General features: G+C 36.4%; 4 protein-coding genes across 7 annotated transcripts; all 4 read right to left on the reverse strand.

The window, feature by feature from the left end:
* Nucleotides 1–13184: 13184 nt before the first annotated feature.
* Nucleotides 13185–36136, reverse strand: LOC149780529 (uncharacterized). Of its 3 annotated transcripts, XM_089937541.1 has the most exons (8): nt 35911–36136; nt 32494–32598; nt 29093–29155; nt 28572–28631; nt 24970–25077; nt 21204–21266; nt 15302–15377; nt 13185–14765 (listed from the first exon to the last, which is right to left on the reverse strand). In XM_089937541.1, exons 1-8 carry the CDS (start codon nt 35972–35974, stop codon nt 14348–14350), a joined length of 957 nt encoding a protein of 318 aa, XP_089793667.1. In that variant the 5' UTR covers nt 35975–36136; the 3' UTR covers nt 13185–14347. The 3 variants fall into 3 exon arrangements, with proteins under 3 accessions (XP_089793667.1, XP_089793668.1, XP_089793669.1); XM_089937542.1 differs by lacking the exon at nt 21204–21266; XM_089937543.1 differs by lacking the exon at nt 32494–32598 and having other exon boundaries at nt 35911–36128.
* Nucleotides 36137–43650: 7514 nt separating this feature from the next.
* LOC149780530 (uncharacterized) lies at nt 43651–53244 on the reverse strand. 2 transcript variants are annotated; one of them, XM_089937544.1, is made up of 8 exons: nt 53193–53244; nt 52627–52689; nt 50456–50517; nt 49438–49492; nt 48887–48940; nt 47036–47158; nt 46398–46473; nt 43651–46017 (listed from the first exon to the last, which is right to left on the reverse strand). In XM_089937544.1, exons 3-8 carry the CDS (start codon nt 50468–50470, stop codon nt 45624–45626), a joined length of 717 nt encoding a protein of 238 aa, XP_089793670.1. In that variant the 5' UTR covers nt 50471–50517; nt 52627–52689; nt 53193–53244; the 3' UTR covers nt 43651–45623. The 2 variants fall into 2 exon arrangements, with proteins under 2 accessions (XP_089793670.1, XP_089793671.1); XM_089937545.1 differs by lacking the exons at nt 52627–52689; nt 53193–53244 and adding an exon at nt 51085–51127.
* Nucleotides 53245–67611: 14367 nt separating this feature from the next.
* LOC149780531 (uncharacterized) lies at nt 67612–81964 on the reverse strand. The gene is made up of 8 exons (XM_089937546.1): nt 81751–81964; nt 80383–80446; nt 77708–77733; nt 75861–75923; nt 72924–72986; nt 71152–71286; nt 70583–70658; nt 67612–69583 (listed from the first exon to the last, which is right to left on the reverse strand). The coding sequence occupies exons 1-8, from the start codon at nt 81809–81811 to the stop codon at nt 69205–69207; spliced, it is 867 nt and encodes a 288-aa protein (XP_089793672.1). The 5' UTR covers nt 81812–81964; the 3' UTR covers nt 67612–69204.
* A 20417-nt stretch (nt 81965–102381) lies between these two features.
* On the reverse strand, nt 102382–117472 carry LOC149780532 (uncharacterized). The gene is made up of 7 exons (XM_089937547.1): nt 117163–117472; nt 114094–114318; nt 113350–113397; nt 111241–111285; nt 109054–109227; nt 106873–106948; nt 102382–106403 (listed from the first exon to the last, which is right to left on the reverse strand). Exons 1-7 carry the CDS (start codon nt 117230–117232, stop codon nt 105935–105937), a joined length of 1107 nt encoding a protein of 368 aa, XP_089793673.1. The 5' UTR covers nt 117233–117472; the 3' UTR covers nt 102382–105934.
* Between the last annotated feature and the right edge of the window lie 26707 nt (nt 117473–144179).

Genomic DNA, 144179 nt, shown 5'->3' on the forward strand with positions numbered 1-144179 from the left:
ATGAAAATTGCGGAGTTCAGTGAAAACAGATCCATGTAACGTAACTAGATGACAGTTAGATTCTTAAAACAAGTTATCTTAAGTTCAGTATTATACAACCTACATGATGTTGTGGCTCATTGCACATGTACTCTTTCTGACACATTACCCACCCAGAATATAACGTAATAATTGACGAGGAAACACAAGGATAAATGGTTACATCAACTTGTTGGTGTATTGTAAGGTGCAAATCCTTTATTTGTTATTCACTATTGTGGGAATTTAGATATCGTGGAAAGAAAGCGTCTTAATCTGACCAAATTAGGGTTTGGTGGGAGACGTTTGGAAACATCAGCATAGGCAGTAGAGCCAAAGTATAAGTATGTCATAGAGGTACGTGAAAGTGGTAGATTTGATGTGGTTTTCTATTACAAGGACAAATAAGCTAAGGAAACCATTTTCATCGAATTAATCTCATTCTAGATTATGTAAAACTAGAGACTGCAGATAAGCAACTAAAACAGAAGAAACAAATTCTTAATGAAATCCTTAATAACTTTCACTTTGCAGATTAACTTCACGTTTACAGTGATGGCCAAAGTAAATTTAAATTCCCTTGGAATTAAATAAACTATTTATTTACAAGCATTCCTTTGGCCTTGAACAGCCATGAATGGATGAATTTTCAACTATAACTCACATAACTCCTTCATTGGGTTACAGTGTGGCTCACACTCGAAAAGTCAAGGAACATTTGTATTTATTTGATGCATAACAAACACGTTACCGGTTGGACATCATGTCAATCTTCGCGTCTCTGTAAATGTGTACTGTTTGATCTTCACTACACAGTGAACCAGCATCAGTCATTGCACGTCTCATGGTATCACCATATTTGTTATTTTTTAGTGTGCTGTAGCAGTACATTTACTTCATTAATTGAACAACTTTGACACTGCAAACCCATATAAATAGATTCGATTTATTTTGGATTTTTTTCTTCTTTTAATTAATACAAATTTATTAATTACTAACTATTCCCCATGCAAATGATACATCTTTGAGTGCAACAAAATTTAATCTACCCAAATTTTTGGTCGTATTCTCTTTATCAAATTCATTGTTTAGAACACATGGTTTTCGTCAGTTTGAAAATAATCTTTCTTGAAACCATTTATCTTTTCATCTGGAATACTTTCAAATTGTCTTGAAAGGTATATAATGTTATAGTTGGAGACGATAGGATTTAACAATGATATGTATGTTGGGGTATTTACACAAAAGAAGAAGAAAAAACAATCTGTCCTGTCATTCATGTCATGCATATAAAATAACCACATTGTCGTCATGCACAGACAATATCAGTTTGTCGTCATTACCACTTTGTAGTCATGACAGATAATGTCACTTTGTCGTCATCTACAGACAATAAACTTTGTCATAATGCATAGACAATGCAACTTTCTTTATACATAAACAATATGACTTTGCCGTCATACATAGACAATGTCACTATGGCGTTATATATAAAAAAATATTTCTTTGTCGTCAGAGATAATATTACTTTGTCATCATATGCAAACAATAATGCCATTTTGTCATTCATGTCATGCATATAAAATAACCACATTGTCGTCATGCACAGACAATATCAGTTTGTCGTCATTTATAAACATTACCACTCTGTAGTCATGACAGATAATGTCACTTTGTCGTCATCTACAGACAATAAACTTTGTCATAATGCATAGACAATGCAACTTTCTTTATACATAAACAATATGACTTTGCCGTCCTACATAGACAATGTCACTATGGCGTTATATATAAAATATATTTCTTTGTCGTCAGAGATAATATTACTTTGTCATCATATGTAAACAATAATGCTATTTTGTCGTGATGCATAGACAATACCAAGTCATGCATAGACAATCAACTTCGTCGTCTTACATAGGCAATGCCACGCAGTGTCGTCATATAATACTGTCATCATACATAAATAATACCAGTTTGACGCCATATATACACAATACCACTTCGTCTAGTGAATAAACAATACCACTATGTTGAAATACATAGAAAATATCACTTACTTTAAACATAGACAATACCAATTTTGCAGTCGATAAAAGTCAATGCCATATTTTCCTCATAAAAAGACAATACCACCTTGTTGTCATATTTAGACAATGTTTCATTTGTCGTCATATATAGACAATACCAATTTTTTGTTATACACAGACTATCAATTTGTTGTCATACATAGACAAAGTCATTTGTCGTCATACATAGACACTGTCACTTTGTCTTCTTACATAGACAATAATAATTTGTCGTTATACATGGACAACACAAATTTTTCGTCACACTTAGACAATGTCATTTTTTCGTCATTCAGAGAAAATACCAATTTGTGGTCATTAATAGACAATATCACTTTGTCGTCTTACATAGACAATACCTATTTTGTCGTCATACGTAGACAATATCACCTTCTCGTCATTAATTGACAATGTCATCTTTTCGTCATCCAGAGTCAATTTCACTTTGTCGACATGTACATAAATACCACTTTGTTCATGATGCATGCAATACATCTCAATAGTGTATAATCTGATAGTTGTCGTTGTAATTTTCATTGTAACTGAGCGAAAATTGTCGAAATGTATAGAAATGTCAATTCTTTAAATCTCCAACTCTGATCTGATTCCCTTAAAGTTGGTTTTTTTTCTCCATCTTCTTCTGTGTTGAAAAATAAATATTTTTGACCTAATGCACTAAGCTTTGACTGGGACACAAATAAATTCACTCTTAAAAGGTCCAGGAACTTTCGCAGTCATTGGTGGGTTACCAAGTATGTTTTTCTCTGTAAAGAGAATCGTGTCATAAAACGTTATTATCCACCACGTCTCTAAACGTTTTCTGACTCTACATAGATAAATAATGAATCTATATTAACCAAGATTAGTCTGGTTCTGTCATCGTATATTTGTCAACTTCTTGCACTAAAGTGTGTACTTCAGCTATTTATGTAACCATACCACTGTATCATATATATTACAAATTAAGAACCAAACATACAGTAAGGAAGCAAAATGTACTATACGTATCGTGCGTTTTCGCACAAGTGAGTGTAAGCTTGCTTGTATGTTGGCCTGAAGCAGTGATTCTGTCAGTGTTATACGTCCTCGTAGGTTGGACATTTTGTTTATTTATGCATCCGTCGTAACCTTAATGTGTGATTGAGGTCTCTTTTATACGCATTACCCTATGAGTACGCATCAATGCATTTAAATGGATCTGTCCAAGTAACCTATATTATATCAATCAGTCACCTCGGTTATACTTAGTTCAAGACAGATTCGCATGCTTCAAATGCTATTGAAGCCATCTTAAGTAAAAGTAGTATCGCATCACGACAAGAGCTCTGGTTTAGAATATAACATGTGACACTTTAGATTTGTGCCTGGAACTTCGATGAAATCATGTCAGTAGCATTTTCTCCAATCTGCAGGTAAAATCCAATTACAGACATTGTAATAACTTAAATATAATTCGGCTCATAATCTTCCCAGTTTTGTATAGGAGCTGGCGTATTATCGGGCAACATACTCGTTTTTAATACACAAAATATTTATACTACTTTTGAATTTCTGGATTGTCAGTTCATATAAATGTCAATATAACTAAAATTTTGAAACTTTACAAGCTCGAATGGCCCGTTTTTTGTACATAATCTGGGCTTTCTAGGATTCAGCAGTGATATATAGTGCAGTGAAATACCATACACAAACAGGGGTGAAAATTCTGGCTCAGAACGTCTCCTGTGGATGGGTGGTTTCCCTTGGTTGGAATTTGTATAAATGCTTTCTTAATGGGAAATAGTATTTGGAGATAGATGAATAAATACAAGGAAGTGAAAGCCTACCTAATACCACAGGCGCGAAATAATATTTGGCATATAAATACCAAAAGATACAAGTGGAACAAAATGTATGGTAAGTCCAAAATAATGCAAACTTAACACATGCTAATCACAATGTCGAGTTTTGGTAAATACAAAATAAAGCAAACTTAATACATCCAAACCACAATATCGAGTTTTGGTAAATCCACAATAATGTAAATTTAACACATGCTAATCACAATATCGAGTTTTGGTAAATACAAAATAATGCAAACTTAACACATGCTAATCACAATATCGAGTTTTGGTAAATACAAAATAATGCAAACTTAACACATGCTAATCACAATATCGAGTTTTTTTCACACATTTAGAAAAAAAATGCAATTGTTATGGCCTACATAAAATTATAACAATGGCAATCTCCAGATCTTGTCAAAGACAGTAAATATAACTGAAGCAAAATTGAATCATGAAACATAGGAATTCGTAGCTTTCTAAATTTGACTAAAATCTAGAAGTCTCAATATAATTCATATTTACGAATATCATCTTTCATATTTCCTGAAGTACCATGTTTCAAACAGACCAAAACATCTGCTGACCAAATTAATGATTATCAGTTTCGTTATGGTGTCTAAATATTTTTATCGCATCATAGTTCCTGGTAAAATGACTTATGTTATGACAAGATGTATTGTAATTAAACTTCTTTTCACCATGCAAAATGTTACATAACCCAATTGTTTCTTGCAAAGAACTCAAATGCAGTGATGTGTCTTTGACATTAAACATTAAGAAGAGTGATACAGAAAAGAGGATAAAGGTACAACGAATACACTAGCTGAAAGGTGATAAAGTAACGTACACATCTATTTTATACGATAGTCAAGTCTTCTTGTCTGTATGTACGTGCACTCTTGCTGGTGTGCGTATGCCTGAGAGGGAGAGAGAATAAAATATTTTCTGAGTATCAGACTATAATTTGAACCAAGAAACAGTTTTTATCCATTTACAATTTTCGCAAAATCCACATCAGGGTAGTTCCTCTACAATTGTCTACAATTGTCTATTTTTTGTCCTTGGATATATGGACGCGTTGTTAATAATACTACATGCGTTTACCACACACTTTGTGAAGCCATATATAGCTCTTTTTTCCCATATTCAACTGATCTGCAGATATCGGGATTAAGCAAATAATTGTATAAGAAAAGTGAGCTTACCTGACTTCAGTGGGAACACGAAAAGGATTAGACGAAAAAGACTGGTACTTTCACGAAAATCCATCATTCCTAACTTTATTGCAGTAGCAGAACCTGATTTCTGTTATTTGTTCCGGTTGTAATTCTTCAGCCTTTTTAAGGTAAAATGTTACACGCGTGACAAGCTTTTAGTTAAGTGACTTCCGATTCCGTAACCAGTTGAAGATGAGTCATTAATTAGTTGAATTTAAGTAACAAAACTAAAATCTAAAATTAAAATCTGTCCTCACACAAATGTTGTCACATTCACTTACTATTTATAGAGTACATTACAGATGTTCCGATACAATGATTAATTTGTTTTAGGTTGCCCGTGTCATGACTTACAAATCAGTAACACCAGATAAGTCATTATAAGGTTGGATAACTAAGAATATGAACCTGACTTTGATACAAATTATCATGCGTAGAGTGATGATGCATGTCGTGAAGGTCTTCTTGTGCCAACAAAACATGCATGGTTTTGTTATATTCATTATATGTCATAGTTACATCCGTCAATTTAGGAAATACACAACAAATGGGTAAATATATATAAAACATCCACCCCATTTCATCCCCTATGCTATACTGGATTTAATTAGTACTGTAGACGAACCGGACGAATACAGTGAGTGCACAGTATAAAGCCACAACAGTTCCCTTTTTATTTATCCTCTGTCTTTCTCTCCGTATGTCGTCTATACATCATATATGGAGAGTCATATATCCTGATCGAGCTATTATTGCCATTTCTTCTTCTCAACTGTCTAATCCTTTTTGTGTTATTAGATGCTTTTTTATTAGCCTATAGCCAAAGAGAAATATCATCGAGAAGTAAAACAAAATTAAAACATGATCGAGGAAACTACTTGCCCAGTTAATCTTTGCATTTAGTTTAACTCCAAACCCTTTACATCCACCCGTAACAGTTATAACATATTCATCATACGATCGTTTCCAAAATCTTTAATTTATGTGTGTATTTGAAAAAATATACATCTGTATAGCAGATATATATCTAAATTTAATATAAAGTATTTACCATGTTTCTTGAGAAATAGGTGACGTTGATTTACTTGGGTATAGGAATATCTCCTATATAGACTTTAAAAAAAGAATAGCCAATTAGTAAATGGAAAAAAGTGCGATAAAGTGGTTGGCAAATGTTACTCTAAATTTGTGAATAAGGGTGTAATGTTCCGAATTGGACCCTTTTGTCTTTTTAATATATTCGAATCTTAAAGTGATGAAATATAAATGGTGACAGCAAACAACGAAACGCTCGATTGGATAGATTTGTTTTAATTTTGGGCTCGATATACTTGGCATACATAAAATTGCAATATAATTTAATATTAACTAATGTGAGCCATGGGAAGCAGAACTATCATCACTATTTACTTATGCATTATATTGTTGTACATAATTCTCTCAAGTACATTAAGAGTGGATATAGAAATGACGGGACTAGTTATATAGAAGAACCATGAAAAGCCTAAAGAATGATAAAAAGTAACATGGAATATACATGGGTTTCGATAGCTATCATTGGTTGATACTGAAAAGTTAAATTTTGATAATTAAAATCTTTTGAAAAGGTTATCCTGTTTGTAAATGAGGTAAGCAGACATAATATTTTGTTGAAGGAATTTTCACTCCCTTTACTTAATTGAATTAGGAAATCCCGTTACTGAAATTAACACCTGATTATTTGGTGCTGAATTGAAAACACATGTAAAATAGAATATGCAGCGGGACATATGACTTTCTCCACACAGAAGCCTGCACCAAGGATGGTCCATACTGAGAAGCATTGGTATTATCATAAGTCGTCAGAAATTTTATGTAATTGAATTTTTAATACCATGGTGTTTTCATAGATTTACTATAGGAGCTGAATTAGCACTCTGAGGTTTATTTTCATTTTCACTTAGTTTGATTTTTTAAGCCGCTCAGTATCCTTACCCAAAGTTTTATATAAATTCGAGATATTGAACAATACGAGTTCTCCATTATGTTGTATGTATGTTAAATAATACATAAGGTGATTGAAAATTCATTTTAAAAATCTACGGAAAATCCATTAGATTCGACACGATGAGCACTTCCTGTTTAATTCTCTGTTCCTTCCGTTGAAGAGTAAATCAGTGGATGCAATTTATAGCAACCTAATATTTGGTCTAGTACCTAGTAGTGGTAATTTACTCTGTCTGTCTGTCTGTCTCTCCCTCTCTCTCTCTACACACATACACATTTTACTCCGTTTTATGTTCTGCATATATTAATATATCTGACACCAATGGTGCTCTACGTTTGCCATGTATATTTTGCATTGGTAATGTTTCAAACTTTTATTTTATGCTCAGATTAGTTTGCTGATCACAAAACTATGAGAAAGTATATATTCTGGTTGAATTAAAGGTGTATAATTCAGAGATTTTTTTCAAAATTGATTAAATTCCCTGTTATATTAATTTTACTCGGTTTTGCAATTGGTATATTGCGCCTTGTATACTGTATAGATGTACCGACTTCTATTTTTTTACCTGAGCGAACATCCACGTCTTAAACATAAACCCATATGATGAACGTTAGGTTGTTCTGTCCACTGAACATAGCACATTGCACTTGCAATTGACTTTAGTTTTCAAAATTAAAAAATAAAACTGATGCTCTTGAAACAAAAGTTTCGGCTGAAATTTGTAAGATTTAATGGGATGAAATAAGATTCAGCTAGTTTTCATTTTGCCAGGGAAATACTTTCTAGGACCAGAGGTGGGGTACGATTCATAATGGACCGGAGGCAGACTATAGTCCCAAAGATGGAGTTTGACCTGAACCTGAGGATAAAAAGATTAATCAGAACCCCGTTACCACCAGATAGAATGTGATACAACATACCTTTTGTCTTGAAGCAAACGAGTCCAGTAACACGCAATGTAAAGTTTGTATTGATTCAAAATTGTAACTTTCAAACCCTTATGTGGGTGAGAACAGAAGCAGTAGTATAACTTCAGGTCTTGCTTGTCACAAAGCTAGCATTGATCACAGGTACGCTGAACATAGTCTGAAAATGCAGTTAGATATACTGTTAATTGTCAACCGTGTGCTTACCAACAGAGACGAAATCGTGACCAAATCCATTAGAATTGTATATAATATGGCTAATGAGGAAATACATATGAGTATTATTAATCTGATAGAACATAATGGTTATTATTTGCAATGTTTCGTTATAGACTCACTATATATCATGTTGGTGACCTGCGGAGTTTTCGACTGTTCTAAGCTAATTTGTCGATGATGCAGCTGAGGAAAATAAATTTCTAAAGAAATTTCTTTTCCGTGTCAAGTGTCGAAACCAAATAATGTTATGTGACCAGCAAAATATCAGTGTTTGTAAAACTCTTAACCCTTGCACACTTTATTATGTCAGCTACTTTTTTGGGGACTAGGACAAGTCTGATTCAGGTATCACTGAGATATTTGAAGAGTGCGAAAGATCAGGAAATATTGACTAAGCTAAGGTAATGTCCTTGGGGACAGATGGAACCTCTAGTATGGTGGGGAAACATAATGTTGGTGAAAAACGGAAGAAACAAAATTCCATTGTAATTTAATTTTCCTTTGCTGCTCATAAGCTGGCGATATGTTCCAGCATGCAACAGAGCAGATCAACACCTCGAAATCAAGAAGTACAAAGCAAGTACACTTCGACCTCTCCTTACTCCTATTTTCAATACTCATCATTGAGAACAGAGGGACATATACACTAAATTTTTAGAGTCTCCTTAACTTAACATGAAGGTGATAAAAGAAATCGAACGGTTTACCGTTTATGACGCGCTGAAATCTGTATATGAGTGATGGTAAGTCATTGCGCAGGCGCTTAGCTCTGTAGCTGCGAACGATGCAAAGGCAAATGGCCCGTTAAAAGCAATCACACGGTACATCTTTGACTGCAACAATTCCTGAGGGGATATCATTTCTGTTATAACAGTTTTGAACGTAAAATTTCAAAGAAAAAATCAGGATGTTGCTATCATCAGTCCAGTTGTAAAATTTAGTTTGTATGAACTTAACGGTGTGACCCGTCTGAAGATAATAAATGATAACATCAAACAAGTTGATGGGAAATATTTTTAAGAGGACAAATAAATAACCAGTTTACAAGACGAGAGAGCTTAGCTGAACACTGCAAGTGCTGATTTAGTTCCGAACCTGAATGAAAATACTGAAACATGATTTTCTGCAGAGACATTCTACCTCGTATCGGTGGGGGAAGCATTTCTTAAAGGAGACAGATCTAGTTTGTTCCAATTATGATTAAGTATATCATGGCAATGACAATTATTCTGACGGTTCTTGATCACTATGGCTACTGTAAAAATAGTAGGACAATTTCAATACAAGCTAGTGCTTGATGCCAAATTGACACTCGAGGAAGAGAAGTTTGCGACAGAAGTTGTTAGAGGAGATAACCAATTACAGTTCTTAGCCCCTATGGAAAATGCCTGCAGCCAATCATGCTCCAACTTGCAAAATCGGATGAAGTTTATACAGTTTGTTCTTGTCTTTCGTCTTAAAATAGATTGAGGTGAATGTGGATGTAGCATACACAAAGGTACAAAGACAGTGAAACCCAGTAGATGACCAGAGGATAGATCGGAGTGTTTGATGAATATTTGTAGAAATGATCCCACAGATGAGGACATCGTATCTGCTCTTAGGTTGTGGGGAAAAGACAGAAACTTACTTCAATATTTGAAGAGATGATAGGTCTAAAGTTAAGTGAAGATCTGTATGCCATAAAAAGGAAATGTGTATTTTGATATTATTATTACAAAATTCTAGACATCTCACATCAATATTCATTGTTTCTTGTAAATTGTGTGTGTCACTTCATTGTGGGTCAAGGGGTCAGTGGGACACAGTTTATATTGCCCACATCATGCTAGGCGCAACACACACACACACACTATCTCTGTCTCTGTCTCTGTCTGTCTGTCTGTCTGTCTCTCTCCCTCTCTCTCTCTCTCTCTCTCTCTCTCTCTCTCTCTCTCTCTATATATATATATATATATATATATATATATATATATATATATATATATATATATATATATATGCGTGTGTGTGCGAGCTTGCGTGTGTGAGCAAAGTTCACCAGATCTCAAATTGTTTGCAAATCTGTATGTAATGAAGAAAATTATGTTAATGACGAAATAGAGGGTGTATTAAGTCGTTTCATGTATTAGCATATCAAAAGACTTTGTGTCACTGTAAGTCTTGGTAGGCTGAGGATGACTTACACTTTAACCTTTCGCTTACTCTGTTTGATCTTTACCCCAACGATCTCTTACGTTTCACCTCCGACTTTCATGACACATCGAATTGGGTATATGAGTGCTCAGCATAATCAATATTTCTATATTGGATTGACTGTTACCTTCACAACTGGGTATATGTATATTCCCAAAAGCAAAGATTAGTTCCATATTTAAGTGAGATATATTTACTTTATAGTTTATGCATCACCGGAATATTATGCTGCTTGCAGTGACGTCTCCCACTATAAACAACGTTTGTCTGGTATATGATTATTTCTGTGTCTATTCACAACTAATTCATCGAATTTCAAACAATCCGTTAATTACAATTACAATAATGAAATATATTGTTCCGACCTAATAACTTATAGAATTACCCTATTGTATGCGATCACAAACAGTTGTGCATGTAAAAGAAGACAACTTAAAGTATATTGAATGTGTAGCCCCATGCGATCTCAAACAGTCTGGTGAAGATTCAATGTCAGTTCTCTAAGAGAATATGTTGAATATGAGAGTAGAGAGGAATACAATACATTTAATGTTTCCAAAAGTTTTAATAATTGTCTAGACTCTATTGTGTTGAAGAAAGAAACACAAGAAGCGAACATCAAAATGTTTTGTAAAATTTAACAAACAGTTTAATTCCCTAAAGTAGAAGTCAAAATGAAAAAGAAAATCTAACGGTATTGCAAATTAAATACCCAAAAATCCAAAAATTACAAACTCAAGTCCTAATGGATGGACTTTATTGGTATTGCAAAACATACAACACTGAAGTGTTGATGTGCTTGTGATAGCATGTATACTGATGAAGCGCCAATGAAACTAATAATATCCGTTAATATATTCTTGTTTGTCCTAGTTAATGTCACTCTCCAAGAATATTATTTATGATGAGGAGTTTGTATTTCCAGTAAATGAATAATGTTTATAAACAAATTCCACCCCATGAGAAATACTGGACACAACAATAATATATCTAGTTCTGCCCAGATCTTAAAGCACGAATGAATAATTTATATAAAAACAAGATTTTAGATTATAGTCCTTTATTTGACTCAAGGTCAAAATTAGCATTTTCTATTTTTAATAAAATATTACCTAATGGAAAATTTCACTCTGGAATGTTCCAAATATTAACAACTTAAAATGTTAGTTATGATTAGAAAGTCTGTTATTAAAATTATCATATAGAATGGGTAATACATCACGTAGGTAATATATATATATATATATATATATATATATATATATATATATATATATATATATATATATATATATATATATATATATATATAAGGGAATTCGAATAACTTAAACCCAGACCCAAATAAATATGCTTATTTCTGTTGAAAATGACCCTAATATTAAACGTATACCCATAGAGAAAAACTAGCTATATACTAACTGTTTATAGAATACACAAAAATCAATGATTCTGGACAGGGTCAGTTACAAAATACAATTTTACATAACACAGCATTTCTTCAAATGAAGAGACTAAAAAACCTAACAAACAAACAATGCAATATATATATATATATATATATATATATATATATATATATATATATATATATATATATATATCGCCATTGAAATATTTTTGTCATACAAAAATATGATTCAATGTTATTTTCTTGAAAAGCAGCATGAAAGTGTATGAATCACAGTCAAGACAAGAACGACATATTGTAACACGATGGATGTCATTTAAAAAAGGGGTACAATGGAAATGATGGTGTTGGGGCACAATTAGAAGAAACACTCCTTTTGTAAATAAATTTCACTCGGAAAACTTACATATGCAGCCAGGTGGTGAAGTAATTTGATAGGGCCATACATATATTTCATATATTACAGGTAAAACTAATCATGATTTTGATTTACTTTGTTTTACGGCACTCAGAACAATTATAATTGCTATTACTACTACTGCTACTGCTAATAATAATAATACTGCATGATCTGAAGCTACATTTATATATGCAGAATGACTCTAAAAGAAACCACTCCATCCAAAAGGATTGCCATCACTTACAACCAAATGCTGCTGGTATACTCAGAGCAAAATAGAGGTAACACAGTCGTAAATATCCATACCCGCGCAAATCCTATCATCAGTTAACATGTTTTCATGCTGGAGTGGGCCAAATAGGTGTGCGAAGATAAAATAGATTATAAAGCTGATGTTCTTTCATTGTACTTTGCTTCCAGGAGCTGATACAAGCACGACGTTTTTTGAAACGTATAACAGTTTGCTTTTGTTGCATCAAGTGATTACATATAACGTACTCCATTTTAACCATCGCAACATATTATCGCGATAGTACGAAAGAACAACCAGAATGAATTAGTTGAAATTACAACATGCAAATACGATCACATAGTTATATAGATGTTTACAAGATATCAAGCCGCAAATTTTCAAAACTGTCTTACTTTCGAGGGCATAAACTTCTCAGGAATTGGACGTCATATTTTCAATGGAGGATAATACAGGAGGTCGGCGTACTTTTTAAGTTATTATGTATCTGCAATCGAATATATGTGTGATAATACTTATATTATGGTATAATTAACTATAATGTTAATGTAACAACCTTATCATCTCTGATTATGATGCGAATTAGTGTCAGAAAGGCATTACATAACAACTGGTTGGTCGTCAGATTGCTTCGAAGCAAAAATATCAAATTTGATACGTGAAACTGTAAAATATAAATGTTTATTAATGCTGAATGTAAAAATAAGCCTCTAACATCCTTCGTGTAGACATAAGAGATTGTAACTCTAAAACATTTTTCTTAGTGCTTGCCGATGTTTACTCGGAAATAAACTTACCTTGCAAGTCACGCTTAACCAAAAGCCTCCAGATCAAATATTACAATAATGAGACCTCCCCAATAGCCTAAGTAGTTTGAGCGTCTGCCTCGGATGTGGGAGATCGCAGGTGCCAAAGACTTATAAAAATGGTACATGGAGTAGCCTCGCTTGGCGCTCAACAATATGTGGTTAGTGTAAGGACTGGTCAACCTGGTGTTAGGATATCATGACTGGGTCGGAGGTAATGCCACATATCACTGACAGATCTCGAAGATTTAACAAGAGTGTCCAACTTTGAAGTAAATAATGTTCAGTTAAATGACTTTCCAGTTAAGCTTTGTATCACTGAAGTCAATAGCAAATTACCAGGAACTGTCGTATAACTTATGAACCAAAAATGTGTGAACGATGCATCTAACCTTTTGTGAAACTGGCGCGATCCCGGAAGGCGGCGACCATTTCTAATTGAATCTTTAGCACTTGGAATATTTCCTTTTCTTAAAATATGTCATTTTTTAAATAAACTACATAGAAAACTGGAGATCACATCCATTCTGTCTACGTAACGATTTGGCAGACTCCTAGTGAACTTAGCCTGTTACATCTGACACACAGGAGGTAATCTAGGATTACAAGAAAGGCAAATGGTCGATCCATTAAGTGCTTTATATGGCGTTTGGTGGAGAAAAAAGCCTGATTTAAATAAGCTTGACTAAACTTTCTGGCTTTGATTAGCGAAGAAAGACATTATTCTATCTATCAATAAATTTTATTTAAAAAATTCTTAATTAAAATAAAACTGTCTTGGTCAAAAAGAAAATGTCACATGATCGGTCCCTATTATGTCTTCTCCCTGATCTTCATTTTGCATATTTTATCATGGAGACACTTGATTATCTATACCTTTGGTTAAAAGTTGCCAATATGTTCGTATTAAGCTTTAAATAATTATGTTGTTTGTGTTATATGTTTTTTTAATTCAGACGTAGAAGTGGACGTCGTCATCGCTGTTGCATCTGAGAATGGTAGTAGTTACACTTGAAAACTCAAATGGCGGCGTTGTCATATGCTGTTCCGCCACGCTTGGCCTGTGGAGTGGTCATGATTGACGCCTTAGGTCCCATGATGTGGTCATAGGAAGTGTTGTAACGCTGGTCGCAAAGTGTCTGGTATGTTTTGTCGTACGGCGCATTTGGCGCTTTTACTGTATTTGATGGAATTTTATTTGTCTGTTCACCAACTTTCTCGCGGGGAACTGGTTTAGGATCTTCATACACTCCCGTTTCAATGTTTACAGGCTGTACGTGTTCTTGGCCTGTCTGCATTGCATATTTCAAATTATCAAATTTATCGCGGGTAGTGTTTGCGAAAGCTGGACCGTTTATCCCGTACACAGGGTTTGTCTGGTCAGGTCTTTTGTCACAGGATCCCCGAAATTGTCCCATCAGACTTTTCACCTTCCTCCTGTATAGGAATGATTAGAAGTTACCATGTAAAAAAGTATATTTTAATAAGTATAATAATTATGAGAAGGCCTGATTCCAAAAGAAAATTTGGTCACTATGATACGTCAACATATTATTGTCGGAATGATAAAGGACTGACTCATGCGATTTTCAACATTATATACTACAGGATGATGAAGTTACAAAATAAAATAGTAATAATTGAGAATCATATTACTTAAAACCTGTGATTGGATCTCTTCAAGACAAATCATTATTTTTGTAAAAGCATTCCTCCGGAAATAATTAATTCAGTTCTACTAATTACGGTTAACCGTGTTATTTCGATTAATATACTTACATAGTAGAAATATCCATAACAACCTACACTCATGCATGTGCTCTCTCTCTTTCTCTCTCTATCTGTCTCTCTCTCTCTCTGACAACACACACACACACACACACACACACTTGACCAATATACAAGTTCACAACCAATGCTAAACAAATTCGAAATATCATGATTCAGAAATTATCAAATAAGAATTATTTTACCTGAATACAAAACAGATAACTGCAAAGAGGATCAAGAGCACAAAAGTCCCAACAGGTAGAGCGACTTTCAGGACAACTGTAAATGACAGAAGAAGAAAAATCAGGATTCATGTCGCTTTGAGCGGTAAATGATAGGCATTATATCAAATATATAATATGTAGTCAGTATAAATTATATGTATAGAACTGAATAGTATAGCTAGGTGAGAGAGAGATAAAACATTATTTAAAAGATACATAAATAATAGTGATATATATATATATATATATATATATATATATATATATATAGGTGTGTGTGTGTGTGTGTGTGTGTGTGTGCGTTTGTGTGATTAAAATTCCCAAATGGTCAAATCCAGTAGCCATCTACTATATATATATATATATATATATATATATATATATATATATATATATATATATATATATATATATATATATATATATATATATATATATATCATGACTCAGCTCCCGTGCATGTCCAATACACCCTTGGATGATATTGTACCTGTTATTTTATCGGGATGTACGGCAGATATGTCCGCATACTCAGGTGGGTTAGAGCCCTGGTGCATGAGAGGTAGAAGATGGATGTCTTAATCGCGGCACGTGTTTGATTCTGGCTTTATGATATTAAACAGTTTCGCATAATTGGTTATTTGAATGTAGAGACAGCCATTCTAAGTCTTCATGTTTTTCCATCTTTGAAGTAAAAATGTTTTGATTCTTTTCTAGTCGCGAGGACGGACCATGAACTACTTCTGGTGTGAAATACGTCTTTTACTATTGACTAAGGTCTACGTACAGTGGCTTTGGGTAGCATCAAGTAAGATTTAAAGTCCTTCTTTTAGCAATGTTACGTTCAAAAGATTTTACACAACGCCCGGCAGTCATGGTGATGGAAGTGAAAAGGGTTTCGATCAATAACTCCGTTGATTGCTGCATTGCTTACGATACCAATAAATAAATGTTATGGGAGATGATCGAGAAAAGATGATCTCCCATCTTGGATCTGATACCAGTGATAGAGGTGAAGGTTTTGAATTCAGTACGCAGTATGAAATACTTAATCTGTTCATAGCCGAACTGATGTCATTTCCGTTAGCAGATAAGAATTTCAACATATCACACATAGAGTCTGGATTCTTCTGTGTTTAGTACTTTTTTCTTCTTGAATGTTTCAAACGATCCAACCAATCGGTCACAGACTGTAACTTCATTATGGAGAGTCACTTGGTCTGGTGAACATCTAGTACTGCAACGGTATGACGTAAAATAGACTTTCACTAGTCGTAGTAACACATCACTGCATTTGGGAATATCCCGATATGCAAAATATTTCCACGAACATTATCTCAAGGTTCCTTTAAATCATTTCACAACATTCGTTTTCGTTTCAGAAGCTTCAGCTGTGAAAGATGTTGTTTTCTCATTTCGTTTTGGAAGTTAGAGGAGAAGCAAGTCGATTTTTGAAACAGACTAGTTACACAAGTAAATTTTCATAATTACTATTACATGATGCCGAATGGGAAGGATCCGCTAAATCAGCTCGCCATTCACGATCAGTTGCTGTTCGCATTGTTTGGCTTCTTGGAAATTTGTGTTGAATTGGAATGAATAATGTGAACGTCGATTGTTCTTTCGATCGTAGTCGTATATCGTGGAAACGTACGCTTATGATTTCGGCCTTGGCTGCACGATGCGAGCTAAACATATGATCATACCACTATTTAAGAAGTCATCCAATGCTTTATGCTTTAAGTTCCTTGCGGCAATTTGGACTGCCATGCTTTATATGTCCGACGGACATTAGGAGAGGGTTAATAGAGTTTTCCACAGAGGCCATCAGTTTTGTCTTTACTTTTTTCTCCACTTCCGTATTCACTTTTCTCCTTTCTTTCTACATTTGAAAATGTTGTTGACATTTATCTGTTGAGCTAGGCTTTCATTTATTGCAGAATCAGTCAAGATTAAGATGTGAAATTTACCGTAACACTTTGCGCAAAGTATGTTACAGCAGATGGAGTTTGGAAGCTCATCTATCTCTAATCCTGTCTCATTCTCTTTCACACAAGTGGTTGTGCCTGTCTTCTCCTCAATCTACGAATTCATCGGTCTCTCAGATTGTTAGTATATTTATTACTTGCATTTATGCATACATAAATAGATTACAATCTTACCATTAGATGATGGCGCTCAGCAGCAATTGCCTGTGCATTTGCAACCCCACAGGAAATGACATTTTCATTTTCTAGTGAACCGGTATACTCTTGAAATTCTTGTATCTCTGTACTGTTGAAATGGCCTTCAATTGTAACACTGGGCAACAAATTAACAGCTTCCGTTGTTGTTACTTGTGAATTAATAATAATAATAATAATAATAATAATAATAATAATAAATGATTTACTCGTGTTTCGTGAGTTTAATACTATTTTTCAGCACATCATACATGGCAGCCAGTATATCTGGTGGAGTAAATGACATGATACATGGCGGCCAGTATATCTGGTGGAGAAATGACATGATACATGGTGGCCAGTATATTTCATGGAGGAAAAACACGGAAAACACTGGGAATAACCAGCGACAAACTGGAAACTACTAGCAAGCTTTTTCACAAATCCACGCCGGTCGAACCAACACTAGACCATGTGGAATGTTTCTATATCTCGCCTACGCTTCTCCAACATATTCCAAAACTGCTTGGAGAGTGAAATTAATGCACTGTGACCTACTTGGATCGCAATGAGTTGTGCTTTCTAGGATAGGTAGGCCCATTACATAGCAGGACTATACATACAACAATGTCAGTGACACAGTGCTAAATTCAGTCAGTTAAAGTAATTGAATCTGAAATGTAGGTCACAATGACATTTATTTGCCTGAGTGGAGTAGTGTATGAGGCTTTATAATGTCAGTGTTGAAAAATGATGGAAATTCCCCGGATGAGAGAGAGGTATTAATAACATCAGATAGTGAAGGCAATACTGGATCTAAGCATTCAAGCAGCAGTGATGTTGGAATTGGATCAAGATCACATGACTTTGGTGCACTCTTCATCAGAATTGTACGTACGAAATCCATAGAGACAGGTTCAAATGCTGCTAGTGGTTGCCGCTCAAATTCTGTATCCCAACTGTATGGTGACGACGAGTCAATTGAAACTGGTGTCAAGCTTATCTCTAATGGTTCGTATTTTGTCACGAAAGAAATTTGCAAACATGTCCGGAAGGTCGACTGGAGGGAAGGTAGTTGGAAGAGGTGTAGATTTGTTCCTTGACATTAGCTTGTTAGTAATCTCGAAGAGCTCTTTGCAGCTGCAACTTTCCATGATGTTAGTAGTGTAGTGGGCTGATTTCGCTGCATGGACTATATTTGTGACATTCTTCTTAGCGGATTCATAGATTTGCTTATGAATAGTGAGTCTGGTGGAAAGCCAAAGCCTCTCAGCTTTACGGCGGTCTCTTTTAGCAGTGCGAAGCTGGTCCCTAACACTGCTATACCATGGAGAACACTTTTAAATTGATACTCTGCACTTGGTAGCTGAGGCATGTTTGTCGAGCAGTGAACGCAGACAGTTATCAAGTTGTTGTGCTGTAGGAGATAAGCAAGTTGTTAGGTTTGCTTCGATGTCGTGCATTAGTTTGGTTCTATTTATCATACGGAGGTTTCTCTTAGTAGCAGCTAAAGGTGGAGGGTTAGAGACTGATACGTCAAGATGGCATATAATGTTGAGGTGATCTGATGCAAGGTCATGGGATACCAGGGAGGACCGTAGAATGTTAGCATCAGGTCTATGAAGAATCCAGTCTAAAATGTGACCATGCTTAAAGGTCGGTTGGTTAACTGACCGATTGAGGTTGAAAACATTAAAGGAATCTATGAGTTTTGATGTGTTTGTGTTCCCGGGAGAGTCAAAGTGAACGCTGAAATCTCCAAGAATATTCAGATTGCCACCTATCGAATTTCCATACTACAGGAGATTCGGAAACTGCTTCAAAAAGAGAGTTTCAGCCATCAAAGCATTTACTGAAAGAGCTGTATTAATTTCATGCATTTAATAACGGTAAATGTTTTGTTCATTGCCATATACAAAGAGTATCGAGATATCACAGTGGTTTCCGGAATTTTTTCTCCAGTCGTTCACAAGTGAATGCATTCGTACAAACATTTTGTTAAAGAGAGAATCTGCCTTGTCATCATCTACAAACCATAATATCACTCATGTCAAACGTCCTTTATCTGCGACATTAAAACAAGTGGTTGTATTCTTTCCACCATTCAAACGGTATTTCGTTCCACCATTCAAACAATAGTTTGTGTTACAGATTATGAAACTAAGATACAGGAAGGAGAAAAAATGTATATGGGGTACTCGCGTTGAATAGCGGTAAATATGACTACCCGCACTACACACTTTTACACTGTGTACGGCAAATAGGTAATTCTCTTGAGTGTTCTTGTGTCTGTCTGATCTCTCTCTCTTTCTCTCTCTCTCTCTCTCAGGCTTAGAAAGTGAAAAATATCAAGCTTGTTCGTAACCTGGATCGATATATTTCAATGATTCTCTTGAACGTCTCAATCTTGCATATTTTGTTATCCAGTCACCATGGCAAATTTGAGTGCCGCATAAGCTGCTAGCGCTGTCATAAATTAAAGTGGAGGTGCTGGCAAGGCATTTCTATCCCATGACGATACATCTTTTTTAGATTATAACTTTAGAAATTGTACGATTTTGCGAAATATTTTTATCAATACATATCAGTAGCATGTTGTCCTATCTACTGGTACATTCAAATGCATTCATATATGAACTCGAATATGAATCAGATTATAGTCTTTCTAAACTGGTAAGGAAAATGGCATGTTGTCTGGCAGCATATTATTTTTATATTTAAGCTATTTCTGTTTTGTTTTATTAACTTCTCTTACTGATTTCTAGCTTGTCAGTTTTAACCAATGTCGTTTTAATTGAATTCTAAATTCCTAATCACGGTTGCCAAGTGATTTGTCATTATTCTCATCTTGTTTAAGTGTCAGTAGTGAGCTATATAAATATGGTAAATGAAAGTCAGACTTTGAATCATATACACAGAGGTATATTAGGAACAGGATATATGTATGTATATAATTTGTTTTCGTGGAATTTCTGTAAATTCTTTCTTCTTGGGAGACAGAGATAGATTAAGCGCAAACATTGCAAGCATTTGTAGTAACTATTATTGCGAAATGCCGTTTCATAATAATTGCATAAAAATGCAAGTATAACACATACTAGTCAGTTCAAATAGATACAAACGCTATATTAAAATAATGTAAGCTTCACACATTTTAACTTTTAATGTATTATTATTTGAGAGTGTGTGATAACATCTTGTCACATATTCGTTATCAGACTCATCTTCGTTATCTTCTTCGTGATTTTCGCGAGATTCTGTTATCAAAATATTATTGTAACTGAGGGACAGATCTTCAACGTACAAATATTTGAAATGTTATAGATTTATAAGCAAGGAAAGCCCGTGCTTTCTTATTAAACCGAGCTCTTAAGGTTTCAGTAGTAAGATATAACAAAGGTTAATAAGAGTCAGACAGTGTTCAATAAACAAATGGATATAACAATTACTGCTGAAAATCTTTTCTTGTTTATCATTTGTTAACCTCTTTCTTCAGGAGAGTTTTTATTGAAACATATATCAATTAAAAGACAAAGCAAAAATACGTAGTAATCGTTGTTGCGAAATGCTTATTTAATAAATAGCTACAAACAATACAAAGGTAACACAAATGGTTTCGTATCAAATAATGCAACCTTCAGACCAAAATCATACAAACTTCGGACATGGTTAAAGGATGTTAACATGTACTGATATGATTGTGTGTGCTAACATCTTACCTGTCTCATCGTCATTACCAGACTCGTCTTCTTTTTCTTGCTCTTTGGAATCGTCATAAGACTCTGTTACAAAAATAGAGTTTTATTTCGAAACGATCAAATTGTATGCCAATCGGTACGATCATCAATAATCTGAAGAAAAAAAAGATATATTTATGTCAGCAGCACAAAATCTTCTATAGCACGAGACACATAAACTGAACACACTATTACCAGACTTAGCCATTGAAAAGCATAAGTCACACTACTGGCAATAAATAAAGTCTTACGCAATCGCAATATAGAGACACAGAAACTATATTCATATTAAATCATATAACAAGCAAATGATATGGTCTTCCTGAGAATATAACTATCAGAGTCACTACAGCTGTTTAACCCGCTAACTTCTAATTTACGCAAAACTGAATGATAAAACATAAAGTAATTGGTATATTTTAAATTCAGTTAAAATCTAGGTAATGAACGAAGGGCAGAATTTTGGGGAAGCCATATCATGTGTGGTGAACGTCTTACCTAAGAGACACGTTATTCTGCATTTGAATTGTGTTCAAAGGTATTTAACCATTTGCAGAGCAGGGCTATTGCTGAATGGGTATAGTCAGGTCGGATACTCCCGAAGGTGTTAAGAAACCTGGACCAAGGTGGGAAGACAAAATCAAACGATAGGCGTGTCGACCATATAAAAGGAATGAGAAAAACTAAATCTTCTAGTAGTAGGAACTTATGTTTTAGGTTGAAAAATAATGCGTAATTCTTAGTTGTAGGCCCACATGGAGACGTTAATGCGCTGTTAGCTCCCAAATGGTAGAGAAGTATCATCGGAGGCAGACCGGAAAGCCTTTGTTGTACAAGGAGTTTTAGCTGTAAACCACTCCTAGAATTAACTCCGAAAAAGAAAGGAATTTGAACTGGGTGAAACAAGGCTTCTAATCGAAGCTAACAGGGTGCTTGTGAGAGACGGCACTGAAAGATTCTCCGGTGATGGAAGGAATCGGGAGAACAAGATGGAAGGAAGATTGAAGGAGGAAATAAGAGAAACCAATAGCAAATGAGTACCATGGCCTAAGTACTGCACCGAGACTCTCTCACAACAGGACATTAACTTCCATGTGATGAATTAAATGTAGTGGCGTTTGGTTTACCAGGCCATTATTACGTCTAAATAATATTGAACATAGTTCGAATTGTTATTGAAATTGAAATTGAAGATTTATGTCCATGAAATTATTCGCATTGATATTTTATAATTTATAAAATCATTCGCTATTCAACCTTTAGTTTTTCTGTGTATCTAGAGTGTTAGCATTACTGACTCGGGTGTCAGAGTCATTACAGTTTAATGCACGCATTCTGCAGTACTATTTATAATACCGTAGCGGTTCTGGATTATTATTTATAATACCGTAGCGGACCTGGATTATTATTTATAATACCGTAACGTATCTAGATTATTATTTATAATTGTGTAGTGGACCCGGATTATTATTTATAACACCGTAGCGGATCTGGATTATTATTTATAATACCATAGCGGACCTGGATTATTATTTATAAGACCGTAGCAGATCTAGATTATTATTTATAATACCGTAGCGGACCTGTATTAGTATTTATAATACCGTTGCGGATCTAGATTATTATTTATAATACCGTTACGGACCTGGATTATTTTTTATAATAACGTAGCCGATCTGGATTATTATTTATAATATCGTAGCGGACCTGGATTATTATTTATAATACCGTAGCGGACCTGGATTATTATTTGTAATACCGTAGCGGACCTAGATTATTATTTATAATACGGCGGTTGTGACAATCTATATATCCCAGTACATTTTGATGTTTGCAAATGTCATCAGCAGTAAGGAAAGTTCCTTCAGTGGCTTTTTGCAATTAACTCCATCGAATGAACCATTGTCAAGAATATAATAATCTGAACAATAGAGACACGATTTTTTTTAAAAAGCAACTAAGGCAACATGTCTTTTAAAACTTGATGAAAATTTGTTTTCTATGAAATCCTAAGTCCTCGACTATATTCGAAAACTAGGAGACAACAAGAACATCGTACAAAAAGTATATTGTACAGAAAACATCGAACCTATTACCTACACTTAGACTTGCAGATCGCGCCTCTGTTTTCAACGAGTGGTCAGAAAAATCGTGTGCTGCTGAACTCCTATTTGTACTGCGTTACTCGTTTAAACAATACCAATAAACAGTAACCTCATTTCGTAAGTTAGAAGTCAAAGTGGTATTTCTCTCATCAATATAGATCAGTAAGCAATTATAGATGTATACACTAATCTAAAGAAAGCCGCCTAACCAATCTATCTTTTAGTCATGAACTGTTAAGAAATATAGGTGAAGAAATTTATCTGACTTCGCAAATATTGATGAATATCATGTGAAACCTGTGTGTAGAAAGGATTATAAATAATGCTTTTGAGAAACTAAATACATGGGGAAAAAGTTGATTATTCCTTTTGATACGCTAAAAACCAACATGTTATTAATTACAAACAGGCACACTGGTTTTTCCTTTTGGAAGTTCTTAACTGATAATAGGAATTGCTTACTCTTAAAATTGATAGACTAATATTCTACTGCTAAATGGGCTAGTGTTATTGATTGGGGCTAAGTGGGCTAGTCAAATTGGTCGGGCTAACTGGGCTAGTCATTTTGGTCGGGGTTAAATTGGCTAGTAATATTTGTCGAGAGTAGATGCCCGAGTGGCCTAGTGGTCAAAAGTTATAGATCCCTGCCATCTCACCTCTTTCTGCGTGGGTTCGAGTCTAGTGCTCAGCAAACGTGGGAACGTGAGAAAGCTTTTTTCCAGTAGATTCTCGTGGGTTGGTGGTTCTTCTTGGGGTTTTCCTGGGTTCTTCCTCCATTCCACCCCCAAAAAGCAATACTTGATACTATTCTTTTTGCAAAATAAAGACAAGAATACAGAAACATAAAGATAGACATTAGTGATGAACTAACAGCATAATGGACAGTTAAACATTCCTTTCCTTATTTATACCATTAAAGTAAGGAGTTACCCCCTTGAATTTGGTTTCCGCGGCAAACTGAAGGTTTCGTATACGCGTGATTCCACGGAAAAACTCGTGGCCTATAAAAACACGCGAACGTAATTACGTCCTTGAAAGTTTCGTATACGCGCGATTTTAACTCACTCATTTTGCTTGTTCCGCTCAGTCTGGTGTTTCGGTCAGACTCAGTCTACCCGATTATTTGTCCCTGTATAAAATAAACCAGGATAAAAAAGGCCCTCAATAAAACTGAAATTTATTTATATATTTTTCAAAACTGTTGTTGATTTGGAGAAATGGGTCACCTGAAATCAGCGCCCTAGGCGACTGCCTAGTTTGCATATTTCGTAGCGCCTGCCCTATGTGACGCAGCAGATATCTCCGTGAACCGACAAACCTTGTATTGTATCCTCTCTTGCGTACATCGTCACGTTCACTTGCTATTTTGGGGTTTCACGCCGGTGTTCAGCACACGGTTGCCTAAATATGGTTGCCAATGGAGGAATAATCCGGGAAAACCCAAGTTACAAGCATCGACGCACGGGAAGTGACGGAAAAGGTTTTTCATATACCCACACGGTGTCTTTTTTTCAAATACGCGAGAAATCAGACTGCTTTTAAAACTGTTTCAGATAACAAAGAAGAGAGAGAGATAGAGACAGAGAACATCACAAGCGGGAGCAATGATGATGCTTCCGTTTCCAATCGTCTATCTTGCTCACTTTGAGTTGTTTCCATTCCACCATGTTTGGCTTGTACCGTCGTCATGGCTGGCATCCCATCCATACCATTGGTCGCATTCTTGTCAACTATGACATATCTTGTTGTTTCTGAAATTTTAGGATTTATTTTTAGAAATATTTAGCAAGTTAAAATTTTGCACTCAGCAGCTCAAAGGTGTGAAAATATAAAGATAAATGTGTGCACCCAAATCTTTCTTTCTTGCTGAAGCATACATCAATGCTGAAATATTTTGCATAACTTTCCATGTGATATGCACTTTGTCACAATGAAAATACACATTTGATATTTATTATAATGATCTGACACAATACAATGCATTTTACAAGATAAGGTTGTGATGATACCAGTTTCAGTTTTTACATAAATCCCAGATTGTTTGTACCCCTACCGGTTTCAGTAGCGTACATTTTTAATGTAATAAAAAATGCACAGAGCTATGTCATTTCATTCACTGATTTATAATTTTTAATCTGACAGCGACCAGGGTGGCCTAATGTTATCATCGTATGTGCGTATCATGCTCAACGGAGTTTCCATACTTTTAAGGCGTCATATTGCGTACACTATGGCGAGTCCATATTCCTAGGACAAAACAGTAACTTAGTTCATCCTATTTGGTAACTACCGGGTAATTCCGTAAATTACCACAAGGTTGAGGGTTATTTCCCTTTGAACATATATGCATATAAATTACACTGCTTGTTAAATCGACGTGAAAAGCAAATTTATGGTTGTCAGTCTTTTCATTTGCTTGAGTCGACATTGTAAATATATAAAGCAGATGACGCAGTTTTTACTTTCTATGTATATACATGTGTAGTTGCGTATCCACCCTTTAGCTCAAAATGGACTTGTCCAGAAACTGGAAACGACCGTCGGGCATGGTCGTCATTTACTCTGAAAATTCATGTTTGGTATGAAACGCGTTTACGATAACGGTGTTAGGGCTACCATGGTCGTAATCAGATTTGAAATTTTAAAATCAATGAATGAACAGACTAAGTTCTGTGCATGTTGTGTAAACTCATGCTTTTCGTTTTTGTAAATCAGCAGAGATGTACAAACAAACGGGGGTGGGGGGTATATTCAGACTATATAGTTAATATCAAACATGCCAAAATTTGTACAAGGAATGAAGAGTTAGATGAATAAAAATGTACTGTTTACAGCATTAATACTTGAATGCCTCATATCTTATTAAATGTATAATAAATTGACATTAAAACAGCTGATTGATGCTAATAACATCATAATTTAATTATATAGTTCACCACCTAATATTCAAAGACACTTTAGCAGTTTTACATAATTGATAATAGTTGTTGATTTAGGAAGTCAGTCACCTCGATTATATTATGCCTAGGACGGATGGAGTCTTCTTAGTACAAAGAGACGGTAGTGCGGGTAAGGCACGTTGACTCCCATAACAACTATTCTGGGTTAGATTATATCACTTGGACACTTTACATGAAACACATCAGTAGCAGTGTCTCCATTTGATGGTAGATTCCTATTGTTGACTTCACGATAACTTGAATATCAATCGGATCGTGAGAGTGCGAGTTAACAAATCCCCTTGTCGTAAACTCATTACGCGACTCGTCTTTGTTATCTTGCTCTTTGTAATGCTCGGGAGATTCTGTAACGAAAATGTTTTTTGTTGTTCTCTTGTGTTCTCTTTTATTTGGAAGGGATAAATTTTCATTATGTCCGAGTTCAACAGTCGGAAATAAAATTAACATCTGCAGCACGAGTGTTCCTATAGTTACACATATACATTTTGTATGTTCTTCCCAGATTAAGCTAACCTAAAATATAAGTTACAATATTTGCATGAAAATGCCTCTCCCAATGATAATATCGAGATTCAGAAACGTTATTTGCATTCATTCATATGGCATAGAAATAATACGGCCTACATCATGATATAATGACCACCGCAATATCTACTAAGGACACTAAAAGGTCTCATTTATGCAAAATCTGAATAATAAAGTTTCAAGTAATTTGTATCTTCTAAATTTACTTAAATCAAAATGTTCCAATATACTTAAATGTTGTTGAATATCAACTGTAACATGTTTCTTCAGTGGCGTGTTGAAACTAACCGCATCGTCCTGGACGCCAAGTTAATGAATGTCGATTTTTTCCCGTGTCTCTAAATTGTTTCTTTGCATCATATGTTCGCATTAAAATGACTTGTGCTAAACATTGATTGAAAATTAAACATCAATGTATTCTCTGAAAGAGCTGTGTTAATTCCGTGTATTTAATAATGGTAAAGGTTTTGTTCATTGCCATATAGAAAGAGCATTGAGATATCACGGTAGTTTCCAGTATCTTTTCTCCAATCGTTCACAATTGAATGCATTCGTACAAACATTTTATTCAAGAGAGAATCAGTCTTGTCATCGTCTACAAACCATAATATCACCCCTGTCATATGTCCTTTATATGCGACATTAAAACAAGTGGTTGTATTCTTTCAACCATTCAAACAATATTTTGTGTTACAAATTATGAAACTAAGATACAGGAAGGAGAACCAATATTTATGCGGAAGTCGCGGTGAATAGCGGTAAATATGACTACCCACACTCCGCACTTTTACACTGTGTACGGCAAATAGGTAAATCTCTTGAGTGTTCTTATGTCTGCTCTCTCTCTGTCTCTCTTTCTCTCTCAGGCTTAGAAAGAGAAAAATATCAAGCTTGTTCGTAACCTGGACATACAGTCTGGCATGTTCCCGTCTGGATCGATAAATTTCAATGATTCTCATGAATGTCACAATAATGCATATTTCGTTATCCAGTCACCATGGCAGCTTAGAGTGCCGCATAAGCGGCTAGGGCTATCATAAGTCAAAGTAAGGTGTGCTTCTTAAGGCATTTCTTTCCCATGATGATAAATCTTTTTAAGACTATAACTTTAGAAATTGTACGATTTTGCAAAATATTTTTACCAATGCATATCAGCAGCATATTGTCCTACCTACTGGTACATTCAAATGCATTCATAGAAGAAATCGAACGTGAATCAGGTTATAGTCTTTCTAGGTTACTAAGGAAAATGACATGTTGTCTGCCAGCATATTATTTTTTATATTTAAGCTATTTTGTTTTATTAAACTCTCGTACTGATTTCTAAATTGTCCATTTCAACCAATGTCGTTTCATTTGAAATGTAAATTCCTAATCACGGTTGCCAAGTGCTTCGTTATCATTTTCATCTTGTTTAAATGTCAGTAGTAAGCTACAGATATGGTAAATGAAAGTCAGGCTTTGAACCAGATACACATAGGTATATTAGGAACAGGATATATGCATGTATATAATTTATTTTCCTGGAATTTCTATAAATTCTTTCTTCTTGGGAGATAGAGATAGATTAAGTGCAAACATTGCAAGCATTTGTAGTAATTATTGTCGCGAAATGCCGTTTCATAAGAATTGCATAAAAATGCAAGTATAACACATACTTTTCAGTCCAAATAGATACAAACGCCATATTAAAATAAGTAAGCTTCACACATTTTAACTTCTAATGTGCTATTATTTGAGAGTGTGTGATAACATCTTACTTGTCACATATTCGTTATCAGACTCATCTTTGTCATCTTCCTCGTAATTTTCGTCAGATTCTGTAATCAAAATATTAATATATCTGAGGGACAGATCTTCAACGTACAAATATTTGAAATATTGTAACTTTATAAACAAGGAAAGCCCGTGCTTTCTTATTAAACCGAGCTCTTAAGGTTTCAGTAGTAAGATATAGCAAAGGTTGATAAGAGTCAGACAGTGTTCAATAAACAAATGGATATAAAAATTATTGTTGAAAATCTTTTCTTGTTTATCAGTTGTTTACCTCTTTCTTCAGGAGAGATTTTATTGAAACATATATCATTTAAAAGACAAAGCAAAAATACGTAGCAATCGTTGTTGCGAAATGCTATTGAATAAATAGCTACAAACAATACAAAGGTAACACAAATTGTTCCGTAGCAAAAAATGCAACCTTCAGACCAAAATCATACAAACTTCGGATATGGATAAAGGATGTTAACATGTACTGATATGATGGTGTGTGCTAACATCTTACCTGTATAATGGTCATTATCAGACTCGCCTTCTTCTCCTCGCTCTTTGGAATTGTCAGGAGACTCTGTTACATAAATAGAGTTTTATTTCGAATCGATAAAATTGCATGCCAATCGGTACGATCATCAATAATCTGAAGTAAATAACATATTAATGTCAGCAGCACAAAATCTTCTATAGCACCAGACATATAAACTGAACACACCATTACCAGCCTTTGCCGCTGTAAAGCATAAGTCACACTACTGGCAATAAATAACGTCTTACGCAAACACAATATAGAGACACAGAAACTATATTCATATTCATTCATATAGCATGCAAATGATATGGTCTACCTCAAAATATAACCATCAGAGTCACTACAGCTGTTTATTCCGCTAACTTCTAATTTACGCAAAACTGAATGATAAATCATATCTTTTAAATTTAATTAAATCTAGGTAATGAACAGAAGGGCAGAATTTTGCTGAAGCCATATCATGTAGGGCGAACATCTTACATAGGAGATACGTTATTCTGCATTTGAATTGGCTTCAGAGGTATTTAACCATTTGTAGAGCCGGGCTATTGCTGAATGAGCATTGTCAGGTCGGATATCCCCGAAGGTGTTAAGAAAGCTTCACCAAGGTGGGAAGAAAAATCAAAAGATAGGCGTGTCGACCATATAAAAGGAATGAGAAAAACTAAATCTTCTAGTAGTAGGAACTTATGATTTAGGTTGAAAAATAATGCGTAATTCTTAGTTGTAGGCCCACATGGAGACGTTAATGCGCTGTTAGCTCCCAAATGGTAGAGAAATATCATCGGAGGCAGACCGGGAAGCCTTTGTTGCACAAGGAATTTTAGCTGTAAGCCACTCCTAGAATTAACTACTAAAAAGAAAGGAATTTGAACTGGGTGAAAAAAGGCTTCTAATCGAAGTTAACAGGGTGCTCGTGAGAGACGGCAATGAAAACTTCTAGGGTGATGGAAGGAATCGGGAGAACAAGATGGAAGGAAGAATGAAGGAGGAAATAAGAGAAATCAATAGCAGATGACTACCATGGCCCAAGTACTGCACGGAGACTCTCTCACAGCAGGACATTAACTTCCATGTGATGAAATAAATGTAGTGGCATTTGGTTGACCAGGAGATTATTACGTCTAAATAATATTGAACATAGTTCGAATTGTTATTGAAATTGAAATTGAAGATTTATGTCCATGAAATTATTCCCATTGATATTTTATAATTTATAAAATCATTACCTATTCAACCTTGAGTTTTTCTGTGCATCTAGAGTGTCAGCATTACTGACTGGGGTGTCATTGTCATTACAATTGAATGCACACCTTCTGCAATACTATTTATAATACCGTTGCGGATCTGGATTATTATTTATAATACCGTAGCAGACCTGGATGATTATTTATAATACCGTAGCAGATCTGGATTATTACTTATAATACCGTAGCGGACCTGGATTATTATTTATAATACCGTAGCGGATCGGGATTATTATTTATAATACCGTAGCGGATCGGGATTATTATTTATAATAGCGTAGTGGACCTGGATTATTTTTTATAATACCGTAGCGGACCTGGATTATTATTTATAATACCGTGATTGTAACAATCTAGATATATATGTACACTTTGATGTTTGCAAATGTCATCAGCAGTAAGTAAAGCTCCTTCAGTGGCTTTTTGCAATTAACTCCATCGAATGAACCATTGTCAAAAATTTAATAGTCTGAACAATAGAAACACGACTTTTCTTTAAAAAGCAACTAAGGCAACATGTCTTTTCAAATTTGATGAAAATTTGTTTTCTATGAAATGCTAAATCCTCGACTATATTCGAAAATTATGAGACAACAAGAACATTGTACAAAAAGTATCTTGTACAAAAAACATCGAACCTATTACCTACACTTAGACTTACAGATCGCGCCTCTGTTTTCAACGAGTGGTCAGAAAAATCGTGTGCTGTTGAATTCCTATTTGTACTGCATTACTCGTTTAAACAATACCAATAAACAGTAATCTCATTTCGTAAGTTATAAATCACAGTGGTGTTTCTGTTATCAATATAGATCAGTAAGCAATTATAGATGTATACACTAATCTAAAGAAAGCTGCCTAACCAAACTTGTTTTAATCATGTACTGTTAAGAAATATACGTGAAGAAATTCATCTGACTTCGCAAATATTGTTGAATTAATCATGTGAAACCTGTATGTAGAAAGGATTATAAATAATGTTTTTGAGAAACTAAGTACATGAGCTAAAACTAAATTATTCTTTTTAATACGCTAACAACTGACATGTTATTAATTACAAACAGGCACACTGGTTTTTCCTTTTGGAAGTTCTTATTTGATAATAGGAATTGCTTACTCTTAAAATTGATTGACTAATACTATACTGCTAAATGGGCTAGTCTTATTGATCGGGGCTAAATGGGCTAGTCAAATTGGTCCGGCTAAATGGGCTAGTCTTATTGGTCGGTGCTAAATGGTCCTGTCATACTGGTCGAGAGTGGATGACCGAGTGACCTAGTGGTCAAAAGGGCTCAAAGTTATAGATCACTGCCACCTCACCTGTTTCTGCGTGGGTTCGAGTCTAGGGCTCAGCAAACGTGGGAACGTGAGAAAGCTTTTTTCCAGTAGATTCTCGTGGGTTGGTGGTTCTTCTCGGAGTTTTCCTGGGTTCTTCCTCCATTCCATTGGTTTCCGCGGCAAACTGAAGGTTTCGTATACGCGTGATTCCACGGAAAAACTCGTGGCCTATAAAAATGCGCGAACGTTATTACGTCCTGAAAGTTTCGTATATGCGCGATTTTCGCTCACTCATTTTGCTTGTTCCGGTCAGTCTGGTGTTTCGGTCAGACTGAATCTACCGATTATTTTTCCCTGTATGAAATAAACCAGGATAAACAAAGACCCTGAATACAACTGAAATATATTTATTTATTTTTCAAAACTGTTGTTGATTTGGAGAATTGCGCGACCTGAAATCAGCGCCCTAGGCGGCTGCCGGGTTTTCATATATGATAGCGCGGGCCCTGCGTGACGTAAATATCTCCGTGAACCGACAAAGCTTGTATTGTATCCTCTCTTGCGTACATCGTCACGTTCACTTACTATGTTTGGGTTTCACGCCGGTGTTCAGCACACGGTTGACTACATATGGCAGCTAGTGGAGGAAGAATCCGCGAAAACCCAAGTAACAAGCATCGAATCACGGGAAGTGACGGAAAACCTTTTTCATATGCCCACACGGTGTCTTTTTATCAAATACGCGAGAAATCAGACTGCTTTTAAAACTGTTTCAGATAAGAGAGAGAGAGAGAGAGCACACATCAAGCGGGAGCAAAGATGATGCTTCCGTTTCCAGTTGTCTATCTTGCTCACTTTGAGCTGTTTCCATTCCACCATGCTTGGCTTGTACCGTCGTCATGGCTGGCATCCCATCCATACCAATGGTCGCATTATTGTCAACTATGACAGATGTTGTTTCTGAAATTTTAGTTTTTATATTTATAAATTTTTGGCAAGGTAAAAATTTGCACTCAGCAAATAGTAAACCCGGCCTTACCAGAATATTCGAGTGTGTAGAATTAAGGCATGATGTAAATATCTACGTGAACCGACAAAGCTTGTATTGTATCCTCTCTTGCGTACATCGTCACGTTCACTTACTATTTTTGGGTTTCACGCCGGTGTTCAGCACACGGATGACTACATATGGCGGCTTGTGGAGGACGAATCCGGGAACACCCAAGTAGTAACCAGCGAAGCACGGTATGTGACTGAAACGCTTTTTCATATACCCACATTATCCGAACACGAGATTCGAACCCAAGCGGAATAAGGAGAGATGGCAGTGATAGGTAAAGGTTTATGCATGTTCATAAGAAACGAGGTTATCTCCACACAAGCAGCCACGGCTAATAAGGGAGAGTAGCAGATTGTTGCCCATGGCTTGCGACGATGATTAAGTCCGTATCATTGCAAAATGGAATGGTAACAAAACATGAAACTGACTCAATTGACATTTTAACAGTAAACAAACATTAACGAACTATTCTGTCATTCATACAAGCATACCGTCCTTGATCACTTTAAATAACCAAAACACAACATGCTAACCAGAATAGCAGATATATAGTCAAAGTCTAAGTTATTCCAACATCACATTTGTATGGGTTTTTTTATAACCGGCAGTGTGGAAGTTTATAGTGATGTCTAGCACTGAGGAAAACATGTTCCACCGAGTCATATTATCTTAACACCAGGTCGACCAGTCCTAACACCAACATCTTAATGCTGAGCGCTAAGCGAGGCAGTTGCAAGTACAATTTTTGTTAGAAATCGTTGTTATGACTCGATCAGGGTTCGAACCCACGACCTTCCCGCATCGGAAGCGGACACTCTAACCATGTAGGCCAACGGAGCGGTTTATTTTCTTTGTGAGTGATTACGTAAACTTAACACATCGATAAATACATAACCATGCTCGTTTAATCATTCATATATATATATATATATATATATATATATATATATATATATATATATATATATATATATATTGGCCTGTATGTTGGCCTGAAGGAGTGATTCTGCAAGAGACAACCTGTGTTATGCTTCTTGTAGATATGACATTTTGTTCGTTCTTACATCCATCGGTAACCCTTATGTGTGGTTTATGTTACTTTTATACGCATTGCCGAATGATTATGCATCACTGTATCTCAATGGGATCTGCTGACGATGATATCATCCGGTCGTAAAGTATGCTAGAGTCACCTATATGTCATGATTCAATTACCTCGATTATATTCTTTCCAGGACAGCTTCGCATGCTCTGTAGGCTGTTAAAGTCATCTTAATCCAATAGGTGGTACATCGAGTTCCATGACAATAGTTCTCGCATAAATTATATCACGGGACACTTTACGGTTATGCCTCGGACATTGATCAAAACACATCAGTAGCATTTTCTCCAGTCCGGCGGTAAAATCAAATTACAGACTCTAATGACTCGAATATAAATCTGGTCCAAGTCTTTCTATATTTGTATAAAGTCTCCAGATGGCATATTATGTGTCATTTTATCACGTTTTTGATATTTGAAATATCATACAGGCTTCATTTAGACTTTCTGTATTTTGAGTTCAAAGAAATGTAGAAACTTGACAATGTATAAATATAAATGACCCGTGCTTTTTTGAGTAATCTGGGCTTTTAAGGATTCGCTAGTGACATGTAGTGTAGTGAAATAAATGTCGGACCATACATAAATATATATTATTTGTATGAATGGAATTTGTATAAATGCGATAGTACTGGAATATAGATGGCTAATTATAAGAAAATGCAAGCATACATCGCAACCATTAGTGTGAAATTGTGTTTAATGAATAATTACCAAAAGATACAAGTTGAACAAATTTATGGTCAGTACAAAATCATGCAAACTTAAGACATGAATCGCAATGTCGAGTTTTGGTCAGTCCAAAATAATGCCAACTTAAGATACCCCAATCACAATATCGAGTTTAGGTTAGATCTTAATAATGCAAACTTAAGATATCCAAATCACAATATCGAGTTTAGGTCAGTCCTTAATAATGCAAACTTAAGATATCCCAATCACAATATCAAGTTTTATTCAGTCCAAAAAAATGCAGACTTAACATTTGCCAATCACAGTATCAAGACACATAAAGGATATTTACATTCAATCACATATTCAGGGTGAAATGATATTGTTTACATCAAAATATAACGACATCTCCAGATCTTTTGAAACGCAGTAAAATCCCATTCATGCGAAACTGAATGATGAAACACATATACATTTGTATCTTTCTAAATTGAATTAAAACCAAGATGCCACAATACACTTTTATGTTTGGGAGTAGGTTCCTTCCGTGACATTTTTCAACCAGACCTCATCATCTCAACACCAAGTTAATGAAAGTCATTTTCGTCCCAGTGTCTAGATTTTTTTTTTATTGCATCATAGTTTGCTCCCGGTAAAATTATTTATGTTACAGCTTGACTAGAGATGAAACATCAATGCGTTAGAAAGGGCTATATGATTTTCATACATTTTATATGAATAAATTTCATGTTCATTACCATTCATAAACGGATATAAAGCTGTTGTCCGGATTTCTTTCTCCAATTATTGACAATTTATTGGATTTGTACAAACTCTTTATTTAGGGTTGCTTGGATCTTGTTCCCTTTGTACAAACCATTACGTATTGCTATAAATCTTTTTTTATTTTATAACAAAGCAAGATGTGACATGAAACTATTGTTGCCTCTAAAAAACTCAAACTGATTTTTGTGTCGTTTACATTACACATTAAGAAGAAAGATACGGAAAGGAGGATAAAAGATCAAGGAGTACACTAGCTGAAAGGTGGTAAAAATGACGTAGATATTTATTTTATACAATGGACAAGTCTTCTTGTCTCCTTGTGCGTGCTCACTCGCGGGTGTGTTTATGACTGAGACGGAAAGATAATAGCATATTTTCATTGTTGCACAATTTACTTTTAACCAAGAAACATATATTTATCGTGTCCATATACCATTTTCCCAATATCCACAACGGGGTAGTTCCTCTACAATTGTTACAAATGTCATTTAGTTCTTCAGATATACGTACGCTTTGGTAAAAATAACTCTTGCGTTTACTGCACACGTTATGGAACCATATGTAGCTCTTTAATTCTACATTATACTGATGTACGTTTGTCATGATTAGCTACTGGAACAACAAACCATTCTACAAGACTATAGTGAGCTTACCTGATTTAACTGGGACTATGAAAAGGACAAGAAGAAGTAGACTGGTCAACAGACGAAAATCCATCCTTTTTAACTTGTTGGTGTTGCAGAATCCGATTTATATTCTGTGTTCCGATTATAATTCTCTCAAGTTTATTAAAGTGTTGCACTAGTGACAAGTTCTTGGTCACATGACTTCCTATTATGTAATCCGCTTTAGATGGATCATTAGTTTGTTGAATTTTAGAAACAGAGTATTAACAAAAAGTTAAAATCCTACCTTGCACAAATACACATGGGTAGAGAAACAATTCGTGACGTAAATGTATCTGAGAACCGAAAGAACCTCATTACAGAATAGACTATAGTGGTAACACACGATACAAATTATATTCCGATACATCGATTATATTTCTTTTAATTTTTCTAGACTGTTGAAAGTTCACGTATCATCTTGGTCTCATCGTGACTTAAAATTAAATAACACGTCAGAAACTGTAAAGTTTTTTTACTAAGAATATGAAACACGACTTTAATACAAATAGTCATGCGTATCGTGACAATGCTTTTCCTCAAACTTGCAAGTAGTGAAAGGGGATACTCTAGGGACAATGGGAATTACCATTACAGGACCCCTTGGGACAATCTGGGGACTATGTAACTTTAACATGGGGAAAAATCATGGGTCACTCTGGGGACTATGTAAATTTAACATGGGGAAAAATCATGGGTCACTCTAGGGACAAGGGAAATTGAACATGGGAATAGAGTGTGGGTCTGTCTAGGGACTAGGGGAATTTAACATATGGAAATTGAACATGGTGGGTCTATATAGCGTCAAGGGGAATTGAACATGGTGGGATTATCTAGGGACAATGATGGTAGAGGGTCAAACACAACAGAGACAGAGACATACATACACTAGTACAAGCGTGAGATTTATATATAAAGCATTACCAAGACCTGAAATCTTGCTGGGGTGTTCACAAATTTGCATAATTGTAATGATCCTATAAATAGCTATAATCAAGGAAATGCTCAACGACAAAATAGATGTGACTAAAAGTAACGCTAAAATGACGAAATTGTCCCAGAATTTAAAGGAAAATAAACATATCCCCGAAAATTAAGTTACAATGGTTTAGACTAAAATGGATAAAATTAGTAACTACTTACAATATCAACTTGTGTGACGATCGTGGATAAACATCCATGTATCTATTTATAACATCCATGTATCTATTTATAGCTATAATCAGCTAAAATTCATATGAAATCCCACTATCTATTTATACTACAACTCGTGGGTTATTCCTTTGGAAAACCCCACTATCTTTTTATAGCCTCAGCTTGAGTGACGTTCCTTTTTATGAACTCTAGTACATATGTATAGCTACAACCTGTGGAAAACCCCAAGTCCATATTTATAGTATCAAAATTTCCAGCGTCAGTGACGTCACTGTACTGGAAACTAGGGGATAAATGGCAACAGTGTTGCAAGTGGATGACCTGAATACGCGTTACTGTAGGTAGGTAGGTAGAATGTATTTGATAGGGATAAAGTGAGTTTTATAGGGACAAACAGAGACCAATACACACACACACACACACACAGACACACACAAACACAGGCACACCACAGAGGGAAGAACAAAAAACAAACCCAAAATATACTATTCACACAGGGAAGAGGAAAAACCCAACAAATATACAATCCAGACGTTCTCACACTAACACACACACATACACACAACAGATCGAAGAATAAAACCAAAATTAAAATATAGTATCCATACAAACGTACGCTAACGCATACAAACCCCAAATATACTATCCACACAACGTCGCTAACACGTACAAACCCCAAATATACTATCCAAACAAAAGTACGCGAACGCATACAAACCCCAAATATACTATCCACACAACGTCGCTAACGCGTACAAACCCCAAATATACTATCCACACAAACGTACGCGAACGCATACAAACCCCAAATATACTATCCACACAACGTCTCTAACGCATACAAACCCCAAATATGCTATCCACACAAACGTACGCGAACGCATACAAACCCCAAATATGCTATCCACACAACGTCTCTAACGCGTACAAACCCCAAATATTCTATCCACACGACGTCGCTAACGCACACAAACCCCAAATATACTATCCACACAACGTCGCTAACGCGTACAAACCCCAAATATTCTATCCATTCAATGTCGCTAACGCGGAAAACCCCCAAATATACCATCTGCACTCGGGAGGAAGAAGAAAAAAACAACCAAATATACGATTTAGATAACGTACACGAATAAACATACACACAGACACACACACAAACACACACACACACAGGGAAGAGGACATAACTGAGCTTTCATCAATGTTCTCCACATATGCCATTCTATGTTGATAGTATATATAAAGGGTTATTTCTTCACTCCGTGTGGATAGTGTATAATGCTTTTCCTCTTCCCTCTGTGTGGTTAGTATATTATGGCTTTTTTCCTCTTCCCTCTTTGAGGATAACGTATATTGGGTTATTTATTTCTTCTTCCCTCTGCGTAGATTGTAGATATGGGGTTTATTTTTTTTACCTCTCACCTCCGTGTGGATAGTAGGTATGGGATTTGTATTCTTCCTCTTCCATGTGTAGATAGTATATTTGGGGTTAGTATTATCTCCCTTCTGTGTGGATAGTATATTTGGGGTTTGTATTTTTCCTCTTCCCTGTGTGTGTGTGTGTGTGTGTGTGTGTGTGTGTGTGTGTGTGTCTGTGTGTGTGTGTGTATTCGCGTACGTTATGTAAATCGTATATTTGGTTGTTTTTTTCTTCTTCCTCCCGAGTGTAGATGGTATATTTGGGGTTTGTCCGCGTTAGCGACATTGTATGGATAGAATATTTTGGGTTGTACGCGTTAGCGACGTTGTGTGGATAGTATATTTGGGGTTTGTGTGCGTTAGCGACGTTGTGTGGATAGAATATTTGGGGTTTGTACGCGTTAGAGACATTGTGTGGATAGTATATTTGGGGTTTGTATGCGTTCGCGTACGTTTGTGTGGATAGCATATTTGGGGTTTGTATGCGTTAGAGACGTTGTGTGGATAGTATATTTGGGGTTTCCACGCGTTAGCGACGTTGTGTGGATAGTATATTTGGGGTTTGTATGCGTTCGCTTACGTTTGTGTGGATAGTATATTTGGGGTTTGTATGCGTTCGCGTACGTTTGTGTGGATAGTATATTTGGGGTTTGTATGCGTTACAGACGTTTTGTGGATAGTATATTTGGGGTTTGTATGCGTTCGCGTACGTTTGTGTGGATAGTATATTTGGGGTTTGTACGCGTTAGCGACGTTGTGTGGATAGTATATTTGGGGTTTGTATGCGTTAGCGTACGTTTGTATGGATAATATATTTTAATTTTGGTTTTATTCTTCGATCTATTGTGTGTGTGTGTGTGTGTGTGTGTGTGTTAATGTAAGAACGTCTGGATTGTATATTTGTTGGGTTTTTCCTCTTCCCTGTATGAATAGTATATTTTGGGTTTGTTTTTTGTTCTTCCCTCTGTGGTGTGCCTGTGTTTGTGTGTGTCTGTGTGTGTGTGTGTGTATTGATCTCTGTTTGTCCCTATAAAACTCACTTTATCCCTATCAAATACATTCTACCTACCTACCTACAGTAACGCGTATTCAGGTCATCCACTTGCAACACTGTTGCCATTTATCCCCTAGTTTCCAGTACAGTGACGTCACTGACGCTGGAAATTTTGATACTATAAATATGGACTTGGGGTTTTCCACAGGTTGTAGCTATACATATGTACTAGAGTTCATAAACAGGAACGTCACTCAAGCTGAGGCTATGAAAAGATAGTGGGGTTTTCCAAAGGAATAACCCACAAGTTGTAGTATAAATAGATAGTGGGATGTCATATGAATTTTAGCTGATTATAGCTATAAATAGATACATGGATGTTTATCCACGATCGTCACACAAGTTGATATTGTAAGTAGTTACTAATTTTATCCATTTTAGTCTAAACCATTGTAACTTAATTTTCGGGGATATGTTTATTTTCCTTTAAATTCTGGGACAATTTCGTCATTTTAGCGTTACTTTTAGTCACATCTATTTTGTCGTTGAGCATTTCCTTGATTATAGCTATTTATAGGATCATTACAATTATGCAAATTTGTGAACACCCCAGCAAGATTTCAGGTCTTGGTAATGCTTTATATATAAATCTCACGCTTGTACTAGTGTATGTATGTCTCTGTCTCTGGTGTGTTTGACCCTCTACCATCATTGTCCCTAGACAATCCCACCATGTTCAATTCCCCTTGACGCTATATAGACCCACCATGTTCAATTTCCATATGTTAAATTCCCCTAGTCCCTAGACAGACCCACTCTCTATTCCCATGTTCAATTCCCCTTGTCCCTAGAGTGACCCATGATTTTTCCCCATGTTAAATTTACATAGTCCCCAGATTGTCCCATTATTTTTCCCCATGCTAATTTTACATAGTCCCCAGACTGTCCCAAGGGGTCCTGTAATGGTAATTCCCATTGTCCCTAGAGTATCCCCTTTCACTACTCTTGCACGATTTTGTTATATTCAATGTATGTCATATCCGATTCAATTCTTTGGGACACTCACATATACTTTTATGTAAATACATATATAGACTAAGAGATGATAACACGCGTTAGGGTTAAGCTATGCTGATTATGTTTTAATATAAGCTTTATATCATTTCTCGTATATTACTGCATGTCTTGATCTAGTCCATGTATAAACTATAAAAGTGTTATTTTTACATTTTATGACTTTATGTTGGTATGGAATTTTAAGAACTAGGTTAATACGGAGAGGGAGAGGGATAAATTGAAAGAAGTGAATCTAGGTCTACCGAAGATCTAAAGTTACACCAAAACACATTTAAAACGCTCAATGAAATTCATTACTCCAGACTTCATCCCAGCGAAACCGATTCCATTTCTAGGAACTTTGAAACCAGTATTTTAAATTTTATAGTCCGTTTAGAACAGTTGGTGAGTTAGGATGGAGTTCAATGAATAACAACTTTGACATTGGCTTTAACTTGCCACCTAGTCATGTACAAGAAGTAGCCATGCTTATCGAATTGTAGTAGACTGCATTTGTCATATGTTTGACGAAATACAAGGCGTTTATTTATCGACTTTAACCCAGTAGCAGCCAAGTAGTAAATTAGAATACAATGTGCCCAAAAATATGGTTAGTGAATGTTCTCCTAAATATCTGAAGCACGACGCAATGCTCAGTTTCACTCTTTTTGTCTGTATTTATGGTACATCTAGTTTTACTGCACCACGTGGTCCTATTTTCATGGTACATCTATTGTCTTCATGTACCCTGTCACCCTATTTTCATGGTACATCTCTCGTGTTAGTACAGACCTCGGCCCTATTTGCATGGTACATATCTCGGATTACTGCAACCCGTGGCCCTATTGTCACTTCGTCCCTCATGGACGGGTGGCGAATGTAGAAAGAGTCCGTGTTATCATCAGCTTTTGGTTCACTTGAGGATATACTATCGTATACTATGGGAACGATCTTATTCTCAGGGTGCAATTAATGAACATATGCGTCAAATGAAGGTAACATTATTTAACGACAGAAAATATGAGCCAAACAACTCAAGTGACTTACAGGAAATGTCTGTGAAATTATAGTGTGACTAAAATGAAATGCAATATATTATGAACTAAAGTGATGTTAGTTTAAGCTGAATCTGTTAGTAGAACACAATTTTTTTCATAAAGCTTGTTAACATACGTTATGACTAACAGGAAGCAGCAAGTAATTACATATGCTTTTGTAACTGAAAGTACTTTTAAGTATAGATGTACAGAGCTGAGGCATGCAAGTGCATGAGAATCCAGTGTGTCAAACAACTAATTAGCAATAAAGACTAAAATACTCATGTGTATCATGTTATTTCTTATATGCAAGGTTAACATGGTTAGTATTGAGTCAAGATTGGTTGAGCCATTTTGTATTTAGCGCCTCCGACAAAGACTAGGAAATGACAAAGGTCGTCATCATCATCTTTATTTAAATTATAGACGCTTTCGCCCATATTTGCAAAGGTCGTGAGCGCTGACCTCTTTTTATACTATCATTATTGACCAATGAGAATTTAGCACTTGCGATCATCGGCCGAGAAAGAATTACTGACCGATCACAAAATCACGCATCAAACATTCTATGCTGAAAGTGACGTAATCTTATGAACATGAAGACCCAAGAATACGAGACACGCTAAAGAATTAATTCCACACGAATGATTACAAATAAAATGCAACTACACAAGGCGTCATACATTTAAGACGTAAGTAGATAAGCCGTGTGATCAGAATGTCAAAATACGTTTCTTCCAACATCCGTCGACAACACATCGTAGCGGTAATACACAACATGTGCTCGGCATTAATGAACGTTCAAATCACGTCTGGCGAAATAAGTCTACTTATCTGTGAATTAAAACTGGGACATTTTAAGCATAACAAGTACATATAGCTATTATGGTTATTCCTAGTTGCATGAAATAGCTCACTTCATGAACAAGATATATATTACGATGGTGCAGTGAACGCGTATTGCCATGCTGTAAACATGCTAAAGTTGACGCTGTTGACTTAAACCAGATGTACCGGCATAATACCATTTACATGGTATATCATTCGTCTTGCTGCAATCCGTGGTCCTATTTTCATGGTACATCAATCGTCTTTCTGCCTACCGTAGTGCGATTTCATGGTACATCTCTCATTCTAATGCACCATGTCACCCTATTTTCATATGTGAGGATTGCTACTATTCAATGTAACTCCCACATATCATTATCAAGGGGTAAACATGAGGGAGAGAGAGAGAGAGAGAGAGAGAGATCCTATATCAGATGGAGACTCCAGCACTTGAGCTACCAACCGGAAGTCAGGATGTCCCTCGAATACAAGAAGTGTATATTTCTAGTGCTTGGTGGAGAGGCCTTACATGATTCACGATACTAATTATAATATAATTCTTAACCTCAGGTCACAACTTAAATCAAGGATGTACTCCGAAAGTTCGCGATGAGGTCATCCGAACAATCTTTGTTTTCATTTTTAAATGCATAATCATGAGCCAGAAAGTCGAAAGGCTCTGTTGGTGGTCAGTTGACGATTGCAACATAAGAATTATATGAAAGAATATGTAAGAAAGATTGTATATAGGTTTGGATGGCCATGGTTAATTTCATAACGAGAAGCAAAAGTTTAGTAAAACGAATCTTTTGAGAATTATGCTATTTTTAATTGAGAAAAATGGAGACAATATTTTACTGATAAAATTTCAGTCCTTTTTACAGACCTTATTTGGAAAACCCATTATCGATATATACACCTCATTCCTTAGGTGTGGAATTGAAACCACGTGTTTCAAAAACGTGTAAAAATGCAACGGGACATAATGGCTTTCTCCACATACAGTCTTGCATTAAGGTTGGGCTGTGCTATGCAATATATATTTCACCTTGATCATTCAGGAATTGAATTTTCTTTTGAAATTTTTAATATCTGACTGTGTTTCCACTGGGTTACTATAGGAGCTGAAACAGCAATGCGAGCCACTCAATATACAACTGTGCTTACATATATTCAAATAAAAATAAACCAGTCTTCTGATCATTGTTTTATTATTGCAATTAATGCTGTATTCATTTGATGAAGGTGATTAGAAATTGAGAGAAAACCCAAGGAACATGACATTTCAGGTTCGACGTATGCTAGGCAGATGACCTGTCTGGTTTTATGCTATTTTTTAAATCCCTGGATAGATAATATACGTCTCCAACATTTAAATTCGAGTCGTGAATTTTAAGAAAAGCCGCATGAGATCTATTCCACCATACTGTAATAACATGTCGTCGTTTGTTAGGGGACATAACCAACAACCGATAGGCTAACAAGAATTATAGCAGATACGTAATCAGAGTCTAAGGAAGGTTATTCCGACTAATTTGCATGGTGCATCTAACTATTCACCAAAAATAATACGCTAGAATAAAATTTTATCATTAGCATGAATTGCCAAGCAATTTGTAAAAAATATATGAATAGGACGTGCAACATTAGTGGAGGTTTATTTTTTATTTAATTCATTTTTAAACTACTAAATAACCTTTCTCATGAATACAATATATTGGAGAATTCGGGTCCTCCACGTTGTATGCATGTTAAACGTTGCGGCAGGTGACTGAAAAATAATTAAAACAATCTGCGGAAAATTATCTTTTTCTGCCATAGAAGATTAAATCCGTGGATGCAATTGATCGCAATCGAGTGGCCGAGTGCTCAAAAGCGCTCACCGTTACGGATCATTGCCATCTCACCTCTCTCTGCGTGGGTTCGAGTCTCGGGTTCGACCAATGTGGGTATGTAAGAAAGCTTGCCAGTAGCTTCTCGTGGGTCGGTGGTTCTTTCCTGTGTTTTCCCTGGTTCTTCCTCCAAAATTTATACTGGCCGCCATGCATAGCCTACGTGTGCTGAAAAATGGCGTTAAACCCCTAAACAACAACAACAATAATAACAACAATAACCTAGCATCTGGTGTTCTCATAGTACATATTTGCTCTTGTTTGGAGGGGAATGTCGTCCTGGGTATTGTGGCACGGTTAACTGACTTAACTATTCCTGCTACCTATCTCTTGTCCTGCACTGTATAACCAGAATTGTGCTGATTTGCTGCCAGACCCTGCACACACACACACACACACACACACACACACACATCCCTGCATCCATGCATCCATACATCCACACACACATACATACATGCATACATACATACATACATACATACACACAGACACATACATACACACACACACACACACAAACACACACACACACACACACATACACACATCCATCCATCCATCCATCCATCCATCCATACATACATACATACATACATACATACATACATACATACAAACAGACATAATAAAAGACAGGCTCATTTCGGAGTTGATGCATTGTATATTCACACAGTATTATGAAAATAAAATCCTTTTTTCTTGACGTATGGTTGCTCGCATATGGTTAACAAACGAAACAAGTGGTAACAGTCCATTTGAAAAACTAGAACAACCTACTGCCACAAACTCAATATATAATTAGTTACCTTGTATGAATGTGTTATATATGTTTCTATTATTGACACTAATTAGTATTTACCTTGAATGACTGTATTAAATATGTTTCGATTATGGACACCAAGGTCAATGCCAATATAAAAAACTGTCACAAGAAATAACCTTACTGGCTTTCATTTAAGTCAATGCATATAACTCAAAATCCATACATCATTAAACGAACAACCTTGAATTTAATGTCAAGATTACAAGAAGACAAAAACGCGATGCTTTGCTTTAAGATTAATGGTGAATTCTTTCAAGGATGTTTAGTTTTCTAGATGTGTATGTTACCTCTCTTTCAATCATTACGCAATACGTAGGTCCGTGAACTTCTTGGAAACTGAAATATGTTCCTTGAGTACTCCAGTCACAGTTACAATTTATTACAATATCGCCTTAATGTTTCTATGAATTTGGATACACTTTGTTAGCAACTGTACTAACCATGCTTATCTTGTGTGTGGACGTCATTCTGCAAAAATTCTTTTTCAAGGTTTATATGTAGATGTTGTCGTACGCTATTTCACTATATTGTCTCTGTATCAATTCCGGTGGTTGTCCATTAGAGCTGGCAAAATCGGCGAAGGAAGGATCTAACTGTCCATTAGTAATGGTCTGATACGTTGAATCTGAGTCATGTTTAACCACTTCTGGATTGTCATATGCAAATAAACCTTGCTCCATATTATACTGTCCATCGCCGGTTGGTGGCATGCGTTCAGACTGTATGGTGACATGGCCACTATGCACTGCGTACGTCGGATTACCAAACATCTCCTTAGTCCCATTTCCAGGTGACGATCCATTCGCTGTGTACAAGGGAATTGACTTCTCAGGGATTTTACCAAAGATTCTTCCTAGTCGCAACAGTAGATTCTTCAACTGTCCACTGTACATGTATTAAAAATAATAACTAAACAAGTCAGTAGATATAAAAACAAATACTCTATAAGCCATCCGGTCTTAATCTTATCAAAGGTGCTTGTCTTTCCTTTGCATGAATTTTTTATTATATTATTTACAAGCAAATGATGGTGTTTTTCTTTTTATTCATTTCGTTATTTGTTTTTATAAATAAACAAATACAGTACAAAAAATAAAGAATTTTCTTAAGAAGGTTCTCCTTGTCGCTCTCTGTCACTGTCTTTGTCTCTGTCTCTCTCTGTTTTTTCTCTCACTCTTTGCCTATCCCGTATCAATTATCAAATCATCAAGAAGCTCAGACGCTATATTTCATATTTCAACCAATTAGTGTTACAATTGGTTTACCTGGAGACAAGGCGAATGATTCCTAGAGTGATCACCAGACCAAGAAGCACTACAGATACACCAACCTTCACGGGAACTAAAATCATTTTCGAATCTTTGTTTATGTTGTTGTTCAGAGCATAAGAATATATTCATATATATTTTGTACATTCTATTCCATTCAATACCATTTGGTTCCGTTCTGTTCTGTTAATATTTATGCCTAAGAGACACTCAAAGTTACAAATATACTCTACAAGTATGAATGAAAAATGAAAATGTTACTATTAAGCCAAAAATCTACGACTCCGCTAATACGTTCTTATGATGTGCTGCCGCTGAAAATCGTTCTTTTAAGAGAAAATCAGTTTTAAACCAAGAAGCGTTTGATAATTTACTTTTCCAAAAGATTGTTTTGTTATTTATATAAAGTTTATTTGGAATAAGAATCAGACTAAAATGAATAAGGATGGGAAATAACTGGCATAGAAGTCTATTGTTATCAAATACGCTTAAATCAAATAGCTTATAAAACCGATTCATAAAGCAAGAGAGAGAGAGAGAGAGAGAGACAGAGAGACAGACAGACAGACAGACAGAGAGAGTGAGAGAGTACAGCAAAAACGAAATAAAAGAAGACTTGGAGAGAATGAACTTACTGTCATTTTCTTTCTGTCCATCTTGTACACTTTGAGCCATTTCCATCCCATCGGGTCTTGTTTGTGTCATCTTCATGTTTGCAGGTTCGGTTTGATTGACAGTTATGACATATTCTGTTGTATCTGAAAGTTCACGTTTTATTATATTGAAAGGGAAGTAGACGCCATGCAGGCTATACGATCAGTCAACATTTTAGTCGATTTGCCTATGTGTACGCAATTTCATATCTGCATTATCTCTTAACATTTTGTTGGATTCTACCACTCGAATATTATAGTTTAAATAGCGAGTCAAAATTGTGTCAGAGACAAAACGTGTCATATGTTTCGTAAGTCAGACATTTCGTCTTTTTGCCACCATTCCGTCACACTTAAGAGCAGTTTATGCCAACTTTATACTCATTGACGTATGACCATGCATCAGTATATTTCAATGATTCTAATATAATGAAACCGTAAGGTTCAAAAGCATCTTACAGTCAGATATATTCGGTGATTCAGTCGCATCGATTATGTAATGCCCATGACCGCACCGTATGCCTTATAGGCTGCTAGAGCCATCTTAATTCAAAGACACTTGGGGGCGTGGGGGGATACGGCACCGTGGGTGGCGGGATATTTTAGTCCTATAACAATAGGCTTGGGTTAGATTATATCATTGGATATTTCACGGTTGTGAATCATACTCGTACCAATCGTATCAGTTGCGTTTTCTCGAATTTGATTGTAAATTAATTACAGACTTCATGACAACTCGAATATCAATTTAATCGTAGTCCATCTATTGTCTAACAGGAAATGGCGTATTGTCTGTCACCTTTTTTGTGTTTTAGTATTTACACTAGCGTCTATTTGGATTACTGGATAATAATTTGTTTAAAAAGCTGACACTTTTTAAGTATTGTAGACGCGTGCTTGATGATTAATTGTAGCTTTTAGGCGTCGGAGCTGAGCTAAATAAAAAAGAGTCAGGCCATGAAACAACATGCGTTTTCTTTTATAAAAAAAAGACTTTTTTTCAGAATCTTATCCAAATTTCAGTTTTCTTTTCCTCAGGTAGAATTTATATATAAAAAAATTTCAAGTGATATATTATTAGCAAATATCGATCGTTATAAGACAAATCAAGCATACATAGTAATTATTCTTGTGAAATATGATTTTGTAAATACTTATATGAAATAGAACTGCAACACAGGTTGTTCAATCAAATATTATCCAAACTTCAGACATGGTTAAAGGATGTAGACGTGTGCTTTTTGTGCGAGTTTTGTTAACATCTCATTTTTGTCGCATAGTCATTAGGATACTGGCTTATGTCTTGCTCGTTGGGATCTTCGTGAGATTTTGTAATGATATTTTTTTAAAGGGATAAATTTGCATAATATCAATCAATGCAATTTTTTTCAATACTCTGAAATAAATTTATGTCAGTAACACGATAATTTCTATAGCAGAACGCATATATGTTGACAATACTATTACCAGGCGCACCTAATGAAAAGCACATCACAATATTAGCAACAAAAAATGCTTCACGCAATCACAATACCGAGGTACATAAAATAAATTTGTATTGATTTGCATGGCATAACAATGATATAGTCTACATCAAAACATATGCATCAGTATTTGTAGTTTTGAAGTTTAAAGTCATTTGTCAAAGAACGATAGGCTTTAGATTGTAGCCAGTGTAACTTGTGGAGGAAGAGCCCAGAAAAATATAAATATACCACGAATTGCTCAATTCAAAACAATGCAAACGTGAGAGCGAGCAAAATAACACAACCGTCAGTCAAGGTTTAAGACTATTACTGGGTTCTTTCATGAGAATGTGTGTCAACATCTTACCTGTAGCGGAGTCATTCTCTTCGTTATCTTCCTGGTTGCGATCGACAGGAGATTCTGTAATCAAAATATATTTTGTTATTCAGAAGGAATACGTTTGCATAGTTTAAACCGCTGCAATCTTCAGTGTTAAAATATTTGAAATTTGGTACATTTATAGGCACGGAAGACATGTGCTTTCTTTTTAATCCGAGCTCTTTTGTTTCAACAATCAAATACAGCGCAATTAAATAAAAGTAGGACCGTGTTCCATACACAGATTGCTATTAATATTATTGTTGAGAACCATTTCTTGTTTATCAGTTGCTTACCTCAGCTGGTATTTGTATAACTTCTTTAACCATTTAAAACTACATTTATTAAAGACAAAGCAATCATTCCTAATAATAATTGTTTCGAAATCGTTTCTATAAATAACTGCATAAAAATGCAGTTGTAGCACAAATTATGAATATCAAATGTATGCAAACTACAGACCAGAGTAACACAAACTGTCCGACTTAGTTTCCAAATGTTAGTCTGTGCTTGTATAATGGTATATGCTACTATCTTACCTGTCCCATCTTCATTATCAGACTCTTCTTCGTTGTCTTGCTCGTTCAGGAGACTCTGTAAGCAAAATATATTTTTATTTAGAAAGGGTACAATAGAATGTTGCCAATCGATCTTCAATCTGAAATAACATGTATGTGAGCTGCACGAGAATTATATAGTGCGAGACATGTAAATTGAGAATGTTGTAACCATACTATGGCAGACTTAGATATTCTCGCAATAAGAAATGCCTTATGCAATCACCATGTCGAGACACAGAGACCATATTGCTGCGTATTCACATGGTATAAATGATGCCTTACGCAATCAGAATATCGAGATGCAGAAAACATTTATATTTATTTATATGGCATGGAATTACTATGGTCTACATGCAAATATAACCATCAGAATTGTCATACCTGTTTAAGGACACTAAAGTGTCATTTAGGTAATAGTGAATGATTAAAGATTAAGAAATACTTATTATACTACATTTAATTGAAATACAAATTTCCCAATACACCTTATTAGTATCGAGATTTTAAACTAGCACATCGTTTCTGTGCCAGAACGATATAGGGTATAAGATAGATATCAATTTTGCAAGTTTTCTTGTAAGTGCTAAAGAGCTTTGTGTTCTCTCTCTCTCTCTCTCTCTCTCTCTCCGACTGAGACAAAGATTGAGGATAATGTGTTAAACGTGTTCGTATGTCGGGCATTTTTTCTGCCTATGCGTCGTCTTGATCGACGTATTTCGATGATTCTAAGCTCTCATTTTGTTAAATAGACGTCAGATCATGTACCATGTACAAAATGGATATTACGTTCAGAATTTGTTATTCTGTATCTACTGCTTTCGTCAGTTGGAATTTGTGTACATTCTTTCTTCATGGGAGATAAAATTCAAATATGGATCAAGTATATTACTAATTGCTCTGTCCAAAATTCAGACGTGAGGCCAGAATAATGTAAACGTCAAACACGGTTAAAGACTGTTAATATATCTTCATATGTGACTGTGGTTTAACATCGTACTTGTCGCAGGGTCATTCACATACTCATCTCGTTGTCTTGATCTTTGGGATCTTCAGGAGACTCTGTAATCAAAATATATTTTGATAACGTAGAAACGATACAGTTTCATAATGTTAATCTTCAGCATCAAAATATTTGTCATGTTATCAATTTGTAATCACGGAAGGTCTGTGCTTTCTTTTGAGCCTGATGCTTTCTGGCTTCAGTCATGAGATATAATAAAGGTGAATAAAAGTCGGACAATGCTGAGAATCTTTTCTTGTTTATCAGTTGTTTACCTTACCTGGCATTTGTATAAATTCGTTCTCATTAATCAGATGACAAAACAAGCATGCGTAGTAATAAGGTAATTACGAGACCCTGTAATACAAATTTAGTTTTATTTAGAAAGGATAGAATTTCACACTGAAAATCGGAACAATCTTCAATAATCTGAAATAAGACTTATCTCAAACGTAAAAGAATTTCTATAGTGCGAGACATATAAACTGAGAATGTTGTAGCATGACTTTGCTAATATAAAGCATCAGTCACAGTATTGGCAACAAATAATGCTTTACGCAATCACAATATCGAAACAGAAAATATAGTTCTATTTATGCACATGACACGCAAATGACATGACTTACATCAAAATATAACCATCAGAATCGCCACAAATGTTTAAGGTCACTGAAAAATTAAACGACAAAATATATAAGAAATTTTCATATCCTTGTACATCCGATTTAAATCAAGATGTAATTTTTTTTCTCTCCCAATATCACCTGCATTATGTTTCAGTCATATCGCTACGATGTCTGCAGTGTGACAGTTTATAGTGATGCCTAGCACTGGGGCATCATGTCGCAGACATGTAGCATGATGTCCCACCCAGTCACATTATCCTGACACCAGGCCGACCAGTCCTAACACTAACCTCTTAATGCTGAGCGCCAAGCGAGGCAGCTGTTAGTACCATTTTTGTAAGTCTTTGGTATGACTCGGCCGGGGATCGAATCCACGACCTCCCGCATCCGAGGCGGACGCTCTAACCACTAGGCCACCGGAGCGGTGCACTATGATTGAAGATTAAACATCTATGCATTATTTTAAAGGACTGTATCATTTTCATACATTTAATTAGTTTACAAAATGCGTTCATTACCACAGATAAAGAGTTAACGAGTTGCTGTCTTGGATCGTTTCTCCATTTGTTCATAATTTGAATGCATTAGCACAAAGTCTTTGTTAAAGGGAGCTTCTATCTTGTCGATGTTTACAAACCATGATTTTATTCCTGTAAAGCTTTCTTTAGCCAAGTACACGCAGATGTGACATTAAAACAAGAGTTTCCATTTCGAAAATCCATATGTATGTTGCAATCACGTATATTTCTTAATTCAGTCACCTCGATTATATCCAGGACAGATATGTATACCCTATAGGCAACTAGATCCATTGTAATTCAAAGCGGGGTGGGGTGGTAGGTCATGCAATTTCATGACATATTTTTGGTTTGGATTACTAGATAACATTCGAATTTGCCTCAAACTTCTCTTGAAAACATCAGCATTTTATCCAATCTACCGTTAAATTCAAATTACATATGTGATACTAATTATAATGTGAAATTGCATATGTTATAATAACTCGATTGTGAAATTGTATACGTTATAATAATTCGAATGTGAAATTGCATACGTTATAATAATTCGGATGTGAAATTACATAGGTCATAATAACTCGAATGGGAAATTGCATACGTTATAATAACTCAAGTGTGAAATTACGTACGTCATTATCACTCGAATGTGAAATTACATATCTCATAATACCTCGAATGATCACTTGTGCATCACTGGTTCTCAACAGTTAATGTATCTGAATATGTTTTCTTCATGGTAGATATTATTTAAACATAGATTTAGTACCGGACAATGCAAGCATCTGCAGTAATCCTTCTTGCGAAATGCTATTTTATAAATTATTGCATACAAATACAAGTGCAATACACATGAATCAGTCCAAAATAATACAAATGTCAGACCACGGTAATGTAGACTTCAGATCAAAATAATGCAAACTTCAGACCAAAATAATGCAGGCTTCCAAACAAAATAACGCAAACGTCAGACATGATTTAAAACTGCTAATGCGTGCTCATTTGATACTATGGTTTAACATCTTACTTGTGGCAGATTTATTATCAGTCTCGCCTACGTTGTCTTGCTCGTTGGGATCTTCAGGAGATTCTGTAACCAAAATATGTTTTGTTTTCTAGAATGAATATATTTCAATAATGACTATCTTCAGTATCTAAATCTTTGTACGGTTGTAAATTTCTAAGCACTGAAGGCCTGTGCTTTCGTATTAATATGAGCTCTTTGGGTTTCAGTTGAGAGATTTAGCAAAGGTAAATAAAAGCCAGAACGTGTTCCATTTACAAATGTATATTACGACTGTTGTTTAGAATTCTTTCTTGTTTATCAATTGTTAGCCTCAGCTGGTACTTTTCATCACTACTTTCTTCAGGGGAGATAATATTCGAACATATATTAATTGCAAGACAATGCAAGCATGCATAGTATTAATTGTTGTGAAATGCTATTTTATAAGTAACTACATATACATGCAAGTGTAAGACAAATAATTAATTTCAGAATAAAGCAAAATTCAGATGAAAATGATGCAAACTTCAGATACGGTTGAAGGATATTAAAATGTGCTCATATGAGAGTGTTCGATAACATCTTACTTGTCGCATCGTTATTATTAGACCCGTCTTCGTTGGCGTGCTCATTGGTAACATCAGGAGACTCTATAACCAAAATATACCATGATTTAGAAAGGATAAAATCACATAATGCCAGTTGGTACGATCTTCAACGATCGGAAATAATATTTATCTTAGCAGGCCGATAATTTCTATAGTGCGAAACATAATTAATTGAGAATGTTGTAGCCAGACTTAGATACTGTAAAGCATAAGTCACAGTCTTGGCAACAAATAATGCTTTACGCAATCTCAATAGCGAGACACATAAAATATATTTATACTGATTCATATGTCATGCAAATGATATGGTCTACATCAAAATGTAACCATGAGAATCGCTATATCTATTGAAGGCCACCAAATGCTCATTTACACAAAACTGAATGATAAAACAAAGTAATTCATATCCTTTCGAATATAATTGAAATCCACATTTCCTAGTACACTTGATTTTCGTGAACACCATTGGCAGTAATTTTCTTCAGCGACATTTTGAAACTAAGCTCATCTTCTGAACACCAAGTTAATGAACGCCAATTTATCCACGGGTCTCGATATTTTTATTCCATCATACTTTATTCGCGTAATATAAATTGTGTTATGTGACGATTGAAGATTAAGCATGAAGACATTTCCTGAAAGGGCCGTATTATTTATTTTACATTATTATATTAATAAATGTAATAAGAGGAAACGTTGTATTCATTACAATACCTAAATTGATATAAAATTGTTTTCTGGATATTTTTCCATGGTTCAAAATTTAATGCATTTGTACCAATACCTTTTAAGTGAGCTAGTATCATTTTACTGCCTACTAATCATAATCTGTTGCTATACAATTTCTTTAAACGATGCATGATGTGACTTGGAATAATTTTTTCTCGCACTCTATGAACCGCATTTGTGTGGTATTTACATTACAAATCAAGAAAGGAATTTGGAAAGGAGGACAAATGTACACACAAGAGAGTCCTAAATATGACATAAAGGTATATTTTTATTTTTATTTTTGGAAGATAAACAGTTATTGGTATTGTCACGATGACTTTATTCTGCTCGCACATGTACTGTTGTATGTGTGTTGTGCGTAATGCTTGAGTGTGTGTATGTTGGTGTGTGTGTCTGTTTGTGGGTGTGGGTGTGTTCCCGACAAAGAGATTGCGTCAGAGACAAAAAATTGATACAGTTATCTAGGTCGGTCAGACACTTTGTCCGTACATGTACCAGTCAGTGACCAATATGTGTGGCTTATGTCACTGCATGCAGCATGGACCTCCACAGTGGCCTAGGGGTTAGAGCTTCAGATGCGGAAGGTCATGGGTTCGAACCCTGGTTTAGTCATACCAAAGACTAATAAAAATGACACTAGCAGCCACCTTGCTTGGCGCTCAACATTAACAGGTTAGTGTTAGGACTGGTGGCGTTAGTGTCAGGATAATATGACTGGGTGGGACATGATGCTACATGTCTGCGACATGATGCCCCAGTGCTAGACATCGGTATAAAATGTCACACTGCAGACATCCTGCTGAATAAAAAATTGTTAAAGCTTAGTTAAAAATCCCAAATACACACACACACACAGAATTACACATTGCAAAATGATCACGCAGCAATGTATATCAATGGTTCCCTTGACGATATAACCTTCCGGTCCCAAGCAGGCTGCAGTCATCAATATTTGCTTATTCAGTCAGCGCGATTACATTATTTCCAAGACAGCGTCGCATGCCCTATAGGTTGCTACACCCATCTTAATTCAACGATAATGACTCTGTGTTTGATTAAATTATTGGATTATTTATAGTTGTGCCTCCAACGAATCAGTGTCACATTTTCTAGTCTTCTGGTAAATTAAAATTACAGACTTTAGTTAAACTCCAATATCAATCTGGTCATACTAGTCCCATATCTCTAAGTGAGATGGTGCAATATATGACAATATATTCCTTCTTGTCATATTTAAACAATTTGTACTTACTGCTCTCTCTCTGTCTCTCTCTCTCTTGTTTATGGGATATATAATTTAAATTTAAATTAATCACACATAATTGCAACCATAAGTAATAATCATTATCTCGAAAAATAACTTTGCAAACAATTACATCAAAATACAAATAGAGAATAAATAGGTCAATCCAAAGTAGTCCAATTTTCCGACATGCTTAAAGGATGTTAATGTGTGTCCCTGAGAAAGTGTGTGTTAACATCTTACTTGTTGGTGAGACATTATCAGACTCGTTCTCGTTCTTCTGCTGGTTGGGATCTTCAGGAGATTCTTTAATGAAAATATTTTTAGAAATGGCAAATTTTTATGTAATATCAGTCGTTATGCACATCAAGAATTTGAAACAAACTGTAGCACGAGCATTTTTATTTGGTCCACTCTTGAACGTACTCTTACTGTAGGATTATAGTATTAGATCAACGATCTGGTGGCCTAAGTAATTAGATTGTCTACCTTGGCTGCCGGAGGTAGCCGGTTCGATTCCCGGCCGAGTAATACGAATGACGTATAAAATGGTACAGTAATAACAGGTGCCGCGACTGGCGCTCAGCCTTAAGAGGCTAATGTTAGGACTGGTTGCTTCCTGTTAAAAAATCATAGACACATAGGACTACTATTCCCATGCCAAAATGGACTAGTAACAGTGGACGGATTATTCAAAACACACAACCAAATAATTGTATGCACTGCTCGCGACTAAAATATATTTTCACTGAATAACAAACGCTAAACTGTTGTCTCGATTCGTGCATGCACTGTTTGATTATATGTTTTTGAATTCAGGGATAATTGCTAAATGAAAGGTTCGGCAGGGTTGGAGAAAAATTGAAAAAGAATCATCATTATAAGTCACTTTACGCAAATCCAGTTGAAACACCCTTGCACAATGAAGGTAAAGAAAAGATTATGCCTCTTGTATTTGAATATAAATAATCAAGTAACTAACTATTTCAATGACCTTCCTCAACAGATGAGATGCAAGGCATCTAATTACGTCGAAGTAATTGTCATAGTATCACACCAGTCGCAACCAGACTTAAGATTTTCCCATTCAAGGGCTGTATGATGGAATCCACTTCCTGGCGATATGCATAAAAATCTCTTAATCTGTCTGGTTGCCACCCAACAAAACAACAACAATCCACCAAAACGTTTATGTAATCCAACAAAGAGCCACCAGAGTGTTATACTAATTGGAAACATCACATTAATATTCTACACACTAAAACTTAGACTCGCATCAAGCATCTTTAACTCCCAAGGGAACGTCAAACGGAACATGCTCTGTAATATTCCTCAATATTCAGAAGTATATCCACGAAAAACAGATGGCGTATTGACTGGCAACCTGTTCCTTTTTACATTTAAATTATTTATTCTAACTTCTCTTTGGGATTTCTGGATTCTCAGTTTAAACAAATGTCCTGATATTTTAAATGGTGTACATTGCCAATAACGGTAGGAAAGTGCTTTCATATAAATCTCATCATGTTAGGTTTCCGGAGTGATATATAAGCAAACGTATATAAATGTCAGACCGTTGATCATACAAACATATATAATGGTCAGAATTTATGTAAATTCTTTCTTTATATTTGAATATAGATAATTGTTAGACAGTGCAAATATGCATGGTAATTATTGTTGAGAAATGCGATATGCTATGTTATAAATAATTATATATAAATAGAAGTGATGCAAACATTGTTTAGATCAAAATAATGTGATCTTCAAACATGTTTTAAGAATGTGCATGTGATCATATGAGATATCGCGATGACATCTTACTTGTCGGAGAGTTATTACTAGACTCGTCTTTGTTATCTTCCTGGTTGGGATCTTCAGGAGATTCTGTAATCAACATATATAGTTTTAATTCAGATGGGATGCATTTGCCACAACAATCTTCACTGTCTAAATAATTTGAAATAATGTAAATTTCTAAACATGGAAGGGGTGTGATTTGTTATTATTTTGAGCGTTATATTTAGAGTCATAAAGTCAGCCCATTTACCATAAACATACGGAAATTACGATTAATGTTTATAATCTCTTACCGCGTATCAGTTGTTTCATTCACTTGGAATTTCTCAGACTGCTTTCTTCTTGGGAGATTAATTACAAGACAATTCTAGCATGCTTAGAAATCACTGTTACGAAAATGCTATTTTATAAATACTTACCAAATGATGTAGTGTAACCTACTTCGAAAATGATGCAAACTTCGTACGAGAATAATGCAGACTTCAAGAATAGTGCAAACTTCAGTCAAAAATAATGCAATTGTCAGACAACAATAATTCAAACTTTAGACCAAAATTATGCAAACTCACGACAAGAATACATGCAAAGTTCATGTATACATATGCGTGTGTGTGTGTGTGTGTGTGTGTGTGTGTGTGTGTGTGTGTGTGTTCCCTTATGAGAGTGTGTACTAACGTCTTACCAGTCTCAAAGTCATAATCAGACTTGTCTTCGTTGTCTTCCTGGTTAGGATGTTCAGGAGATTCAGTAACTAAAATGTAATTATATTTAGATGAGTTAATATGCATAATCTTAGTTAATCAAATCTTTAATAACCTTAAATAACGTTAAACGACTTATGTTAGCAGCACAAGAATTTATATGGTACGAAACATGTGGTAATTTTGGCAACATCTAATGCCTAACGCAAATAGAATAACGAGATGCCAAAATATATAGACATTAATTTACATTATATGCAAATGACAAGGTCAACACCATAATTTAACCATTAGAATTACAGCACCTGTGTAAGGACACTATGTAAAATAAAGTAATGTATTGTCCTAAATTTAATTAAAATCAAGATATCCCAATGCATTTGATCTTTACGAATACCATACGCGGTAATTTTCATCCGTGATACTTTGAAACCATCTGAACTCCAAGTTCATGAATGTAAATGTTGTCTCCGTGTGTCGATATTGGATCATATTGATTTCGCAGTAAAATGATTTTTTAATAAAATGATTGAAGATTATATATTAAACATTCTTTGAATGAGACATACCATGTTGTTAGACTTTCATTTTCTTCCATTTAATGACTGTAAATGTACATTGTCAAACATAAGAGGGCATGCCAGTATAATGTTGCTACAATCCTGAATAACTGAATGCATTTGCATTAATGCATTTTTAAAGAAAACTTGTATCTTGTCATCTACTAGCCATACTATTTTGCTGTAAAACTTGTTATGGCTATACTGAAGGTAACATGAATAATTTTATCTTTACAATCACTCCAACGCATATTTGTGTCATTTATATTTCAAAAATATGAAGAGGAAAAAACACATGGAAAGTAGGATCCAAGCACAAAGAATACTAAAGTTGAAGAGCGATTAAAGTGATTACACGACTACGTTTTACAATATTTGTTATTTGGCACAAGTGTTCTTGTCAAGCACAATCGTATGTGCGCGAGACTGATAAATCACCATACTTACTTTAAAATAGACCTGCGTTGCGTTGTAACCATGCAACAGCTCTTTGTCAATGCATAATTTTCCCAATATATCGATAATAGGATGGTTTTATTACCGTTGCCATTTAAAATCTTTGTATACTCATGTGATTCAGTAATAATACCCCTTGCTTGTACCACACCAGTTTTGGAGCCAATTGTGGATATGTACTCCATATTTAGCTAATGTGCATTTATCACGATTAACTACTAACACAGCAAACGATTCTACAAGAAATGAGCGAGCTTACCTGATTTCAGTGGGAATATGAAAAGAAGCAGAAGAATGATCCATAGAGGAAAATCCATCCTTCCTAACTCATTATTGTTGCAGAATCCGGCTTCTGTCCTTTACTCAAGATTATAATGCTTTTAGATTTATTAAAGTGTTAAACGCGTGACAAGTTGCTGGTTATTTGCCTTCAGATTCTTTAATCTATGTCATGTATTACTGGGTCATTATAGGATCAAATTTAAAACATCTTCACCCGGCCTTACTCAAATATTCAGGCGTAGAGACGTGATGCGTGACGTAAGTGTCTGTGTGAACCGACAAAGCCGATATAAAATCCTCTATTCAGAACATTGTCACGTTCACTTACTATTTATAGACTGTAGTAGTATCAAGACCTTGGGATAAAATGAATGACACCTTCTTAAAGTTTCGGTACAGATAGGTAGACGTATGGAATTTGAAGAGACTTCCTTCTATATCTGTAGTATTATTTTGAGCTGAGTCATTTTTATTAACCTGAGTATAAAAACTCACCAATAATGATATCAAACTTAGAGCATTCTAGTAATATAGAATAATACAAAGGAATTCAGAATAATACAACGTGCTAAAGTAAGCGAGGAGTAAATGCTGCGATAAATGTTTGAAGCATGGCAAGATTTTCCCGATTACAGCGAATTGTATTTATCTACCAAGAGATTTATCGTCATATTGCGCCACGTCGCCATCTTTAATGTCAGGATTGTAAATATTCAATAAAACTTACATACAGTATTGAACCAGAGACCTATCTAATATCATATGAATGCTCTACCACCTGAACTATCCAATGTTCAAGGCTGTTCGTAATGCACAGTTTAGTATAGATGGATGGGAATGGTACACTGATTGTGAGAAAATGGCTACAAATTATGGTAATAGTGATGCCTCATTTCAGTTACGTATGTTAGAACATTTAACAATGAGTGTTTGAAAGAATAAGTTTTAATTTTAAAAATTCATACCATTTTATCCACAGACTGTAATACAATACGACAATATGGAGTATAAATATAGTGAAAATGAAATGCCACTTACAGTTTTGAATAATCCTTGTAGTGTGAAGAAGTGAATTTCGTATAAAACTGAAAGCAATTAACCTGAGCTGTTTTTCTGCACGCCAGCTACAATAGTTCTCATACTTACATGAAAATTATATATATATATATATATATATATATATATATATATATATATATATATATATATATATATATATATATATATATATATATATTATGTTTCATTATCTTTAGACTGATATTAAGAACGAAAGACTGGTGCTACCTTTATTAACCTTTGCGGTTTAATACTTCGAGAAGTACGCGCAGTGCAAGACGAGATGAAAATTAGTAAATGTAAACAAGCAAATAAGTCATTGTATAGTATGTATTTCAGGAATGTTTCCGAATTCTCTTTTGCTGTTATCAGTACCTATCACAATTGTACTTTCAATACGGAAAGCAAGAAATAGAGAGGAAGTTTCTTTTGGTTACGGCCATTGTAAGTGTTACAATCTCAGGAGAAAACATCAGACAAAAGGCTTTTTACTACTACATCTAAAACAACTATTAATACTACTACTGCTACTACTACTACTACTACTTATTATTATTATTATTATTATTATTATTATTATTATTATTATTATTATCTGACAACCAAAGCCAGCTCCAGGCCTTCACGAGTGGCGGAACCTGTTTAAACTGACTTGCACCTCAAAACCAGATGCTTCGGGCAGATTGGGCTCGTTAACCTTGGGTGGTCGCCCATCTAGGAGAAGGTAAACTCCGATTTCAAACCTTCGCTGCCTTGCGACTATACCCTGTCATGGGAAAGGCTAAGGGAGTACACCCCAACAGAAAATCCGGAGACGGAGTCCTTAAGACGACTTGGCATTGATTTCAGTGTCATCTCGGCAACTCCTGCGGCGCACCTGGTGCCATGAAGTATCGGCTTGTCCTTTCCCTTGGATCCATCAGCTGCGTGGAGATGGGGGATCAGCTGCATGGGCAACATTTGATTCTCCATATCACCCTGCCCAGGCTTGCGCCATGGAGAGGACACTCCAGCTTACATCCACAGCGTCGACACAACAGGGAAATCAGCAGTTTACCGGTTATAAGTCACCGCTCGATTGGCGTAGAGCTAGACGCCAGGGGTTCCTTCTGACGGTGGGAGAGACCACCATGTTTCACTGGACAGCTACCACCCGCCTCAAACTGGGCAGCCCCCAGCCAATAAGGTGCCGTCCCGCCACAGTTCGCTGCCTTGCTGGGTGCATAAGGCTTAAGGTACGCGAGTACCTGACAAGCGGACTGCCACTACTGCACCAAGAAATAACAAAATAAAAATAAAAAAGAAGACTTCAATCCTCAAGTTAGGTACCTGGAATGTCCAGACCATGCTGACTGGGCTTTCATATAATCTCCAGACAATCAGTGATGTTCGAAAGACTTCAGTCATCAACGACGAACTTGCAAGGCTCCAGGTCGACATCGCCTCACTACAGAAGACACGACTACCAGATTCCGGGTCCCTCAGAGAAAAGAACTACACATTATTCTGGCAAGGAAAGAGCGCCAATGGAGCCAGAGAGTTTGGTGTTGGATTCGCTGTCAGGAACACTCTGCTGGGGATGATAGAACCCTGGCAACAAGGAAATGGAAGACTGCTATCCCTCCGCCTCCACACCACAAACGGGCCTGCCAACTTGATCAGCGTTTACACTCCCACACTAATATCCTCCACAGATACCAAGGATAAATTTTGCGACGAGTTAAACTCCTCATCGACAAAATTCCCATGGAAGAGAACTTGATTTTGCTGGGCGACTTCAATGCTAGGGTGGGTGCCGACCATGACTCTTGGCCCTCCTGCCTTGGCAAGTTTGGCGTTGGGAAGATGAATGGGAATGGGCAGCGCCTTCCAGATATGTGCTCGTACCACGACCTCAGCATCACCAATTCATTCTTCCAGACAAAGCCACAGCACATAGCGTCTTGGAGGCATCCCCGGTCTAAACACTGGCATCAGCTGCACTTGATTATTACAAGACGGTCAGCCATGAAGGTGTTCTTCTTAAACGTACTTTCCACAGTACTTACTGCTACACCGACCACTCGTTGGTGTGCTGCAAAATGAAGCTTCAGCCGAAGAAGATCCACCGCTGTAGGCAACAGGGTCAACCACGCATTGATGTGAGCAAAACATCATATCCGGACAAGGCTGACGAATTCATATATGCTCTTTCCAAGACGATTCATTCAGAACCCCCAACGGCAGTGCCAAAGAAAGATGGGATCACATCAGAGAGACTGTATACAGCACAGCCACACGGATCTTTGGTAAGAAGCAATCAAAGAACAATGACTGGTTTAAGGCTAACTCTGCCACACTCATGCCAGCCATAGAAGAGCCTCGCAGTGCTCACCTGCAATACAAGCGATCTCCCTGCCAGAAGACACTACAGGCATACAGGTCTACCAGAAGCAAAGTGCAGAGATTAGCACTGCAGTGTGCCAATGAATACTGGCTTCAGCTCTGTCAGAGCATCCAGTCAGCAGCAGATACTGGAAACATCAAAGGCATGTACGATGGCATAAAGAAAGCAATGGGTCACACGAAGAAACTGACAGCAGCACTGAAGTCTGCCACAGGCGATCCCATCCACAACAAGGGCAAGCAGATGGAGCGTTGGGTGGAATACTACTCCGAACTGTAATCCAAAGAGAACCACGTGACCAATGATGCCCTCAACGCCATTGAAAACCTCCCTCTCATGGCTGAACTGGACGAGAAACCTAAGGTAGACGAATTAAAGAAGGCCTTAGAGACACTGTCCCTAGGTAAAGCCCCAGGAAAGGATGGCATCAGAGCAGAACTCATCAACTCGCACACCTGCACGGCCTCATCTGCCAGTGATGGGACGAGGGTGCAGTGCCTCAGGATACGAGAGACGCAAACATCATAACCCTGTACAAGAACAAGGGCGACAGAAGCGACTGCAACAACTACAGGGGCATATCACTTCTCAGAATCGTGGGTAAAGTTTTCGCACGCGTAATCCTGAACAGACTGCAGACGCTTGCTAACAGAGTTTACCCAGTTTCACAGTGCGGGTTCCACGCAGAGAGGTCCGCAATCAACACGATCTTCTCTGTCAGGCAACTGCAGGAAAAATGCCGAGAACAACACAGACCCCTCTTCCTGGCCTTTATAGACCTTACGAAGGCATTCGATCTGGTCAGCAGAGACGGACTCTTCACAATCCTGGCGAAAATTCGTTGCCCTCCAAAGCTGCTAAGCATGACCCAGTCCTTCCACGATGACATGAAAGGCACAGTGTAGTACGATGGCTCAACATCCGGCCCCTTTTACAGGGCAGTGTCCTTGCCCCCACGCTCTTCGGCATCTTCTTCGCAGTCCTGCTCAAGCACGCCTTTGGGACGTCCACAGAAGGGATTTACCTGCACACGCGATCAGACGGCAGACTGTTCAACCTGGCACGACTGAAGGCAAAGAGCAAAGTGCGTGACGTAACCATCAGGGACATGCCTATCGCAGACGATGCTACCCTAGCCACCCACATACATAAATAATACCAGTTTGACGCCATATATACACAATACTACTTTGTCTAGTGAATAAACAATACCACTATGTATTAATACATAGACAATGTCGCTTACTTTATACGTAGACAATACCAATGTTGGAGTCCATAAAAGCCAATGCCATATTTTGCTCATAAAAATACAATGCCACCTTTTTGTCATATTTAGACAATGTTTCATTTGTCGTCATATACAGGGAATACCAATTGTTTCGTTATGCACAGACTATCAATCTGTTTTCATTCAAAGACAAAGTCATTTGTCGTCATAAATAGACAATACTAATTTGTCGTTATACATGAACAGTACAAATTTTTCGTCACACTTAGACAATTTCATTTTGTCGTCATTCAGAGAAAATACCAATTTGTCGTCATAAATAGACAATACCAATTTTGTCGTCATACGTAGACAATATCACCTTGTCGTCATTCATAGACAATGTCAGCTTTTCGTCATCCAGAGTCAATAACACTTTGTCTTCATGTTGCATGCAATACATCGCAATATTATATGTTCTGATAGTTTTCGTTGTAATTTGCATTGTGACTGAGTGAAAATTGTCGAAATGTATCGAAATGTCAATTCTTTTAATCTCCGACTCTGATTTGATTCCCTTAAAGTTGGTGTTATTTTTCATCTTCTTCTGTCTTGAAAAAATAAATATTTTTGAACTAATGAAGTAAGCTTTGACTGGGACACAAATAAATTCACTCTTAAAAGGTCCAGGAACTTTCGCAGTCATTGGATGGTTACCAAGTATGTTTTTCTCTGTAAAGAGAATCGTGTCATAAAACGATATTATCCACCACGTCTCTAAACGTTTTCTGACTCTACATAGATAAATAATGACTCTATATGAGCCAAGAGTAGTCTGGTCCTATCATCGTATAGTTGTCAACGTTTTGCAATGAAGTGTGTACTTAAGTCATTTATGTAACTATACCACTGTATCATATATATTACAAATTAAGAACCAAACATACAGTAAGGAAGCAATATGTACTATATGTATCGTGCGTTCTTGCACAAGTGAGTGTGAGCTTGTTTATATGTTGGCCTGAAACAATGATTCTGTCAGTGTTATACGTCCTCGTAGATCGGACATTTTGTTCATTTACGCATACGTCGTAACCTTGATGTGTGATTGAGGCCTTTTTTATACACATTGCCCTATGACTATGCATCAATGTATTTAAATGAATCTGCCCAAGTCAAAAAGTATGTTAGAATAACTTATATTATATCAATCAGTCACCTCGATTATGCTTAGTTCAAGACAGATTCGCATGCTTCAAAGCCATCTTAAGTAAACGGAATATAGCAAACTTAGCACATGCTAATCACAATTGCGAGATTTTGTCAGTAAAAAATAATGTAAACTTAACACATGCTGATCACAATATCGAGTTTTGGTCAGTGCAAAATAATGTAAACTTAACACATGCTAATCATAATATCGAGTTTTTGTCAGTAAAAAATAATGTAAACTTAACACATGCTGATCACAATATCGAGTTTTTGTCAGAAGAAAATAATGTAAACTTAACACATGCTGATCACAATATCAATTTTTGGTCAGTACAAAATAATGGAAACTTAACACATGCTAATCACAATATCGAGTTTTGGTAAATACAAAATAATGCAAACTTAACACATGCTAACCACAGTATCGAGGTTTTTCACACATTTAGAAAAGAATGCAAATGTTACGGCCTACATAAAATTATAACAATGACAATCTCCAGATATTTTCAAAGACAGTAAATCTAACTGAAGAAAAATTGAATCATGAAACATAGGAATTCGTACCTTTCTAAATTTGAATAAAATCTAGAAGTCTCACTATACATTCATATTTACGAATATTATCTTTCGTATTTCCTGAAGTACCATGTTTCAAACAGACCAAATCAGCGGCTCACCAAATTAATGATTGTCAGTTTCGTTATGCTGTCTAAATATTTTTATCGCATCATAGTTCCTGGTAAAATGACTTATGTTATAACAAGATAAGAGTGACATCAACAGACTGGTCTGTTATTTTCATGCATGAATTAGCGTAATGGTCATGTCTATTAAGTGGTTGTCCGGATTTTTTCTCTAATTGATGACAATGGTTAGATTTGTACAAACACTTTGCTAAAGGTAGCTTGTCACCTTGTTCAAAACCATAATGTATTATAATTAAACTTCTTTTCACCATGCAAGATGTTACATAAAACAATTGTTTGTTGCAAAGAACTCAAATGCAGTGATGTGTCTTTGACATTAAACATTAAGACGAGTGATACAGAAAAGAGGATAAAGGTATAAGGAATACACTAGCTGAAAGGTGACTAAGTAACGTACACATCTATTTTATACGATAGTCAAGTCTTCTTGTCTGTATGTGCGTGCACTCTTGCTGGTGCGCGTACGCCTGAGAGGGAGAGAGAATAAAATATTTTCTGAGTCTCAGACTATAATTTAACCACGAAACAGTTTTTGTCCATATAAACCTTTTGCAAATTCCACATCGGGGGTGTTCCTCTACAATTGTCTTTCTTGTCCTTTGGATATACGTACGCGTTGGTAATAATATCACATGCGTTTACCACTCACCTTGTGAAGCCATATGTAGCTCCTTTTTCCCATATTCAACTGATCTGCATATATCGGGATTAAGTAAATAATTGTATAAGAAAAGTGAGCTTACCTGATTTCAGTGGGAACACGAAAAGGATTAGAAGCAAAACACTGATACTTTCACGAAAATCCGTCATTCCTAACTTTATTGCAGTAGCAAAACCTGATATCTGTTATATGTTCCAGTTATAATTCTTCGGCTTTTTTAAGGTAAAATGTTACACGCGTGACAAGCTTTTAGTTACGTGACTTCCGATTCCGTAACCGATTTCAGATGAGTCATTAATTGGTTGAATTTAAGTAACAAACTAAAATAAAAAATTAAAATCTGGCATGACACAAATGTTGTCACATTCACTTACCATTTATAGAGTACATTACAGATCTTCCGATACAATGATTAATTTGTTTTAGTTGCCCGTATCGTGACTTACATATCAGTAACACCAGATAAGTCATTGTATGGTTGGATAACTAAGAATATGAAGCATGACTTTGATACAAATAATCATGCGTAGATTGGTGATTCATGTCGTCACAGTCTCCTTGTGGCAACAAAACATGAATGGTTTTGTTTTATTCATTGTATGTCATATTTACTTCCACCAATTTAGGAAATACACATGCACATATATAAATATGTATACAACATCCACCCCATTTCATCCCCTATGCTATACTGGATTTAATTAGTACTGTAGACGAACCGGACGAATACAGTGAGTGCACAGTATAAAGCCACAACATTTCCCTTTTTATTTCTCCTCTGTCTTTCTCTCCGTATGTCGTCTAATACATCATATATGGAGAGTCATATAAGCTGATCGAGCTATGATTGCCATTTCTTCATCTTAACTGTCTAATCTTTTTGTGTTATTAGATGCTTTATTATAAGCCATTAGCCAAAGAGAAATATCGAAAAGTAAAACAAAATTAAAACATGCTCGAGGAACTACTTGCCCAGTTAACCTTTGCATGTTGTTTAAACTCCAAACCCTTTACATCCACCCGTAACAGTTATAAGAAAGTCATCATAACATCCTTTCCAAAAACTTTAATTTATGTATGCATTTGTAAAAATATATATTTTTATAGCAGTTATATATCTAAATTTAATAGAGAGTATTTACCATGTTTCTTGAGAAATAGGTGACGTTGATTTACTTGGGTATAGGAAAATCTCCTATATAGACTTTAAACCAAGAACAGCGAAGTAGTAAATGGGAAAACAAAGTGCGAAAAAGTGGTTGGCAAATGTTACTCTAAATTTGTGAAGAAGGGTGCAATGTTCCGAACTGGACCCTTTTGTCTTTATAATATATTCGAATCTTAAATTGATGAAACATAAATGGTGACAGCAAACAATGAAACGCCCGATTGGACAGATTTGTTTTAATATTGGGCACGATATACTTGGCATACATAAAATTGCAATATAATTTCACATTCACTAATGTGAGCCATGGGAAGCAGAACTATGATCACTATTTACGTATGCATTGTTGTACATAATTATAACAAGTACATTATGGGTGGATATAGAAATGATCGGACTAGTTATATAGAAGAACAGGAAAAAGCCTAAAGAAGGATAAAAAGTAACATGGAGTATACATAGGTTTGGCAAGCCATCATTGGTTGATAATGAAAAGTTAAATTTTGATAATTAAAATCTTTTGAAAGGCTTATCTTTTTTGTAAATGAGGTAAGCAGACATAATGTTTTGTTGATGGAATTTTAACTCCTTTTACTTAATTGAATTTGGAAATCCCGTTACTGAAATTAACACCTGATTATTTGGTGCCGATTGAAAACACGTGTAAAATAGAATATGCAGCGGGACATATGACTTTCTCCACACAGAAGCCTGCACCAAGGATGGTCCATACTGAGAAGTATTGGTATTATCATGAGTCCTCAGAAATTTTATGTAATTGAATTTTTAATACCATGGTGTTTTCATAGATTTACTTTAGGAGCTGAATTAGCACTCTGAGGTTTATTTTCATTTTCATTTAGTTTGATTTTTTAAGTTGCTCAGTAACCTTACCCAAAGTTTTATATAAATTCGAGATATTGAACAATCCGAGTTCTCCATTATGTTGTATGTATGTCAAATAATACATAAGGTGATTGAAAATTCATTTTAAAAATCTACGGAAAATCCATTAGATTCGATACGATGAGCACTTCCTGTTTAATTCTCTTTTCATTCCATTGAAGAGTAAATCATTGGATGCAATTAATAGGAACCTAACATTTGGTCTAGTACCTAATAGTGGTAATTTACTCTAGATCGGAGAGGTTTGTCTTCCTGTGCATTGTGGCACGTTTGATGACTTTACCAATACTGCTACCTAGCTTTTGTTCAATATTCTGTAGTCAGTCAAACCCTAGACAAACTTACAGACAAACAGATAGACGGAAGAAAAGACAGGATCTTTTCGGATTTGATGCATTCTGTTTTCGTCCAGTGTCATAAGTTCTCTTATTTTGACATAAGGCCACTCGCATATGGTTAACAAACCAATAATAAAGAACCGTAATAATCCATTAGTGAATATGGAGCTGTCTGTCATTTATAAACACAATACATATTTATTCAACTTCTGTGAATGTATTACATATGTTTGAATTTCTGACATTCAGGTCATCAACATGCAGACAGCAATAGATGAACAATCTTGATATTTTTGTTTCGTTTCCGAGAGGATAAAAATGTGCTGCAACGAGGTAGGGTGGATTCATGCAAGGAAGTTTTGCAATGGTATATACTAGATCTCTAGCAATAATTGTTACAATAAGGTCATGTTGTCATGGAAACTGAAATGTTTGCTTGAGTGCTCCAGTGGGATCTTTTGCCACATTAACACATATCACCATATTGTCTCAATATTTCCGTGAATTTGGATAACTGTACTACATTGTTTTATTGTGTGTTGTCATGTTGCACAAACGTTTTCGCAAGGTTCAAATGTAGCTGTAGTCGTACGCTGTTTTACCATATTGTTTCTGTGGCACAGCCGGTGGTTGCCCATTAGATCTGTCGAAGGAAGGATCTAATTGCCCATCAGGAATGGTTTGATACGTTGAATCTGAGTCATTTTTGAGCACTTCTGGATTATCATATACATATACTCCTGGCTCCATATTATCAAGTCCATAACCGGCTGGTGGCTTGCGTTCTGACTGTATATGGTCACTCTGAATTGCGTACATCGGATTAAAGCACGTCTCGTTGGTCCCTTTTCCAGGTGATAATCCATTCGTTGTGTACAAAGAAATTGACTTATCAGGGGTTTTGCCAAAGATTCCTTCTAGTCGCAGAACATGATTCTTAAACTGTCCACTGTACATGAATTGGAAACAAACAGGTCAGATGATATCAGAATAAATAATTTAAGAACAAAGCGGTCTTGATCTTACTGTTTCAACATTCTTTAATTCAGATTAATGCACACATGTGCGTGTCACACACACACACACACACGACAAAAAGCATATTGAACATTCAGTATTAACGTAAGAAGTTGTGTTTTGTGTTTCTAACAAAATCAGATTTGCGAGTGGTGCGACTATGTCGGGATGAAAACGAGTGTGTCTGTGTATGTGTGTGTGTGTGTGTGATTTAGATTTTTAACGTAGCTTTAACAGTTTTTCAGTCATATCGCTACGGTGTCTGCAGTGTAGCATTTTATAGTGATGTCTAGCACTGGGGTATCATGCTGCGGACATGTAGTATCATGTCCTACACAGTCACATTATTCAGTCACCAGGCCGACCAGTCATCTTAATGCTGAGCGCCAAGCGAGGCAGCTGTTAGTACCATTTTTATGAGTCTTCGGTTTGACTTGGCCGGGGTTCAAATCCGCAACTTCACGCATCCGAGGCGAACGCTCTAACCACTAGGCAACAGGAGCGGTGAGATGAAAATGAAAATGCTTTTCAGAATACATTCTAATAAATGTACTGGTGTATTATGAATAGCCTATCAAAGTGCTTGTATTTCCTTGCCATGCAGTTTTATTGTTATGTTTCATTCATTTTCTTAATTTCATTCTTTTTTTGTAAGTAACAATTTCCAATCATTCAATAACAAAGTCTATCTATCTATCTATCTATCTATCTATATATATATATATATATATATATATATATATATATATATATATATATATATATATATATATATATATATATATATATATATATATATATCACACACACACACACACACACAGACACACACACACACACTCACACACATGCATATCAATTATCAGATCACAAAAAAAGCTCAAAGAGCCTTGTTTCATAATTCAACCAACAGGTCTAAAAATCGGTTTACCTGGAGACAAGGCGAATGATTCCAATAACGATCACCAGACCAACAAGCGCTACAGGTACCCCAACCTTCACGGCAACTAAAAATGATTTGGGAATCTTAATTTATGTTGCTTATTAGGGTATAAGAACCTATACACGGATATCTCGTACATTATGTTTAGTCCGTGCCATTTTGTTCTGTTCTAATCTGTTAATATTTATGACTAGGAGACACAGTGAAAAATGTACGACTCTGCTAATATATTGGCATATAATTATCTATGTATGCATGAGCAAAAAATCATAATATTAGACTTTTCATCGATTCATAATGCAAAAGCTAAAAGTCATTCTTGTAATATACTACCAGCTTAAATACTTTTGTTTTTCAAAACATTGTGTTCTTATTGATATAAAGTTTACTTCGAATAAGAATTTTAAAAACTCAAAAAGATCGAGAAATAAGCCAAAATCAGTGCATTTAACATCGACTACGCGAGAAATCATACTGCCTGTAAAAGTGGTTCGTCTGGCAAGGAAGAGAGTACATACAAAGTGAGATAAAAGGGGGTGGAGTGATTATGAACGTACTGTTCGTTTCTTTCTGTCCATCTTTGAATCCATCTTGTCCACTTTGAGCCATTTCCATTCCATCAGGTCTGGTTTGTATCGTTGTCGTGGTTGAATGGTCAGTTTTACTGACAGCTATGATAGATTTTGTTGTATCTGAAATTTTACATTTATGATATTTCAGAGTATTGAGGTTTCGGACATCTAACACGTGATTGTTCACCCCCTACGATTTATCCTGTCTTCGTGTCAGATCGGACAGTCTCGGGTACGTTCGGACATGAAGTCGAGTAACTTCGGACACTCGTAATATATTTTTGAAATGAGAAAATAAATGACAACGAGACAATTTAACAATCAGCATACTGAGTTATTAAGATGTACTTTTTATTTTCGTTTGTTTCAGCGCTGATCAAATGTGTATGATTGGTTATATCACTGTTATGTGTCTTTTTCAGAACGCTATACATCATTATACTTTCATCGAACAAAGGATGTCATAAGAAGCACTCTTTAACTTTAACAAATTCTTAAAAGGAAGTGGAAAATAGACGAAACAATGCATAATGTCACTAACGTAGATCCTTCACGTTGAAATCCTTACTGGCATCGTTTCTCAAGACCGACTGCATATTTCCGATAACTATGCACGTCGTTTCCAAGTTAATGTCTGAGAAGAGACGAATGTATGAATATTTTGTAGGGTGAATTTGGACCCCAATTGCTTGCTTTAATACGTGCTATTACATGACGGTATATCAAAACATCGCTTTCTCTAACAGGTGACCTTTGTGTATGATGTCATTAGTGGCTTTGAAAAAGTCAAATGCTTATAGATGGTTGTAAAATATTGACTAACTGAGTATGAGCGTATGTATAACAACATACACGCCTATCAAGTCATTGAATTACTTTACAGATAGGACAGTGAATTTCCCCAAGGTCTAACGCAGACAATTCGTAGAAATAATGAGGAAGTTGACACGTATATTGTAACTGTATTAGTGAAAAGTATTTGCATATAAAGCAAAAGGTATGATGATATGTTAGCACGTGTCCCAAACGGTCCGAAGAGACCCAACCTCTAAATCTTGTATATATATATATATATATATATATATATATATATATATATATATATATATATAATTGATGTAGAGTTTGTTTAGAGGGCGTGGAGTTAAATGACCACTACCATTTCGAATAAACAAATACGCTTTGCTGTAACGACACAGTAAATCAACCACTTGAAGGAAAACAAACCACCCACGTCTTACTAGCAAATCGTTTTGGGAAGAAATGTTGGATCAGCCACGAGGTAGTATCCTAGCCTTTTGAAAGCTATATTCAGGCTAAAAGAGATCTAGAAATACTATGGTTATTTGTGTACGCGTAAGCAATTTCGATCGTTGAAATAGATACGAATAGCTGATAATGATTGAAAGGAATTCAAACATAGTACTTAATATTTAGATTGCCTCTACGCAGCTATATAAAAGACAGTCTTCATACGATACACAAATATCAAATAGATCTTAAGATTATTGTTCCGAATTGTGTTTTGTATATCAACCGTTTTCTTTAGTTGTCATGAATTCTGTATCGATCTGAGTTAGTATTGGAATATAATCTAGTTACTAGGCAATACAAGCACACTTGCCAATCATTGCTGCAAAAAGTTATTTTGCAAATAAATACATCCAAACACAAATGAAACCATAATAACGAAAACGTCGGAGATGGTTAAAGGATGTTAATCTGTGTCCATATGTGAGTGTGTGCTAAGATCTTACTTGTCGAAGAGCCATTCCCAGACTCGTCTTTGTTATCGTCCCTGTTATTTTCTTCAGGAGATTCTGTAATCATAATATTTGTTTATTTAGAAGGGATGCATTTGTAAAACAGTTATAATTCCTACACTTAACAAATCTTACATACATTTTATGTATACAGCAGAACAATTTACGTAGTGTGAAGTTATTGTTCTAAAGAAAGCAAACTCATGTAAACCCAACGCCACGTTTTTGCGAACGCATAATTGCAATACGCTATCACAATATTGAGACAAAGTAATTTACTTTCACTATTTACTTTCACTTACATGTTATGTAAATTACATCGTCTGAATCAACCTATAGCCATGCACTTATCGATATATGTTCAAAGACACTAAATTCTCATTTACGCAAACCTGAATGATTAAACATAAAGTTATGCGTAATTTCTAATTCTATACAAAATCGATACGGATTCGTATTTACAAATAGTATCTTTCCCCTTGTGACAATTTTAAAAGACCCCATCATCAGAACGCCAAAGTTTTGATCGTCAGCTTCAATACTGGTATCTCGATATTTTCATTTTGCATCATGCTATGTTCCTATTACGATTATATGGTCCCAGAATCAGTAACTGAAAAGGGTGAGAAGCAACAAGCCTTGTAAAATTCAGCAAATAATTTATTTCCCAAGAATACTAAGTAAATGTATAAATGGAACTTATGGTATTGCGAATTAAATCCCAAATAATCCTGGAATTACAGACACTAGTCATAATGATCGAAGTTCTGATAAAGCTTTCATGGACATCCAAATTAAATCCGATGCTGAAAGTTGTAGTGTGTATGTGGTGGCTAGGGTAGTGATGATGTGCCAAGGGTCTTTTGTTGGATCACAACAATACAAGCATATATCTTCATTCGAAATTTCACTACAAATTCAAGTCACTATTTGAAAGAACGTTATTTCTGATGAGCACTTTGTATTTCCAGTGAAAAAATAATTTAAATAAATAAAATTCCAGCCCAAATAAACTAAAGGGCACAAAAATAATACAATAATTCTGCGCAGAACTTAAATCACGAATTAATAAATTCTAGAAAAACAAGAATATATGGTTCTCTATTGGATATCGGGTCACAAGTAGCATTTTCTAAACCAAAACTGTTACCTTTTGGGAAAGAACCTTCTAGCAGGTTGCTAATGTTTACAAAATAAAATCTTAGTTATAATTAGAATATAAAATGTGGTAAAACAAAATGTCATTGACATAAGTCAAGATAATAATCCTAACAATTTACCTATACTCATAGGAACATGTTTGCTATGTATTTGTTGTTTACAGACGAATTAAAAAATTAAATGATACAGGTCATGTAGAAAATAATTAGATTTTTGACAAGGTCAAGTCCAAAATGCAATTTTCCATTGTATATAATGAAATAACAAAATAGCAAATAACAAACATATTGAGTTAAATTTACATAACAGTTCCCGATCAACTGACTTTTATTATATCATGATTAATGATAAAATATCAAGACATCTTTAGAAAATAGCTATCATTGTATTATGGTAATGCATGTAATAACCATAATGGTTGTGTTCATTACTATCGATAAATATATATTAACATATTGTCTAGGATGTTATTTTTTCCAACCGTTCAGAACTAAAAGCATTTGTACGAATGTTTATTTTATAGCAGATCGTATCTTGATACCATCTGCAAACAATGATTTGTTGCAATGAAGGCTTCTTTCAACAATGCAAGAGGTGACATGAAACAATTTGAACGATGCAAAATATAACATGAAGCAAAAATTTCCTTTCAATCATTTAAATGCATTTTTTTTTTTGGTGTTGTTCAAATAACCAATTAACAAAATATAAGGAAAGGAGGACGAGACGGAGTACAAGCATGGAGGAGTAGTCAAAATGACGTACACATCTTCCTTTTACGATCAACAAGCATTGGCATGACTACTTTTATGTGTACTCAAGCTCTAATTTGTACGTGTGCGTGAGAGAGATCGTGTTGGAGACACACGGATGTATGCTTGTTGGTACGTCAAATATCTCGTCAGTCCACGAGACCGTCCTTCACTATCAAGTGTGGCTTGATCACTTTTATACGCATTTCCACATGATCATGCAGCACAGCATTTTGCAATGGTTCTGTTGATGATAAAACTGTGTTGTCCAGAGGTAAGTTACAGACACTGACATTTCATGATTCAGTTATCTCGAATATGTTATGCCCAAGACAGCTTCGTACGCCAAATAGGCTCATTAGCTAAATTCACAAGGCGGATGGGGAGAAGGCCAGGACAATAGACTTGATTTATATTATAAAGCGAGCTACTTTACGATTGATCGTAAAGGTTTATTAAAAAGTATCAATAATATTTATTCCTAGCTGTCAGTCAATTACAGACCACAAGACAACTCTAATATTAGTCTGGTCAGTGTGTTCCTATATTCGTTCGAGAGATGGTATATTTTCGCAACATTTTCGTCTTGTATATATAAACTGTTATACTAATTTTTATTCAGATTTATAGATTTTCATGGCATCAAATATTGAAATATTTTAAATTTAGAAAATCTCTAAGCGCGGATGGCCCGTGCTTTGTTCCTAATCTGTGCTTTGAGAGAGAGAGAGAGAGAGATAGAGAGAGCACTTACATCAAAGAAAGCTTCCATGTTATACACAATTAGATAGCTAGATTGTTTTTCAGAAATTTGTTTGTATATCACTCGTTTTCGTTATTCCACATTTATAGTCGTAAATTCTTTAATAATCTGAACTAGTATTCGAATAGAGCCCATTTACAAGACAATGCAAGCATACGCATTAATCATTGTTGCCAAAGGTATATTGCAAATAATTAAATACAAATGTAAGCGATACATAATGTGTCCAGTGCAAAAATAATGCAAACTTCTTACTTGTCGTAGATTCATTCTCAGGCTTGTCTACGTTGTCTTCGTTGTCGGAATCGTCAGGAGATTCTGCCATCAAAATATTCGTTTATTTAGATGACATGCATTTTTGTTCAAATACAATCTGCTATTATCTTCAAAAATTTGAAATATAATGTATGTATGCAGCACAATAATTTATATAGTGCGACGCATAAACGTTGAGAACATAATAACCATACTTACTTCACGCAATGATAAAGTCACACTATGGAGGACGCAAAATATATCATGCACTTACACTATTAAGACAACGAAAGTGTATGTACATTTATACACACGGTGCGCAAAATGATTGATATACATCAATATAAAGGACACTTAAATCTCATTGATGGAAAACTGCAAGATATAGCATATCAAAGTTTGTATTGTTCTAAATTAAGATGTTCCAGTACTAGAACTAATGTGTTCTTTCAAATGCTTTTAAGGGAATCTTCGTTCTTGTTACCTTCTACAAACTACAATGTGTTGCTATAAAGCTTAAATGAACCCTGCAAGATGCAACATGAAACAAATTTGTTCTTTTGTTCTATAGCAGTGTTGTGTTATTTGAATGGTAAAGTAGGAAAAAGGATATCAAAAGGCTACAAATGTCTACGGAATAAACGGACTGAGTAATGCAAACAATGATCCACAGATGTAAATTTTACGATAGACATGTATCCACCTGACTGTTTTTGTGTATGCTTGTGTTCTGATTTTGTGTGAGTATATGCATTTATGTTTGGAGAGAGAGAGAGAGATTATCAGATACAAAGGTGTTTATCTTGATCAGTCCACACAATTGTATGTCACCATTAGGTACGGCTTGATAACTTTTATACGCGGTGTCTCAATATCATGCTTCAATAAATTAAAATAGTTTCTGCTGATAATAAAACCTATCGGTTCAAAATTCTGTCACATTCATCTATATTTAATTATTTTGTCATCTAAAATATGTTATGTCCGGGACGGCTTCATATAATCCTACATGCTACTAAGGCCACCTTATTTCAAAAGAAGGTTGGGGTGGCAGAGCACGTTAATCTCATGACAATAGTTCTAGGCTAGATTATATTGCTGGACACTTAATGAGCCACTTTATTTCAAAACAGGGTTTGGGGTGGTACGGCATTTAAATTTCATGGCAATAGTGTTAGGATAGATTCTATTGCTGGACACTTTATGGTTTAGCCTCAAACGTTAATCAAAACATATTAGTAGTATTGTCTGCATTCGGTCTGAAAATTCATATTTCAGACTTTGATAACTCCAACATAAATCTGATCATAGTTTTCCTGCCTTTCTAATGGAGATTGTCCATATGCTTATTTATTTTGAAATTTTATACTAAATTTTTTCTGATTTCTGGATTGTCAGTTCCACCGAATGTCGACATGTTTGAAATATTGAAACTTTCAAGGTTTTGATGGAACGTGATTTGTTGTTAACCTGAGCTTTTTAGATTGCAACATTGGGATATACTACAGTTATATTAATGTAAAACAGTATACCACATACAAATGGAATATTATGGATGTTGCTCAGAATTTTGACGTGTATATCAATCGTTTCCACTTGCTGTGATTCGTACAAATTCTCTGCTACTGAAAGTTATTCTTCAAATATTGATTAGTTGTGAGACAATGCATTGATGCAAAGTGCTCTTTGTAATAATTACACCACAAAAAAGGAAGTAATTTATCACTTCAAAATAATGCAAACTTCAGACGATGTTAAAGATTTTAATGCGTACCTATACGGCGTGTGTGTGTGTGTGTGATAGCATGCTATTTGTCATAGATTAATGTATAGGCTTGTTACGTTACCTGTTTCGTTGGTATCTTCAGAAGATTCTGTAATTAAAATATTTGTTTATTTAGATGACATTCATTTGTATTAAAATACTGCTTGCTATTAGCCAATACTTCCCGTGTGTCACACACGGAATAAGCTACATTTAGTTCCGACTGGTGGTTATTGTTTACCCTGGATTGTAACAAACAATAACCACCAATCAGAATTCAATGTAACATGTTTCTCTGCCTGACACACCAGAAGTGCAACCATCATATTTGACCCAACTAGACAAGATACAAATCAACAGAGTAACTTCACATTATGAGAAATCAAGTACTTCATTATACATGGGGAAGACATTTGGAATGTTTCCTTTATGCTGAACATGCAGTTGGGATAAGATAATTAGCATGTAATCGGCGGGGGGGGGGGGCATTATGAACAACAATATGGAATATAATTTATACATGCAGCACAAGAATTTGTATTGTGGAATGCATAAAAGGTGAAAGCGTTATAACCATACTCAGCTCATGCAAAGATAAAGTCACAATATTGGAATAAGTCCTGCTCATTCACAGTATTGAAAACAACAAAGGATAATTACATTAATTCACACGGTGCGCAAAATGATATGGTCTACATCAAAATAAAGGATTCTCAAATCTCATTAATGGAAAACTGAATGCTACAGCATATGAAAGTTTGTATAGTTCTAATCATAATTAAAATTAAGTTGTTCCAATAGACATAGTATATTTGCTAATATCATCAGAGGTAATTTCCTTCTGTGACATTTTGAAACAGATTCAGTCATCAGAACGCCAAATTAACAAATGTATGTTTGATTCCTGAGTCTCTACATTTTCGTTACGTCAGAGTTGTCTCCCTGTAAAATGATTTCCGTTATAAACATGATTCACGATTAAACATCGAAAGATAATTTGAAACGACTAGATTACTTGCCTGTATTAAATAATTGAAAAGAATATTTCAATGCCATACATAAATGAATATCTAACTACTGTCAGGGGTATGTTTTCCAGTCATTCAGAAGATAATACATTCGTTCAAGCGTTTTATAAGGGGATCGTATATCTTGTTACCTTCTGCAGACCGTACTGTGTCGCTGTAATGCTTCTGTTAATAACGTAAAGATGCCACATGATACAAATATATTCTTCCAGTCTTACAAGCGCATTTGTGTGTCTACTAAATTACAAAGCAACCAAAAAGAGGTACCAAAAGGGCAACAAAAGTGTACGGAATAAACGAGTTAAATAATAGTGAAAAGGTCTTAAAGATAGACTTGTTACGATCAATATGTATTGACCAGTTTTTCTTTATGCTTGTGATGTAATTTATGTGGGTTGTGCGTGCCTTGGCGAGAGATAGACACACAAGTGTTATACTGCCGTGTGTGTGTGTGTGTGTGTGTAATGTGATTTTGATTTTTAACGTAGCTTTAACAATCTTTCAGTCATATCGCTACAATGTCTGCAATGTGGCAGTTTATAGTGATGTCTAGCATTGGGGCATCATGTCGCAGACATGTAGCATGATGTCCCACCCAGTCACATTATTCTGACACCAGGCCGACCAGTCCTAACACTAACCTTTTAATGCTGAGCGCCAAGCGAGGCAGAGTTAGTACCATTTTTGTAAGTCTTTGGTATGACTCGGTCGGGGATCGAACCCACGACCTCCCGTATCCGTGGCGGACGCTCTAACCACTAGGCCACCGGAGCGGTACGTTATTATACTTACTTGTAGTCAAATATTTTGTTAGTGCACGTAATTGTCCGTCACCATTAGGTATGGTTTGACCATTTAATACGCAGTGCCACATGTTCATAGATCAATGAATTTTAATAGTTATGTGGATAATAAAACCGTACGGTTCAAAAGTATCCTACAGTGACCTATATTTAATCATTCAGTCGTCTCGAATATTTTATGTCCGCGACAGCTTCGTATAATCCCATAAGCTGCAAGAGCTATCTTATTTCAAAGAGGGTTGGGGTGTTAGGCCATGTGTTTCTCATGAAAATAGTTATAGGTTAGACTATATCGCTGGACAATTTACGGTTGATCCTGAAACGTTTATCAAAATCAGTTGCATTTTCAACAATCTGCAGGGAAATTCGAATTACAGATTTTATGATAATTCCAATGGTCATAGTTCTCCTATATTTCTAAAGGATATGGAGTATTGTCTATACGCTTATTCATTTGATACTTATTCTAACTTCCTATTCGATTTATTGATTGTCAGAGCCACAAATATCGAAATGTTTGAAATGTTGAACATTTCTAAGTTCAGATTGCTCGCGTTTTGTTCCTAATTGGAAAGTTTTAGACTCTAAGTATTCAGACGAATCGCAGTTAAAATAAGGTCTAACCGTATACCATTTATAAAATGAATATTAAAATTGTTGTTCAGCATTTTATGTCTTGTATATCAGTTGCTTCCCTTTACTGGAAGTCATACAAATGCTCTGCTTGTGAGAGTTATACTCGAACATTGATTAGTGGTGAGACAATGCAGTCATACATATTAATCATTGTTACAAAATGTTGTTTGATAATAATTACATTAAACTAGAAGTGTATTATTAAAGTTTTAGCCCAGCATAACGCAATCTTCAGACAATGATAAAGACAGTTAAGGTGTGCTTATATTTAAGTTGATGATAACATCTTATTTGTCTTGTTGTCATTCTCAGAATCGTCCACGTTGTCTTCCGGGTTGAGATCTTCGATAGATTCTGTAATCACAGCATGTTCTTTTTAGAAGGTATTCGTTTGGATAAAAATGTCAATCGCTATAATCTTCAATAATCTGAAGAAACACCAAAACAAGTTTTCTGCCATTCAAGAATGCTTATATTGCAACACATAACCAGTTGAGAGCATGGCGTCCAGACGTAGCTAATGGAACTTTAAAACTACATTACTGGGAACAAATCTTTTTTCACGCAATTAGAATATCAGGAGAAAACAAAAATAAATGTTCATTCATTTACAGAGTGCAAATAATATAGTTTACGCCAACATTTAACCATGATAATATTCACATCTGGTCAAAAGATACTCAAATTTCATTTATTCAAAACTGAATAATAAAACATTGAGAATTCATATCCGTCTAAATTGTTTTTAAGTAAAGATGTCATTACAGACATTAATATGCACGAATATCATCTGTCTTTCTGTGAGATTTTCTAAAATGCCCTACACCTGAACGTTAAGGAATGTCAGTTTCATTTTTGTGTCACGATATTTTTATTGCATCATATTTTGTTCCCGGTAAAATTACTTCTATCATAACATATTGAAGATTAAACATCGAAACATTCATTCAAATGATTGCATTATTTCCATGCATTATTATTTGCATAACTTAATAAATAAATGTGAAGACTGCCTTTATTGCCATACATAAAGGATATTAACATGGTTCTAAGTGAGTAATTGTTCAATTGTTTGCAACTGAATAACTATTAACTAACACCTTTCTGAGGGGAAATTGTATCTGACACCGTATATAAACCGTGATTTTATAGAAAACATTTTCTGACTGTACCATATATGACACAAAACAATTATTTCCTTCCAGTAATTTAAATGCATTCTAATGTCATTTAAGTTACAGTTTAAGAAAACGGTAGGAAAAGGAGCACTGATGTTTACGGAGTACGAGAGCTGAAGAGTGGTAAAAATGATGAACATATACACTTTATACAATAAATACGTATTGATACAAGTGTGCGCATGTGTCTGAGAGAGAGAGAGAGAGAGAGAGAGAGAGAGAGAGAGAGAGCGATTACTATACTTCTTTCTAGTCGATTTTAGTTTTAACCAAGCAACATCACTTTCTCTATGCATTATTTTCTCAGTATCCATACAGTGGTAGTTCGTTTAGAGTGTTCTTTTATGAACACGTGCTATTTTTGTCGCGATTCTCCTTGCTTATACCACACACTCTATCGAACCACATGTAGGATCTTTATTTCTATATTAATCATGTGAGCAATTATCGCGATAAGCTGCTAAAAATGAGAGAACTTACCTGATTTCAGTGGGAATATGAAAACCACAAAAAGGAGACTGATCCAAAGAGTATACTCCATCGTTCCTAACTTGACTGAAGTACTAGAACCTGACTTGTGTTTTCTGTTGTGGATTAGAATAGTTTCAGTGTTTGTCAGTGCTATATGCGTGACCACTTCCGGTTTCGTGACTTCTAATTCTATAGCGTTGTCTGGTGTTACTGAGTCATTATTGCGTTGAATTTAAAAATTAAAAAAAAATGCATTACCCTGGCTTTACACGGGTATACAGGTGTAGAGAAACGGTGCGTGACATCAATGCCTATGTAAACCGACAGAGTACCTTTATTATGCTGTCAGTAACAGTTCACGTGATCCAATATATGTCATGGACTACAGTATTAATAGTATCCGATTACCGTCCTAATACCCTGATTATAATCGATTCTGTGTTTTTAAAGTGTGACTGTGTACGTGACAACTTCTTGCATCGTGACTTACAAGTCTACAACACCCAGTTAGATACTGACAAGTCATTAACGGCTGAATAACTTTAACTGGCATTTACCCAGGCTTTTAAACAAATAGTCAGTCATTGAGTCACGATGTGTTATGGGAATGTCACTTTTGTGAAAAGATTTTTGCTTTTATTATTATGTTATCTTTAGTATGCTCACGTTTGCGCACTCAAGTTTAGGAAAGAAATAAGGTAGGACACATCCATTCTATTTCTAAGCCTTGTCTTCAACTTCATATAATTACATTTGAAGACGAAACGTACACATAGAGTAAGTGCACATGTATCTCCCCTCCTCTCTCTCTCTCTCTCTCTCTCTCTCTCTCTCACTGTATGTTGGTACATCATTTACCGGGGGCCCCGAGTGGCCGAGTGGTCTAAAGCGCTCTTCGTTACGGATCACTGCCATCTCACCTCTGTCTGCGGCGGTTCGAGTCTAAGATTCAGCCAATGTGGGTATGTGATAAAGCTTGCCAGTAGCTTCTCGAGGGTCGGTGGTTCTTTCCGGGGTTTTCCCGGGTTCTTCCTCCACCATTAATACTGGCCGCCATGTATAGCCTATCGTGTGCTGAAAAATGGCGTTAAACCCCACAACAAGAACAACAACAACAACAACATCATTTACCTACTTAATCAAAGGCGCCGGATGAGCTATCATTACAGATGGTCCTTTGCTCTTCGGTTTAAATGTCTAGTCCTGCTTGTGGCATGAGTTACCTTGTTAACAGTGCCGGATTACCCATTAAGTATTATAAGCACGTTACGTTAGCGTTAAGCAGCGTTTATTCTTTGTAGATATCATTAAATCAAATCCTAATCCGTGTCCTTACTAAACTACAAGAATATTGCTTTAGATCTTTAATATTTTAATGCGAATATCAAATTTCAGTAACAGTATTATACAGACGAAGGAGGTAGATAAAATGAAATAGGTGAATCTAAGTCTGTCTAATTCTAGTAGACATACCAAAATTAATTAAACATTTAATGTAATGAGTGAATGCATTATTCGAAACGTCATTCTTTTGAAGTCGAATTCATTTCTCAAAATTCCTAAACCAAGATTTCAAATTTGTATGCAGGCTATTACTGTGTAACTTATTCCCGGCTTCGTGACTTTCATGTATACAAAAGTAAATTTGTAGAGTCATTAAGTGATTCAATGAATAACGACCTTGACATTAGCGTTAACATTCATAGGCAGGTTCACACAGTAGCAGTGCGTAACAAATTTTAAAAGACGGTATTTACTATATATATCCATTGTATTACTTTTAGAAATAGGTCACGTATATTTACTTGGGTATTGGAAATAGGCGTCAAAACCAAGATGAACTTAGTAGTGAAGAGGACTATATTTTGTCCTCCAAAGTGATAGGTATATTTTACGGTTATTATTTGAATGGTATTATGTTCAAGGGACTCCCGCAAAGCTATTTTTACGGTGGAGGGAAGGGTGGGTGGGAGGGCAAATATTTGGTAGTCAGCAATTAAGTTTTAAGGATGTAAGCCAAAACATGTTTAGAGGTGAAATCCGGAGGTGTGTGTTTGTGGCCCCGCCCTTATGGGCGGGCGCCCATGTTATGTACCAAACTTCGCAACTTCTTTTTATTTGCATCACATATCTTGTCTTACAACACCCCGTTACCCTCTTATAATGTCAGGATTATTAATATTTAAACATAACTCACATATCTGGGTTCAAGGAAAAACATCAGCAATCCGATATACTAGTAGTCTTAAACCCGATATCTATATTTTATCAGAATATCAGAAGAAGGCATTCAAGATAAAGTCAATATAATTCTAAAGAAAAGGGAAGCGTCAATTTTTGTTTCTGGTGGGATGGGCTAAATTGGTGTTATGCATAAACATTAGCTAATGGTGTAGACAGAATCTGTGAAGTGCCTTAATGAAAAGAAAACTGATGACATGAGATAATAAACAGTCTATATGAAAATGTGTATTCAAATAGAAGAAGAAAAAAAAAACTATCAGCCCAGTATTATTGTACTGAAGCAAAATGATTTTTTATGTAAAAAAGAGGAATGTCATGGGAAAAAAAATAATTAAATAAAGCCAAGGAAAAAGAGAATCAGATTCGACATGTTCTGTGTGTACCATTCGGTTTATTTTTCTTTTGCGTTTCCGTGAAGAGTAAACAGGGGATATCATCCTAACCTAACATTACTTAGCAATATTCCTAAGTAAATTATTTAATAATATACTTATTATCATTGTAACATAGTGATTGATTCTGAGAACACGATTACTTTACTGCTCTTGAAGATCGGCCTGACAGATGAACGTGTTACTAGTCATGCAACAGTGTCCTAATCGGATGACCTAATTTAAATGAGATGCAAAACATTCTCGATTTTCTTGACAGGCACTTGTTGATTATTTACTAAGGTCTAATTTGTGTACAATTGTGTTGTTTAAGGCAAAGCGTTGATGTCTATTTCTGTTTATCGCCCGTCCCAGTACTCGAGCATAAATTTGACTACTGCAGAAGCCTGTCCTAGTACTCGAGGATAAATTTGACGACTGCAGACGCCCGTCCCAGCACTCGAGGAAAAAATGTGACGACCGCAGATCTGTCACTTCTAGCCGCAGTTATTAAAATCCTGGTCTGATAAGTAAAAGAAATCTAAAACGTCATATCACATATTTCAACCAGAGCAAAGCGTGTTTGACCTGGAGATAAAACAAATGGTTCTAAGAAAGGTATCAAGAACACGAAACTGCAAAGCAAAGTAACCTTTACGACAATTGAAGATGATTTGCTAAAATTTATTGGCTCAGATGAATAGGGATTAATAGTCAATACGTGGTCATCTAGTACATTCTATTGTACTGAATTTCATTTTGGTACATTCTATTGTATCCCTTTATATGGACAACTAGAAGCAAATTCTGATTTGGAAAAACTGTTGCAGAGTATTCCTGAGATCGAATCAGTTACAAATTACGAAGCAAAATCCTTACACTTTAAGTGTGGCAAAGGGGTTTAACACCATTATTTAATAAAAGCATTCTGCCAACCATTTTAGAAAATATCTTTTCAATTCTGACAACTAGTTGACTACTAGTTGAAATCCAGTATATGTCTTGATAAATCCTCACACTAATTAAAAACTAATGATTCCTTAACTATCAAAAAATTTGCAAACTATATAATGTATTCAGTTTAGATAATGCTCTCTCTCTCTCTCTCTCTCTCTCTCTCTCTCTCCACATACACACATTCGACTCCGTTTTATGTTCTGCATATATTAATATATCTTACACCAATGGTGCTCTACGTTTGTCATATATAGTTTGCATTAGTAATGTTTTAAGCTTTTATTTTTTGCTCAGATTAGTTTGCTGATCACAAAACTATGATAAAGTATATATTCTAGTTGTAATGAAAGTTTATAATTCAGAGAGTTTTTCAATGTTTTTTCATCTCCTTTATGTTAATTTTACTCGGTTTTGCGATTGGTATATTGCGCGTTGTATACAGTATAGACGTGCCGACTTCTATTTTTTACCTGAGCGAGCATCCACGTCGTAACCATGAACCCATGTGATGAACGTTAGGTTGTTCTGTCCACTAAACATAGCACATTGCATTTGCAATTGACTTTAGTTCTCAAAATTAAAAATAAACCTGATGCTCATGAAACAAAAGTTTCGACTGAAATTTGTAAGATTTAATGGGATGAAATAAGATTCAGCTAGTTTTCATTTTGCCAGGGAAATACTTTCTAGGACCAGAGGTGGGGTACGATTCATAATGGACCGGAGGCAGACTATGGTTCCAAAGATGGAGTTGGACCTGAACCTGAGGATAAAAAGATTAATCAGAACCCCGTTACCACCAGATAGAATGTGATACAACATCCCTTTATGTTAAAGGAGACCAGAAACCAATGGAAATATAGCATAATAATAAAAGTACTGTAGCAGAAAACCTTATTCTAAAGTATCATCTGCGGCCGTAATGCCAATATTAAAATATTACCCTATCTTCTAGGAGCTGAATTTCCGTAACCTCGTATGCAAAATTTCCTCACCTATTCGGTTACTTTCGGGATGTGACGTCATAGTAGCGACTCCAGCAGCCCAAGTGGGAGTTGCCAGAGTAAAAGACAATACCGTTTTGCGTTGCTTACTGGTGTAATAGAACATTAAGAAAAGCCAGTGGACAACATTTTTTTTTCTTTTCCGAAAGATAAAGGCATAATGAAAGAATGGATACATTATTACAAACGAGTCGATTTCAAAGCAACACCATACAGCACTCTGTGCTCGTTACATTTTTCAAAGGACTGTTACGAGAGGGATTCTGAAAAAATGGCAGCTCAAGGATACCCAAATGCTAGGCCTAGACTAAAAGTTGGCGCTGTTCCAGACATAACGTTGAATATTTTAAATCCTGGGAAAAGTGTTAAACGTGCGAGTTACGAAAATAGGCAGAAGGCCGAGTAAGTGACCACAAAATACAACAATCAATTCACAGATCTTTTATCTACACCAGCAGTGCTAAAAATAAATCTGATAGCCCGACACCCTGGGCCCCTCTGGTTTTAGTTCCGACCCATCCTGTATTCAAAGTGAGGTGTCCGTCAGGCTTGTCGAAACAAAAATTGTTTGCCTGAGGAAACTTTGATCGCCCGGGTGAAATGAGTAAATGTATCTTCAAGATATTGACATACATGCCTTAACATGGCACAATCTAAATCAAATCACTACTGTCCAAGGTGAAATTTAGATTTGATTTTAATCAAATGGAGGCTTTGCCAAAAGCAAGATTCTAAACCTCTCGTGTTTCGAGAAAACACAATTTTCAGTAATCTTATAAAAATTACAAATTTTAAAAAAAATCATTGTATACATGTAGTATGTATAAACGGTAATCTGTAATGATTGGAACTGATATAAAACTATTCCTTGGGCAGTTTAAATAACAGCGATTAAAAGAAAAGAGGTCAAAGTTTCACATTAAATGGCTGACAATAGAAACTGGGGGTGGGGACTATTGACCCAACCCCCAACCCCTTGCCCCAATGTGCGAGCGCCCATGGGACGTACCTTTTCTCCATGTGATACGCCTTATTTTTCCCCCAGGACAAGCCCATTTTGCATATTCTGGTCAGCTCTGGCTAAATTGCAAAATAGCAAAAGTTTTGATTTAAGTACGCAAACAATAAAGCCGGTGTGACTAATGAACATACTCCTTATCTTTGCATTGATCTTGTGAAAAGGACTGCCCTTCCGACATACTTCAAAGAAACCATGTTCGACAGTGTGTGTATGTGTAAGCACCAGAAATTGCTTGCCAAATAAACGATGCCTATTTTGTTGTTACTTACGATGCCATGGACTTCAGGTTTAAGTCTTAATGCGTCTAACACTGTTTGCTGAAGAAAATATTTATTCAGAATTAGTTCTTTAGGGCCACATATACTGCATGGTATATTTTGTTTTATTCCTTGTAATTTAATCATGGTAATTAAACTTTACATATACGATAGAGGAATGTCAGGTTTTAACTGGCCAAGTTTCTTTGGCGGAAATGGAGATGCGATTTTGTTTGCAGAGAAAATTTCACAGTGATCATTCATTTAAGCTAATTGGTGACAATTTTATTCTTTTAATTTTTGTATACTATAGTACTGTTGTAATTATTTAAAAACATCTGAAATTTACTTGAATAATGTTTAATTTTCACGTTCTATTTACTGAAGAAGAAAAAAACGAAAAAAAAAACTGTTGTGTGATTTTAATTATTTCATCCAGTGCCTGATATAGACGTGTGTGCGTGTGATTTGAATTTTTAACGTAGCTTTAACAATTTTTCAGTCATATCACTACGATGTCTGCAGTGTGGCAGTTTAGACTGTGGATTGCATACGTTATATCTATTTATAAATGTTTTGGGGTTGGTTTTTTTTCTTCTGAGAAATGAAAATTGACAGACATAATGTAATAATCGGGACTTCGCTGCGAAAAATTTAGAGATATTACGAGATCGGGACGTAGATGAGGAAATACCCCCAAAATCGGGAGGTTTTCTCCCGGTTTGAGAGTTGACAGGTATGAACTGTCCGGGCTTGTGGAATTTCAGTCAGGGCTTGAGTTAATTTAAGTCACCAGCCCGGGGCCTGTCCCTAAAACATTTCTTTTAGCACTTACCAGTACAGTACATAAACTATTATATCAGACTGCAGATTCAAGTTTTGAATGTGAAACCCAAATGTGGCCTCCTTCCGTCTGCCTCGTTCGCCAATGTTAGTAGTAAGGTGGGATACCCTACGTACAATGGGAATTAGCATTAAAAACACCCCTGGGACAATATACGTACAATGGAAATTTAACATGGCGAAAAATCGTGGGTCAATATACGTACAAGGGGAATTAACATGGGAATAAATCGTGGGTCAATATACGTACAAGGGGAATTTAACATGGGATTTTTTTTGTTAAATATGGGATTTTTTTTTTTTTTAAATTTTTTTTAAAAAAGGGGTAGGCAATTGAAAAGTCATTCTCTTTTCGAGAAATATGGCTGGCCCTGAAAAGGGCCTTTGGGTTTATGTTAATGTTTCCATTAACATAAAGGGCACCGCATTGGTCTTCTTCTTGTCCTTAGGCTGCGTCTCACTGTTGGCCCGTAAATCAGCACTCTTTTGAGGCATCCTTGTCTTTCGACGTAGATCCTACGTATCCACAGACTGGTGCTTGTCCTGTGGACAACGGTCCACTTGGATCGGACATACATGAGCATGTCCGTCCTGAACATCATGGAAGACACAAGCGTAGAAGATTGCACATCGGTCCACATCTTGAAGCGACGATTCGCTAGCGCTTGTGTGCAGTCAATCTATTCGACAGTGATTCAACATGACGGAAACTCAGAAAACGATCCATTGGGGTGCACCAACAGGGGAGACTGCCCAAGGGAACCCGGACTTACTTTCAGAAGAGGTGAACTGGGATTTTGTGGATTTTCTCTCCTCGCAAGAATTTGAGTAGTTAAGTGGGATACTATACGTACAATGGGAATTAGCATTACGGAGACCCCTGGGACAATATACGTACAATGGAAATTTAACATGGCGAAAAATCGTGGGTCAATATACGTACAAGGGGATTTAACATGGAGAAAAATCGTGGGACAATATACGTACAATGGAAATTTAACATGGAGAAAAACGCTGGGCCACTTTAGGGACAATGGGAATTTAACATAGAGTTTGGGTCTGTCTAGGGACAAGGGAAATTAACATGGGAATAGAGTTTGGGTTTGTCTAGGGACAAGGGGAAATGAATATGGGATTTTTTTTTTTTTTTAAAAGTTTTTTTAAATTTAAATTTAAATTTAGAAAAGGGGTAGGCAATTGAAAGGCTATCTCTTTTCGAGAAATATGGCTGGCCCCGAAAAGGGCCTTTGGGTTTTCTTCTGCTTCTAGTTTCTTCTTTTTCTCCACCAAGTTCTTATTTTATCTCCAACACTCTTTCTCTTCTTTTCTTTCTTTTTTTTCTCCTGCTCTTCTTTCTTCTTCTCTTCCTCCTCTTCTTTCTTCCTCTTCTCATTTTCTTCTTCTTTTTCAATCTTTTCGTTCCATTTGCTTATTCTTATTCTTTCCTCTTCATCCTCCTTCTCCTCCTTTATCTCTTTCATGACACCACTAATCTTGTCCTTTACCTTTTTTAAGTTATTAATTTCCATCTTTACACGATGGGGACTATAGGAATAATGGTCTTCAACCAGTCTTATCAACATCTGCTCCATCATTCCTAAGTTGTCTAAAACGTCTTGTAATGTTTGTATTTTGTCCATTTGGTTAGAAGCCATCTTCTTTTTTTATTCTTTGCAGAATGGTTTGAACGACGAATACTGTGGGTTCTTATACTTAAAGCGCGTACGTGAAGGAAAACATCCCCTAAAACGTAAAATTGATCTTACCTAGATCATGACCAAACAACGCGCGGACGTGAAGGAAAACATCCCCCTACTTTTTCATTTCATATAATAAAACCCAAACTATACTCTCCACATACGCTAAGAAACAATAAACAAATCCATAATCTACTATCCACACAATCGTACGTGAGCGGGTACAAACACAAACACACAAACACAAACACACAAACACATACGCTAAGAAACAATAAACAAATCCATAATCTACTATCCACACAATCGTACGTGAGCGGGTACAAACACAAACACACAAACACAAACACACAAACACATACCCTCACACTATCTTTAAAAAGAGTTAGTGTTTGTATTCACACTACTCTACCTACACATTGGCAAATTGATGGTTATTTCTTTTCTAGAGTATTGGGTAGCCCTGAAAAGGGCTGTTTTTTTGGAACTTCATGGACACCTGGTTAATGGTGGCACCTTCCAGGCCTGGCGCCACATACACATCTTATCCCCCAGTTACTTTTTACTTTTTTGGGGGAGAGAGCAGAGGCAGGATATGTCGCTTCAGAATCCCAATTTTCGCTCTCTGGGATTCTGAAATTTATTCTTCTTCTCTTCTTTTCCTTCTCCTCCTCCTCTTCTTTGTTTCTTCTCTCCTCCTCCTTGTATCTTCTTTCCTCTTCTTCTTCTTCTTTATATCTTCTCTCCTCCTCTTCTTTTTTTCTTCTTTCCTCCTCCTCTCTTATCCTTCCCTCCTCCACAATGGCTTCCGCGGCCAGTTCATTCAGCAGGCGCCTGGCATATTCCAGATGCACATGAAGTTCCAACAGTTTAGACAGTCTCGTGTTCATTTTTGGTGTTGATCAATCAACAAGGGTAGCTAGACTGCCCAGCGAGTTTCAATTTATAGTGAAAGCGCGGACGTGAAGGAAAACATCCCCCTAAAAAAACATAAAATTGATGTTACCTACATCATGACCAAAAACAACAACGCGCGGACCTAAAAGAAACACTCACTCACTTTTTATGCTACCCATCACTATTTTAAAATTTTTTATAAATCACTTCATTAGACTATCCACTTACGCAAAGCAATCCAATCTAACTCCAAATATACACCTCAAACACCAAAAAAACATGATTTTAATCTACTATTCATACCAACTTACTTAAGCACTTACTAACACACAAACACATACCCTCACATTTTTTAAAAAAGATTTAGTGTTTATTTTCACACTACTCTACCTACACACATTGGCAAATCGATCGTTATTTCTTTTCTAGAGTATTGGGGTAGCCCTGAAAAGGGCTGTTTTTTTGTTTGCTATGGCATTCTTTTTTTAGTTTCTAAGAATGCGATGTCCTCTGAGGATAGACTTTCTGGCGATAGGTCTGCTTCTTCGGAAAGAAAGAAGAACTCTTTGGTGTCGATACGGCAATCGACAAAGCCTCTGTCAGGTTCAGGTTGCCGCTGCTGCTGCTGTTGTTGTTGTTGTTGTTGCTGCTGTCTCTGAAGTCTGTACTTCTCTGTACATTCTTCTTTCTCCCTGTTCATTTCTTCTCTGAAGAGCTCTTCTATCAGGTCTTCAGTGACTTTTAACATTCTCACATTCTCTATTTCTTCTGGCTTTGGTATCAGACTGTGTCTGACCCTATGCAAATTCACGTAGGCTTCGTTGAGTTTAGCTAGTTTGGAGCACATCTTCTTAGGAGGATGAGTCGACAATGGATGGTTAGACTGGAAACAACCCGGTTCTTAAAGTCAAAGCGCGGACGTGAAGGAAAACATCCCCCACACGGTTTTTGAGTCGCAACGTTTAGTGAGTGTCATGAGAGGGATAGTAAGAAATGAAGGAGCATCAATCCAACATTCTTATAGCTAAACAAAAGACAAAGGCATTTTTTTCAAAACACAACATTTTTTATTCAAAAATCACTTAACACTAAACAACAACTCTAACATTTTTAACAATAATCCAATGGATAGACGCTTCGCAAGTCATCGACTATAAAAAGAAGTGACCATCATGCCCTTTCACACAGCAGACGCAGCTACGTTGACCACTCCTCCTTCACCTAGTTCTTCTGTGCAAGATTTACAAAAACAACCCTTGTGGGTGTGGTGTGGAGAACGTGTGCCTAAAACGCAAATCGTCTTTTTCTGCCAAATCTTCGTGGTGTATTGTGTCATCGGGGCAGCCATCGCCAATTTGAGTTTGCAACAAGGAGACAAACAATTGTGGACCATTTTATTGAGCAGTTGCATCGGTTACCTGCTTCCCAATCCCTCCCTAAAATTCTCTTCCAACGGGAACCACGGGAACCTTGTGTCCAGTGCCAGTGTCAGTCAACACTCCAACCACAATCAGAACCCCATTTTGGGCGGAGACACGCTTCTGACGTCCAGTAACCCCTCGGACAGCCACAGAACTCTGGAATTATGAGTCACCAAAACCAATTTTACTTAACCTTACCCAGTGACAGTTCCATGGAGGTGTTTCCCCACAACACGTTATGCTGTTACACGGCTAAATTACCTCAGGATATCCCGTTAGATCACGAAGCCCATTTGGAAGTGGCTTTAGTAGAAATGATTCACCCGACCCAAGTCCTCAATGTCCTTTCCAAACAAAATAAATTTGATGTGGAAGTTCATGACGAGCAAGTGCAAAAGCACTTGAATAATGTCAAATATGATCACAAAAAATATAATGAAACAACTCGAACGTGGACCTACCAGTTCTTCATTCCCCCAGGCTATTATTTTAGTGGTCAACATTTGGTCAGCACCATAAGCTCCAGGTTTAATGCCGTGTTTGGGAAAGCTTTGGAGCTTGCCCAAAAAAAGGTCACCGTGGAGTAGCACAAATCAGCTCGTCGCTTCTTGATGAAATTTGAGCCGAGTAAAATCGTGTCCATTGTATTTTGTCCTGAATTGTTTGACATGTTGGGCGGAGACATGGACATGAGAAAGAAAGTAGAACAAAAAGGAATACCCGAATTACCAGTCATTTACGACAACGAGTCTTTTGCCCAGTATTTTCGTACCCCGGTAGAACTGAACCAAGGACTGAATTTGATGTTTGTGTATTCCGATGTGGTGGAATACAACGTGGTGGGACACACCTCCGCGCCGTTACTGCGTGTCATTCCTTTCAAAGTGGATTCTGCCATGAATGCTGACGAGGAAGGTGGAAACACTTACCACGTCCACCGCGAATTTGTCCATCCTCACTATTTGCCTGTCAGCAAGTCGTATTTGGACACGGTCAACATTACTATAAAAGGAGATTTGGGACAAAATATTCCATTCACCAAAGGAAAAGTCACGGTGAAACTCCATTTTCGAAAACGGTTCTCTCACGACTCGTAAGTAAGTCATGTATCCAGTGTACCGAGGGGTTGCTCGACAGCGAGGACACGGTTTAGGAGATATGTTAAAATCGGCCTTTCGTTCGGTGGCCCCGGTGTTGAAACCGATGGTGAAACGCGGATTGCACGCCTTGAAAGATGCGGCACTGACGCAAGGCAAAGAATTTCTCCAAAATGTCATCATCGACAAGCAAAACCCTAAAGAAGCCTTCATGAGGGCAGGCAAAAATGTCTTGCTGCAAACGGGTAAAGACATTTTAGGCCGACGAGACACACCTATAAATGCCCTGCACGCTACCGAGTCAGGCATTCAGCAAGGACAAGGCAGAAAGAGACGACGAAGAAAACACCCTTTCACCAGACTTCAAGCTAGAAAGGCCAAGAAAAGAAGAACCGTTCGAGACTTAGACGTTTTCGATTATTGAGAAAGAACAGAACAAAATGATGCACCGAGAGTCTTGCGCTTGTTCCAAGACGGAACTGGATCTGTTTGCCATGCCCCCCACCATGATGACCATGCAAGAATCCCAGTGGGTGGAATTTCACCCCGTCTCCTCACTGACCGATTCCGCTCCCATCGAGTTTGAAATCAAGGGAGAGCCCGAAGATTACATCGATCTGAATAGCAGTTACTTGGACTTGAAAGTCCAAGTTCTAGATAAGGATGGTAATGGAGTAGAAGACAGTGAGAATATAGCTCCCGTCAACAATTTCATGCATTCCTTGTTCAGCTCAGTGGATTTGTACTTGAATAACAAACTAGTCAGCAGCAGCATGGATACATACCCTTACCGTGCCTACCTGGAAAATCTCTTGACGTACGGAATAGATGCCAAGGATACTCATCTCAATGCCTGTGTGCTGTGGGAACCTGACGAAGCGGGCAAGTTCGACGCATTGGATGGAAGCAATTCCGGCTTTGACCAAAGAGAAAGCAAAATCTTAGATAAGAAAACTTTAGAACTGATGGATCGTTTGCATTTGGACATGTGGTTGCAAGAGAAATATTTGCTGAACGGGGTCAATGTTCGCTTGAGACTGAATCGCAGCAGTACCGCTTTCCATTTGTTGGCTGATCCTGCTAAGGCTCCTAAAAGCAATATCGAAGAGGCCAAACTCTACGTACGACGCGTGGAAGTGTTACCCAAAGTAGGTAACGAAATCAGTCAAACGTTGAGCAGAACGACCGCCAAGTATCCCATACGACGTGTGGAAGTGAAAACGTTCACCATTCCCAAGGGACGGCATTCTATGATCGAAGATCATCTGTTTCAAGGACAGTTACCCAAGCGTTTAATCCTTGGTATGGTCTCGAATTCAGCCTTCAACGGAGCCTTCGGTGAAAATCCTTTCAACTTTCAACACTTAGACGTGAAGAAAATCGAAGTCAGTCGCGATGGCAAGACCTTGTGTACCCGACCTTTCGAACCTGACTTTAGTGACAAGAAGATGAATTACTTGAGATCGTACTTGTCCTTGTACGAAGCCACCGGCCAGTTAGGAACCAACACCAGTCACGGAATTACGTACGACGATTACGCAGGAGGCTATGCTTTGTGGGCTTTCGATTCCACTCCAGACCAAGGCAGCGACGAAGGACATTTCCACCCTATAAAATCTGGCCAGATTCGTGTGGAACTTCAGTTTGCAAAAGAACTACCAGCAACAGTGAACGTCATCCTGTATGCCGAATTCGATAATACCATAGAAATCAACAGTTTGAGAGAAGTCATTCTAGACTATTAGAAGCCATGGAAGACTGTTATCCCTCTTTACCTAGTGGAGAAACTTTAAAGATGAAATGTGAGGAGACCGTGAAAAAAGAAGAAGAAGTGATCATGATGAAATCGAGATGGCCAGAACAAGAAGCCCATTTAGTCTCCTGTTTTGCCAAACACTTGGTGGAAAAAATGACGGAATTGATCAAGAAAAATTGTTATGGATGTCAAAACGATCATCCCAGTCAAATTCAACACGATAAATGCCTGATGTTGAGTCAAGAAGAAAAATTGGACGAGTATCTGGACGAAGCTTGGAGTCTCATCTCGAACAAAGACGTGTTGCATCAGTGGTATAAAGACTTGCGTGAACATTCTTGTCCACCATTAACCACTCAAGAGATCCATCGTATCGAAGCTCTCCTGAATCAGAGTGAGGAAACAGAACGAATAACCGTTTATTCGTCAGACATTTTCAAGCAAAAAGTCAGGATCGAATTGACGACTTATTATTACCTGTGAAGAAGAAAAAAAGCACACACAAAACATGGATACCTGGGAACTTTATTACCTTTTGAACCACAGTTCGTATACGGCTTCTTGGAATCCTGTCGTCTGTGCTAAAGATGAACTCCCTCATCGCAAACCTAAAGACCATCAAGCTTACGTGATCAACACGGACGACAGTCATCTCCCAGGAACCCACTGGGTAGCCGTCTACTTTCCTCAAGAAGGATGTGTGGAATATTTCGATTCGTACGGATTGCCCCCTTTGGAAGACGATATCATTGACTTTATGAGAAGAAATGCTCAGACTACCCGATTCAATAATGTGAAATTACAAGGCACAGATTCCTTGGTGTGTGGACAGTGCTGTGTGTATTTTCTGCATCATTGCAGCCTGGGCTATTCCTTAGAACATTTAGTGACTCATTTTGACCCTCGTTCTTCTGCTAGAAACGATGTGAAAGTAGATCGATGGTTTTGTGACCATTATGCTTATCTTTTGTCTCAAGCTAGGAAACGTAGTGTCCATCAATGGCCTAATGATTTCCAACAGTGGAAATCACAATTTCATTCACAACGTTGTCAACCCTGTTTAAAGTAGATTGTAAATTGAGAAAAAAATGTTTGTGATTTGAAAAAATTGTTTGATGTTATCATGTTGGATTATTGTTAAAAATGTTAGAAATGTTGTTGTTTAGTGTTAAGTGATTATTGAATAAAAAATGTTGTGTTTTGAAAAAAATGCCTTTGTCTTTTGTTTAGCCATAAGAATGTTGGATTGATGCTCTTTCATTTCTTACTATCCCTCTCATGACACTCACTGAACGTTGCGGCTCGAAAACCGTGTGGGGGATGTTTTCCTTCACGTCCGCGCTTTGACTTTAAGAACCGGGGTTGTTTCCAGTCTAACCATCCATTGTCGACTCATCCTCCTAAGAAGATGTGCTCCAAACTAGCTAAGCTCAACGAAGCCTACGTGAATTTGCATAGGGTCAGACACAGTCTGATACCGAAGCCAGAAGAAATAGAAAATGTGAGAATGTTAAAAATCACTGAAGATCTGATAGAAGAGCTCTTCAGAGAAGAAATGAACAGGGAAAAAGAAGAATGTACAGAGAAGTACAGACTTCAGAGACAGCAGCAACAGCAGCAACAACAACAACAACAACATCAGCAGCAACCTGAAGCTGGCAGAGGCTTTGTCGATTGTCATATCGACACCAAAGAGTTCTTCTTCTCTTTCCGAAGAAGCAGACCTATCGCCAGAAAGTCTATCCTCAGAGGACATCGCATTCTTAGAAACTAAAAAAGATTGCCATAGCAAACAAAAAAACAGCCCTTTTCAGGGCTACCCCAATACTCTAGAAAATAAATAACCATCCATTTGCCAATGTGTGTAGGTAGAGTAGTGTGAATATAAACACTAACTCTTTTTTTAAAAATGTGAGGGTATGTGTGTGTTTGTGTTTGTAAGTGCTCAAGTACGTTGGTATGGATAGTAGATTAAAATGATGTCTTTTTTGGTGTTTGAGGTGTATATTTGGGGTTAGATTGGATTGCTTTGCGTATGTGGATAGTCTATTGAAGTGATTTATAAAAAATTTTAAAATAGTGATGGGTAGCATAAAAAGTGAGTGAGTGTTTCTTTTAGGTCCGCGCGTTGTTGTTTTTTGGTCATGATCTAGGTAAGATCAATTTTATGTTTTTTAGGGGGATGTTTTCCTTCACGTCCGCGCTTTCACTATAAATTGAAACTCGTTCGGCAGTCTAGCTACCCTTGTTGATTGATCAACACCAAAAAATGAACACGAGATTGGCGAAACTGTTGGAACTTCATGTGCATCTGGAATATGCCAGGCGCCTGTTGAACGAACTGGCCGCGGAGGCCATTGTGGAAGAGGGAAGGATGAGTGAGGAGGAGGAGGAGGAAAGAAGAAACAAAGAAGAGGAGGAGAGAAGATATAAAGAAGAAGAGGAAAGAAGATACAAAGAGGAGGAGAGAAGATACAAAGAAGAGGAGGAGGAAAAAGAGAGAAGAAGAAAAAATTTCAGAATCCCAGAAACCGAAAATTGGGATTCTGAAGCCACATATCCTGCCTCTGCTCTCTCCACCCAAAAGGTAAAAAGTAACTGGGGGACAAGATGTGTATGTGGCGCCAGGCCTGGAAGGTGTCACCATTAACCAGGTGTCCATGAAGTTAAAGAAAAAAACAGCCCTTTTCAGGGCTACCCAATACTCTAGAAAAGAAATAACGATCCATTTACCAATGTGTGTAGGTAGAGTAGTGTGAATATAAACACTAACTCTTTATTCATAGTGTGAGTGTATGTGTTTGTGTTTGTAACGGCTAGCGTACGTTTGTGTGAATAGTAGATTATGGGTTTCTTTATTGTTTCTTAGCGTATGTGGAGAGTATAGTTTGGGTTTTATTATATGAAATGAGAAAGTAGGGGGATGTTTTCCTTCACGTCCGCGCGATGTTTGGTCATGATCTAGGTAAGATCAATTTTATGTTTTGGGGATGTTTTCCATCACGTCCGCGCTTTCACTATAAGAACCCACCACGTTCGTCGTTGGAACCATTCTACGGAATAAAGACAAGGAAGATGGTAGCTGTAACAGAATTGTTTAACCAGTTGAAAGACATTTGGTATTGGATGATGGATGGAGCTTATGCAGTGGAAAGGACTGAACGAGAATGGAAGCATGAACTTACCCGAGATTTTGTCAGAAGACAAGTGACCAACCTAAAATTAGCTATGGATCTGGTGAAAGAGATGATAGAAGAAGAAGTAAAAAGACTAAGAGGCTTTACAGATCCGGAGTATGTAAAGATTGGTCACTTAAAGGAAGTCGTGGATAATGTGATAAAAGTCAGGTGCTTTTTGGAAGACGTAATGGAATGGACAGAGTGGTCCTTTGTCAAAAAAGGCCTAGACCAGCTTAAGAAATCGGAACAAATTATGAGAAAAGTAATGGAGGAAGAAGTGATAAAGATCAAAGACAAGTGGAATAAAGAACGAAAGGAGAAAGAAAACTTAAAGAAAAAAGAGGCCTTTGACAAACTCAGCAACAATTGGATCAAGATACAAGAGAAGTTCAGGGCTATGGGTCACCCAGACTGGTTACCTGAAAAAGAAAAAAGGAAGAACAAGGGAATTTGGGGAACGATTAGGGGATGGATGAGAAAATGGAGAAAATAGAAGAAGAAGCAGAAGAAAGCCAAAGGCCCTTTTCAGGGCCAGCCATATTTCTCGAAAAGAGAATGACTTTTCAATTGCCTACCCCTTTTTTAAAAAAAATTTAAAAAAAAAAAAATCCCATATTTAACAAAAAAAATCCCATGTTAAATTCCCCTTGTACGTATATTGACCCACGATTTATTCCCATGTTAATTCCCCTTGTACGTATATTGACCCACGATTTTTCGCCATGTTAAATTTCCATTGTACGTATATTGTCCCAGGGGTGTTTTTAATGCTAATTCCCATTGCACGTAGGGTATCCCACCTTACTACTAATGTTTATGTTTGTATTCGAGGACTGGCTAGTATTGCGTCACGGTACCACGTGATCTGTCGTCTCATCAAAACTCGGAAAAACTCGGCAATTTACGGAATCGTGGTATCTTCCATGCAATAAAATCACTTCCCGCTTACGATATTTAATTTACAAACATGACATTCGAATTAAAATCTGTAGAGAATTACATACGTAAAAGGAAAATTTTGATTTCTAGTCTCCTTTAAAGCAAACGAGTCCAGTAACACGCAATGTAAAGTTTGTATTGATTCAAAATTGTAACTTTCAAACCCTTATGTGGGTGAGAACAGAAGCAGTAACATAACTTCAGGTCTTGCTTGTCACAAAGCTAGCAGTGATCACAGGTACGCTGAAAATTGTCTGAAAATACATTCAGATATACTGTTAATTGTCAATCGTGTGCTTACCAACAGAGAGGAAATCGTGACCAAATTCATTAGAATTGTATATAATACGGCAAGTGAGGAAATACATATGAGTATTATTAATCTGATAGAACATAATGGTTATTATTTGCAATGTTTCATCATAGACTCAGTATATATCACGTGGGTGACCTGCGGAGTTTTCGACTGTTCTAAGCTAACTTGTGAATGATGCAGTTGAGGAAAAAAAATTTCGAAAGAAATTTCTTTTCCGTTTTATGTGTTGACACCAAATAATGTTATGTGACCAGCAAAATATCAGTGTTTGTAAAACTCTTAAACCTTGCTCACTTTATTATGTCAGTTACTTTCTTGGGGACTAGGACAAGTCTGATTCAGGTATCACTGAGATATTTGAAGAGTGCGAAAGATCAGGAAACATTGACTAAGCTAAGGTAATGTCCTTGGGGACAGAATGAACCTCTAGTATGGTGGGGAAACATAATGTTGGTGAAAAACTGAAGAAACAAAATTCCATAGTAATTTAAATTTCCTTTGCTGCTCATAAGCTGCCGATATGTTCTCAGCATGCAACAGAGCAGATCAACACCTCGAGATCAAGAAGTACAAAGCAAGTACATTTCGACCTCTCCTTACTCCTATTTCCAATACTCATCATTGAGAACAGATGGACAGAAACAATAAGTTTTTAGAGTCTCCTTAACTTAACATGAAGGGGATAAAAGAAATCGAATGGTTTACCATTTTTTAAACTCTGAAATCTGTATTCGAGTGTTGGCAAATCATTGCGCAGGCGCTTAGCTCTGTAGCTGTGAAAGATACAAAGGAAAATAGCCCGTTAAAAGCAAAAATTTCAAGAAAAGATCAACATGTTGCCATCATCAGTCCAGTTGTAAAATTTATTTTTTATGAACTTAACGGTGTGACCCATCTGAAGATAATAAATGATAACATCAAACAAGTTGATGGGCAATATTTTTAAGAGGACATATAAATAGCCAGTTTACAAGACGAGAGAGCTTAGTTGAACACTGCAAGTGCAGAATTAGTTCCGAACCTGAATGAAAATACTGAAACAATATTTTCTGCAGAGACATTCTACCTCGTATCGGCGGGGGAAGCATTTCTTAAATGGGAGAGATCTGGTTTGTTCCAATGATTATTTAGTATATCATGGCAATGACAATTATTCTGATGGTTCTTGATCACTATGGTTACTGTAAAAATAGTAGGACAATTTCAATACAAGCTAGTGATTGATGCCAAATTGACACTCGAGGAAGAGAAGTTTGCGACAGAAGTTGTTAGAGGATATAACCAATTACAGTTCTTAGCCCCTATGGAAATTGCTTATAGCCAATCATGCTCAAACTTTCAAAATCTGATGAAGTTAATACAGTTTGTTCTTGTCTTTCGTCTCCAATAGATTGAGGTGAATGTGGAGGTAGCATACAAAAAGGTACAAAGACAGTAAAACCCAGTAGATTACCAGAGGAAAGGTCGGAGTCTTTGATGAATATTTGTAGAAATGATCCATCAGATGAGGACTTCGTAACTGCTCCTAGGTTGTGGGGACCAGAGAAAGACAGAAACTTACTTCAGTATTTGAAGAGATGATAGATCTAAAGTTAAGTGAAGATCTGTATGCCATAAAAAGAATATGTGTATTTTGATAGTATTATTACAAAATTCAAGACGTCTCACATCAATATTCATTGTCTCTTGTAAATTTTGTGTCACCTTCATTGTAGGTCAAGGGGTCAGGGGGACACAGTTCCTACTGCCCATATCATGCTAGGCGCAACTCTCTCTCTCTCTCTCTCTCTCTCTCTCTCTCTCTCTCTCTCTCTCTATATATATATATATATATATATATATATATATATATATATATATATATATATGCTTGCAAGTCTGTATGTAATGAAGGAAATTATGTTAATGACGAAGTAGAGGGTGTATTAAGTCGTTTCATGTAGTAGCAGATCAAAATACTTTGTGTCACTGTAAGTCTTGGTACGCTGGGGATGACTTACACTTTAACCTTTCTCTTACTGTGTTTGATCTTTACCCCTTTCATCTCTGAAGTGTCACCTCCGACTTTGATGACACATCGAATTGGGTAAATGACTGCACAGCATAATCAATGTTTCTATATCGAATTGAGTGTTACCTTCACATTACTCTATGCAACTGGGTATATGTATATTCCCAAAGACAAAGATTAGTTCCATATTTAAGTGAGATATATTGACTTTACAATTTATTTATCACCGGAATATTATGCTGCTTGCAGAGCCGTCTCCCACTGTAAACAAATTTTGTCTGGTATATGATTAGTTCTGTGTCTATTCACAACTAATTCATCGAATTTCAAACAATCCGTTAATTACAATTACAATAATGAAATATATTGTTCCGACCTAATAACTTATAGAAGTACCCCATTGTATGCGCGAACAACCTGTTGTGCATGTCAAAGAAGGCAGCTTAAAGTATATTGAATGTGTAGCCCCATGCGATCTCAAACAGTCTGGTGAAGATTCAATGTCAGTTCTCTAAGAGAATATGTTTGACATGAGAGTAGAGAGGAACACAATACATTTAATGTTTACATTTAATTGTCAGGACTCTGTTGTCTTGAACAAAGTATCAGAAAGGAGCGAACATCAAAAAGTTTTGTAAAATTCAACAAACAGTTTAATTTCCTAAAATACAAGTGAAAATGAAAAAGAAAAGCTAACAATATTACGAATTAAATACCCAAAGATTCTAGAATTACTAACCCAAATCCTGATGAATGGGCTTTAGTGGTATTGCAAAACATACAACGCTGAAGTATTGATGTGCTTGTGATAGCCTGAATAGTGATGAAGCGCCAATGAAAATAATACTATCCAAGAATATATTCTTGTTTGTCCTAGTTAATGTCACTGTCCAAGAATATTATTTATGATGATGACTTTTTATTTCCAGTAGATGAATAATTTTTATAAATAAATTCCACCCCAAATAAAATACTGGACACAACAATAATAGAACTCATTTTGCCCGGATCTTAAATCACGAACGAATAATTTATATAAAAACAAGATTTTATATAGTCCTTTACTTGACTCAAGGTCACAATTAGAATTTTCTAAATATTTTTTTAAAATATTACCTATTGAAAAATTTCATTCTGGAATGTTCCAAATATTAACAAGTTAAAATGATAGTTATGATTAGAAAGTCTGTTACTAAAATTATCATATAGAATGCGTAATACATCACGTAGGTCATATAGATAGATAGATACACACACACACACACACACACACACACACACACACACACGCAAGGGAATTCGAATATCTAAGACCCAGATCCAAATTAATATACTTATTTCTGTTGAAAATGGTCCTAATATTAAACATATACTCACAGAGAAATAATAGCTATGTACTAGTTGTTTATAGAATAAATAAAAATCAATGATTTTGGACAAGGTCAGTTACAAAATACAATTTTACATAACTCACAGCATATCTTCAAATGAAGAGAATAAAAAACCTAACAAACAAACAATACAAATTATATATATATATATATATATATATATATATATATATATATATATATATATATATATATATATATATATATATATATATATAATTGACATCGATATTGAAACATTTTTGTCATACAAAAATATGATTGAATGTTATTTTCTTGAAAAGCAGCAAACATGAAAGTGTATGAATTACAGTCAAGACAAGAACGACATATTGTAACACGATGGATGCCATTTTAAAAAGGGTACAATGGAAATGATGGTGTTCTGGCACAATTAAAACAGAACACTCCTTTTATAAATACATTTCACTGGGAAAACTTACATATGCAGCCAGATGGTGAAGCAATTTGATAGGTCCACACATATATTTCATATATTACAGGTAAAACTAATCATAATTTTGATTTACATTGTTTTACGGCACTCAGACCAATTAGAACAGCTATTACTACTAATACTGCTAATAATGATAAGACTGCATGATCTGAGGCTACATTTATATAGGCAGAATGACTCTTAAAGAAACCACTCCATCCAAAAGGATTGCCATCACTTACAAGCAAATGCTGCTGGTATACTCAAAGCGAAATGGAGGTAACACAGCCGTAAATATCCATACCCGCGCAGATCCTATCATCAGTTAAATGGTGTTCATGCTGGAGTGGGCCAAATAGGTGTGCAAAGATAAAATAGATTATAAAGCTGATGTCCTTCCATTCTGCTTTGCTTCCAAGAGCTGATATAAGCACGACCTTTTTGAAAGGTATATCAGTTTGCTTTTGTTGCATCAAAAAAATGATTACATATAACGTACTCCATTTTAACCATCGCAACATATTATCGCGATAGTACGCGAGAAAAACCAGAATGAATTAGTTGAAATTACAATATGCAAATACGAAAACATAGTTATATACATGTTTACAAGATATATACCATGCCGCCAATTTTCAAATCTGTCTTACTTTCGAGGACATAAACTTCTCAGGAATTGGACTTCATATTTTCAACGCAGGATAATACAGGAAGTCGGCATACTTTTTAAGTTATTATGTTTCTGCAATCGAATATTTGTGTGTTAATACTTATATTATGGTATAATTAACTATAATGTTAATGTAACAAGCTTATCATCACTGATTATGATGCAATTCGGTGTCTGAAAGGCATTACATAACAACTGGTTGGGCGTCAGATTGCTTTAACCACTTAGCGGAAGAGAATAAGTTTGAAGTAGCAAGTGTTGAACACATGTATTTCAAATAGATTGCTTCGAAGCAAAAATATCAAATTTGATACATGAAACTGTTAAATATAAATGTTTATTAATGCTGAATGTAAAAATAAGCCTCTAACATCCTTCGTGAAGACATAAGTAATTGTAACACTAAAACATTTCTCTTAGTGCTTGCCGATGTTTACTCGGAAATAAACTTACCTTGAAAGTCAAGCTTAATCAAAAGCCTCATGATCAAATATTACAAAAAAATGAGACCTCCCCAATAGCCTAAGTGTTTACAACGTCTGCCTCGGATGTGGGAGGTCGCAAGTACCAAAGACTTATAAAAATGGTACATGGAGCTGCCTTGCTTGGCGCTCAACAGTATGAGGTTAGTGTAAGTACTGGTCAACCTGGTGTTAGGATATCATGACTGGGTGGGAGGTGATGCCACCTGTCTGCGGCATGATGTCCCAGTGCTAGACATCACTAGAAACTGCCTTAACTGTAGGACTCAAATTATTTCAGCAACATTAAAAATCAAAATCACACACACGTACATTTAATGCATACCAGAAGCGTTTTGTTTGAATTCTAAGGATATATCAATGTAGGAACACATTCATTGGTGTTAGGGTATATTCCTCTCCAACGTTTATCACTGACACATCTCGCAGGATTAACAAGAGTGTTCAACTTTGAAGTAAACAATGTTCAATTAAATGACTTGTCAGTTAAACTTTGTATCACTCAAGTCAATAGCAAATTACCAGGAACCGTCGTATAACCTATGAACCAAAAATGTGTGAACGATGCATCTAACCGTTTATAAAACTGACGCGATCCCGGAAGGCGGCGGCCATTTTTAATTGAATCGTTAGCACTTGGAATATTTCCTTTTCTTAAAATATATCATTTTTTTAAAATAAACTACATAGAAAACTGGAGATCACTTCCACTGTGTCTACGTAACGATTTGGCAGACTCCTAGAGAACTTATTGTGTTGCATCTAACACACAGGAGGTAATCTAAGATTATAAGAAAGGCAAATGGTCGATCCCTTAAGTGCCTTATATGGCGTTTGGTGGAGAAAAAAGCCTGATTTAAATAAGCTTGACTAAACTTTCTGACTTTGATTAGCGAAGAAAGACATTATTCTATCCATCAATAAATTTTATTAAAAAAATTCTTAATTAAAATAAAAATGTCTTGGTGAAAAAGAAAATGTCACATGGTCGGTCCCTGTAATGTCTTCTCCCTGTTCTTCATTTTGCATATTTTATCATGGAGACACTTGATCATCTATATCTTTGGTTTAAAGTTGCCAATATGTTCGTGTAAAGCTTTAAATAATTATGTGGTTTGTGTTATATGTTTCTTTAATTCAGACGTTGACGTGGACGTCGTCATCGCTGTTACATCTGAGAATGGTAATAGTTACACTTGAAAACTCAAATGGCGGCGTTGTCATATGCTGTTCCGCCAAGCTTGGCCTGTGGAGTGGTCATGGTTGATGCCTTAGATCCCATGATGTGGTCATAGGAAGTGTTGTAACGCTCGCCGCAGAGTGTCTGGTATGTTGTGTCGTACGGCTCATTTGGCTCTTTTACATCGACTTCTTCGTACCCGGGACGGTAGTTGGACGAGGGAGAGACTTCTACTGTATTTGATGGATTTTTATTTGTCTGTTCACCAACTTTCTCGCGGGGAACTGGCTTAGGATCGTCATAAACTCCCGTTTGAAAGTTTACAGGCTCTAGGTGTTCTTGGCCGGTCTGCATTGCATATGTCAAATTATCAAATTTATCGCTGGTAGTGTTTGCGAAAGCTGGACCGTTTATCCCGTACACAGGGTTTGAATGGTCAGGTCTTTTGTCACAGTTTCCTCGAAATTGTCCCATCAGACCTTTCACCTTCCTCCTGTATAGGAATTATTGGAAGTTACCATGTAAAAAAAAAGTATATTTTAATAAGTATAATAATTATGAGAAGGCCTGATTCCAAAAGGAAATTTGGTCACTATGATACGTCAACATATCATTGCCAGAATGATAAAGGACTGAATCATGCGATTTTCAACATTGCATAAGTATACTACAGGATGATGAAGTTACAAAATAAAAACGTAGCAATTGAGAATCATATTACTTAAAACCTGTGATTGGATCTCTTCAATACAAATCATATTTTTTTAAAAATATTCCTCCAGAAATAATTAAGTCAGTTCTACTGATTACGGTTAACCGTGTTATTTCGATTAATATACACACACACACACACACACACACACACACACACACACACACTTGTCCAATAGTAAGTTCACAACCAATGCTAAACAAATTCGAAATATCAAGATTCAAAAATTATCAAATAACAATTATTTTACCTGAAGACAAAACAGATAACTGCAAGGATGATCAAGAGCACAAAAGCCCCCACAGGTAGAGCGACTTTCAGGACAACTGTAAATAATAAAAGAAAAAATAATCAGGTTTCATGTGGCATTGAACAGCAAATGATAGACATTATATTAAATATATAATATGTAGTCAGTATAGATTATATATAGTCAGTATAAATTATATGTAGTCAGTATAAATTATATTTCTAGCTTGGAGAGAGAGAGAGAGGGAGAATTATTTAAATGATACATACATATGAGTGACATTTTATAGGGTTTGTGTGTGTGTGTGTGTGTGTGTGTGTGTGTGTGCGTGTGTGTGTGCGTGATTAAAATTCCCAAATGGTCAAATCCAGTAGCCATCGAATATATATATATATATATATATATATATATATATATATATATATATATATATATATATATATATATATATATATATATATATATATATATATATATATATATATAATGACTCAGTTCCCGTGCATCTCGAATTCACCCTTGGACTATGTTGTACCTGTTATTTTATCGGAATGAACGGCAGATATGTTCGCATACTCAGATGGGTTATAGCCCTGGTGCATGAGAGGTAGAAAATGGATGTCTTACTCGCGGCACTTGTTTGATTCTGGCTCTATGGTATTAAACAGTTTCGCATAATTGGCTATTTGATTGTAGAGATAGCCGTTCTAAGTCTTCATGTTTTTCCATCTTTGAAGTAAAATTGTTTTAATTATTTTGTGGTCGTGATGTCAGAACACGAACTATTTCTTGTGCAAAATACAATTTTTACCATTGACTAAGATCTATGTACAGTGGCTTTGGGTAGCGTCAAGTAAGATTTAAAATACTTATTTTGACAATGTTACGTTCAAAGGATTTTTCACAACGCCCGGCAGTCATGGTGATGGAACTGAAAAGGGTTTTGATTAATAACTCCGTTGATTATTGCATTGCTTACGATACTAATAAATAAATGTTTAGGGAGTTGATCAAAAAAGATGATCTCCCATCTTGGATCTGATACCAGTGATAGAGGTGAAGGTTTTGAATTCAGTACGCAGTATGAAATATAGTTAATCTGTTAGAGCCAAACTGACGTCATTTCCTATAGAGGAGAAGAATTCAACATATCACACATAGAGTCTGGCTTCTTCTGTGTTTATTATTTCTTTCTTCTTGAATGTTTCTAACGTTCCAACCAATCGGTCACAGACTGTAACTTCATTCTGGAGAGTCACTTGGTCTGGTGAACATCTAGTACTGCAACGGTATGACGTAAAATAGGCTTTCACTAGTCGTAGTAATACATCACTGCATTTGGGAATATCCCGATATGCAAAATATTTCCACGAACATTATCTCAAGGTTCCTTTAAATCATTCCACAACATTCGTTTTCGTTTCAGGACTTTCAGTTGTGCAAAGATGTTGTTTTCTCAGTTCGTTTTGGAAGTCAGAGGAGAAGGAAGTTGATTTTGGAAACACACCAGTCACACAAAGCAAATTTTCTTAATTACTATTACATGATGCCGAATGGGAAGCATCATCTAAATCAGCTCGCCATTCACGATCAGTTGCTGTTCGCATTGTTTGGCTTCTTGGAAATTTGTGTGAATAACGTGAACGTCGATTGTTCTTTCGATCGTAGTCGTATATCGTGGTAACGTACGCTTCTGAGTTTGGCCTTGGCTGCACGATGCGAGCTAAACATATGATCATACCACTATTTAAGACGTCATCCAATGCTTAATGCTTTAAGATCCTGGAGGCAATTTGGACTGCGATGCTTTATGTGTCTGACGGATATTAGGAGAGGGTTAAGAGAATTTTCCACAAAGGCCACCAGTTTTTTCTTTACTTTTTTTCCCGACTTCCGTATTCACTTTGTTCCTTTCTTTCTACTTTAGAAAATGTTGTTGACATTTATCTGTTGAGCTAGGCTTTCATTTCTTGCGGAATCAGTCTAGATTAAGATGTGAAATTTACCGTAACACTTTGTGGAAAGGATGTTACAGCTCATCTAACTCTAATCCTGTCTCATTCTCTTTCACACAAGTGGTAGTGCCTGTCTTTTCATCAATATACCAATTCATCGATCTCTCAAACCATTTGTCCATTTATTACTTGCATTTATGCGTACATAAATAGACTACAATCTTACCATTAGATGTTTGACGTTCAGCAGCAATAGTCGGTGGATTTACAGCCCCACTGGAACTGACATTTTCATTTTCTAGTGAACCGGTATCCTCTTGAAATTCTTGTATCTCTGTGCTGTTGAAATCGCCCTCCATTGTAACATGGGACAACAAATTAGCAGCTTCCGTTGTTGTTCCTTGTAAATTAATAATAATAATAATAATAATAATAATAATAATAATAAATGTTTTTCTCGTGTTTCGTGAGTTTAATACTATTTTTCAGCACATGATACGTGGCAGCCAGTATATTTCATGGAGGAAAAACCCGGGAAAACACTGGATGAACCAGCGACCACTGGAAACTACTGCAAGCTTTTACACAAATTCACGTCGGTCAAACCGAGACTCGAACATGTGGAATTGTTCTATATCTCGCCTACGCTTCTCCAATATATTCCAAAACTGCTTGGAGAGTGAAACTAATACCACTGTGACCTACTTGGATCGCGATGAGTGGTGCTTTCCAGGATAAATAGGCCCATTAAATATCATGACTATACATACAACAATGTCAATGAAAGGGTGCTAAATTCAGTCAAAGTAATTGAATTTGAAATGTAGGTCACAATGACATTTATTTGCCTGAGTGGAGTAGTGTCCTTCAAGATTTATATATCCATCAATCTTAGTGTGCACACAGTAGAGCCAGTGAAGCTGATGATGGTAATATTGATTATGATGACGACAACGACCTAAATTTTAACAAGTACGGACAAAACAACACTGTGATAACTACCCGGTGACTGGATATATGTAGTACAGAAGTACCATCCAACCTCAAGAACCACAATGCAATCCCCTGGGGTGGGGTGAGATGGTTACCCAATAGTATGTTTGATAGGCATGTGGAACTCAGGATTCATGTCCATTTCGTGTACGAAAGTAAATTTAAATATCTGTTTGTGCAATTCTAATCTTGCTCCAGAGATTTAATTCGTATCAGATGCCTACTTCCAGATAATAAACCCTCAGATGAAATATATGTTCCTTTGGCGCCTTGAATAATTCTAATAAGCAGATGGCGCAATATACCCAGGTTTTATTGCAATCACCAAGCAGTTATTTTCCCTTTCATGATTAATTCATGTACCGAGAAAAAGAAGCTAGGACCTAATCGGGTACTTGAAATTTATTCAAAAAATATTTTAGGATGTACCTCCAAGAACAGAAAATGTACCAATTCGGTCGGGCGGGACGTCCTTACATATCGGTATAACGGATGCATTTCTCCCATCCCTATCCCCAGGGTACTAACTGACATTTTCGAAACAACATGATATTAATCCTTTAGTTCTTTCGTTTTCTCCTCCAAAACTGCATGTCCCTTTTCGACCACAATATACAGATATTTTGTAATAAAATAAGTATACTTTTGGAAAATGAAAACGGAGAATAAATGAATTTTTTGTCGTGATATTTTTCTTGTAGAAGATGCGACTTTGTGTGTATGTATGTATGTATGCATGCGTGTATGTATGCATGTATGTATGCATGCATGCATGCATGCATGTATGTATGTATGTATGTATGTTTGTATGTATGCATGTATGTATGCATGGCTGATTGTGTAGCCTCTTAAACGAGGATTACATCATGTTTATCAAATTCAGGATAATGCAATAATTTGAACCACAAAACAATCAAAATATAAAATAAACGAGAAATTCTTTGGCAAATAACGCTTTTACAAAATGAGACATCCTAATAAGTACAGCCATATACATATGTCTACAGACCAATCCGAACTAACAATGTTCAGCCTGGTATTGGTGGTGTTCTCGACACGTTTGCCTGGTGCTAGTAATAAAAAGAAGACTGCAGATACACACGGTGTAATTTGGCACGTTTGTCGGATGCTAGTAATAAAAAAGAATGCAGATACGCAAGGTGTTCCTGTCATCTTTGCTTGATGGTAGTAATAATAAAGGAATGCAGATACACACGATATATTTTGCTATGTGACTTAAACTATCTTTGACGTGAAAAACTCTTATTTGCGCTTCTGCAGTCAAATACATGATTTTTCTGTATAAAGTCGTTCGTAAAGGCACGAATGTCTGTCTGTCTGTCTGTCTGTATGTATGCATGCATGTGGTTTTTAAACATAACATGAAATAAACTGTTGCATGCAAACTAAATTTACTTACTGTATTGTGATGTGTTGCTCCCACTCACTGATACATATGACTGAACTGAAAACAAAAGAATAATACAAGATAAGCAAGAAAGGATTAAGTATATAATAAGATGAAAATTCGTAAAAAATGTTTCAATTTTCTGAACTTATAAATTTAGAAATATTTGCATAAAACGCAACATAGATGTTTATATATTTGAGGTTTTTAAACATAGAAATACTATACTATATTTAAATAGACGCCAACGACGACGACGATGATGATGATTACTACAAAATCACAATGAAATAAACGCTTCCACGCTCGTAAAATAGCTAAGCGAAGCGAGTAATCTGAAAATGATCCAAACTTTGAATATGTAATTTCAGAACATCAATTCAAAACAGAATGGGAGAACGAAAGAGGTATAATTGGTGTGCTTTCTCGAAAATTAGCAGACATTACCGAATATTTCTGAAATTTTGCAATGATTCAGCTTGCCAGAGAAGAAAATTTCCACAACTTATTATTGAATAGTTTTAGCTGAGAGAAGTCACATATTACAAGAAAAGAAAAATATATTCATTTCCAAAGTGCATGGTATTTATTTAGAAAGGCAGGTGACGTGTTGCAACATATCTCTGTGACGTAGCTTGGTGTCAATCAGTATGCACCTGACGTCACAAAATGTAAGTCAGCTGCGATCTACGGGCTTTCATTGGTTTCCTGTCGCTGTAATGAGCCACACATTCAGTACTTGTGTGTATGTGTGTGTGTGTGTGTGAGTGCGTGCGTGTGTTTTATATACGTTTGATAGGTGTCATTTCTAAACAAAAGAGCACATAGTCGTCAGATGTATGCGCTAAGTGGTTCAGGCGTTGGACTCATGACAAGAAAAAGGGTGTGTGTTCGATTCCCACATCGATGTGTCCAGATCAGCTACTGGTGTCTTTTCTTGTGGAAGGCACTTTACTCTACTTACAGATAAAACCTTAAAAGTGTTGCTGTGTCGTAAAACGACACCATATCTCCTCCCCTCTTAATTTTTAACTGATATTACAAATGGAAGCTCGCGCTTGAAGGTGTAATGCTGTGCATATGAACCAGTACAAACTTTTTTACACGCAACTTTGCGGAATCTTTATTGCTATGAAGCATCTTTGATACTACTTGTACAATATAGCGGTTTTAAATCCAAAACTAATCAAAGAATTAAAGACACAAGCCCTAGTAATAAAAAGTCCCGAATAAAACTCAGTTCAAGTCCAGAAGAGATCCAAAAATTAAGACGATGATGTGTCTGTTATGGCCTGCGAAGTGCTGATGTGTCAACAGTCTCTTGTTGAATCACAGAAATATTATTCCAGGTTTAATTCAGTACAAATTCCAATGAACGTCTTTATCCAAGAATTTTGTCAGAGCACTTTTGTATTTCCAGAGAAAAGAATCACCTGAATTCAATAATTTGAACAAAATAAAATTCAGCACGAATTGGTCACAACGTAATACAACTTAAAGTGCTAGACGTTAAAGCACGACTGGTAAAATCCTCATAGTCACAAAATAATGTAGTTATCTGCTTGAACTCAGGTCACAATTAGCATTTTCTAAAAGCAACCATTACCTAACAGAAAATAACCTTCTAGAATGATCTAACGAACCTCGTTTATTTACAACACAATAGCCAAAAAAATTCATTTAGGAATCTCCAAACCCTGACCCTGATCAACGTATTTACTCCTTTGATTACATGAATAATAATTATGTTAATAAGCTCATACACATAGCAAATAATGAAGCTATTATCAGTTGTTTACATAAAAGAAAGAAATAAAATAAAAGGTCAGTCAGGTCAAGCAGAAATTAACTCAGTTTTGGACAAGGTCAGTTGCAACAAACAATGTTACATTACAATAACATATAATGGAATAAGAAAATTTAAAACTAACAGAAAAGCAATTAAATTAAATATACATAACGGCATTGATTATATATATATATATATATATATATATATATATATATATATATATATATATATATATATATATATATATATATATATATAAGATTTCAAGCAAAGGTTTTTAAACATGTCATTATAAAAAATAATTGTTACATGCAACTCAATTGACTTACTGTCTTGCGTTGTGGTTGTGTTCCCAATCATTGATACAATGGGCTTAACTGCAATTAAAACAATAATATTGTATGTATGTATGTATGTATGTATGTATGTATGTATGTATGTATGTATGTATGCATGTATGCATGTGTGTGTGTGTGCGTGTGTGTGAGTGTGTGTGTATGTCTGTATGTATGTATGCATGCATGCCTGAATTTATGTACGTCTGCGGAATGTCTGTAGGTGTGGTTTTGAAGGTATCACCATTAAATATAACAAAAATAAGATAGAAATGTTCTAAAATGTTTGCAATTATTCTACAGGTTGAGAGCTCATGGGTACATACTGTCTTTAAAAATGTGACTTTCAAACAAATTTAGATCTATCATGAGTTGACTTCACAAACAGCTTGAAAGCGAGCATTTTTGTAATTTCTCACGAAAATTAGTAAGTGTAAATATGCGTGCTGTATTTCTTTGTTAAAAAAATTAGCGATACTATTTCTACGGAAATAAAGACAAACAAAAATAAAAGAAGGATTTTTTGCTTTAGAAATTATATTACCTGAAAACAAGAAGGTTCATGTACAAGTTACAAATTATCAAATATTGTAGTAATTACTTGCAAAAATGTGCCCGACGGACGTAGTAATTTATTTCTCTGGATTTACCTTATTCGATTACATATTGTGTGTGTGTGTGAGTGTGTGTGTGCGAGAGAGAGAGAGAGAGAGAGAGAGATGGAGGCAGGGAGAGTACCTTTGTAGCATACAGTTACGCTGATACTACAACACTCTTTGGTCGAAACATAAGTGTATCCAAAATCCACATCTTTTTTATTGCAGCTGTGTAACCGCGGTATGAGTGTCACATTTGCAATAGTCAATGTTTCAGGGAACATGCATAATATTTTCCGACAACTGCCATTAGCATCCGGTCTGCGACATGTATAGTTACTGCAATTGTAAGTCCCTTGGTCTTCATCTGTGAAAATAAAATCTGTAACTTGAAGTTGGTCCTAATTGTTTCTGACCGATTTACATTTCTTCTTTCTTTATATTTCTTACTCGTCCTAATTAAATCGACATTTATGTGTTTTTATATAATGCTACAATTAACGTTTCTTGCTGTGCTCAGATGAAAATAAAATTAACAAAACTATCAAAATCAAAATACAAAATATTATTAAGGTTGAAATACAACTGCAATTTCGCTTTTCAATGTTTTGTGCTGTCTTCTAAATTTAAAATGTTTGTTTTTTCCGCATTCAAACACGCGCATTTAAATATTGACCATTCGTAGTATGTGCTATATTTGACTCTATTCCCATTGTTACTTTTAATATGGCATTCTTGCACACGAAACGGATATTACTGAACTGCTTACGTATCATATCAAAAGTAGAGGAGCGCTATTGATATATTATATCCATTAAATATTACCATTTACAAAAATCGTTTGCCTTGAATGTTGGTTAAATGTGCAGAATATTCGCTTACTTCAATATTTTTTTTTAGTTAGATTGAATTTATGTTTCTTTTAGAAAATAAATTTCCAAGACCTTTACGTAGCTAACTCATGGATAAAAATAACGCTTCTTTTACAATTTTTCTTTTAGCTTCTGTTCCTTGTTATGTTTTTCTTTGATCTTGATTTTCTGTCACTCTGTTTATATACCAACTTCCTATCACTTATGATATTATTTACTTACATTTCTTACATTAGGAACTTATGTTATATATATATATATATATATATATATATATATATATATATATATATATATATATATATATATATATATATATATATATATATATAAGTAAATATCGTTATCTTTGAAATAATGTTATGTCATTCTATTTGTATATAATACCTTTTTCTTGTGTAAATATGTTCTTATTCTCACTGAGAGAGAGAGAGAGAGAGACTGGCGAATCAGTTTATTGTCAAATAAAGTTACTATAAAAATGCTAATGTGGTTTTTCATTGCTAATGATACACCTAAAATGTATCCATTCTTAATTTATAATCCTAAATGGCGGCATAAGTTGTTAATGAAGTGGCCAGTCAATATTTAATACTGCAAATTAAGTTGGTGAATCTGTTTGTATGTGTTTAATGTATTAGTGATGTGCCTCTTATTTTCAAGCCAGTGTGACATATTTCGTCACTTGAAACCTAAATATGCTGTTCTGAACGATCCTTTGAGCCAAATAGCTGTTTTCTTCCAACAAACCCTGCCACATTAAATAGTAGAGGCGGTGAAGTCACGCCAATGAAAACTCTCTAATACTTATCAAGAGTTTGCCTTCTGAATGTTCTGTGAGGGAAGTTAAATTATTTGTATGCTTGTTTTCTTGGAACGTTCATTAAAACATTATATTATTAATTGAGGCCTAATTGGGTAGGTGTGGTTGGGATATATAGTGGAGACATGTGTGTAACTCTCTCTCTCTCTCTCTCTCTCTCTCATTACGGTAAGTGTTCCGTCCATTTAACAATCCAACCATTCTCATCCAGTCCCGTCCATACATCCATCCATCCATCCATTCATCCGTATGTCCATCCATCCATCTATCTATCTCTCTATCTCTATAATCTCTTAACAGTAGGAGGTATGACTCTTACAAACATTTTATTTGATACACAGTATTCGAACAGTGTAAGAGAGGCGTCCACTCGCTAGGATTTGGGATGTTAAATCGGTGTCCATACCGGTATTTGATGAACTTCATACTTTTTACTTATGTCTTAATCTGTGTCTTGTCAAAACTAAACGGATAACGTGCTTAGATAATTTTTATCCTGATGCATGTATGGAAATTTCACGAACCACAGTCTTAAAGTGGAGTGAAGGTGGGGTAAAAATGACAGAAGTAAACCTGCCTGAGATTTGCAGCCACATCAAAATAGCTACACACAAAGGCAACTATTCAAAACCAATTAATATTTAACAACTATATATTCAATGCTTCACATGTATGAATCTTGGGCTATATCGCATTCCAAATAATTACATCGATCTTTTCATTACATATTACAGGCAATATTTGATCGAGCCATATACGACCTTTCGGAGTTTTCTAAAGGTTTATAATTATAAAAAAAAAAAAAAACACAACAATATTATTGAAATAAGAACATTCGCATTATTTAATGTTATTTGTGAATATTTGTTGACATATAAATGTATTTCTTGTTCAGTTTAATTTATTGTTCAATATTTAAAGTCCTTCCACCAAGCAACACATCCGAAAACAATACTTCTGGATCGTCGCCATGTATTTTGTGTCAAAATAGGTGAAATAGTGTGTTTCTGGTTGAACAGTCAAATACCATCTTGGATGGTTGAAAAAATAACGATTTACTTGTCATGTTTCTTTATTGGCGTGTTGGAGTTATTCCCCTGAGTAACATTAAAAACGAAACGATTTCAAACTTCTTTAAACCATACTTAATGAAAAAGAGGAAGCCATTAAAAATTCCGAATTTTTTTCTATCAGTTTGATGCAGATGTAAAGTCTTAAAATGGTTGTCATAGAACATAAGTAAAGTTTTAGATAATAATGTTATGAGACAGACCTGACAAAAACTTGAAGACGAAGTAATGATATTGGTATAAAAACCGCCTAATGGTAGAGGAAAGTGACATATATTTTGTCATCTGCGAACGCAAGTATACGCACCACGACCCAAGAAATCCTCACTTAGAGTCGTACAAAAATACTTTCAAGTTGCATGAATCGTCTAAATGTCGAGAGTTTGTACCTGAGTCTGTTGAGCCTCTTCCGAAACCTTATGAATTTATGAAGTGAGAAAACTTACCTGACTTGTGCAGCAACATGACGACTACAAAAAAGACCCACTGAAGACGATGGGCCACTTTTAATTTCATTGCTTGTGTTCAAGAACTGGACTGGATAACTGCTATTGTAGATAGATCATAAAGTCTGTAGGTTATTTTCTCCCAAAATGTTTATAACTGTACTGAGGCATTTGACAACTAGATCGTTTCGCCACCTCGAGGGTTAAAAATATGTTCTGAGTCATTATTGTGTCCAATAAGTAAGTCATTTACTTTGGGTTTAACCCAATTAATTCAGGTAAAAGAAACGATGCGTATAGGATATGTTTTGATTGTAGTTGTAATTTGTATGCTACCTTATCTACCCCAACACACCTCACACACGACTTAAAATCTAGGTAACATGAGTACAGAAAAGATTAGTTGTTGTTGAGTTTAATTATAGTGGCGTGTGCACAATTGTGCATGTGCCACTTTTTTCTGACTGCACCGCAGCCTGCTAGTTGTTCCTGGGAAGGGAATGGTGCCACCATAGTGTTTATTGATACGCTATATATTCATACCACAGCAATATTGTTCCCTTTTTCACCTTTCTGTTTTATTCAAATACCTTTGTTTATCGTAATCTACGTATCTCTGTTAAGGGAAAACAACACTAGTGGGTGGACGCAGACTTGAATAGGACACCTTACTTCTACATAAACTATCCGCCATAAAGTCAATATAGCCCTAAAATTAAACAAAAAAGTATAACCGTCTACTATTGTGATCAGTGGCGGCTCTAGAGCCTGGCCGACGTGGAGAGGAGTGGGCACTCTACTCCTCCTTCGTCACACATATAGATACGATATACAAACACAAAACACTAATGCGCCCCCCACACAAAAAGGGTGACACGATATAAGATATCTAACTCATTTAACTTAAGGGCAAAGGTAACCAGTGATCCAAAATTCAATAAACGGGGAAGTAAGGCAAAGAAACTCGTTCAACAACAATTAGTACCTGATGGGCTAAGAAACCCAAATTTAGACATAACGTAAGAGAACAAAGAAGAAAAACAAGACCAATCTCATTCCAAATAGTTTTTCTTCAAAATTCTCTTTTTATTGCTAGGGAATATACCTATTATACCAATAAAAGGGAAGGACAGGGGTTTCAGACGTATAAGCCTTGGATCTTAGGCAATATGAGGGATGAGAGGACTTTTCTAAAGTTCCATTCAGTTCTGTCATCCTGGGACGGTGCTGCAGCGTGTCTACACATAAATGGTTATCTGACAAGGCACCTATAGCCCTCAGAAGTCCTCATGTAGAAACGTGTACAGTACATTGTGTACTCAAGTGTTCGGAATACCTTTAAACTGTTCTTGACTCTGTACTGGAATCAAACAAAATATAAATAACCTTATCTTATTTATGTAAATAATATGAACAATACAAGAAAGACCAATAACGTAAGGAAATCATTTCGGAATCTACTGCTTATTTGTTCAAAAAACTGGAATACTGTTCATGTGTCTATATTATACAGAATTTACTGTGATTTCAGTTTTTTACACTAAGGAATGTGACATCTATCATAACCTCGTGACTTCCGGGTTTCAAAATAGGTAAACTGACGAATCACTGAGGTCAATAATAAATTTAATCTTGGCATTAATCCAAATAATTCAGGCGAAAAAACCGATGCGTACCGAATACGTTTAGATTGTATATGTACCTTATATACGCACTGTGCTATTTTCAGCAACATGGCATGTTCGTTTATGTGGGCATAAGAAAATCTTGCACCCCATTTCAACTTAGTGTACAGAACGAGCCACTCAAGTTCAATCAAGATTATTATTGAAGAGAATAAGTTTAAAAGAGCGATTATTTATTGATACGCAATGTATGCGAAGCAAAGAAATATGTTCCTGTTTTCATTCCAGTATTTTTGTTCATAATATCTGTCTCGCCATTCCTCTTTTTTAGTAGGTTATGGCTGAAAATATCGTATTACAACATACATCTGCCAGGGGTGTAGAGAGGAGTGGGGGGTAGGGGTAACTAAAGCGAGCGGGTCCAGACTTGAATCCGAGACTTATATTATATCATACCATGCTCTATAAAGACAATCATGACCTCAGATAAACGGAAAATATATTTTTAGTGCCACACATACAATTATCATTGATCATCGACAACATTATTAACTTTTGACTTTTTGAAAGTCTTATTTTCTAAACCTTTTGACACAATTATATTACAGTCGTGCTGACTTTGAATATTCACCATTCCCATCAAAAATAGTGAGGTACGCGAGTTCAGATTATATGTGCCGGTTGGTGACCGTCGGTAACTCTGCCTGGTAAATCGCTCGCCTTGCATCTCAGATAATCTATGGTACGACCATTGATACATGTTTCATATGTAAGTGTTAAAAAATATAAATCTTTGCAATGTATTATGAATCAAATGAGAAATTGATGTATATGTGCCCACGCCTTTTACAAAGTCGTCATCAAAAATGCATCATGTGCTGGTAATTTAACAAATTTAGATAATAAAGCAATAATATAAATAAGAGCTAAATAAATTTTACATTCGGTGTTTGCACAACACGTATGCTCCAAGTGGGATCTGCTTGCCAGGCAATGTAAAATGTAAGGTGTCTCTCCTCGTGTTAAAATTAAAAATCTCATGAAAACTATTTTCTTCTTAATTATGGTAGAACTATGTTTATGTTGTTTCCCAAAGTATTGTAAAACTCTGCTTACAAGATGACACTCACTGTCATCAATGAAGCTAATGCAAACTGAAGCTCTATACACAATTGGCCGGCCTGATTTTATAGTGTGAAATGTATGTAGGTACAGCCTCTGTCTAGAATGAAGTCAAACCCCCACAGAGCATATCCTCCTGAATAATCGTTGTACGAAATGCCGTGGCTACTGTTGGTTCCTAATTGTCCCGTGGACTTAAACAGAATAAAGTAAAATCTCAAGTAATTTTTCTGGTCAGAGTTCGGTCCTACTGGTCTAGTACAGAACGTCTAGTCATCCCAGGTGGCTTCTATCTTGGATAGGTTGAACTTTTGACAATCTAAAGGATTTTTAACCATAGCTCCATTGAGGGCTGCACTGTTGACGATGCCAACGAGTAAGCATGTTGGTAGTTGTCTTTGTGAAACCTGATTTTCTATTCTGGATCGGAGGTTTCGATTTCTCTTTTATGAAAAAGATTTGTTAATGGGTCTTTAGCCAAATGTTCTGATCATTTTAGTGAGTAGAATTCATTTCGTCATGCCCAATTTATTGACAATATACTTCTCAAACTGAGGGAAAGAGAGAAAGAAAGACATTGTTTTGGTCTCCTTTATGAGGCTTTTGTCACTCTTTAGATGTAGGTGTTACATCGGTAGTATTAGCGAAGAGGTACGAGGTGCAAAGGAAGTCAGAATCTGTGTCTGAAACGCAGCATGTCTTTGTTAAAATTACACATCACTCGATTTAGAAACAATTACACTCAAATCAACTTATTCAATTAAGATATATGATTAAAATGTTATATTTAATTAAAGCTAACCAACTTCATATATTTCTCTAATTTCTGTATAATCCAAAAAATGCGTAAGAATAAAATGATACCAACTAATACCAAAGTTAATTGCAATCAAAGAATTTTATTGAATGTTTTTGGTAAAAAAGTAAAATAAGTACTTTTTGTAATTTAAAAGGTATTTTGCTTCTAAATAAATTATTTTGTTGCATGTAGTTGGTAACAAACCATTTTTACAAACAGCAATATTAATATTATAAATGAACATAAATTTGGAATAATTTTAAACAAACTAAGATACACAATATTTAAAAATTAATATTGTATAATAATAACATATTAAGGAGTCTTTAAAAGTAAGTGAAAATAAGTTCTAAATATGTTTCTTTACAATGTATTAGAAACCTAGGAAAAATCTCTAAACTAAAACTAATTAAAATTGTCTTACTTGGAAATAGAAAGTGAGAATCTGAAATCTGCAACGCAGCAATTCCGACTAGGCTGTCGAGAGCAGAGTGTATATATGTACAGTGGTTCCAATACCGAGAGACGTTTGCTTACTTCATGGCTTAAAACACTCATCTTCAACTTACATGTTCTTTGAGCGCAAATGGCTGAGAAGAGCCCTACATTTTACATTCCGCATCCAAGAATAATATTTGCTTCTTAAAAAATTGCTTATAGTGCACATCTTAAACTCTTACTGAACTAATTACAAACATTATTCCTTCTTACGTCAGTGGCTGTGAAAGTTGTACAGGATTTACACAATCGTTCCCTCACGTACATCTTTGTTCCTCGAACTTGCTGTAATACCTAAGAATTAAAGTAGCTTCTACTGAATATTTGTTTTACAATAATCCACCTCTAACAATTATAGACTTTATCAAGGCATACACATTAAAATCAAATAAAGCAAAAATTCTAACAATCATCATCTTTATTACACAAATTATATATATATATATATATATATATATATATATATATATATATATATATATATATATATATATATATATATATATATATATATATATATATATATATATATATATATATATTATACAAATTTAAATTACAATTACAGAAACTGCAGTTTCTAAAAGTCCTCAAAAGCTTACATAGTGACATTTCCACTCCTTGCAGATGATAATGTTGTTATGGTCAGAGTTTGATTAATGTGATTTCCCACATTAGGCCAGACTACCATACGTAGCACGTAAAGTCTGGCTTCTTTGATGTTCGTTTTGTATCCGTCAGCATTAGCCATCCAATGAGTGTGCGTGTGTGATTTGGATTTTTAATGTAGCTTTAACAATTGTTCAGGCATATCGCTACGATATATGCAGTGTAGCAGTTTATAGTGATGTCTAGCACTGGGTCATGATGCCGCATAAATGTAGCATGATGTCCCACCCAGTCACATTATACTGACACCAGCCCAACCAGTCCTAACACTAACCTCTTAATGCTGAGCGCCGAACAGGGCAGCTGCTAATATTATTTTTTTAAGTCTTTGGAAGATTTTCCCTGGGTTCGACCCCGCGACCTCTCGCAAACGAGGCGGACGCTCTAACCTCTTTATCCATCGGAGCGGTGCCATCCAAAGAAAGACTGTACTACTTCGACTGAATCTCATTCAGCAAATATGTATCTTGCTACCGTATGTCCAAATCCAAGCGATCAGTAAGTTATAAACTATATCCTAGTACGATTTTCATTTGGCAATTCTTACGTTCAAGATTTTGATAATTGTCAACTTGGGTAAACGTTTTGCCCTTGAAATCATCGATTGTTTTAGGTTTCCACACCACTGATGCATCATTCAGATGCTTGTTCTTTGCTTTTTCTTGTACGTCAAGAGATTTTCCAAGTTAGTTTGGCGTGAATAAGTCTCCATGCTGCTGTACACTTGTACAAATCCACATCATTGAAAAATTAATGCATGAACTTGTTGGATGAAGCTACTCTAGGATAGGTTCCTGGATTAAATATATCCATGTTGAGAACTTTGACTTTCAGGTACAAATAATGTAATCTTAGGTTTGTCCTTTAACTTCAAATTTGGTATGTTATAAGGTAGTAAGAAACGATACAGAATGAAATTCTACCAATCAAGATTTTTTTTTCTCCATCGTCATGATTGTTGATGGCATGGTGAATAGTCATGGTCCTGACTAGTAACATTGGCATGTTCGATGTATCATTAGTAATCAGATATGTTCAGCTCTCAAACTGCTGCTATTAGAACTTTTGTCTGGATATGTTTTTAAGGGTGGAAGGAGCAGCAGGGAGGGCGAATCCTACAAGCTACTTTTCCGAGACACCCCATCCACTGAAACTATTCCCGATAGAAGCGTTATTTCCATGAAATAACACTTTTATTCAGAAAACGAGACAAAAAAAAAATGTCCTTGAAAATGCTTTGTATTTCCGCTGATATAACGCGAGTTACTTCAATAAATCCGACTCGTATCCGACATAATTTCCACGGTGAGGTATCATCGAAAAATCAGGTGTAGTTTGCACCCTCCCTGCTGCTGTGGGAAGACGAAGATTTCCAAGGAAACATTTTCATGTTAACGGAATTAAATCATTGATAAATAAATAATGGCAAATATCGGAGAAGCACTCACAACTAGATTGGCACGACAACGACTAGCCGCGATTAAAAAATTTCTTCCGGTTCGTGATTCCGTCAAAGAAAAATTAAAAGCAAGACAAGAAGCGCGAGTTGAGTTTGCAACATCTGCGGAGGAATTATTTAAGCCTATTACAGCAGCTACTGGTGAAATTAAAACTGCAATTGTAGGAAAACCTGATCCTGCCGACCCTACCAAAACAAAACAAGGGTTACTTCAAGCAATAGAAGAACTTAAACAGCAACAGGCAGATGCAGGTGCCTCAGCTGATCCAGGTGCCGCCGGAGTAGTGACAGTTGCTAAGGAAACATTTATTAATAAATTTACCGAAGATGGTATTACTGAAATAAAAAATATTCCGCTTACTAACATAGATGAGCTTAGGGAGTTTTCTGCTTGGATTGTCTTAAATTATCCTAACCGGCAAGAATTTCTAAAACCAGGAGCTGCCTCGGGTATGACTCAGGGAGAGTGGCGGGATTATGTTTATAAAGTAAACCGAGGCATTTCTCGAATAGCTAACATTGATGATACCTATAATTTTATAAAAACTGGCGTAATTGGGGTTAATAAGGAACTAAGAGACCAACGAATGAAGGCAAAGGAAATGGAAAAGCAGGCAAAAATACAGGAAAGGGAAATGAAAAAGCAGGCAAAAATACAGGAAAGGGAAATGAAAAAGCAGGCAAAAATACCGGCGAAGAAAACACAAGCTCTAAAACAGACCCCGCAAATGACACTGCCCGATTCAGTGTCTGAATTTTTATCGCGTGAACAAATGGGCGCTAGCGCTCCCGATGACGATGATGATTTTCCCACTCTTGTTTCGTCGCCGCCGCAAACTCGGCCGTTGTCTCCCGAACCAATGATAGGAGAATTAATCATGAAAAAAGATAAACTGATAAGAGAACAGTTCGATCTTTCAATAAATAAACAAAAAACAAAGGAACTGGACCAAAGCAATCCGGAAAATAAGGCTAAGCACAAAGCCGCAATTGCTGCATATTATAGAAATAAAAAAGAAATTAACGCAATAAACAAAAAAATTGCTGAATTAGAACAACAAGAAAAAGAGAAAACAGGCAGCGGATACGACCACATCTGTCCTGATAGCATCGTCAATGACGTATCACGGTTGGAAGTTCTCATCGGAGGAAGACGTGCCGGAAACAACTCTCCGGAAATAATAAACGAAGCCGCAGATATCTGTCAACGACTATTTCAGCGTGGCATCATGGATATCAGCATCTACCGGGGGCTCATTGATGAACTCACGGATGGTTACCACAGCGACTAGTAAATTTAGTTAGAGAAACAATAATTAAATAAAATGATACTACACGATTCTTTTCGCAGACCAAGAAGTGTCAGAGTAGTAAACTCACGATTACCAGTATACGAGGTTGTTTACGGAGATGGAGTCGGTGATGTTGTTAGGGATTTAGTCACAAGAATCGCTCCGAAAGCTGGACCGTTAGCAAAACAATTCGCGATGAAAGCCGCTGATGTTGTCAAGGATAAAGCCATTGGCACTGTTGGTAGTCTTGCCGGAAAAGCATTTCAATCAATCAAGGATCGACTAGCACAGCTGATACAAAAAAAAACCCCAGTCAAGAGGTTGGCGCCAGTAAAACTACCATCCACTGAAGCTATGCCGGCAAATGTTAGTAGCGTAGTAAATAAGGCCGTAAATCAGAAATTAGCTGAGATCGCAACAGCGGGAATTACCTCCAAAGCGTTGCAAGATAGTGTAACTGCTAATTTGATAGCTGGTAGTGGTTTCCGGTGACGATAACATTTTAATTAGACCATCACAAATAATAATAATGTTTGCACGAAAATCCAATGACGCGTTTGATATGTCCAAACCAGTACTTAAAGATGATTCTGTACGTGATTTTCAATATTATTCTTATGAAGCACGTAATCCTAACCAACGGGGAAGAATTGAACTACAGGTCCAGGATACAAGTAGATACTTCTTGCCCGCTGAGGCCTTCATCGAAGTTGAAGGTAGGCTTTTAAAGAATGATAACACTAACTACGGAATCGGCGACCGAGTTGGATTTGTTAACAACGGGATCATGGCGTTATTTAAATCCGCTATTTATATGATAGATGGAAAAGAAATTGAAACAATTCATGATAACGTCGACGTTGCCACAACAATTCTCGGGTTGGCGAGATACTCGGATGATTACGCCAGATCAGCCGGACCATCAATGATGTTTGCAAAGGATATAACCGACAGCCCCGAGAACAGGAATGTAACAATGAATGCTGCCGGTAACGAAGTTGCATCGATGAACGAAAATTTTAATTTGGGTTTTGCAACACGTAGATCGATGTTAAGTGGAGATGAAGAGTTCTCAGGTGTGATTCCATTGTCTCACATCTTTGGATTCTGCAGAGATGTCCACAAGGTCATATTCGGTGCCAAACACACAGTTGTACTTGTGCGAAAACCTGATGATAATGACGCTATCTGGCGAGATGCTGCTGTTGCCGCTGGTCAAATAATACTAACTAAACTGTGGTTGTGGATGCCAGTGTTGTCTCCGTCAATCACCGAAGAACAACGACTGTTGTCTTTTATGGACACGGGCGGTAAATCACTGCTATCCTGGAAAACAACAACCACAGACGTTATTCAAGGTGATCACGGCGGGTTGTTTACATGGCATATATCATCGCAACAAGGAGTATCAGCACCACGACATATTTTCATTGCATTTCAATACCGTGCTAGAATAGATAATCAGGAAAGAAATCCAATGGTATTTGATACACTTGGAGTTTCTGAAGTTTCGTTGAGAATAAATGGGCATCAGGAGCCATCTGAGGATATATTAATAGATTTCGAACATCATCGTGTCGCACGCGCGTATCATCGTCTGATGTCATTTATGGGGCGCGACCTTAATGTAGACACTGGCCTGCAAATATCACAGCGAGACTTTATGAGTTTATATCCGATTTATTACTTTTCGCTGGAACATCTTGATCTGGTTAAACAATCTGTTGTCGACCTACATTTCCGAGCTCGTGTAGGTGCTCCTGCTGGTGGTTACAGAGCGATTGCTGTCATACTCTCCGATAAAGCAATACTGCTTGAAGGTGTTGGCGGACGAATGAGAGTTATTGACGCTCCAGTAGAAAATATGTAACAATTAGATTAGTTTCTGAAATATAATGTCATACAGTCATGTTAATGTCACCTTGACTTCCGGTCAAACGAAGAAATTGCAATCGAAGAACGCAAGCACGTGCGGGACATCAATAACACTAAAACGAGATCAACTTGTTGGTGGTCCAGACAAGCTGTCGTTGACTAATACTCAGATTAAACATTTTAATAAGGCACTAACAGCAAAAACCGGTGTCCGACTTAATTTCTCTGCTGCAGCTATCAAGGACATGACTAAAACCGGTGGAATATTTCCTCTTCTCGCAGCAATACCGGCGTTGATTGCCGCGGCAGCACCAGCCGTAGCAAAAGCCGCAGCACTCGGTGCAGTTGGAACAGCGGCCGGAATGGCACTTAAAAAGGCAACCGGAAATGGATACAAAAAAAAGGGACGCGGTCTAAGACTACCAGGAACTCCGGCATCATGGTACCCAAAACGGGTTTAAAAACGCTTCGTGAGACGCAGTCTCCAATGAGCAATTTTGATTTATTAGATGCTGTTAAAAAATTGCGTATAAAACATTTCAGAGGTGTATTCATGCGAGATCAATTACCGCAACGACCAAATAATCCAGAAACTGGCATTATCAATCTCGACAACAAAGACGGTCCTGGAACTCACTGGGTTGCTTACGCGATCGATCCACGTGGAATTATCTATTTTGATTCGTACGGTTTAGCACCGCCAGTTGAGTTTCTCAGGTATGTCAGCAGATTTTATAATGTTCCAGTGTGGCAGTCGACGCTACCAACACAAACATTAGTTGATCCGCCCATTTGTGGGAACGAGGTTTTAAATGTTCTTGATGCGATCTCAAAAAATCTGGCAACGTCTCCGCATCGAGTAGTGCATGAATATACCGCATCGAGAAATGCTTAGCATTTTCATGCTCGCATTTAAAAAACAGCAATAACAAATAATGGTAGATATTTACGGAAGACCTTTCACAAGAAAAGTCAAACCAAGCACAGATGCTGATCTCTCAAAATATGCGACCCGAGATGAAGTCGATAATCTTTTGAATATAGCTGGAGTTGACCCAGATGAAGTTGCTATTTTCCAAGACAAGCAAGGAAAACTAAGAACGAGCAACATTAAGTGGAATGATATAATTCGCAGAGTTCTTGGAGCTACCAAGGATAACTTCGTTGCATTTAGTGATGGCGGCCGGATCAAGGACTCGAATATATCAATCGCAAGCATCAAAGACAGTATTGATAAAGGTGTTGACAAGTGCGTGAAAAAAGACGGTGACACGATGACAGGAGAACTCAGCATGAATGGAAACAAAATAACCGTACTCAGAGATCCATCCTCGAACGACGATGCAGCAAACAAACAGTATGTGGACACAGCCGACAGCGTCATAGATACCAAATTATCCACGTTACGAGCTGAGTATGATGTTCATGTGACCCAGTTTGGAAGACTTCGCAGAAACGTTCTTAACACCGTAGATGAGTTCTTCGGGAAACCTAATGCCGTCAGTATGAAACTCACCGAAATTAAGGAAACATTAGATAACGTAGTAAATGGAATTCCGCAGATAATGGAAAAATTTAATTTAATTAAAATTCCTGCCGGAGTAACCCCAAAAAACCTTGTGTGTACGATAAAATCAGGAAGGGAAACATGGTCACAACAAAACAAGACTATTACACATACTGCAGATGTTACTGGAATATACAGACTGACAGTACTCTCTGCTGTAGAATTTAAGATATCTACCAGACATGATTTATCTAGCAAGTTTTCCCGAGTTGCGTCTGTGGTGATAAACAAAAGAACCGAAGAAATTTTTACGCTGGAAGCCGAAAATCCGGACGGATTAGCCACAGTCAATTACTGGTATTGTCTGGAATTTGTCGCCGAAACACCTTAATTGGTCACCGGGTAAAGTAATAATGGAAGCATCCGCGTATAGATACAATCAAGTCCGTGAGTGGCAATCTGAGTTAAAAACTGTCATCGACGCGACGTCCCAAAAAGTAAAAAAATACCGCAGACGCATAACAGTGTTAGACGTTATGGTTTATTCAGTATCCGCCGTTGTTGCATCCGCCGGAGTAGTATTATCAGCGGTCACTCCGGTAACAGCAGTAGTCGCTGCCACGATCTGTGTTTGTACGACCACTACCGCGGCAGGAGTTTTCGGTATCATAGCAAAAAAAATATCCTCGTGTGCTAACACGAAATTACACGATTACACGACAAAATTAAATACAGCCACGACCGCATATCAGAAATTATCATTGCTGATATCATCATCGTTAGACGCGCAATCCAGCGACGCTACGTCGATATCAGATTCTGAATTTAAACTAATGTCAGATGCGTACAATGACTATTTGAAAACTAAACAAATAAATAATGTCAGCGGAACTTCTTCAACAAATAGTCACAAACACAACACCGGTAAGGACCACAATGATCTCAGTGTCCTCGACTAACCCCCAATTTGGTATTAATTTTCGAACTCCAATTCCAGTGAGTGAAATCGCGTTAGCAAAGCTCAGTGTGTATCACAGCTGGCCCAATATCAGGTCGGCATCATTTGGCGGTCAGCAGCCGAATAATTCGTTTGTGTTCTCGTACAAAAACAAATCCAATGACACTCCAGAATGGGATACAATTACGCTACCCACTGGGAGTTATCAGATCGAAGAAATCAATAATGAGATACAACGCCAAATAAAACGAATCACCGGCAAGGAAGCCAAAATATCTATAACAGCTCATGAACCAACGCTGTCTGCGGTCATTGAAATCTCAACACCGGGATACGCCGTGGATATTTACAACAGCTCAATTCGGACCGTATTAGGATGGCCACGATCCCGACCCGAGGTCGAACCGGGTCCACCAAAACCTAAAAAATCGGATTTTATGACCGATAAGGAAAAACCACACGACCTCGTGTACGGCAATTATTTATTATTTGCAGATAAATTAATATCCGGAGAAGCCTGGTTTTCAACATCACCTAGAATTCCCGTAGATATAATAGAGGCAGCTTTCACGGGCGGGGAATACCGTCAATACCGGCCAGAAGATATTGAAGTTCATTTTTTTAATCCGATCAAACAAGCGCATGACCAACAGCTAAAACTGTTGCGAGTATATTTTCAAGATTATATTTCTGATTTAACAAGTCCTGGAACTGCAAGCAGTTCTCGCGATAAAATTATCACAGCCATAGAAAAACTAAACAAACTCGCATCCGCGATGGAAATTATAAATCAAAAAATAATTCAGAATCTACTGAATCTCAAGGGCGATTACGGAAACGAAAAAAGATCGAATTTTGCATCCCAATTTGGTATTTCGGTGAAGGATATTCCAGATTTTACACTTCCTGGATATAACGCGCGCACGCTACGAAAATCAGTCCAGGATCTCATCGAGGAATCTTTCGAAGATATTTCTGCCACGTACGCGCGAACACTACCGCAGCCGGTTATTCTCAAGCACGACAACAGCACTACCGGGGACGGCAGACACATCTCACCCGGGATCGTAAATATCACAGATGTTATCGCGGTCAATCTTGTATGTGACGTCATCGACGGTAGCTACAGCGCATCAGATAATACTACGGCCCAACAGGGGTTTATCCTGTATACGTTCACACCAAAAGACCCCCCTGGTTTTCTGATTGTGCAAGAACCAATCAATCCCGTCTATCTACGGTGTAATAATTTGTGGTTGTCAACGATAAATTTCAAACCCACCGACCAACGGGGGAATTTGTTGGACCTGCGTGGCGAGACTGTCTCCGTGAACTTACTGGTGAAATCCTGAAACTCGAAGAGTTTCCAAATTGGAAATGCAAAGCATTTCTGGAAGAGTTTCTCCTCGAAGAGTTTCTCGTGCTAGCATCGTTGGAAACGCTAGCGTTTCTCACGCATTTAAAAAAAAACGGTTGTATATAATGTATCAATGTGAATACATTCACGCACGAGTTCATATTCATGATAAGCAAATTCTTTACGAGGCAATAAAAACCGCATTTGAAAACTCAAAGAGTTTCTCGGGACAACCTCCGGAACAGTATTTCCCCGTTAAAATAATCGTTGACGTGTATGGCAACGAAGACTTCTTGTTAACTCCGTCACAATTGACGCAGTTACAGCAAAATCATATGATCACAGCTTGGTGTCAACGAGAACAGATCATGAACTATTCTCATTGTTGTATTGATGCACCCGCGCTCGAGTTAATCCTGAAAATGTAAAACATTTCCAAAATCTGAAATTGGCGATGCTAGCATCGCTCGGGCAAAAAAAATGTATTATTTTTTTTTACCGTGAAAATGTACAAAGCGTGAGACACTTTCAGTGTGTGAAACTCAAAGAGTTTTCGGAAGTGTTAGCGTTTCCACGCACTTATACTTCGTCGACGGAGTCACAAACACTAGTACCCGTAGGCATTTCCGTGTCAGAACTCGAAGAGTTTTCGGAAGTGTTAGCGTTTCCAAGATTCTTTATGTGACCTTGTAGCCGTCGTACCCTGGTGTTGATTAATTTTCGAGTCTCATATTGTTGTGACAATTCAAGCCTGATCTTCTCAACTGCGCCGCACAGTGGAACGAATTCAGATACCTGATCGTCAGTTATCGACGCAAGTGACCCGTAAACGTAATTCTGTATATTTTTAATGAACCTATAACACGCGGCGAGATTGTTCTTGCCGGCGCGCTCATTCAACGATTCAAAATCTGACATAATTGTTTCAGCGTTTAGTAAAATATTAAAACCACGCTGTTGCAATTTTTCGAGTTCAACAATTATGACATTTATGTTTTCGTGATTCATATTATTATATTTTTTATATTTTTAAATTGCATGAGAGTGTTTACGAGTTATCGTCGAGGATAAGCTGTATGTAGGAAAATGAAATATATTGTTTGAGCTTTTTTGAAAATGCTGTTTTGTAGATCCCATTTGCGACTCGTTGTACCGAAGGTTGACAAATACCGAAATATTTGCCAGCTGCGGCCATTGATTGAAATATCATTTCTTGGCCCGTCTCTGTATTTCGAGACTTAACAGCCCGTTTTCCAACTGTTTTACAATGACCTGTGTTACCCAGTAAGCAGTTCTTGCGTTGCGTGACCATCCGAAGATTGTTTATGGCATTATTGGTCGGATTCCCGTCAACGTGGTCAACGACAAGACCCTTAGGGATCAATCCATGGAAACATTCATAGACGAAACGATGACAGAGATAATCTTTTCCTCCAGCATGGAATTTTAGATAACCGGTATTGGATACAACACCGATTGGTTTCCGTCGCCGGCAGTGTCTGACTGTACCATCGTGTGACGCTTCATAATTTGGAATAGTTGGATGTGGAACAAATTTTTGTTCGGGGGCGAATTCTTGATTCATTATACTATAAGCAAATCATTTGTCTAATTCATAATTTGTCTGAAAACTTATTTATGTAATCACGCTCCGAGAGAGTGTTCGAGGCTGGATATTTTTTATCATAATACCGTTTTAGTTCTCGATAGCGTTTTCCACCACACGCTGAACATAATTGCGTTTTTCCTCGTACTCCAATGCCGCATCTGATACACGGTATCGGTCCTAGACTCCCACCGCGGACCTGTTGAGCATGTTGTCCACAGTATTCGCCTCTGCAACGTCTGTTACACGGCGCTGATGAATTTAGTTTGATCCACTTGCATGAGAAACTCTTTGAGTTTCCGTTCATTATATATAATATATTTGTCTATTTAAATACTTGTCTTAATTATAATAATGAGTTTTGAAAGACTATCCAGAATAAAACCCGCAGGTTCTCGATTCGATCTTGACCGGTTAACCACTGATCGTCGACGAAGAGAGTTAGCAACGGTAATTGGTGTTATCAAGGATGCCAAAGAAGAGTTTCGTCGTGATGGTGCCGCACACACGTGGTCTTCGTATAAAATTATCCCGGAAATGCAAAGCATTTCTCCTCGAAGAGTTTCCCGTGAAAACTCCTTGAGTTTCATCATTGATGGTACCATCAACGATACAATCGCGCGTAATATAATTGAGTATCTCGACGATAGAAGATATTTCGTGCAGATAAAATTTATTGTTGGAGTCGACGACGAGGGAACCCGAAAGTGGATTATCAGAGACAAACTAGACCCTGTTCTTGATCCGCGCGGAAAAACCATTTTGTTGAGCAAAGACTCAAACCCGGGAGTACTTGTTGGGATTGATAAACCGTATTATGCCAGAGCGTATCCTGTGACCGCGGTCGTTTATGGAATTTATCCGATAAAGAAACCAAGTGTCGATAAACTCGCCCCGATGAGGGTGTCGCCGTTGACAGAGTCAAGGATGAATTGTGTAGCTGAGCGAGTAATGGAACATTTTAAAAATGCACCACGTGGAAATGGTCTAACCGAGATCAGAAAAAATAAAATAACAGAATGGGCTAAACGAGTAGCGGATACAGGAGCGTCAATAAATGATGTTGCCGCGTTGGAACGCTCGCTGAGATTTCCTATAACGGTTTCATCGTTAACCGGTACGGTATTGTACGAGTCAAAATATAATCGCAATGGAGCTTCAATAAATATTATCGATCATAACAGTCACGCTTGGACTGACCAGGTTAGGATATTTCCGCGAGACCGTGTTGTGAAGTATTACTCGGGAAATATGTTTGATTGTATTCATCGGATAAGTAAAACCGATCCAGTGTCGGTGTGGTTATTCTCGAGCGAAGATGGAGAATATAATCAGTTTGTGAGACCCGACGGGGAAATATACAGAACGGCGGCGTTACAGCACGAAATGAAAAAACTCGCAGAAAAATATCATGCGACGGACACTGATACGTTACTGCGACACTGTTTTACTGTCCCGGGTGTTGCCGCGCATGTAGCCCGGGAACGAAATTCATGGAGACCAACTCCGAAAAGTTTTCTTGCTGATATCCAGCAGAGCTGTGTCGAATACGGACACGGCGGTTTGTGGAATACTCAGTATGATCACCGCGGTATGATATCCGTGGACATGACGGCGTGTTATCCAGGAAGTTTCCTTGGGCGTGGAGAATGCAGCGAATATTTTAAACGGTTTGGCCACGTTACAAACTCGATGACAAGAGTTGCTGTAAACGGACCATTGCCTGATTTTGACCTGACGGGATTTGCTTGTGTGTCGTCGTTTAAATTCGCTAAGGATTTACATCCTGTGTGTTATGTTTGGTTTGGCAGACATTTCGTTGAGAAGCGATGGGCACCGATAGTGTTATTGCGATACATGCTTGACAGTCGAATACTGTTGTCGCTGACGGTCAGCGAAGCGATTATATGTTATTGTCGTCAAACCGAAGTTTGGTTGCCAACTCCGGTTACGTCACAAGAAGTCATCGAAGATTGGTCACGAGAATATCCAGAAACTTCTATCGACGATATTATCAAAAATGATGCAAGCACAGCAAAAGATCTAGGACGAAGAATAATAGGGAAATTCACTCAAGGTGGAGCGTATGATCATAAACAACATCACAGTCGATTAATCATGGACAAGGCTGAATTGGATCTTGTTGTCGCTGATGCAGCCACAAACAACATACTCTGTAACCGCGAAGATGTGTTTCTGTCAAACGGGGAAAAGCTAGGGACTGTTTTTAGTTATATCGACGGAGAATCATCTCAGTACACACATTTGAGATCTTCGATGCTAGCTTATGTATCCATAAATTTGTTGTCGATGATTAATAGATTCCCTGTTGTCGCAGTGAGAGTTGCAACGGATTCATTTTATATTGATAAAAAACACTCAGCGCTGTTGGATAATGTTATATCGGATGATCCATCGTGGGGCTCGTGGAGAATAAAGAATGAAATGTTACACGGATATTGTGAATCGGCTGACGTTGTAATCGAGGATGAGTATCGCAGCGCAGAAATATCTTCGACGGTTTCGTCGGGGGCAACTTCGTTGCTGCCGCCGGTGCACGATCCTGTTACAAGACACAAAACAGTTTATCTGAACGGCCCTGGTGGTTCTGGTAAAACAACTCGAGCGATTGAATTATTTAGAAACTCTGACATGATTGTGCTAACACCCACACACAGACTTGCCAGGGAGATGAGACAACGGGATGTTAACGCGTGCACGTATCACAGTTTTTTCAAATACAGCGGCGGCACGTGGACACCTGAACGAATGGGGACGAAATATATTCCCGAGAAAATAATCTGGGATGAGATAGACACTGTGCCGTTGGATACATTAAAACAGTTTCTGGATTGGCTGCTAAAAAAAAATACCGCAGTGGTGATGTGCGGCGATCATGGTCAACCACCGCCATTTACAGGTGAATCTCCACACACGTGGCTGAAAACTTTTGTAGATTATTATGAGGAAATAACTAACGATCACAGAGCACTCGATGAAACGCTGAAAGAGTTTAAGGCGTTGATCAGGCTACAAACCAATAAAGTCCAGTGTGAGATAATGCGTGAAATAATTCCAGAGACGGAGCTGAGCGACTTTTGGGAAACGTGGAAACCAGATGATTTAATTGTTGCAAGTAGAAAGATAGTCAGGGACACGCTTCAGCAGCAGTTATTTCAGTTACATCAGAAGAAATTTCCCATGTTGCCAGTGCCGTTGTGTTATAGACCAGCTGATACGCGATTGCAGAATATTGATGTTGATATTCCAGGAAAATCGGAAAAACAAAATTTAGTATTAAATGATATTGTTATCGTTGATGTTGATGCTGTTGAACAGGCACTGAAAATGAGCAAATCCCCGTGGACGCTAGGATACGCTATGACCATCCACAGTTCGCAGGGACTAACTATTTCAGATACAACAGTTTGGATTGTTGATGATCGCATCGAGTGGTCAAATTTAGTTTATTTAGCCGTGTCAAGAGTAAGAAGGATAGCTCAGTTACAAAGAATTGTATTAGATGATGTTATCAACGACAGCATCAACAGATCAATCGCTGATGATACAATAAGAAAGAAATTAGCCGGTTACAAACAGAGCGACAAAAAAAATGGCAGAGAGTTTGATCTCGACGAAACATTTATTATACAATTACAACAACAGCAGAATAATCACTGTGCGAGTTGTAATTGTTTATTGCTGTGGCAGTATTCGAAAAACGACCCAAGGCAATTCACCGTAGATAGAATAGATAGCAGTCGCGGTCATACGCGTGAAAATGTAATGCTGACCTGTCTTGAGTGTAATCGACGCAGAGGTGCTGCTGCAGTTATTTAAGTGATCGAGGTGGTAATTGTGTATCCTCGGGAATCACCTGAAGTTGCTCGCGTTTAAATCCACGCTGAGGAGCAGTCGAATCTAATCTGTAGATTGCGTTTCTCCCAGTTGATCTTGTTATGCTGGATATCTTATGTGTAGTAACACTCCATGTGGGATCGGTTGCTCTTTTTTTTCCTCCTTCTAGTTCGCCTGGTTCGTATAAATACCTAACGGTGACATTACCCAGCAGTGGGAACGCTAGCGTCCCTGGCTGCGTTGAAATATGTCCACGTTCGACGCCGGGTATATATTTTTTTGTGATTGCATTTACAGGTCTCATGTTTGTTGTTCTGGTAATTTCATTATTCAGCGCGGCTATCACGTTTGGCAGTCTTGCAACCCATTCACGAGATCTCGTATCGTAAATGAATTCCCTCGCGTACTGGTATCCGAATAATCTCTCAGCGAGTGTTCTATTAAATCGCTCAACAATTGCCTGATCCCGATGAATTTCAGTATGCCCTCGTCGTATAACAACGTTATGCTGCTTTGTCAGTGATGATACCGCGCCCTGAAATTCTTTACCAGGATCAACTTGTAATAATCGGGGCCAGCTTAGAGGTCCTCGCTGATAAATTCGTTTAAACGCAGAGGCGACTTCGGACGCTGTTTTAGTCGCTAACGGTTCTGCTTCTTTGTATCTACTAGCAACATCAACTACTGTTAGCGCGTATTTGTATGTTTTTCTACGGACAGTATCATGAGGCAGAAATAGTATGTCAGCCTGATGAACTTCATTGGGGGTACTAACATCAAAATGTGCAAAATTGATTTGTCGAGGTGGTGGTAGGTAGATTTGCCATATTGCTTGTTTTGATAGCCAATTTTTGGCAACCTTGCGTGTTACTTTTGCTGCGCTGGCGAGTTTATTAATTGCTGAGTTACCTCTCCAGTATCCGGCCGGGGAATAATAAATCGCTTCCATTTTTATTTAATTATCCAGCGCCTAATACTAATTTAGATTTCATCGCTGATCTTACTAACCAATTAGCGAGTGACTCCTTAAATGATTTATTTTTTATGGAGCTTAGTGCATGAATTAATTTCACATCCGCGATATGCCTGTCTTGTAGATCTTTACTTCGATAAGCAACATCATGTATGTGACACGCTGCGTCGATAGCGTTTATCGGATACTCTCCCGGTTTTGGTTTAGACTGTTCATCAAGTCTGATATCTAGTCGGGTCCCTGGACCGCAGTAATTGTATCCCGGAAGATGTTTTTCTCCGGGATATTTAGCCCAAGGGGTACCTGGAAGTCGTCCGAGGGTTGCTGCAATGTCACCTCCGCTGACTTTGTCAGGCTTTTTTTTTGAAATCTAAATTTTTTTGTGCCACATCGCACACACGTACCAGAGAGTGCTTGTCTGTTATTTTTTGTTGTAATGGTTGTTATGTCGTTTGTAGGGGTTCGTGCCTTACACTTTACACAATATAAATCCATAATTATTATTCTTTATATACAAATGGAGATCACTGATTTTTCTGCGACGCGAAGGAAAGAACCAGTCAAGCATAATTCCGTGCTACCAAATTCTATCAGAATGATCATCATAGGACCGTCAGGATCAGGTAAAACGCAACTGCTACTGAACATGATAATGAAGTGGATGAAATGGGACAAACTATACTTGATAGCTCCGTCTGTGGATGATCAACGTTGTTATGATGTTATAAAAGATTTTAATGAGAGTGCAAAAGCGCTGAGTGAAGACGGCGAGGATGTTGTTGAATTTATAACTGATATTGAAGAAGCTCCGTCCGTGGAAGACCTTAACGGGGAAATAAATAACCTAGTAGTGTATGATGATGTGATGCTGGACAAGCAAAAAAATCCTGCAAGAATATTTTCACGAGGTCGTCATAAAAACACTGATGTGATTTATGTTACTCAGCGTTATACACAAATACCAAAAGTAATCAGGGATAACTGTAATCTTCTTGCGGTGTTTAATGGAGTTGATGTTCACACGCTGAGAAATATTCATCAAACCTGGTGTAGCGGCGATATGGATATTAATAAGTTTAAGAATTTCTTTAGTCGCGCTCAAAGAACCCCGCACGGATTTGTGACAATAAATTTACACGATCCCAGAACAAGATACCGTATCGGACTTGATACACTGTATGGTTAACATGAAAATGTTTCCTTGGAAATCTTCGTCTTCCCACAGCAGCAGGGAGGGTGCAAACTACACCTGATTTTTCGATGATACCTCACCGTGGAAATTATGTCGGATACGAGTCGGATTTATTGAAGTAACTCGCGTTATATCAGCGGAAATACAAAGCATTTTCAAGGACATTTTTTTTTTGTCTCGTTTTCTGAATAAAAGTGTTATTTCATGGAAATAACGCTTCTATCGGGAATAGTTTCAGTGGATGGGGTGTCTCGGAAAAGTAGCTTGTAGGATTCGCCCTCCCTGCTGCTGAAGGGCTTCCGATGTTTATTTCTGCCTTGTTCATGCTGTCGGCGTAGACGAATTAACGATTTCGACAGGACCGTGAAGCGAATTTGTAGAGTGTCTCGGCAACCCAAGATTTTTTTTTTACATGTTTCAATCAATACATTTTCCCTCCTTTCATTATTGTTAATTTAGGACTCTGTTGATAAATGAGAATAAAAGAGAAAAAAGAGGGAGAAAATTTGACGGAGTGCGGTTTTTAAAAAAAAATGAACATCAGAAATTGGACTTTACTCGATCAGTATATATTTGTTTGTTTTGTTGAGTGCTTTGCCAGCTTGAACACTAACAATTGTTGAAATTTTTCGTTTTGAGGTGGTCACTTCTTCTAGTGCATATCTGATGTAACGGAGGTAATATTTAACGGTAATATTTAACACTTTAGTTTTGACGTCTAATGGGTTTGTGTAAGGGGTACATCGATTGTTCTTGTAAATTCTAGCAAGTGTAGTTTGAAATTAATTCTCTGTGTTTTCCCTTTAATCTACCATCCACGCTGTAGTTTCCTCTGTTTTCTCTCAGAGTTGTTTTGTCTAAAGGATTCTGATGAAACAGTCGACGTGCCTGGAATGATTGTATGTAGTGTATGTACTGTTGTGTTTTTTTTATCTGACCTATTTGAGGTCAACAGCATCAAACGACGGGATAATGTGTATACTGTGCTCATCTGAGGTCAACAACTTCTACTACTGTATATGTCATCTCGAGAGCACATATATATATATATATATATATATATATATATATATATATATATATATATATATATATATATATATATATATATATATATATATATATATTTCCTTTCACCAAACACTCAAACAACCAAACTCTTCACCTTCCATTCACCGTAACTGAATGCTGCCATACATCATTAAGAGCTGATGGCTCCCTTTTAAATACTCTGCCTTAAATTAAAAGGGTTATTCGCAAACTGTTCTGGAAAATATACTCCTTCTTTGTTCGCATTGCAGAGAGCAAACCTAGGAAGAGATGCAGAAGAGATAATGGAAGTGGAACAGAGAATAAGGAAGGAGGAAGGAAACATAAAGAATGGCAGTGGTAAAAGGAGGGATGACGCGAAAAGGACACAGAAAGAGAAGCGCAAAACGCATGCTACAAAAAGTAGAGGAAATAAAGAAGAGAAAGATGAAGTAAGAGGAAAACATGGTGGCAGAAGAGAGAAAATCATTGAAGAGGAAAAGAAGAATGGAGCAAAACTTAAGGATACAAGAAGAAAAACTTACGGAACGTGGAAAAAAAGAGACTTAGTGGAAGAGAAAGAAAAGATAGAGCATAAAACGAGAATTATGCTGGAAAAGAACAAAATAGATGAAGAAGAGTATGACTGAGAAAGAAACATGATAGAACAACATAAAAAAGGTAAGAGAAAGAGAATAGGATAGATGAAGAGAACAAAAAGAAGGTGGAAGATGAATCAATAATGAAAGATGATAATACAGTATGGGAAAAGGAAGATTGAGGAAGATCAAATAATAGTAGAGACAAGCAGAAGTAAGAAGGAAAATGGATGTGAATAACTAGAGTAAAGAAGAAAGAATGGATGAGAAGAAAATTTTAGGGAAGAAAGGAGGATTGTGGAAGGAAAGAGAAGTGAAAACGAAGAACAGCGTAGTGGGGGGGGGGAAGAGACAAGAATAGGGGAAGCAGATAAGGAGAATATGAAGCTATATAGAACCGTGAATGCAATAATGCACGGGGATGTATGTGAAATAGTCAGTCATGTGCAGGTATGTATGTGAAATCCACAATTCCCGCCATCAGTACCTATTCAATTACTTTATAAAAGTACTTTGTACAAATTTGTTCAAGATCTCAACAATATTCGTATACAGATGACGGTACATGATATTTCTCAAAAGAAAAATGTGTGTAATAAAAGTTGTACAAGTTTGATTATGAATATTGTGAAGAGTTGTCTTTCTGGGGATATTTGATAGACTTGAAGAGAGTTATTGATTTTGTGTTACAGGTTGCAGTATCTTCAGGGCATCAATTCCCTGTGCACACATTGCTTGTATTTTTTTTGGGGGGGGGATTTGGTTTCATGTAAAATACTTTCTCACCATAAATAGCGAATGGGTTGCATAATTATATAATAATATATTGTTTAGAAATTGATGACATGGTATTTTTTCAGTTACATTCAATATTTGATAACCTCTCAAGAGAAATTTCCATCATAGATTTTTGTATCAAATAAAGTGCAGTATCCTTTGAAAGTTGATACGGATCTGTTCTAGTCTTAAATAAAAGTTGTCAGGATCGAAAGCAACTTTATTCAGCTTTAAGAAACTATTTGCCAAATCTACACTAACGTGATTTTCCCAAAAGATTCTGCCTGTCGCTCTATTTTTATCCTGTGTCTGATGGAAGGTTAAACTTTTGAAACTCCATCAAACCACGTCATGTCGCATCACGTCTTATTTTTACAAATTCATTTCCACTTTGTTAACCGCTCACGTGGCCTAGTGGTTAGAGCGTCCGTCTCGGATACGTGAGGTCGTGTGATCGATCACCGGCCGAGTCATACCAAAGACTAACAAAAATGGTAGCAAAAGCTGCCTCGCTTTACGCTCAGCATTAAGAGGATAGTGTTGGGACTGATCGGCCTGGTGTAATGATAATGTGACTGGGTGGGACATCTTGCTACATGTTTGCATCACTATAAACTGTCACACTGTAGACATCGTAGCGATATGACTGAAAAATTGTTAAAGCTACGTTAAAAATCCAAATCACACACACATTTCCACTTTATCAGATTTTAAGGACTTCATGGATTGAAACTGAATTTATGGCAATATTTGATATCAAACTGTTCGTCAGGATTGTTCAGTATGCCTTTAGCAAATGAACATAGATGAATGAAACAAAATATACAAAAATGATAAACATAGATTCATTATAAAAATATTTTCTACAAAAACATGTTACCCATAATACACATGCAAACATTATTTCATGGAACCATGTAAAGTTGTTAACATCACTATATCGGAAAATGTGTGATACCTTTATGGAACTATGTAAGGCTGTTATAAGCAGTGTCTGGCAAAATGTTTGATACCTTTAGAAACCATGTCAGGCTATTAATAACCTTATATTGCAAAATGTCTGATATCTTTAGGAACCATGTAAGGCTGGTCATAACATTATATTGCAAAATGTCTGATACCTTTAGGAACCATGTAAGGCTGGTCATAACATTATATTGCAAAATGTCTGATACCTTTAGAAACCATGCCAGGCTGTTAATAACATTATATTGCAAAATGTCTGATACCTTTAGAAACCATGTCAGGCTGTTAATAGCATTATATTGCAAAATGTCTGATATCTTTAGAAACCATGTCAGGCTGTTAATAACATTATATTGCAAAATTTATGATACCTTTAGGAACCATGTAAGGCTGGTCATAACATTATATTGCAAAATGTCTGATAGCTTTAGAAACCATGTCAGGCTGTTAATAACATTATATTGCAAAATATCTGATACCTTTAGGAATCATGTCAGGCTGTTAATAACATTATACTGCAAAATGTGTGATACCATTAGGAATCATGTCAGGCTGTTAATAACAGTAGATTGAAAAATGTCTTATACCATTAGGAATCATGTAAGGCTGTTAATAACAGCATATTGCAAAATGTCTGATACCATTAGGAATCATGTAAGGCTGTTAAAAACATTATATTACAAAATGTCTGATACCATTAGGAATCATGTCAGGCTATTAATAACATTATGTTGCAAAATGTGTTATACCATTAGGAATCATGTCAGGCTGTTAATAACAGTATATTGTAAAATGTCTGATACAATTAGGAATCATGTCAGGCTGTTAATAACATTATATTGCAAAATGTCTGATACAATTAGGAATCATGTCAGGCTATTAATAATAGTATACTGCAAAATGTCTGATACAATTAGTAATCATGTCAGGCTGTTAATAACATTATATTGCAAAATGTATGATACCTTTAGGAATCATGTCAGGCTGTTAATAATATTATATTGCAAAATGTCTGATACCATTAGGAATCATGTCAGGCTGTTAATAACAGTATATTGCAAAATGTGTGATACCTTTAGGAATCATGTAAGGCTGTTAATAACATTATACTGCAAAATGTGTGATACCATTAGGAATCATGTCAGGCTGTTAATAACAGTAGATTGAAAAATGTCTTATACCATTAGGAATCATGTAAGGCTGTTAATAACAGCATATTGCAAAATGTCTGATACCATTAGGAATCATGTCAGGCTGTTAATAACAGTATATTGCAAAATGTCTGATACCATTAGGAATCGTGTCAGGCTGTTAATAACATTATATTACAAAATGTCTGATACCTTTAGGAATCATGTCAGGCTGTTAATAACATTATATTGCAAAATGTCTGATACAATTAGGAATCATGTCAGGCTGTTAATACCATTATATTGCAAAATGTATGATACCTTTAGGAATCATGTCAGGCTGTTAATAATATTATATTGCAAAATGTCTGATACAATTAGGAATCATGTCAGGCTGTTAATAACATTATATTGCAAAATGTATGATACCTTTAGGAATCATGTCAGTCTGTTAATAACATTATATTACAAAATGTCTGATACAATTAGGAATCATGTCAGGCTGTTAATAACATTATATTACAAAATGTCTGATACCTTTAGGAATCATGTCAGTCTGTTAATAACATTATATTACAAAATGTCTGATACAATTAGGAATCATGTCAGGCTGTTAATACCATTATATTGCAAAATGTATGATACCTTTAGGAATCATGTCAGGCTGTTAATAACATTATATTGCAAAATGTCTGATACAATTAGGAATCATGTCAGGCTGTTAATACCATTATATTGCAAGATGTCTGATACCTTTAGGAATCATGTTAGGCTGTTAATAACATTATATTGCAAAATGTGTTCTACCATTAGGAATCATGTCAGGCTGTTAATAACTTTATATTGCAAAATATCTGATACCATTAGGAATCATGTCAGGCTGTTAATAACATTATATTGCAAAATGTGTGATACCTTTAGGAAAGTTGTCAGGCTGTTATTAACAGTATATTGCAAAATGTCTGATACCTTTAGGAATCATGTCATGCTGTTAATAACATTATATTGCAAAATGTGTGATACCTTTAGGAAAGTTGTCAGGCTGTTATTAACAGTATATTGCAAAATGTCTGATACCTTTAGGAATCATGTCAGGCTGTTATTAACATTATATTGCAAAATGTTTGATGCCTTTATGAATCATGTCATTTGGGGGAATAGGCATTGAAAATGATTAAACTTTCTTGGAGCAGTCGAAGATCTTGTTCCATGCGATAAGTGGCTGTTGTTAGAAGAAACCCAGGATGCAGTTGCTGTGTTGAACTTGGAGATAAAACGTGTGACACGAAAATATGGACATGACACCATTTAAAATGGTCTCATGAACGCATCACCTGGCAAACGAATTAACCTTTCGCAAAACCGGTTTTATATTGTTATTCACATAGCCGTATGATCATGTCTAGATATATTTCAATGGTTCTGTTAATGGTGATTTGGTCCGCTCCAAACAAAATGTTACAGTAACCCATACGCCATTATACAGCCACTTTATTATGCTATATCCAGGGCAGTTTCCTATGGCCCATAGGCCGCTTGAGTGCTAGAGCTATCATATTTCCAAAATGAATGGGGGTGGAAGGCAGGACGTTAGAATACAATGACAACAGTTCCATTTTAGGTTGTCTGTGAATATTTTACGGTATTACCTCAACCTTTTATAGAGGCGTCCTTTCAAAAAAGTCAAAATCCAAAGTGTGAAAACATACAAACTTAAGGAAACAAG

The sequence above is a fragment of the Sinohyriopsis cumingii genome, chromosome 16 (assembly GCF_028554795.1).
Source record: "Sinohyriopsis cumingii isolate HCF-2022 chromosome 16, ASM2855479v2, whole genome shotgun sequence".
NCBI lineage: Eukaryota > Metazoa > Mollusca > Bivalvia > Unionida > Unionidae > Sinohyriopsis > Sinohyriopsis cumingii.

What these genes read in the sequence shown, in the direction of transcription:
- LOC149780529 (XM_089937541.1), bottom strand. Translation starts at nt 35,974, where the DNA reads ATGGATTTTCGTCTGTTGACCAGTCTACTTCTTCTTGTCCTTTTCATA. An exon ending in TGGAATGGAAACAACTCAAA is followed by an intron (nt 21,267 to 24,969) that starts GTGAGCAAGATA and finishes TTTTTGTAACAG; the next exon opens with AGTCTTATGACGATTCCAAA. An exon ending in TGGTAATGACGATGAGACAG is followed by an intron (nt 15,378 to 21,203) that starts GTAAGATGTTAG and finishes TGTCATTTACAG; the next exon opens with TTGTCCTGAAAGTCGCTCTA.
- LOC149780530 (XM_089937544.1), bottom strand. An exon ending in TGATAATGAAGATGGGACAG is followed by an intron (nt 48,941 to 49,437) that starts GTAAGATAGTAG and finishes TTTTGATTACAG; the next exon opens with AATCTCCTGTCGATCGCAAC. An exon ending in AGAGAATGACTCCGCTACAG is followed by an intron (nt 47,159 to 48,886) that starts GTAAGATGTTGA and finishes GTGAACTTTCAG; the next exon opens with ATACAACAGAATATGTCATA.
- LOC149780531 (XM_089937546.1), bottom strand. Translation starts at nt 81,811, where the DNA reads ATGGAGTATACTCTTTGGATCAGTCTCCTTTTTGTGGTTTTCATATTC. An exon ending in GAGAATGACAACAAGACAAA is followed by an intron (nt 77,734 to 80,382) that starts TAAGATGTTATC and finishes TTTAATTACAGA; the next exon opens with ATCTTCTGAAGATACCAACG. An exon ending in TGAGAATGAATCTACGACAA is followed by an intron (nt 72,987 to 75,860) that starts GTAAGAAGTTTG and finishes TTATGATTACAG; the next exon opens with AATCTCCTGAAGAAAATAAC.
- LOC149780532 (XM_089937547.1), bottom strand. Translation starts at nt 117,232, where the DNA reads ATGAAATTAAAAGTGGCCCATCGTCTTCAGTGGGTCTTTTTTGTAGTC. An exon ending in TGAACGTCAAACATCTAATG is followed by an intron (nt 106,949 to 109,053) that starts GTAAGATTGTAG and finishes TATTATTTACAG; the next exon opens with TTGTCCTGAAAGTCGCTCTA. An exon ending in GTTATCTGTTTTGTCTTCAG is followed by an intron (nt 106,404 to 106,872) that starts GTAAAATAATTG and finishes ATTCCTATACAG; the next exon opens with GAGGAAGGTGAAAGGTCTGA.